This window comes from Apodemus sylvaticus, chromosome 6, assembly GCF_947179515.1.
Source record: "Apodemus sylvaticus chromosome 6, mApoSyl1.1, whole genome shotgun sequence".
NCBI lineage: Eukaryota > Metazoa > Chordata > Mammalia > Rodentia > Muridae > Apodemus > Apodemus sylvaticus.
In genome coordinates, this window is record NC_067477.1 from 61,289,727 (window position 1) to 61,433,905 (window position 144,179).

At 36.9% G+C, this 144,179-nt stretch overlaps 1 pseudogene; it reads right to left on the reverse strand.

Annotated features, from left to right (window-relative positions):
• Positions 1 to 29,604: 29,604 nt before the first annotated feature.
• LOC127687926 (homeobox protein NANOG-like) lies at positions 29,605 to 116,070 on the reverse strand (annotated as a pseudogene).
• Between the last annotated feature and the right edge of the window lie 28,109 nt (positions 116,071 to 144,179).

Below are 144,179 nucleotides of genomic sequence, written 5' to 3' on the forward strand. Positions count from 1 at the left end.
TTCTATGACTTGGTTGAAAATATAACCTATAGCTTTGATTGGGGTTTCTTCACATTGCTCTATCCTTTTTATTCTTATATTTTGTCTTCTCATAATGTGCCAGAAATCCTGGATGTTTTAGATTTAACATTTTTTGACTGATGTATTCATTTTCTATTCTATGGCATCTTGAATGCCTGGGATTCTATCTTTTTTAGTCTGTATTTTTATTTTATTCTTTTAGTGAAGCTTGCTTCTGAGGTTTCTGTTTGAGTTCTTAAATTATTTTCATTTCCAAGTTTTTCTCAGTTTTAGAAGTGTTTTTTTTTTTAATTCTATTTGTACTTACAGGTCATATGTTGTTTATTCATTTCCTTACACTGTTAGTTTGCGCTTTTATAGAGGTCTTTAAGGGATTTATTAATTTTATTATTAAATTCCTCTATCTTATTCCTGGATAACCATCTTAAGATATTCTTTTTATCTTTCATCTATCTTGTAATTCAGGGCCTACTGGAAGGGTTGTTGCACTCTGGTTGAGACGTACTGTTTTGGCTGTTCTTGATTGTTTTTGTTATGTAGTCTAGGTGTGATTGTAATTCTAGGTGCTAGTCCTTATTGGATGGGTGCTTTTATTCTTTTCCCATATGGTTCTTTTGTATTCTATGGTGTTTAATTAGAGTATAGTGGCTGTATGTTGCCTAAGATTCTTCATGGATTCTCTTAGGTGTAGTATGGAGTATTCCTAGCAATAAATTTCTACATATTGAGGGCTGTCACTTAGGAATGGAGATGGGCTGAGGGTGGGTGCTATTGTAATCCATAGGAGTGAAGAATTCAGGTTTTTCCATCAAGAATAGGAGTGAAGAATTCAGGTTTTTCCATCAAGATCTGCTTAGCTCCCTGGGGAATTGTTGCAGAATTTGGAAAGAGGCTACAAGATGAGGCTTGCTATAGAACCTAGGGATTGGATATGGAGGGAAGTTGTGAAAGTAAAGATGTGAATGTTGTTTACCTGCTGTGGTAGCCTACTTGCTTTTCAGACAGGCTTGGCTAGAAGGTTTCCAAGGAATGCTTGCTGAATTTGGGGGTTGAGATAACAAGATTGGTGTGAAGAATAGTTGGAGAAGATCTACATGATGGATTTGAGATGGGGACGGTAAGCAGGGATTAGAGCAAGCAGTCTGTTGCAGAGTAGGGAGTGAAACTAGGTAAATAATTTGGAAGAGAGGCAAGAGGGGTGAACAGTTATGTTGTTACCTGTGTCTCTGGTGGCCTGAAGCTTCCCAGGTGGTACCTGTTGGAGTGTGGGCTGGGATGAGTGAGCAATGAATGAGGGGAAGGAAAACTGAAGGAGATTGTCTATGTGGTTCATTGGAGACATGAGCAGAAAGAAAGGGGAGGCTACAGTAGGTGGTCTGCTCCACAGTTAGGGATGAGGACAGATTGGATTTAGATGAGGGTAAGGAGAATGTCCTTTGCCTTACAGAAACTTTGTAGTTTTATGAGGTCCCATCTGTCAATTCTCGATCTTAGAGCATAAACTATTGGTGTTCTGTTGAGGAAATATTTCCCTGTGCCCATGTCCTCAAGGGTCTTCCCCAGTTTCTTTTCTATTAGTTTCAGTGTGTCTAGTTTTATGTGGAGGTTCTTGATCCACTTGGACTTGAGCTTAGTACAAGGAGATAAGGATGGATCAATACGCATTCTTCTGCATGCTGACCTCCAGTTGAACTAGCTCCATTTGTTGAACCATCCACTGGATGGTTGTAGCTCCTTTATCAAAGATCAAGTGACCATAATTGTGTGTGTTCATTTCCAGGTCTTCAATTCTATTCCATTGATCTACTTGCCTGTCACTGTACCAATACCATGAAGTTATTAACACAATTGCTCTGTAGTACTGCTTGAGGTCAGAGATACTGATTCCCACAGAACTTCTTTTACTGTTGAGAATAGATTTAGCTATCCTGGGTTTTTTGTTATTCCAGATGAATATGAGAATTGCTCTTTCTAAGTCTATGAAGAATTGAGTTGGGATTTTGATGGGGATTGCATTGAATCTGTAGATTGCTATTGCAAGGTGGCCATTTTTACTATAGTAATCCTGCCATTCCAAGAGCATGGAAGATTTTTCCATCTTCTGAGTTCTTCTTTGATTTCTTTCTTCAAAGACTTGAAGTTCCTGTCATACAGATCTTTCACTTGTTTGGTTAGAGTCACACCAAGATACTTTATATTGGTTGTGGCTATTGTGAAGGGTGTCATTTCTATAATTTCTTTCTCAGCCTGCTTATTCTTTAAGTATAGGAAGGCTAATGATTTGCTTGAGTTGATTTTATAACCAGCCACTTTGCTAAAATTATCAGCTGTAGGAGTTCTGTGGTGGAGATTTTTGGGTCACTTAAATATACTATCATATCATCTGCAAATAGTGATAGTTTGACTTCTTCCTTTCCAATTTGTATCCCTTTGACCTCCTTATGTTGTCTAATTGCTCTATCTAGAACTTCAAGTATTATATTGAAAAGATATGGAGAGGGGGGCAGCCTTGTCTAGACCCTGATTTTAGTGGGATTGCTTTAAGTTTCTCTCCATTTAGTAAGATGTTGGCTACTCGCTTGCTGTATATTGCTATTACTATGTTTAGGTATGGTCCTTGAATTTCTGTTCTTTCCAAGACTTTTAGCATGAAAGGATGCTGAATTTTGTCAACCCCTTTTTCTGTATCCAATGAAATAACCATGTGGTGGTTTTTTTTTTTTTTTGGATTTGTATATGTAATGGATTAAATTGATGGATTTCCATATATTGAACCATTCCTGCATCCCTTGGATGAAGCCTACTTGATCATGGTGAATGATTGTTTTGATGTGTTCTTGGATTCGGTTTATTGAGTATTTTTGAATCAATATTCATAAGGGAAAATGGTCTAAGGTTCTCTTTTTTTGTAGGATCTTTGTGTGGTTTTGGGGTCAGCAAAATTGTGGCAAAATTCAGCAAAATTGGATAATGTTCCTTCTGTTTCTATTTCGTCAAATAGTTTGAAGAGTATGGGAAAAGATCTTTTTCAACACTACATCCAACAGAGGGCTTATATACAAGATATACAAAGAACTCAAGAAGGTAGACTCCAGAAAGCCAAATATCCCCCTTAAAAATGGGGTACAGAGCTATACCAAGAATTTTCACATGAGGAATATTGAATGTTTGAGAAGCACCTAAAGAAACATCCTTAGTCATCAGGGAAATGTAAATCAAAACATCCCTGAGATTTCACCTCACAATAGTCAGAATGGTTAAGACCAAAAACTCAGAAAACAGGTGCTGGCAAGGATGTGGAACACTCCTCCACTGCTGGTGGTGTTGCAAGTTGGTACTACCACTCTAAATCAGTCTGGGAATTCCTCAGAAAACTGGGAATAATACTTCCAGAGGACCCCACTATACCACTCCTGGAATGCTCTTGTAACACTCTGGAATACCCAGAGTATTCCCCAGCATGTAATAAGGATACATGCTCCACTATGTTCATAGCAGCCCTATTTATATTGGCCAGGAGCTGGAAACAACGCAGATGTCCCTCAATGGAGGAATGGATACAGAAAATGTGGTATAATCGCTTCCCGACCTTTTGGCTAAGATCAAGTGCAGAAAGTGTGGTATATATATATATATATATATATATATATATATATATATATATATATACACACATACACACACAATGTACTATTCAGCCATTAGAAACAATGAATTCATGAAATTCTTATACAAATGGATGGAACTGGAGAACATCATCCTAAGTGAGGTAACCTAGTCTCAAAAAAACACTCATGGTATGCACTCACTGATAAAGGATTATTAGCCTAGAAGCTTGGAATACCCAAGACACAATGCACATATCAAATGATGCCCGAGAAGAAGGAAGGAGTGGCCCCTGGTCCTGGAAAGGCTCAGTGCAGCAGTGTCATGGAATACCAGGACAGGGAAGTGGGAAGGGGTGGATTGGGGAACAGGGAAAGGAAAGAGGGCTTATGGGACTTTCGGGGAGGGAGGATACAGGAAAGGGAAAATTGCTTGAAATGTAAGTAAAGAATATATCGAATAAAAAAAGATTAAAAAAACAGATGAGAATAACGAGACATGAAGTGCCCGAGTCAGGATACCTGCTCCCCAGATGGAGTGGCCTACAGCTCCCCAGGAAATATGTGCTGAATTTGATAACTAGAATAAAGTGATGCGTTAGGGGAAGGAAGGTTTGAAGGAAAGACCTGTGTAATCCATTGGATATAGAGCCAGGTGATGGGAGGTGACCATAGTAGTTGCTCTGCTACAGAGCTGAGGATGAGGGTGGAGTATTGGATTTGGGAGAGGGGAGGTTGAAGTAAAGATCTGCATTTAGACCTCCTGCTTCACTGGATGAACTTCAAGACCTACATTTTTTACAAGGACTTGAAAATTCCTTCTGGAAACTTTACATTCTGCCTTGCACATTCTTCTGTTCAGGCCTCAGGGTGGATTGATTCAAATATTAGACCTGGAGATGCTACTATGAAGTTATCATTTCTATTACTTCCCTGATAGTATGCTCAAAGAAATATATAAAGAATATCTAGTGTCCTCCATTTTTTTTCCTCAAGCACAGCACACATCTATTTTTAACTTATGTTCAACAAAGTCTACCTAATATATCCATGGAAACCATTAATATACTTCCAAAGCTTTGAGTTCTAGGAAAATCTTTACAAATTTTTCTTCTTGCTTTTCATGCCATAATAGTTATTTATTTGGATATTCTTTGTGTCCAGTCATCAGAATGTATCATAAATTTCTTCCTTTCAAATGTAATAGTAAAGAGAAGAAAAAGACAAATTTTATATTTTAAAAGTATAGGTATAGATGTAAAGATAAAAATTTAAAGCTGTACAACATGTTTCATTTATGGAGACATTGCTTTGTTTATATACTATCTTTTCTAACATTAAGGCAACACAATATTATTTCAGTTATTTGTGGTCACTTGAGACGAATAAATAGCAAAAATAATTTAATTGGTTTTTTAAAGATTGATAATAGTGCTAAATAAAATTCTTCTGATCACTCAACAAAATATTCTACAAATTCAATCAGAATACATATAGTCAAAATAGTGCTTATGCTAATTAAAACCTGGTGTCTTCACTGAGAGGATCCAAGTTACTCTTTATTCTGCTCACAGACAACAGTCAAGTCTAATCTAGCTGTTGGATGAAGTCATCGCCCTAAAAATATTTCTACATAGAGTCATACAATCAACTTGCATTTCAATTTGTACTTACATTTTGCGTTCATTTACACATCATAAGCATTGTATACATAATTTCAACCCCTGTTCGAAAAGATTTTTTTATTAGAAATGCAGAAAAACATTTTTTCAGTTTGTGAGTGTGTGTGTGTGTGTATGTGTGTGTATGGCTTTGCTTCACATTCACTAAACATGTATATCTTAAAACTCAATAAATCAGCAACTAACTGATTTGGTAGCAGATGATAGAATGTGGTTTTAATATAATATTATTTGAAAATATTTATAAAACATAAATATTTTATGATCAGAAAAATGATGGTGGCAAAATGTTCAAATTCTAATTTCTTTCTCTCTTTTTTTAATTAGATAGTTTCCTTTTTTATAAGCTATGTTTTTATTTACATTTCAAATGATTTCCTCTTTCCTGGTTCCCCTCTTCCCAAAAGTCCCATAAGCCCTTTCCCCTGCCTTGGTTCCCCAATCTACCCCCTCCTGCTTCCCTGTCCTGGTATTCCCCTAGACTGCTGCACTGAGTCTTTCCAGGACCAGGGGCCTCTCCTTTCTTCTTTTTGGACATCATTTGATATGTGAATTGTGTCTTGGGTATTCTGAGCTTCTAGGCTAATATCTACTTATCAGTGAATGCATACCATGTGTGTTCTTTTGTGACTGGGTTGGCTCACTTAGGATGCTATTTTTCAGTTCTACACATTTGTCTAAGAATTTCATGAATTCATTGTTTTAAATAGCTGAATAGCATAAAAACTCAGGAGACAGCAGGAGCTGGTGAGGATGTGAAGAAAGAGGATCACTTCTCCACTGCTGGTGGGGTTGCAAGCTGGTACAACCACTCTGGAAATCAGTCTGGCAGTTCCTCAGAAAACTGGCCATGATACTACGGGGGACCTTGTTATACCACTCCTGGGCAAATACCGAGAGGGTTTACCAGCATGCAATAAGGACACATGCTTCCCTATGTTCATAGCAGCCCTATTTATAATAGCTAGAAGCTGGAAAAGAACCCAGATGTCCTTCAATGAAGGAATGGATACAGAAAATGTGGTTTATTTACACTATGCAATACTATTCAGCTATTAGATAGTTTCTTTATTTGCATTTCAAATGCTATACCCTTTTATTGTTTCCCCTCCAAAAACACTCTATCCCATACTCCCCATGCCCCCTGCTCACCAGCTACCCACTCCTGATTCCCTGTCCTGGCATTCCCATATACTGGGGCATCAAGCCTTCTCAGGACGAAGGACCTCTCCTCCCTTTGATACCTAACAAGGCTAACATCTGCTACATATGCAGCTGGAGCCATGGGTCCCTCCATGTGTACTCTTTGGTTGGTGGCTTAGTCCCTGGGAGCTCTGTACTGGTTGATTCACATTGTTGTTCCTCCTATGGGGCTGTAACCCCATCAGCTCCTTGGTCCTTTCTCTGGATGCTCCATTGAGCACCTTGTGCTCAGCCATATGGTTGGCTGAGAGCACCCACCCCTAATTTGAACACGGGGCATCTTATACATGTTCTTTAGGTTGGTCTGTCTTCTCAAGCTTCTGTCCCATCACTGAAACAAGCCGACTAGGGTGGAGCCCAATGTTTCATACACACTTCTGGGTTCACTAGAGTGGGTGCTTTTGTGCTTGTTGACTCGCCTTTTGATTTTTGTGTACTCCCCTGTCAAAACACTTCATTTGCTCTATAGAATATTTACTGATTTTAATTTCTATTTCTTCCTACTGGGAATATTCTACTGTTTGATTTTCTGAATTTTGTATTGAACATGCATTTTCTAATGAGCATAACGAATATGATGTCCTTATGTTAATCACAAATTTGTTTGAATTTGGTGAATAAAATATTGTTTTCACAAGTCTTCTCCTTCCCCAAATATTATACTCTATAAAGGAAAGAATAACTTCTTGCACTGTGTCTTTCATGGTATAAAAGTGCTTGCAGCCAACCAGGACTGAGCACGGGCCCCCCCAATGGAGGAGTTAGAAAAAGGACTGAAGGAGCTGTAGGGGTGTGCAACCTTATAGGAAGAACAACAATATCAACCAGCAAGACCCCCCAGAGCTTCCAGGGACTAAATCACCAACCAAAGAATACATATGGAGGGATGCATGGCTCCAGTTACATAGGTAGCAGAGTATGGCCTTATCTAGCATTACTAGGAGGGGAGGCCCCAGGTCTTGTGAAGGCTCAATGCCCCAGCATAGGGAAATGCAAGAGTGGTGAGGCAGGAGTGGATGGGTCGGTGGAGGAGTACTGTGATAGAAACAGGGGAGAAAGGGGTAGGATAGGGAGTTCGGGAGGGATTTGAAATATAAATTAATAAAAGAACCAATAAAAAATTAAAAAAATAAAAACTGAAATGTCCGGTAATGCCAGGGAATCATCAGTTTTTATGACTTAAATAGTGTGGCATGAAAATAGCATTATTGTGTAGATGGCACAGATACTACTGCTTACTCTACAATGCAAAATGTTGAGGTGAAAATAGAATGCTTTGGTCTAGAATGCTGTCTTAGGCTTAGTAAGCACTGCTCTATACGTGTTCAATACCTTTAGTTTATATCGACATTGTTAGCATTTTATCTAAGTTGGCAACTGCCAACTCATTATAAAAGGGACTGCTCATCCATCTGCTCTCTCTTGCTCTCTTGCCTTCTTGCTTTCTCTCTGTCCTCTTGTCCCCCTCTTTCCCCTTTCCTTTCTGCCCTCTCTTTCCATATGCTCATGGCTGGCCTCTACTACCCTTTCAATACCCCTCTCCATGACCTGAATAAACTCTATTCTATACCTTACCATCATGCGCTGGTTCCTTAAGGGGAAGGGATGCCTATGAATGGGCCCATGGCAGCATCCCCTTCCCCCACACCTGACTACACAGCCCCCAGATATATTCCTTCTCTCCTCATCTTTTCATAAAACACAACTGACATGAAATAGTATTATCCAATTTAGGTGCTCTAAAGTTTTAATAATGTCAAAGTCCTTTTAGGATTTTTCTGTCATACATTAATGAATAACAACATTTATATTTTATATAAGTTTTATTAAAATTAAGACTATAAATTCTCAGTCTTTTGTGCTTTTCTTACTCTTTCTTCAAACATCAACTTACCACCTTAAAAATAAGAAAAGATCACATACTTATACGTTACGCTGACCTATATAGTTCTCTGATAATCTTTAGTTTGAAATACTAGCCGCTCTCTTACATGTGAGATGAACCAGCCCTTCCCTGCTCTTCTCAGTCATTCATTTTATATTTTCCCCCTACCTGAAGATGGAAGAGACCGTCAGGTTCTATTGCAGGTTAATGCAAAATAAAACATTTTGAAAAGTATGAAGTTTTAGCAACGCTGCAAAAAAAAATTATAAAAGCAGATTAGGGGAAAGAGGAAAAGGATTAACCTGACAAAAATGTGTATGTGGGGGGGGTAATTTTTATCCCACTTTCTTTTTTTCCTTTTTTTAAATACACCCTCCTCTGCATCTATCCAGTATCCCAGATCTTTTGTATTCTTTTTTCCAAGTCTCCTGGATGCAGTTTTTGTCTTCCCTAAACTTGCTCTTTCTCCTCTAATACTTAGTGAATGCTATTTATGTTTAGGTAGAAAGAAATACTTCCTACTTTGTATGTTGGATTAATTTCTTCCTTCAAGATAGGGCCTCGATTTTCCCTCTGAATGGCATTTCCCAGTTGTCCGGCCTCCCACAGAAGGCTAAGGTGCTAGCTTTAACCTCCATTGAAGCTGGCTTTCTCTACACAGACCACTGAATGCATTGAACCGGGACTGTCTTTTGTTGTTCTCTTCCATGTAGAAACAAACTGTTTTTTTTTTTGTGCCTAAATAGTCACATTCTCACCTACATAATTATTCCCTGATATAAGAAATTGGCAAAAGTTTACGAATACTGACAATCACACTTAGCACATGTTATATAGGCTTTATACTCAGTGAAATGAAACCCATCAAGGGAGATGCTCAGGCAGTCATCCTTGCTGCTGAGGTCTGTGCAGGGGTTAAATGTCCATAATAAAAACAATGTGATTCTCTGCCTTCTAATTACTTATGTAACAATTATTGGTTTGGGCATTCTGAAAGTGAATCTGTGACTGGAAAAGGCAGGGGGCATTTTGAGTGTCTATGTGTCCAGTTTGTGGACACTAATATCTAGGATGCTATTTGCTTTTTCAGTTAGTCAAGCTCACATGAAACCTAAGTGTAGGAGAGTAACAAAGGTGAGCATTTATGGAGAAATGCTTAATAGCTAAGTCATATGAAGTCGTTTTTTTTTATTTGATATATTTTTATTTACATTTCAAATGATTTCCCCTTTTCTGGCCCCCCACTCCCCAAAAGTCCCATACACCCCCTTCCCTTCCCTTGTTGTCCCACCCACCCCTTCTCACTTCCCTGTTCTGGTTTTGCTCTATACTGCTACACTGAGTCTTTCCAGAACCAGGGGCCACTCCTCCGTTCTTCTTGTACCTCATTTGATGTGTGGATTATGTTTTGGGTATTCCAGTTTTCCAGGCTAATATCCACTTATTCGTGAGTGCATACCATGATTGATCTTTTGAGACTGGGTTATCTCACTTAGTATGATGTTCTCCAGCTCCATCCATTTGCCTAAGAATTTCACGAATTCATTGTTTCTAATGGCTGAATAGTACTCCATTGTGTATATATACCAAATTTTTTGCATCCATTCTCTGTTGAGAGATACCTGGGTTGTTTATATCAATTATAAAATTCAAGAATTCCAAGAAGAGGTGCTAGAGATATAGCTTACCTGTTAAAAGCAATTGCTGCTTTTCTAGAGGACCTGACTTTGATTACCACTATCGAACTCCAGTTTCAGGAGATCTGGTGTGTCTGAATTCCATGAGTACCTGTGCTCTTGTATATATGTATATATGTGTGTGTGTATATATATATATATATATATATATATATATATATATATATATATGTGTGTGTGTGTGTGTGTGTGTGTGTGTGTGTGTGTGTGTGTGTGCGTGTGTGTGTGTGTGTGCAAATGTACACAAATACATACACAAATACACATCATTGCAAATGTTAAAGAATTTTTCAAACCTCTCTTTTTCAGTTTTCGTCTTAACAAAATAAAGTAAAACTTAACTATGGAAAAAATAAATAAGACACGTCAAATTGCTGGAGTCTTGTAGGAGGGAGAAGTAGCAAAAGGGTCACAAAAAGGGTCAGATCAAGCAGCCAAGAATCTTGACAGTCCAGTTGGAGGTGCACTATCCTGGTCATTTAAGCAGAGCAATGCAACTCTCCACAAGACTCTTGCACTTGAGACTTGATGAGAAGAGCTCTGGTCAGTCTATTCCATACATATAGTTCTTGTCTTCCAGTACAGAAATGATTTGTCTCTGGCCCTGTGATAAAGAGCTAGGATTAAGTAGAGAAGAAGACCAACATGGGAACTATGAAAATGTTGAGAAGTTCCACTTGAGGTGTTTTTTCCAACAATTATTCACACCCATTGGACTTTCTTATGCAACCATCCTCTTTAAAGCATTCACAGGAAGCAAGGTTGTACTGCCAGCAACACAAGACTGTATTCTCTGAGAGTAACAGCTGAAATCAAAAAGGACACCCAGAGGTTTCCAATGGTAGTATTTCTCTCTTCCGTTTAAAAGATCCCTGCAACAAAGTAAGAAATAATATTCTCCTGAACAAGTCACCTCTTTCTTCACTTTTAATACCCTCTTTTCATAGCCTTCTGCACTGACTAATTTTAAGTATTGTGTAAGGCTATACTAAGCAAGAAAGTGTAGTACAGATGTGGGATTGTCTAGGGGAACAGAAATTATAGAATGACTATATAATTCAATATTTATGTATATGTATTATGATTTATGATGCAGCCAGTTCAACAATGACTATTAACCCAATGAAAATTCCAAGAATCCAGTATTTGTTCAATCCACAAGGCTGGATGTTTCATTTGGTCTTCAGTTATGGCATTATCAAAAATAAGCAAATTCAAATAATGACAGTGAAGGAATGGACTTGCTAGCAAGAGTGAAAATAAGCAAGCAAAGAGCTTGTGTATCTCTTATATATGCAGCAGAAGCTGTATCCCACATTAAAAATGGATCTTCATTCCTCATAAAATCTGGATTAAAAGTTCAACTTCTCACCACAAAAGACCAGGATAAGAAGTGGGTCTTCCTAATTCAAATAATTAAGAAAAACATCCCTCACAGCTCTATCAGATCCACCTGAGTTTATTTAGTTAGTTGCACATTAGTAGAATTAGTAGTCCTCCAATTAGTAATCAAGTTGATAATCAAGAATAACCATCAGAAGATAAAATAATATGTTTCTAAGACTATGGTAAAGGAATAGTGAACCCAGAAACAAACCTATGCAAATACAATCTATCATGGATCATTGAAATATAATGATCATTGGAAAAGAATAACAGAGGCAGTTCAACACAATCCCCAATGACAGAGAACACACTGTTTTATAGAATTTAGCTCAAAGATTCATTGACCTAAATATAAAATGAAAATCAATAACATTCATAGAGGAAAAATAGGAGAAAAACCCAAAAGCCATGGAAAGAATAATCAGTTGTACTTAATTAAAGTAGAAAAGGTTTTAAAGTCATTAACACACACACAAACACACACACTCACACACACACACACACCTCTGCATGCACACTAGTAATGTAGTCTCTCTATATGAATATAGTCTAAAATACAATGTTACTATGTATAAAATAATCCACAGACTGGAGGTTAATGCTTATAAATTATATATCTGTTAGGATAATCATTTTGTGCACTGCGTATAGGTTGTCTTTGTATTATTCAAACATTGACTTCTGTATCTGAAGACAGTAGAGTACAAGCTAGACTTTGGTATTGTTATTTTTATAAGATCATCACCTGCCTGAGTGTTTTCTAAACATTCTTCTCCATCACCTTCTGATTGCTTAAATAAATAGCTGATAACCTGTAGGTGAGGCAGGAGAGAAAAGACAGGACTTCTGGGCAGAGATAGGAGATACAGGAAGAATCAGAGGTGAGGAATGGTCAACCAGACATAGAGGAAGTAGGACACACCATAATATAGTGCCAGACCATGTGAAATAGACTAGAATAAATAGGCTAATTAAGTTAAATGAGATAAGTTGGGAACAAGCTTAAACTATAAAGCCTAAGCTTTAACAAATAATAAAATGACCCCATGTCACTGCTGGGAGTTTGTAGGTCGATGCTGTCTGAAATACATATTTAATAAGAATATTTTGAAGCTATTTATTTAAAAAAACCACAAAATTCAAAACTAAGAAATTTTACTTAAAAGTAAAAAGAAGTAAACAGTTCCCTTATTAGAGGAAATGTTTATCTTGATTTTACCATTACATAATACAATATGCCATTAAAACACAGTGAATATGAATAAAATACCTTCTATAGAATTCTCAAAGAACTGAAAAATAAATTTCTAAAATCTAAGAGGAAATATTCTTTGAAATTTAAGCTGCTCCATTTAAGAGAATAAGGAAGCACAAGTCATTGATAATTCTTTTATTGAAAAGAAAACCAAAACAAACCCCCAAACAAAACAAACACACACACAAACAAAAAACCAACTAACTGACTTCAAAACACATTTTAGAGCTTCTTTAGGCTATGTGCTTTGTGTGGGTGTAAAAAAATTAATTATCAAAGAATAGCAAAGTTATTGTGACACAGTAAAATCCATAGATGGGGAGAACACATTGCCAGTTAGAGATTTACCACCTTCTTAGTGAGGTAAATGTATTTTCCCTATATGCCATAGCAACTGTGTTTACATGGTTTTTTTTGTTTTTTTTTGTTTTGTTTTTTTGTTTTGTTTTTGTTTTTGTTTTTGTTTTTTTTTTTGCTTCTTTGCTTTTTGTTGTTTGAAATTGTCTCACTTTGTAGTCCAAACTGGTATGGATCTCATAGAGATATATCTACTTGGCTCCCAAGCGCTGGTATTAAATTCCTGTGTCACTATGACCAGTGCAGTATTTTCATCAACTTGCTTGAAAATACATATTCAAGTGACTAATGGGTGGTGACTAATTCTCCCAGTTAAAGGACTGAATTGAGAATAGCTAGGTAGTGTCTCTGAGGTCTTTCCCAAAGAGGATGAATAAATGTAGAATGTTCCCATCCAGCTGTCGATGGTTTCATCTGCTGTGTTTGGAGCTCAGAATAAGTAGGAGTAGGAAAGGAAGAAAGGCTGGTTGCATTCCTGTATTCACTTGTTTTCTGCTTCCCTTTTTCTCCAAGAGTGGTTAATCTCTGCCACATGTTCCTATCCTTACGTTCCTCTATACCTTTCTTCCATCAAGGGCTCTATTTTCCACAATAATAAACCCAAATCAGAAATGGGAGAGGGTGGTTTGGTGAGCAGAGGAAGGGGGGATGGGATAGGGTATTTTGGAGGGGTAACAAGGAGAGGGGATAACATTGGAAATGTAAATAAAGAAAATATCTAAAAAAAATAAATAAATAAAAAAGGTAAACCCAAATCAGTCCTTCCTTACCTAAGTTAAGTTTTGCATTTTTCTTTACAGTAATAAGGAAAGCAATACAAAAAGATATATATTAGATTTATTCAAATGTCAAAAGCGAGAAACAAAGGTCTTTCAGTTATTAAATTAAGAGATTCATCTGTTTATGAGATATAGTATTATGTCAGATTATCTGGCAAAGAAAGTGATCCATGTTACTCCTAAAATGCAGATATTTTTCAGATGGTTAAAGTATTCTTCATAATGCTATGCACTTGGTAAATATTGTCTAATGCCTTTACAATACAATGCTATGTAGAGATACCCTCTATATTTAAAATCTTACAAATTGCTTAAACATTGAGTGACCCTTGCATGGACTGAAGCATCTAATAACATTAGCGTCTTCTGAAAAAAAGAACAAGAGTGAAGTAGAACACTGCTTACCTGAAAACTCCCTGATTTTATGGATTCTAAGTAAACCTAACCAAGACAAACTATAACACGTCACTGTTTATAAGTAGAAAATGTCCTCTACACTCATACTCTTTGGATAGCATTCATAAGAACTCCAGAGATACTGGACTAGGGCATACTGGCAAACTCATCTTTGGTGCTTGCATCTACAATGATCTTACTTCCAAATAAGCTCATATTCTGAGGTAGAAATACTAGGGCTTTGTTACAGGTTGTTTATTGTACACAGAAAAACATACATATTAGTAAAATATAAAAGCTTAAGTAGTTTTTGGTTTTGTCAGGTACAGTTAGGTGTGTATCTCCTGAAGAGATGCAGTTCATAGTGACTCAGTTCAGCCTGCCAAGGCTGCAGGTGAGGAGCTAGAGACTTCTTTTTATAAGCAATTGGATCTCTGATCAAGTGGATCTTCATGATGGGAATGTTCTCTTAGGGCTTGCAGCAACAACAGGGAAATAGCTGTCATGGCATAGTATTCTAGGAAAAAGAGCTAAGGAGCACTTATGAGTTTGGAGGACCTAAAGAGAAAAATAGACTAGCTTGGTAGAATTACACAGATAAAAATGGTTTCTAAAGAGCTAGGGTATTGCTGTAAAACCATGTTTGTAAATAGATACTTGGTATATAGTTCAGAGACTAAAGACACTTTTCTGTGGTAGCAGGCTTTAATTAAGTTTACACATCCCATGTCCTTATTGGTATAATTTAAATGGTTAAAGGACTTCAAAATTTGAAAATTGGGGAAACACAATTCAACTCATGTTTGGCATGTGTTAAGGCATAACACCATTATGCCTGTATATTGGAAATAAACAATAACCAAAAATATCTGGGTATATGGAGCCATATTTATCAGAGACATGGTTAAAGAACAGGTTTTATTTAGGCAAGGGAGGAAAAAATATGATCCATGGTTTAATGATGGAACAATTAGGGAGAACTCATGTTTAATATAAGATCTATAGAAGTAATTGTTTCAACAGGAAATGACAATATTTATATGTGCATCATGGGTTAGTATGGATTGTACAAATCCTTACAAGGCCACATGAGGAGCAGGAAGGATACCACACATCTAGGTTTCCTTTTGTGATATTATTCTCCAATATAAGGAACTGTACTTTTTTAGAGAAATGATTTATTTGGGAACTGACCCAGAAAAGATACAAGGAGAGTTGGATCCTAGAGTATTCCCAAGTGCTTCAAGCTAATAATAACAACAACAGCAACAAAGGACACACCAGCAGAGCACAGAAAGCATAAGAAAGTATGCACCTCATTCATCCAAGGGTGTAAATGTTGAGCAATGAAACTGTCTAAAATAGTACTGGATTGCAACTAAAGAAAAGGAAAAAATAAAATGAAGAAAAGGAACACCTTTGTAGAATAATTCCAAGTAATTTATGTAAACAACCTTTTTTTTTCAGAGAGGTTGAGCATTATACATACATTATTTATGCATTATTTGGGTGCAGAATGGTGTTCTGGTCAAAGAATGTAACAGGGAAAAGGGAAGTAGATTAAAGACTATTACAGTTAGGTAATGAAAGTTAACACTCAGAGCACTAAGCTTTATTAATATAATATACCCTGTTTCTATTTCTGATATTAAGTACTTCTGCTGGCTTCTGGTTTGAATGCTGGGCTCCAGCTGGTCAGGTGGCACTGAGGTCTGTGGAGCCTTGAGGAAGTGGGGCTTGCCTATGGATGTAAATCACTGGAGAAGGAACTCTGATGTTTATTCTGGCCCATTGTTCTGACACTCTCTGCTTCCTGTTCATGAAGGGTGTAAGGCCATGGCTTTTCACTTCTTTCACTTGGGAGTAGTTATTCTTACTGCCATCCCTGTTTCACCATGATGTACTGAAATCTATCTGAACACATGATCCAAAATAAACCTTTCCTCCCCATTGCTTCTGTTAGGCATTTCATCATAGTGACAAGAAAAGTAATTCATATAGCCCTTGATATGATGTGTGAGAAGGACATTTACCTCAATAGTCTTCTTCCTCAAAATATATAGCTCCAGTTTAATCCTGATAAAACAGCATGCTTACCTTAGCTGAAGGGCATTCTACAAAGTTCCTGATTAGTTCTCTTCAAAGTGTCAAAGTCATGAACAGGAGAGTCAGGGAAAAGGAGACGTGATAAATCAATGTAATAGCATCCCGGATGCCGTTGGGAACTGAGAAAAGAACACTGTGTAAAAACTAAGGAGGTCTAAAATGAAATTTTAATAAACAATTGAGTGTAAGGATAGTAACTTACCACACAAATATGTTGTTACTAAGATGAAAAGTGGGTGGATAATACACAGAAACTTTGGGTAATATCTCAGCTTTAAAAAATTAATCTAATAGTGGTCTAAAGTAAAGGCATAAGAACATTTCTTTAGAGTGAATGGTTTGCCTTAGGCCTGTAACCTACACTTTCATCCTAAATCCTTTTTCTCACAGGCAATTAAAGATAATTGCTTTATTTTTTTTATAACCTAGTTACTATTTAGGGAATATAAATTCCTGATCTCTACCTTTCTTACTTTATTAAATTTGAAAGCTTGGGTTGCTACATTTTGTCCCTATACTCAGTTTCTGCTTCAGACTCAAAGAAACTTGCCTGTGGTTCTTATTCCAGAAAAAAGAATACTAGGTCAGTGAGTGTGTTAGGACTTAGCTTTAGGTTTATGGAACAGACACTGACAAGTTTTTGGCCTTAGAGAAAATATTCCCACTTAACATACCTTTCCACATGCCTTAATTTAAATTCTATTTGAATTATACCCATATAAACACTTTAATTGTGTGTTAAGTACCAATGATTGTCATAAATAGTCATGTTAAAAAACCACTATGAGTTATTTGATGTGGTTTTGTGTTCAGGATTTTCTGAAGTGTTAAATAAAATCTGCATGCTTCTAATGCTACTTCTAAGGTGAGAATAAGAAAATGCGAATTGAAAATGTGTGGAATGATTTAACTTCAAGTCTAGTCATTCTACTAAATGCAAGAAACATCATTAATAAATGTTTGTGTTTATTTTTGAACTTGAATATCCAATTGACCTAGAATCTTTCTAAATTACCTGTATTTCACAGAATGTTTTTCCTTTGTTCATCTGCTATTTATGAAACTGATTCTTTGTTACAGTCTATAGATACATGTTTCTTCATGCTGAAGAATGTGGTAAATATTTAGGATGTAAAGGGAAAAACCACATTTTTATCCTGAGATCAAAACATATATAGGGTTAAAAAGCATTTCTATGATCAAATGGAGTATTGTTATTACAAAATTGCAATTACTAAAAAATCTCCATGTGACAACTCCTTGCAAAGATAAATGTAATTTTCTCCAATGGAATTTTAAACCATACTTAACTGTAGATCCCATGCACAGTGTAGATTTATAACAGAAGATGAAGTCAGTGATGATCTTATAGATTTTTGTATCCCTATTGCTGTGCTTGGACATTTTTTAAAATCTTACTGGCCTTTTGCCTGTATATGATAGTTTCTGCTTTTGTGTTTTTATTAGCTTTGGGTTTTTTTTTTTTTTTGTGCTAGTGTGTCCATGTATATGTGTGTATTTCTTTCCTTTTTCCTGTCTTTTGTTTTCTGAACATAAGAAAATACGGAGTTGTATGATCAAGGAGGTGGAAATCGTCTCGGGAGAGATGAGAGAAAGAAAAAAATTTATGTTAAAAAAATTATATAAATTTTAAAAATAGAGAAGATTTGTAAAAATACAAAAGAAAGAAGGAGGGGCATTAGAAGGGAGGTTCAGTGGTTGAGAGAACTTGTTACTCTTGCAGAGGACCTAGGTTCAGATCCCAGCTCTAACATGATGGCTCACATACCTGTAACTCCAGTTTCAGGGCCTCTAACATGATATTCTGACCTCTGTGCGGACATGCATACATGCAGACAAATAACCCATACAAGTAAAATACAACAAGTAAATCTAAAAATAAAAGTTAAAAAGAAGAAAACAGAAGCTAGAGAGATGGCTCTGTGATTAAGAAAAAAAATGCATTTATTTTTCTTCCAGAGGCCCTGGATTCTTTTCTCAACGCCTGCATAGACACTAACAATGAACTGTAACTCTAATTCCAGAGGATCTGATGCATTCTTCTGTCCTGTATGGGAACTGGGTGCAGTATATGTGATCCCATGGTGGCTCACATCGCTGGTTCTAGGGGTCTTTTGCTGCCTTCTGATCTCTAAGTCATAAGACTTACAGGTTATGTGCTTATATACATGTAGGTAAAACATCCATACACATAAATAATAATAAATATATCTTTTAAAGGAAATACTTTAAAATATTAAAAATTATAAATATATTCAAAATTATCAGTATAAGAAATATTCAAAGGTGCTAAAATGAAAAAAAGCCCAAAGGTATTAATGTGTTTTAAAATTCCTTACCACATATATTATACTAGGAATATATAACTATTATATATATAAAAGTAGAATTGAAATGTAAGAGAATGATAGTCATATCTTTCTAAAAATCTGTTGAATTAAAATAAAAATAATTATACTTTGGAAATTTTTCTAATCTGTATAAATATACTCTACATTAATTCTTTATTAAAAGTGACTCACATATATGAAATTTAAAATGGTGTAATATTATTAAGCAATTAATTTTAAAACATAATTTTTTGAAAAAACATAAAACATGCAAATATGCATTTTTTATTATTAGAAAACAATATTGCTGTAAGCTCATATAATGGAATTGAAGATACTTAAAATACTTTTAGGAAGAAAAATGCCTTTTATAGTAAACACAATTTCTGTAAAAGAAGATGCTTTTTGTAACATCTTACAAAATTAAAGCACTAAATTGTTGCACATTAACTATTCATTTGTCTAAAATTAGATCAATTAACCCAAAAAAACAATGAAAAAGACAATTTACCACTTATGTCCATATAACAAATACAAGAAAAATTCTACATCGGAAGGCAGCATGAATTCTGACCAAGCTTATATTTGTTATATTTAGAATAGCTATTTAAAAGTCTGTTTTTTCTGCATTATAAATGAATAGTCTTTAAATGGTTGCCTTACTGTGTTATTGGGGTATAGAGCAAAGGATTCAGGATATGCAGACACGCATACATGCAGACAAATAACTCATACAAGTAAAAAACAACAAGAAATCTAAAAATAAAAGTTAAAAAGACGAAAACAGACGCTAGAGAGATTTTTAGGAGAAATTTTTAGCTGATTTTTAGGAGAAAGTAAGTATGATATAAATCCATGTGATATATACACATGGAACATATAAATTCAAGGTATACAATAATCTTGCTTCTTTTATCTTAAAAAAACTGATATTATTTTCATACAGAAAAAAATCAGAATGTTCCACTTTTGAAAATGTCACCTCAACGCATGCATCCCATGAAGTAAAAGAATATAAAACAATCAATCAATAAAATAACAATAAACAAACAAAGCTTTCTCAATCAAGTGATTGTTGTTGAAGCTATGGTGTTAGGGTCATATCCAGCACCCTTGCAATCCTGAGAAGCTAAACTTGTCCACCCATCTTTAACAGACCAAGTAAAGCAACAGAGAGTAATAAGGAAATGAAAGGGTAATTATTTAACATGGTTTCACTGGGAAGAGGAATGGAGAAGGGGGTCCCTTATCTTCCCAAGTACAATGTTAGGGGCCTGACGCAGTTTAAATTGAGGAACTGACATGCACAATAATAAACATGTGTGGTCATGGTGAAGCTTCACTCGTATCACTCGTTTTCCTAGTCTTTCAAGGAATGAGGTCTAACATCTTATCAAAACTGTGATAATTCTCTTCCTGGGCTACGACTTTTACCACTAGTTGATATGAAACTCTGATCTTCCTCCCTGCCCCATTAGATTAACAGAGAAAATCAAGTACTTATGGTATCATTTTTCCAATAATATGATAGTCAAAGGAGGAACACAAGTGTCCTTCCAGCTAAGTTTTCCAAATCTCATTCTACTCTGAATCTTCTGCCTTCCAGTATTTTTACTTTCCCACAAATATCTATTCAAACTACATGAAAGTAAGCAAGAAGGACATAAAAACATAGTTTCTAAATAGTTGAAATCATTGTTGCCTTTGAAGTAGAAAGGAATGCTTCCTTAAAACATTTCAATGATCAGTAAAGAAATAAGGTTTTTCTTTTTTTTTTAAATAAAAAGCATGTTTCAAGAAAGGAACAAACAACTGAAGTTAATTGTTTTGAAAAACAGATTATGAACTATGTTGAATACTTAAGCATTAATACTTCAATTTTGTTCACAGTGGCATGTTCTATGCACAAATAGAGTTTTATTTTAAGATAAAATAACAATGGTGGGTTTGTATTCCTCGCGCACTAGAGGATTTTTCAGAAATTCAGGAAGGAAAAGCCCTTATTGTATCTCTTGATGCCTTTAATTTTTTAAGAGGAAAGAAGTGATCTAAATGCAAATTGTTTTTGCAATTTCTTAGATTTTTCATAATGCTGAGAGATTTTAGATTATTATTTTAAAATCATCATTACGTTCCCTTGGAATCTTAAGACATCTAAAAAGATTTGATCTGGCTGTAAGATTCTGTACACTGAACATATTAATAACTCTGTTACCCAGTATAAAATTTGTGATGACTAAGTTGTCCAGAATTCTGGTAAAAATTTCATTCAGGATATTCCTTTTTTTTTTATTTGATATAATTTATTTACATTTCAAATGATTTCCCCTTTTCTAGCCCCCCCACTCCCCGAAAGTCCCGTAAGCCCCCTTCTCTTCCCCTATCCTCCCTCCCAACCCTTCCCAGTTCCCCGTTCTGGTTTTGCCAAATACTGTTTCACTGAGTCTTTCCAGAACCAGGGACCACTCCTGCTTTCTTCTTGTATCTCATTTGATGTGTGGATTATGTTTTGGGTATTCCAGTTTTCTAGGTTAATAACCAATTATTAGTGAGTGCATACCATGATTCACCTTTTGAGTCTGGGTTACCTCACTTAGTATGATGTTCTCTAGCTCCATCCATTTGCCTAAGAATTTCATGAATTCATTGTTTCTAATGGCTGAATAGTACTCCATTGTGTAGATATACCACATTTTTTGCATCCACTCTTCTGTTGAGGGATACCTGGGTTCTTTCCAGCATCTGGCAATTATAAATAGGGCTGCTATGAACATAGTAGAGCATGTATCCTTATTACATGGTGGGGAATCCTCTGGGTATATGCCCAGGAGTGGTATAGCAGGATCTTCTGGAAGTGAGGTGCCCAGTTTTCAGAGGAACCGCCAGACTGCTTTCCAGAGTGGTTGTACCAATTTGCAACCCCACCAGCAGTGGAGGAGTGTTCCTCTTTCTCCACACCCTCTCCAACACCTGCTGTCTCCTGAATTTTTAATCTTAGCCATTCTGACTGGTGTAAGATGAAATCTTAGGGTTGTTTTGATTTGCATTTCCCTAATGACTAATGAAGTTGAGCATTTTTTAAGATGCTTCTCCGCCATCCGAAGTTCTTCAGGTGAGAATTATTTGTTTAACTCTGTACCCCATTTTTTAATAGGGTTGTTCGGTTTTCTGGAGTCTAACTTCTTGAGTTCTTTATATATATATTGGATATTAGCCCTCTATCTGATGTAGGATTGGTGAAGATCTTTTCCCAATTTGTTGGTTGCCGATTTGTCCTCTTGATGGTGTCCTTTGCCTAACAGAAACTCTGTAACCTTATGAGGTCCCATTTTTCAATTCTTGCCCTTAGAGCAAACGCTATTGGTGTTCTGTTCAGAAACTTTCTCCCTGTACCGATGTCCTCAAGGGTCTTCCCCAGTTTCTTTTCTATTAGCTTCAGAGTGTCTGGCTTTATGTGGAGGTCCTTGATCCATTTGGATTTGAGCTTAGTACAAGGAGACAAGGATGAATCAATTCGCATTCTTCTGAATGCTGACCTCCAGTTGAACCAGCACCATTTGTTGAAAAGGCTATCTTTTTCCATTGGATGTTTTCAGCCTCTTTGTCGAAGATCAAGTGGCCATAGGTGTGTGGGTTCATTTCTGGATCTTCAATCCTGTTCCATTGATCCTCCTGTCTGTCACTGTACCAATACCATGCAGTTTTTAACACTATTGCTCTGTAGTATTGCTTGAGGTCAGGGATACTGATTCCCCCAGATTTTCTTTTGTTGCTGAGAATAGTTTTAGCTATCCTGGGTTTTTTGTTGTTCCAGATGAATTTGATAATTGCTCTTTCTAACTCTGTGAAGAATTGAGTTGGGATTTTGATGGGTATTGCATTGAATCTGTATATTGCTTTTGGCAAAATGGCCATTTTAACTATATTGATTCTACCGATCCATGAGCATGGGAGGTTTTCCCATTTTTTGAGGTCTTCTTCCATTTCCTTCTTCAGAGTCTTGAAGTTCTTGTCATACAGATCTTTCACATGTTTGGTAAGAGTCACCCCAAGATACTTTATACTGTTTGTGGCTATTGTGAAGGGGGTCATTTCCCTAATTTCTTTCTCAGCCTGCTTATCCTTTGAGTATAGGAAGGCCACTGATTTGCTGGAGTTGATTTTATAACCTGCCACTTTGCTGAAGTTGTTTATCAGCTGTAGGAGCTCTCTAGTGGAGTTTTTTGGGTCACTTAGGTAGACTATCATGTCGTCTGCAAATAATGATAGTTTGACTTCCTCCTTTCCAATTTGTATCCCTTTGACCTCCTTATGTTGTCGAATTGCCCGAGCTAGTACCTCAAGTACAATATTGAAAAGATAAGGAGAAAGGGGGCAGCCTTGTCTGGTCCCTGATTTCAGTGGGATTACTTCAAGTTTCTCTCCATTTAGTTTGATGCTGGCTACCGGTTTGCTGTATATTGCTTTTACTATGTTTAGGTATGGGCCTTGAATTCCTGTTCTCTCCAAGACTTTAAGCATGAAAGGATGCTGAATGTTGTCAAATGCTTTTTCAGCATCCAATGAAATGACCATGTGGTTTTTTGTTTTGAGTTTGTTTATGTAGTGGATTGTATTGATTGATTTCCGTATATTGAACCAACCCTGCATTCCCGGGATAAAGCCTACTTGATCGTGGTGGATGATCGTTTTGATGTGTTCTTGGATTCGGTTGGCAAGAATTTTATTGAGTATTTTTGCATCGATGTTCATAAGGGAAATTGGTCTGAAGTTCTCTTTCTTTGTTGGATCTTTGTGTGGCTTTGGTATCAGCGTAATTGTGGCTTCGTAGAAGGAATTGGGTAGTGTTCCTTCTGTTTCTATTTTGTGGAATAGTTTGAAGAGTATTGGTGTTAACTCTTCTTTGAAGGTCTGGTAGAATTCTGCACTGAAACCATCTGGTCCTGTGCTTTTTTGGTTGTAAGACTTTCTATGACTCCTTCTATTTCTTTAGGTTTTATGGGACTGTTCAGATGGTCTAGTTGGTCCTGATTTAATTTTGGTATTTGGTATCTGTCAAGGAAATTGTCCATTTCCTCCAGATTCTCCAGTTGTGTTGAGTACAGGCTCTTGTAGTAGGATCTGATGATTTTTTGGATTTCCTGAGTTTCCATTGTTATATCTCCCTTTTCATTTCTAAGTTTGTTAATTTGGATACTTTCTCTGTGCCCTTTGGTCAGTCTGGCTAAGGGTTTATCTATCTTGTTGATTTTCTCAAAGAACCAGCTCCTGGTTTTGTTGATTTTTTGTATGGTTCTCTTTGTTTCTACTTGATTGATTTCGGCCCTGAGTTTGATGATTTCCTGCCTTCTACTCCTCCTGGGTGAAATAGCTTCTTTTTGTTCTAGGTCTTTCAGGTGTGTCATTAAGCTGGTAATGTATGCTCTCTCCATTTTCTTTTTGGAGGCACTCAGGGCTATGAGTTTTCCTCTTAGCACTGCTTTCATTGTTTCCCATAGATTTGGGTATGTTGTGTTTTCATTTTCATTGTGTTCTAAAAAGTCTTTAATTTCTTTCTTTATTTCTTCCTTGACCAAGGTATCATTGAGTAGAGTATTGTTCAATTTCCACGTGTATGTGGGTTTTCTATTGTTTCTGTTACTATTGAAGACCACTTTTATTCCATAGTGATCAGATAGGAGGCATGGGATTAGTTCGATCTTCTTATATTTGTTGAGGTCTGTCTTGTGACCAATTATATGGTCGATTTTGGAGAAGGTACCATGAGGTGCTGAAAAAAAGGTATATTCTTTTGTTTTAGGATAGAATGTTCTTTATATATCAATTAAATCTAATTGGTCCAAAGCTTCAATTAGTTTCATTGTGTCCTTGTTTAGTTTCTGTTTTCCTGATTGGTCCATTGAGGAAAGTGCAGTGTTGAAGTCACCCACAATTACTGTGTTAGGTGCAATGTGTGCTTTGAGTTTTAATAAAGTTTCTTTTATGAATGAGGGTGCCCCTGCATTTGGAGCTTAGATGTTCAGGATTGAGAGTTCTTCTTGTTGGATTTTTCCTTTGACCGGCAAGAAGTGTCCGTCAGAGTCTCTTTTGATGACTTTGGGTTGAAAGTCAATTTTATCTGATATTAAAATGGCTACTCCAGCTTGTTTCCTGAGACCATTTGCTTGTAAAATTGTCTTCCAGCCTTTTACTCTAAGGTAGTGTTTGTCTTTGACCCTGAGGTGTGTTTCCTGTAAGCAGCAAAATGTAGGGTCCTGTTTGCGTATCCAGTCAGTTAGTCTGTGTCTTTTTATTGGGGCATTCAGTCCATTGATGTTAAGAGATATTAAGGAATAGTGATTGTTACTTCCTATCATTTTTGACGTTATTTTTTAAATTTGATTGCTTAACTTCTTTTGGGTTTGATGAAAGGTTACTATCTTGCTTTTTCCAGGGTGAAGTTTCCCTCCTTGTATTGGTGTTGTCCTCCTATTATCCTTTTTAGGGCTGGGTTTGTGGATAGATATTGGGTAAACTTGGTTTTGTTGTGAAATATCTTAGTTTCTCCATCTATGGTGATTGAGAGTTTTGCTGGATATAGTAGTTTTGGTTGGCATTTGTGTTCTCTTAGAGTCTGCATGAGATCTGCCCAGGACCTTCTAGCCTTCTTAGTCTCAGGTGAAAAGTCTGCTGTGATTCTGATAGGTCTTCCTTTATATGTTACTTGGCCTTTTTCTCTTACTGCCTTTAGTATTCTTTCTTTGTTTAGAACATTTGGTGTTTTGATTATTATGTGACGGGAAGTATTTCTGTTCTGGTCCAGTCTGTTTGGAGTTCTGTAGGCTTCTTGTATATTCATGGGCATTTCTCTCTTTAGGTTAGGGAAGTTTTCTTCCATAATTTTATTGAAGATATTTGCTGGCCCTTTAAGTTGTAAATCTTCACTCTCATCTATGCCTATAATCCTTAGGTTTGGTCTTCTCATTGTGCCCTGGATTTCCTGGATATTTTGGGTTACAAGCTTTTTGCATTTTGCATTTTCTTTAACTGTTGAGTCCATGGTTTCTATGGAATCTTCAGCATCTGAGATTCTTTCTTCTATCTCTTGTATTCTGTTGTTGATATTTGCATCTCTGTCCCCTGATTTCTTCCCAAGGCTTTCTATCTCCAAAGTTGTCTCCTTTTGAGTTTTCTTAGTTGTTTCTACTTCTGATTTTAGATCCTGGATGGTTTTGCTTAGCTCCTTCACTTGCTTGTTTGTGCTTTCCTGTAATTCTTTAAGAGATTTTTGTGTTTTTTCTTTCATGAGCTCAGCCTGTTGACCAAAGTTCTCCTGTATTTCTTTAAGAGATTTTTGTGTTTTGTTTTTCATGACCTCAGCCTGTTGACCAAAGTTCTCCTGTATTTCTTTAAGTGTTTTTTGCATTTCCTCCTTGTTGGCTTTTGTATTCTCCTGGATTTCTTTCAATGATTTTTGTGTTTCCCTTGCAAGGGCTTCTAACTTTTGATCCATTTTCTCCTGAATTTCTTTAAGTATGTCCTTCATGTGTTCCTGTACCAGCATCATGACCAGTGATTTTAAATCCAAATCTTGTTTTACTGGTGTGATGGGGTATCCAGGACATGCTGGTAGAGGAGAATTGGGTTCAGATGTTGCCATATTGCCTTGATTTCTGTTAGTGAAGTTCCTGTGTTTGCCTTTTGCCATCTAGCTCTCACTGGTGTTACTTGGTCTTGTCAGTGCTGGACTCACCAGTGCAAGCTGCCCCTTCCCCGTTGGCCTCTGGTGCACAGCTTACACCCTGCACTGCCTGTAGACAGGGTGCTGTTGTCCAGGCTGTTCAGATCCCGAAGCAGGCACCTGAAGGCTCCTGCTGGGGCCCGCAGGATTTATTGGAGCACACCGACTTCTCCCAGCTGGCTGCCCGGAAGCCCCCACTAGCCTCTTGAGGGACCTGGAGATGTGGTGCGGCTGCCCAGGCTGATCTGAAGCAGAGAGAGTTGAGCTGAGGGCTTCTGCCTGAGGCCTTGCCCCAGATTGTGTCTGTGGACCAGATGGAACCCGTGTGCATCCCCAGGGAGCACCGAAGGTGTATGCTGCTGTGACCTCCCCTGTGTTCCGCTCACTCTGCTGGGCAGCCGATTTCCCCAACCGTGCTGGCGCACACTAGGTTAGCCTGGCCGCCCAGTCCCTGAGTCCAGGCAAAAGCCTGGGAGGCCAAGGTCCAAGCAAAGTTCCCCTAGGGCTATGACTGTTAATTGGGTCCGCCAGGTGACCCGGATGGCCGGCGTGCGCGTCCGCGCTCCCCGAAAGCACCGGGAGAGTCAATTGTGCTAACAACCTCCTGGGTTGACACACAGATGGCCCACCAAGCTGCCCAGTTCTTGGGGTCAGTCCTGTGCCTTTTGGGGCCTAGACCCCCGTTTTGTTAGCCTCAGGCTATGCTTGTTAGCCGTCTCTGCCCTCCCGAGCACTCTGGGTCCTGTAGGCAAAATGGCGGCGCGTGCGCTGGCCAGGGCAAAAAAACCTCCTGGCTGGGTTGGCACCCCGATGGCCACCCGAACAGCCGTGCAGGCCAACGCCCGTCGGGCTCAGACCCCTGCGGTGTTGGGCCTAGGATTATGTTTGTGTACCTCAGTCTGTCCGATCTCTGGAGTCAGAAATCAAGATGGAGGTGAGTCTCTCCTGACTGGCGGGAAGCCGAGTTCTGAAGTGGCTTCCGTGCAGCGAAAGGCTCCGCAGAACAGCAGCTGCTTGCCGCCCGGCTGGTCAGCGAAGGTCAGTGGTCGTGGGCGCAGGGCCTAACTGGACCCTGTGTCGCCTTGGTTCCACTGCTGATGGCCCTTCAGCTGGACCAGCCACTGCTGCCGCCGCCCTCATTCAGGATATTCCTAAAGCATTTTTATAGTATAAATTTTCTGGTGTTGCATAAGGACAGAAATTCTAGTGAATAATGGATTTTTCAGAGCTTTCACCCTGTGGTGATTCCAGTCATCTGAAAAACTATTCTTTTAAGTTAGCATTGGGTTTTATCATGATTCTTCCTGTGTACATGTCACTCTCTTCTGTTCTTATTTCCTCTCCCAGTGATTTCTAACATGCCCTCTTTCCCCTTTCAGCTGTATCTTTACCTTCTGTCATTACCTTATTTTTTACCTATTTAAGAACTCTTTGTTCCCTCTCAAAACCATCTTTCTGGTTTCCTGGTTTGTGTGTGTGTGTGGGGGGGGGCTTTCATAAGCTTTTACTGCTGTGATGTCTTCTGCTTTGGAATTTTTGCTCGATTTTTAATCTGAACATCATTAGTTTGCTTACAGAAAGTCTGGGATGCCCAACTGAGTTGGATTTACACAGCATTAATCTCAGTCTTTTGATTTCTGAGCTTCTTATTTTTTAAAGGTAATATTAGTGTTTTATTTTTCTTAAACTAGTCAGGTTGGCATTGGTTTATCATGATACAGTCAAATATAAACATCTTTCTACAGATATTGACATAGATGTCCTGTACTCTTGATGGAACTCCAAAGACATGGAGGAAATCAAAGCACCTTAACAGATGAAATTTCCTGATGGTCTAGGGGAAAGCCTCCTTCACACAAAGGTTTAGTATTGTTTTGTTGATGCTTTAGTGTTATTTTGTTGAGAATTTAGTTTTATATTGTCCAGACTTTAGTTTTATTCTGTTGAGATGCTGTCTTACTATTTAAACATAGTATAGTCTTGTCTTGAACTTATATATAAGCTAGCCTCAAACTCGTGATACTCCTGTTCATTCTTGAAAGTAGCCACCATATTTGAATGAATCTTTATAGTTTCTATATTTTGAAGCCTCACCCCTCAAAATAACACACAGTATACATCAAGACCCAACCTTCTAAAAAAAATTAAAAAAAAGACAAATGTAGGTTGCAGTGGGTAAAGGTGGGTAAGTACATGGGGCAGTAAAGGGTACTGTTCACTATACCCAAAGCCCATTGTTAAATCTCCTGCACAACACACACACACACACACACACACACACATACACACTCACTCACTCACACACACACATTATACAACTAGGACAAACACACTAATCATCAACATGGTGCCTAGAATGTTCAAAGTCCTAGGTTTACTCTCTGGCACCAAAATAAAAATAAAAACAATAGGCTAGGTGGTGGTGGTATACCTTCTTAGTCCAAGCATTCAGGAAGGAAAGGCAGGCAGGTCTCTGGGAGGGAAGGTGCAAGCCAGCCTGGTCTACAACGCTAGTCCCAGGGCAACCAGAGCTATACCCAGATACCCTGTCATGATAAACAAAAAGACAAATAATAATTTAAAAAATAAAAATAATATGGAATCTTTGGAAAATCTTTAGTCCTAGCATTCAGGAGGCAGAGGTAGGATATCTCTGAGTTTGAGATCAGTGTGGTATATAGAGCTAGTTCCAGGGCAAGAGATAGACAGAGAAACCCTGTCTTGGAAAAGAAAACTAAATAATAACTTAAAATTATTAAAACAGTATGAAAATCTTTGGAAAATCTTTAGTTTCAGCATTCAGGAGGCAAAGGTAGGCAGATCTCAAAGTTCAAGGCCAATCTGCTCTATAGAGCTAGTTCCAGGACAACCAGAGATACACAGAGAAACCCTGTCTTGAAAAAGAAAACCAAATAATAATTTAAAAAATTGAAATAGTATGAAAATCTTTGGAAATTCTTTAGTTCTAGCATTCAGGAGGCAAAGGTAGATAGATCTCAGAGTTTGAAGTCAACCTGGTCTACAGAGCTAGTTCTGGGACAATCAGAGCTACACAAAGAAACCCTGTCTTGATAAACAGGCAAACAAATAAAAACAAATGGTAATTTTAAAAAAGTACGAAAATCTATAGAAGAAAGAAGGAACCTGGCCTTGCCCTGACTTTAAGCCCAGTTGTCCTGTAAGTGTCCTATTTCAACTGGGGAATTCCAAGAGTAGTTCAGGAATAATCCCAAGGCTTGTGGGGTACTAAAATGAGCATGGCTTTCCCTAGTGGTTTCCAAATTCACCTCCAAATCACTGGCTGAGAACGTTTGGTGCAACTGCACTTAAGGCCGCAGAGAGTCTTCCCAGAAGTTAGGGAGCAGAGCAGAGCTGCAAATCTGGCTGTTCCAGGCCTGAGTACACCAGGACTGAGTGGTCCAGGCCTGGATGCTCAAAGTTAGCTTGGTCCAAGTCTGGCTGCCCCCCATATTGGAAGGCTTCCAGATGCATTCTCCAGATATCCTTGGGCATAGCTGCAATTGATGCTGGGATACTCCACTGGCACTGAGCCCTTCTGAGTCAGACCTTTGCTAGTCCTCAACTCTTGGTTTTCTGCCACTGCTTGCACTTAATTCTTTGATTTTGGAACCATATCTTAACCTGCTTATACCTGTCTCAGAATGAAAGAGAATTCTTGCATCTGCTGGAGCCTGAGGTACCTCTGCCTCTGAAACTTGTTCTTGAGTGCACATAACTGGGCCTGAGAGAACACGGTCCTCATTTTCTGCTTCATGGTGAGGACCTTGGTTTCTCCCTTCTTCTCGGGGCCCTCATTAGCCTCAGGACTAGATAGCTTTAGTTTGAGATTGATAGAAGAATCGGGGCTGTCTTGAAGAGGTAGGTTGACAGAGGAAAGGAGAGGAGAGGCAATCTGTGCGGAGCATCTCAGTAGCAGACATTTGTAAACAATAATGAAGTGAGCCTTAGTCTTCCCACAAAAGAGCAAGACTATCAGAAGGCCAATGGCTCAAGGCTCTAGATGTAAATGGTAGGTCCCAGTGCCTTGGCTCGCTCCTTCCACCTCAAGCTGCTTCTTCTTCTTCTTCTTCTTCTTCTTCTTCTTCTTCTTCTTCTTCTTCTTCTTCTTCTTCTTCTTCTTCTTCTTCTTCTTCTTCTTCTTCTTCTTCTTCTTCTTCTTTCTCTTCTCCTTCTCCTTTCTCTTCTCCTTCTCCTTCTCCTTCTCCTTCTCCTTCTCCTTCTCCTTCTCCTTCTCCTTCTCCTTCTCCTTCTCCTCCTCCTCCTCCTCCTCCTCCTCCTCCTCCTCCTCCTCCTCCTCCTCCTCCTCCTTCTTCTTCTCCCTCATCTTCTCCCTCTCCCTCTCCCTGGTCTTCTCCCTCTCCCTCTCTTCCTTCCTCTTCCTCTCCCTCTCCTCCTTCTCCTTCTTCTTCTCCATCCTCTTCCTCTCCTTCTTCTTCCTCTCCCTCTTCCTCTCCTTCTCCTCCTTCCTCTTCCTCTTCCTCTCCCTCTTCCTTACCTTCTTCTTCTTCCTCCTTCTTCCTTTTCCTCTCCCTCTCCCCCTCCTCCTTCTTCTTCCTGTTTCATTTTTTATGATTTATTTTATTGTTATATATATTTACACTTTTACACTGTATCTGTCTTCAGACAACCAGAAGAGGGTGTCAGGTCTCATTACAGATGTGGTTGTGAGCCACCATGTGGTTGCTGGGATTTGAACTCAGGACCTTGGTAAGAGCAGTCAGTGCTTAACCACTGAGCCATCTCTCCAGCCCTGTGCTTCTTCTTCTTAAGATACCATTTCCTTACACCACTTCTAACATCCACTGAAAAGAACTGACTCCAGAGTAGTCTTCCTGTTCATATTTTATTTTTATGTGGTATTGTTCCTTCTTCCTTCTCTAGACAATGGTCTAGGTCCTGTGTCTGGAGTTCCATGGGCAGAACATGCTGCTCCAGTGCTACCAACTTCATTATCTGTTCCCCTGTGCTTTTTTCTGTATTCTGCCACAGAAAGCCAAGTTCTATTGGTTAAGTCTGTTTTTCAAATTGCTCAAATCTTGTCCAGAATCCTAAGAGTGTTGCTGGGCCCTCATCTTCATTCTTCTTCATTCTCTAGAGTTAGGATGATAAGTAATAAATCTTCTTATGTCTTCACATAAGCATCTTGATTTATGATGTTTTAAAAGAGACAAAGAAAGAAGGATATAAGCCTTGGAAACATGTCTCCTTTTCTTCACAGCTACCCTTGTATATAAGGAACCATAGCATCTTTGCTCTAGACTATAACCATGAATGTGGGACTCACAAGCCATGTCCTAGAATTGAGATTTAATTTCTTTTAATTTTAGAACTATATTTCGTGAGGCAGTCACAGCTATATAGAGTTGATGCTAATGAATCTGTACAGGCTCAACTTTCCAGAAGTAATTCATTCTTCATGATGAAATTGAGAAGGCAGTGATTCAGGGGAGGAAATAAACCAACAAACAACACTAAAGCAGCTGTAATGTATGTTGATGGGACACAAGATGGTTCACTGGTTGAAAGTGGTTGCTGGCAAGTCTAGTGTCCTGTAGTCAAGCCCTAGAACCCACATGGCAGAAAGAGAGAAGCAACCCTACCAATTGTCCTATGGTATCCATAGGTATGCATTGTTATGGGTTGCCTCCTCCTCCCTTCGACCTCCTCAAAAAACTATAGCTGGAGACTATGCTGACCATGTAGCCTGTTTTGTATGTTCTGAATGTTCTGTATGAGGTTTGCTAATCTTATGGAATTCGACAGAGCTTTGTATAGGATCCATCAAATAAAAGATCAATACGAACTGTTATGTCTAAAATATCTTGAATCAGAACTGACCACCAGACAGCATCTACATATAAGCTCACTTAGGTTTTGGTGCCTGACACTGAAAAATGGTACAAATAAGCCAAAAAGCTATGATGATAATACTCATGCTCTGTTATCTCAGTGTTCTGAAATTCCCCTGTTCAATACCCCATACAACTTATTCAGGACTAATCAGTTTAAAGCTTAGCTGATAATACATAGCCTAGGAAGCAACTGCTACCTTACTTGCCCTTTAAACTTTTGAACCTGCTTTTTTGTTTTTATTTTTTTAATAAAAAGTCTAATCTGAGAGCAGAGTAGTGCCACAATTAGGTTTTTATCTTCTTGTGGTCCTTGATGTCCAGTATAATGGTGTGTGTTCATTAAACTATTCTTGCTTAGCTAAGGTTGGTGTATGTAGCAATTCCAGAGCCCCCAAACATATATATGTTGAGAGACAAGATATTTTGGGTTCAAACTCCATCTTAGAGAACCTGACCTATTGTTGAACTCGAGTTAACTAACAAACTGGCACTTAACACCAGTTTCCAGTTTACTTGCCCACAAGCTGGAGTTTACTACCAGTTTCCAGGTCAATCACCAACAAATCTACACCTCCAGGCTACAAGGCTGCCCCTGGCTTCACTTCCTAACAACTACCAGTCAGGAGAAAAGCAAAAAGTAAGTTTATGTTTTGGCTCCCAGCAACAACCAATTATGTTAAAGGCCATAATGGTCCTTCAATCAAATGTGTAACAGGCTAGAAACTCCTTAGCTTGTTTGCTTGAAACTAGGCTCAGGGCTACACACTCCCCTGCCATTCTACTGTGTCAGCAAAGGTAGTATGGCTCAAGCTTGAAGTTGAATAAAAAGACCCTGAGCTACTAGATCCTGAGTGCTCTTTTGGAGTTAAAGAAAATGTCCTGGCACAACAGAGACTTTTTACATCAGCCAACCTAACAATCAGTTACATAAAATACATAAAATTTATATAAAAATACATTATCAGTAGTTTGGGAAACATCTAATTTCAAGTTCGTCTCTCATTGGAGGAAGCAGTAATAGCAAAAATAGCAATGGAGATAGCAAAATAAGTAAAATTGGAAGTGTCATCTGCCAATGAACAGCCTTGGCTTAGAGGGGGATCCTGCAGAAAGGATGTTTGGGAGTGGCAGAAGAAACCCCTGGAAGTCAATGATGGGGTGAAAACTGACAGTTCTGTGTTCTTTTTCTTTTTCTTTTTCTAAAGGTTTTATCTCCCCCTTTGTTGGGTATTACAGCTAATGTCATCCCCTTTGGGTCCTGAGAACCTCTCACTTCCCTGGCATCTGAGAGGTGCAGAGGGTCAGGAAATTGAATAAAAATATGGTAGTGGGGGATGAAGAACTGAGGGGGGGTAGCTTTGTGTTCTTGAGACAGCTATCTAGACAGCTGTCTAGGTGGCTCAGCAACTGCAGACCAAAGCCCAGTCTTTTTGTTTTCATATCAATTCAATCATTACCCCAGGTTCCCTTTTGATTATCCCATGAATCCACATTGTGTCTTTTTAAAAAAGACAGCAAATACTTTTTTTAAACAGAGCAAATAGATTCAGAGATCTACCTGACTTTGTGAAACAGACAGTAAGCTAACTGGGTGAGATCCAGCTCTGAGCACAATCCCACCAAACCTGGGCCTAAATTCACTCTGTTGCAGACTGACCTTGAATTTGAAATCTGCCTGATTTTGTATCTTTCAGACCAACTGGCTCATTAGTTCAGCCACCTTTGCTGCTTTTGGCTAGTGAAGCCCCTCATACAATTCATATGGCATCCTTATATTTTTGCCTAACTGAGAAATCACATATTCTAGAACTAATGTTTTCAGAGTTCTTTTCCATAGCCTTAAGGGCTGTCCTGAAAGTCACAGAGTTTACCATTTAAACATTAACCACACCCTTGCATCCCAAAGCCTATTGCTTCTAATTATCATGAGTCATTTACCTTGGCAGGGAGAATATTTCTCAAAGGAGGAACATAAATAAATGATGTACATTATTATACAAACAATGTGCATCAATCAACACTCATGTCAACACAGACCCTGCTGGTCATGTTCCTGGTGCAGGAACTGTATCATGATGGCCCTTCCATGACCATGCAAGCCCTGTCAGTCAACTGACTGTGACAGTGATGCTACAATGTCATTACAAAAGTCTAACAAATAAGGACTCCTTATGGGTAAGCAAGGTTGTTTCTTGAAAAATATTTACTTCAAGATGGGTGCTGAGACAGAATAGAAATGCCAACAAAATATTACAATAAACTTTTATTTCCATAAATTTTATTCATTAAGTAATACCAGGGTTTATATAAACTGATTCCAAGTCTTGAAGAAAGATCAATCACAGGCAATCTATGACCAAATAGATTTAAATGACAGAGAGAAATCTTTAATAAGATTAAGACAACTAGTATGTCAAATTTTATTGTTGTCTTTACTTAAGAAATTTCTATTACCAGCCCAGCCTTCAGCCCTCTACAATCTGCATATTCAGAAATCATCAACAAGAAGACAGAAAAATTATTTTGGTTTGCATAAGGCTCAAGTATTTGGAAATATTTTAGTGACATAATTTTATTTTATTTTTTTATCTTTTTTCTTTTTATTGGAAATAGATTTTAATATAACATTCTGATTATAATTTCTCCTCCTTCTTTTTTTAATATTTTTATTTTCTATATTCTTTGTTTACATTCCAAATGATTTCCCATTTCCCGCATCCCCCCTCCCCATATGTCCCATAAACCTTCTTCTCTCCATCCCTTCTCCAATCACTTCCCTCCTTTTTCTCTGTCCTTATATTCCCCTCCAATGCTAGATCAATCCTTCCCAGGATCAGGACCCTCTCCATATTTCTTCATGGGTGTCATTTGCTATGCAATTTGTGCCTTGGGTATTCAGGGCTTCTAGGCTAATTAAAATCCACTTATCAGAGATTGCATTCCATGTGTATTCTTTTGTGATTGGGTTACCTCACTTAGGATGATATTTTCCAGATCAAACCATTTGCCTAAAAATTTTGCAAATTCATTGTTTCTAATTGCTGAGTAGTATTCCATTGTGTAAATATACCACATTTTCTGTATCCATTCCTCCTTTGAGGGGTATATGGGTTCTTTCCAGCTTCTGGCTATTATAAATAAAGCTGCTATGAACATAATGGAGCATATGTCTTTATTGCATGTTGGGGAATCCTTTGGGTATATGCCCAGGAGAGGTATAGCAGGGTCCTCCGGAAGTCTCATGTCCAGTTTTCTGAGGAACCTCCAGACTGATTTCCAAAGTGGTTGTACCATCTTACAGCCCCACCAGCAGTGGAGGAGTGTTCCTCTTTCTCCACATCCTCGCCAACACCTGCTGTCTCCTGAGTTTTTGACCTTAGCCATTCTGACTGGTGTAAGGTGAAATCTCAGGGTTGTTTTGATCTGCATTTCCCTAATGACTAATGATGTTGAGCACTTCTTAAGGTGCCTCTCGGCCACCCAAATTTCTTCAGGTGAAAATTCTTTGTTTAGATCTGTACCCCATTTTTAATAGGGTTATTTGGTTCCCTGGGGTCTAACTTCTTGAGTTCTTTGTATATATTGGATATTAGTCCTCTATGAGATGTGGGGTTGGTGAATATCCTTTCCCAATTTGATGGTTGCCGTTTTGTCCTTTTAACAGTGTCCTTTGCCTTACAGAAACATTGTAATTTTATGAGGTCCCATTTGTCAATTCTTGATCTTAGAGAATAAGCTATTGGTGATCTGTTCAGGAACCTTTCCCCTGTGCCCATGTCCTCAAGGGTCTTCCCAGTTTCTTTTCTATTAATTTCAGTGTGTCTGGTTTTACATGGAGGTCCTTGATCCACTTGGAGTAAAGTTTAGTACATGGAGATAAGAATGGATCAATTCACATTCTTCTGCATGCTGACCTCCAATTGAACCAGCAATATTTGTTGAAAAGGCTATCTTTTTTCCACTGGATGTTTTTGGCTCTTTTGTCAAAGATCAAGTGACCATAGGTGTGTGGATTCATTTCTGGATCTTCAATTCTATTCCATTGGTCCACTTGTCTTTCACTGGGCCAATACCATGCAGTTTTTAACACTATTGCTCTTTAGTATTGCTTGAAGTCAGGGATACTGATTCCCCCAGAATTTCTTTTGTTGTTGAGAATAGTTTTAATTATCCTGGGTTTTTTGTTATTCCAGATGAATTTGAGAATTGCTTTTTCTAACTCTGTGAAGAACTGAGTTGGGATTTTAATGGGGATTGCATTGAATCTGTAGATCGCTTTTGGCAAGATGACCATTTTAACTATATTAATCCTGCCAAACCACGAGCATGGCAGATTTTTCCATTTTCTGAGGTCTTCTTCGATTTCTTTCTTCAGAGACCTGAAGTTCTTGTCATATAGATCTTTCACTTGTTTGGTTAGAGTCACACCAAGATACTTTTTATTGTTTGTGGCTATTTTGAAGGGTGTCATTTCCCTAACTTCTTTCTCAGCCTGCTTATCCTTTGAGTATAGGAAGGCAACTGATTTGCTTGAGTTGATTTTATAACCAGCCACTCTGCTGAAGTTGTTTATCAATTGTTCTCTGGTGGAGGTTTTCGGGTAACTTAAGTAGACTATCATGTCATCTGCAAATAGTGATAATTTGACTTCTTCCTTTCCAATTTGTATCCCCTTAATCTCCTTATTTTGTCTAATTGCTCTAGCTAGAACTTCAAGTAATATATTGAAAAGATATGGAGAGAGAGGACAGCCTTGTCTAGTCCCTGATTTTAGTGGGATTGTTTCAAGTTTCTCTCCATTTAGTTTGATGTTGGCTACCAGTTTGCTGTATATTGCTTTAATGATGTTTAGGTATGGGCCTTGAATTCTGTTCTTTCCAATCCTTTTAGCATGAAAGGATGCTGGATTTTGTCAAATGCTTTTTCTGCATCGAATGAGATGATCATATGTATTTTTTTTCTTTGAGTTTGTTTATATAATGGATAGCATTGATGGATTTCCTTATATTGAACCATCCCTGCAACCCTGGGATTAAGCCTACTTGATCATGGTGGATGATCGTTTCGATGTGTTCTTGGATTCGGTTGGCAAGAATTTTATTAATTATTCTTGCATCAATATTCATAAGATAAATTGGCCTGAAGTTCTCTTTCTTTGTTGGATCTTTGTGTGGTTTTGGTATCAGTGTAATTGTGGCTTCATAGGACGAGTTGGGTAGAGTTTCTTCTGTTTCTATTTTGTGGAAAAGTTTGAAGAGTATTGGTGTTAGGTCTTCTATGAAGGTCTGGTAGAACTCTGCACTGAAGCCATCTGGTCCCGTGCTTTTTTTGGTTGGGAGACGTCCTATGACCCTTTTTATTTCTTCAGGTGTTATGGGACTGTTTAGTTGATCTATTTGATCCTGATTTAGTTTTGGTGTCGGATATCTGTCTAGGAAACTGTCCATTTCCTCCCGATTCTCCAATTGTGTTGAGTATAGGCTTTTGTAGTAGGATCTAATGATTTTTTGAATTTCCTCAGGTTCTGTTGTTATATCTCCCTTTTCATTTCTAAGTTTGTTAATCTGGATACTGTCTCTGTGCCCTTTGGTTAGTCTGGCTAAGGGTTTATCTATCTTGTTGATTTTCTCAAAGAACCAGCTCCTGGTTTTGTTGATTCTTTGTATGGTTCTCTTTGTTTGTACTTGATTGATTTCGGCCTCGAGTTTGATGATTTCCTGCCTTCTACTCCTCCTGGGTGAAATAGCTTCTTTTTGTTCCAGGGCTTTCAGGTATGTCATTAAGCTGTTAGTGTATGCTCTCTCCATTTTCTTTTTGGAGGCACTCAGGACTATGAGTTTTCCTCTTAGCACTGCTTTCATTGTGTCCCATAGATTTGGGTATGTTGTATGTTCATTTTCATTATGTTCTAAAAAGTCTTTAATTTCTTTCTTTATTTCTTCCTTGACCAAGGTATCATTGAGTAGAATATTGTTCAGTTTCCACGTGTATGTGGGTTTTCTGTTGTTTTTGTTGCTATTGAAGACCACTTTTACTCCATAGTGATCTGAGAGGAGGCATGGGATTAGTTCTATCTTCTTATATTTGTTGAGGTCTGTCTTGTGACCAATTATATGGTTGATTTTGGAGAAGGTACCATGAGTTGCTGAGAAAAAGGTATATTCTTTTGCTTTAGGATAGAATGTTCTCTATATATCTGTTAAATCTAATTGGTCCAAAGCCTGAATTAGTTTCATTGTGTCCCTGTTTAGTTTCTGTTTTCCTGATCGGTTCATTGAGGAAAGTGCAATGTTGAAGTCACTCACAATTATTGTGTTAGGTGCAATGTGTGCTTTGAGTTTTAATAAAGTTTCTTTTATGAATGAGGGTGCCCCTGCATTTGGAGCATAGATGTTCAGGATTGAGAGTTCTTCTTGTTGGATTTTTCCTTTGAACAGCAATAAGTGTCCCTCAGAGTCTCTTTTGATGACTTTGGGTTGAAAGTCAATTTTATCTGATATTAAAATGGCTACTCCAGCTTGTTTCCTGAGACCATTTGCTTGTAAAATTGTCTTCCAGCCTTTTACTCTAAGGTAGTGTTTGTCTTTGACCCTTAGGTGTGTTTCCTGAATGCAGCAAAATGTGGGGTCCTGTTTATTTATCCAGTCGGTTAGTCTATGTCTTTTTATTGGGGCATTGAGTCCATTGATGTTAAGAGATATTAAGGAATAGTGATTGTTGCTTCCTGCCATTTTTGACGTTATTTTTTAAATTTGATTGTTTAACTTCTTTGGGTTTGATGAAAGGCTACTATCTTGCTTTTTCCAGGGTGAAGTTTCCCTCATTGTATTGGAGTTTTCCTCCTATTATCCTTTGTAGGGCTGGGTTTGTGGATAGATATTGGATAAACTTGGTTTTGTCATGGAATATCTTACTTTCTCCCTCTATGGTGATTGAGAGTTTTTCTGGGTATAGTAGTTTTGGCTGGCATTTGTGTTCTCTTAGAGTCTGCATGAGATCTGCCCAGGATCTTCTAGCCTTCATATTCTCAGGTGAAATGTCTGCTGTGATTCTGATAGGTCTTCCTTTATATTTTTTTGGCCTTTTTCTCTTACTGCCTTTAATATTCTTTCTTTGTTTAGTACATTTGGTGTTTTGATTATTATGTGACGGGAGGTATTTCTGTTCTGGTCCAGTCTGTTTGGAGTTCTGTAGGCTTCTTGTATATTCATGGGTCTCTCTCTCTTTAGGTTAGAAAAGTTTTCTTCCATAATTTTATTGAAGATATTTGCTGGCCCTTTAAGTTGTAAATCTTCACTCTCATCTATGTCTATAATCCTTAGGTTTGGTCTTTTCATTGTGTCCTGGATTTCCTGGATATTTTGGGTTACCAGCTTTTTGCATTTTGCATTTTCTTTAACTGTTGAGTCCATGGTTTCTATGGTATCTTCAACATCTGAGATTCTTTCTTCTATCTCTTGTATTCTGTTGTTGATATTTGCATCTATGTCTCTTGATTTCTTCCCAAGGCTTTCTATCTCCAAAGTTGTCTCCCATTGAGTTTTCTTAGTTGTTTCTACTTCTGATTTTAGATCCTGGATGGTTTTGCTTATCTCCCTCACGTGCTTGTTTGTGCTTTCCTGTAATTCTTTTTTTTTTATTCTTTTTTTTAAATTTTTTTATTCGATATAATTTATTTACATTCCAAATGATTTCCCCTTTTCTAGCCCCCCCACTCCCCGAAAGTCCCGTAAGGCCCCTTCTCTTCCCCTGTCCTCCCACCCACCCCTTCCCACTTCCCCTTTCTGGTTTTGCCCTATACTGTTTCACTGAGTCTTTCCAGAACCAGGGGCCACTCCTCCTTTCTTCTTGTACCTCATTTGATGTGTGGATTATGTTTTGGGTATTCCAGTTTTCTAGGTTAATAACAACTTATTAGTGAGTGCATACCAGGATTCACTTTTGAGTCTGGGTTACCTCACTTTGTATGATGTTCTCTAGCTCCATCCATTTGCCTAAGAATTTCATGAATTCATTGTTTCTAATGGCTGAATAGTACTCCATTGTGTAGATATACCACATTTTTTGCATCCACTCTTCTGTTGAGGGATACCTGGGTTCTTTCCAGCATCTGGCAATTATAAATAGGGCTGCTATGAACATAGTAGAGCATGTATCCTTATTACATGGTGGGGAATCCTCTGGATATATGCCCAAAAGTGGTATAGCAGGATCTTCTGGAAGTGAGGTGTCCAGTTTTCGGAGGAACCGCCAGACTGCTTTCCAGAGTGGTTGTACCAATTTGCAACCCCACCAGCAGTGGAGGAGTGTTCCTCTTTCTCCACACCCTCTCCAACACCTGCTGTCTCCTGAATTTTTTTTTTTTGTCTTTTTTTTTTATTTGATATAATTTATTTACATTTCAAATGATTTCCCCTTTTCTAGCCCCCCCCCCCACTCCCCGAAAGTCCCTTAAGCCCCCTTCTCTTCCCCTGTCCTCCCTCCCACCCCTTCCCAGTTCCCCGTTCTGGTTTTGCCAAATACTGTTTCACTGAGTCTTTCCAGAACCAGGGACCACTCCTGCTTTCTTCTTGTATCTCATTTGATGTGTGGATTATGTTTTGGGTATTCCAGTTTTCTAGGTTAATAACCACTTATTAGTGAGTGCATACCATGATTCACCTTTTGAGTCTGGGTTACCTCACTTAGTATGATGTTCTCTAGCTCCATCCATTTGCCTAAGAATTTCATGAATTCATTGTTTCTAATGGCTGAATAGTACTCCATTGTGTAGATATACCACATTTTTTGTATCCACTCTTCTGTTGAGGGATACCTGGGTTCTTTCCAGCATCTGGCAATTATAAATAGGGCTGCTATGAACATAGTAGAGCATGTATCCTTATTACATGGTGGGGAATCCTCTGGGTATATGCCCAGGAGTGGTATAGCAGGATCTTCTGGAAGTGAGGTGCCCAGTTTTCGGAGGAACCGCCAGACTGCTTTCCAGAGTGGTTGTACCAATTTGCAACCCCACCAGCAGTGGAGGAGTGTTCCTCTTTCTCTGCACCCTCTCCAACACCTGCTGTCTCCTGAATTTTTAATCTTAGCCATTCTGACTGGTGTAAGATGAAATCTTAGGGTTGTTTTGATTTGCATTTCCCTAATGACTAATGAAGTTGAGCACTTTTTAAGATGCTTCTCCGCCATCCAAAGTTCTTCAGGTGAGAATTATTTGTTTAACTCTGTACCCCATTTTTTAATAGGGTTGTTCGGTTTTCTGGAGTCTAACTTCTTGAGTTCTTTATATATATTGGATATTAGCCCTCTATATGATATAGGATTGGTGAAGATCTTTTCCCAATGTGTTGGTTGCCGATCTTTCCTCTTGATGGTGTCCTTTGCCTTACAGAAACTCTGTAACCTTATGAGGTCCCATTTGTCAATTCTTGCTCGTAGAGCTATTGGTGTTCTGTTCAGAAACTTTCTCCCTGTACCGATGTCCTCGAGGGTCTTCCCCAGTTTCTTTTCTATTAGCTTCAGAGTGTCTGGCTTTATGTGGAGGTCCTTGATTCATTTGGATTTGAGCTTAGTACAAGGAGACAAGGATGGATCAATTCCCATTCTTCTGCATTCTGCGCTCCAGTTGAACCAGCACCATTTGTTGAAAAGGCTATCTTTTTTTCCATTGGATGTTTTCAGCCTCTTTGTCGAGGATCAAGTGGCCATAGGTGTATGGGTTCATTTCTGGATCTTCAATCCTGTTCCATTGATCCTCCTGCCTGTCACTGTACCAATACCATGCAGTTTTTAACACTATTGCTCTGTAGTATTGCTTGAGGTCAGGGATACTGATTCCCCCAGATTTTCTTTTGTTTCTGAGAATAGTTTTAGCTATCCTGGGTTTTTTGTTATTCCAGATGAATTTGATAATTGCTCTTTCTAACTCTGTGAAGAATTGAGTTGGGATTTTGATGGGTATTGCATTGAATCTGTATATTGCTTTTGGCAAAATGGCCATTTTAACTATATTGATTCTACCGATCCATGAGCATGGGAGGTTTTTCAATTTTTTGAGGTCTTCTTCCATTTCCTTCTTCAGAGTCTTGAAGTTCTTGTCATACAGATCTTTCACATGTTTGGTAAGAGTCACCCAAAGATACTTTATACTGTTTGTGGCTATTGTGAAGGGGGTCATTTCCCTAATTTCTTTCTCAGCCTGCTTATCCTTTGAGTATAGGAAGGCCACTGATTTGCTGGAGTTGATTTTATAACCTGCCACTTTGCTGAAGTTATTTATCAGCTGTAGGAGCTCTCTAGTGGAGTTTTTTGTGTCACTTAGGTAGACTATCATGTCGTCTGCAAACAATGATAGTTTGACTTCTTCCTTTCCAATTTGTATCCCTTTGACCTCCTTATGTTGTCGAATTGCCCGAGCTAGTACCTCAAGTACAATATTAAAAAGATAAGGAGATAGGGGGCAGCCTTGTCTGGTCCTTGATTTCAGTGGGATTGCTTCAAGTTTCTCTCCATTTAGTTTGATGCTGGCTACCGGTTTGCTGTATATTGCTTTTACTATGTTTAGGTATGGGCCTTGAAATCCTGTTCTCTCCAAGACTTTAAGCATGAAAGGATGCTGAATTTTGTCAAATGCTTTTTCAGCATCCAATGAAATGACCATGTGGTTTTGTTCTTTGAGTTTGTTTATGTGTGGATTGTATTGATGGATTTCCGTATATTGAACCAATCCTGCATTCCCGGGATAAAGCCTACTTGATCATGGTGAATGATCGTTTTGATGTGTTCTTGGATTCGGTTGGCAAGAATTTTATTGAGTATTTTTGCATCGATGTTCATAAGGGAAAATGGTCTGAAGTTCTCTTTCTTTGTTGGATCTTTGTGTGGCTTTGGTATCAGCGTAATTGTGGCTTCGTAGAAGGAAATGGGTAGTGTTCCTTCTGTTTCTATTTTGTGGAATAGTTTGAAGAGTATTGGTGTTAACTCTTCTTTGAAAGTCTGGTAGAATTCTGCACTGAAACCATCTGGTCCTGTGCTTTTTTTGGTTGTAAGACTTTCTATGACTCCTTCTATTTCTTTAGGCATTATGGGACTGTTTAGATGGTCTAGTTGGTCCTGATTTAATTTTGGTATTTGGTATCTGTCAAGGAAATTGTCCATTTCCTCCAGATTCTCCAGTTGTGTTGAGTACAGGCTCTTGTAGTAGGATCTAATGATTTTTTGGATTTCCTCAGTTTCCGTTGTTATATCTCCCTTTTCATTTCTAAGTTTGTTAATTTGGATACTTTCTCTGTGTCCTTTGGTCAGTCTGGCTAAGGGTTTATCTATCTTGTTGATTTTCTCAAAGAACCAGCTCCTGGTTTTGTTGATTTTTTGTATGGTTCTCTTTGTTTCTACTTGATTGATTTCGGCCCTGAGTTTGATGATTTCCTGCCTTCTACTCCTCCTGGGTGAAATAGCTTCTTTTTGTTCTAGGGCTTTCAGGTGTGTCATTAAGCTGGTAATGTATGCTCTCTCCATTTTCTTTTTGGAGGCACTCAGGGCTATGAGTTTTCCTCTTAGCACTGCTTTCCTTGTGTCCCATAGATTTGGGTATGTTGTGTTTTCATTTTCATTGTGTTCTAAAAAGTCTTTAATTTCTTTCTTTATTTCTTCCTTGACCAAGGTATCATTGAGTAGAGTTTTGTTCAGTTTCCATGTGTATGTAGGTTTTCTGTTGTTTCTGTTGCTATTGAAGACCACTTTTACTCCATAGTGATCAGATAGGAGGCATGGAATTAGTTTGATCTTCTTATATTTGTTGAGGTCTCTCTTGTGACCAATTATATGGTCGATTTTGAAGAAGGTACCATGAGGTGCTGAGAAAAAGGTATATTCTTTTGTTTTAGGATAGAATGTTCTATATATATCTGTTAAATCTAATTGGTCCAAAGCTTCAATTAGTTTCATTGTGTCCCTGTTTAGTTTCTGTTTTCCTGATGGGTCCATTGAGGAAAGTGCAGTGTTGAAGTCACCCACAATTATTGTGTTAGGTGCAATGTGTGCTTTTAGTTTTAATAAAGTTTCTTTTACGAAAGAGGGTGCCCTTGCATTTGGAGCATAGATGTTCAGGATTGAGAGTTTTTCTTGTTGTATATTTCCTTTGACCAGCAAGAAGTGTCCCTCAGAGTCTCTTTTGATGACTTTGGGTTGAAAGTCAATTTTATCTGATATTAGAATGGCTACTCCAGCTTGTTTCCTGAGACCATTTGCTTGTAAAATTGTCTTCCAGCCTTTTACTCTAAGGTAGTGTTTGTCTTTGACCCTGAGGTGTGTTTCCTGTAAGCAGCAAAATGTAGGGTCCTGTTTACGTATCCATTCAGTTAGTCTGTGTCTTTTTATTGGGGCATTAAGTCCATTAATGTTAAGAGATATTAAGGAATAGTGATTGTTTCTTAACTGTAGCTTCCTCTTCTCTGATGAACCTAGTTTGTGTCAAATTGATACAAATCAACTAGCCATCATTTATAGCATCCTCCAGATTGTTAAAAAGAGTCTTTATAGTTTCGGCTGCAGTACTGATTTCTATTGTTTTTTTGTTTTTGTTCTTGTTTTTGTTTTAATTGTTCAAAAACAGAATGAAAAACAGAGTAAAAAATTATCTGTAGCAGAACAAAAGAAGAAGAGAAAGACAGAGAAGCATGCTGGGAAACCCTGACAGTGACATTTCAGTGTTTTTCTTAAAACTCTGCTTGACTGTATAAAATACTCAAGATGTTTTTTGTACCATTACTTTGCTGACTCTTTTCTGCTCTGTGGACTTCTGTATTCTCATAATTATCAGGCAAATTAGTATGAGGTAAACTTGGGCTACTACTGCTGCAAACAGCAGCAGTTATAACCAAAGGCATGAGTGTTCCTTGGAAACACTACTTTCTAACAATTGGATGTGTAATAGTTATCATACAACTCCAAGTTTATTGTGGAACATAGAATGAATAGGAATAATGTGTTGTAATGCTTGTAAAAATTGGGAAAACACATACCTTATTTTATTTTAAGTATTATCTAGCAAAATTTTTGGAAGAAATTGGCAAGTAAAGTTGTTGAGTTTCCAGAAATCTTGTCGTAAATTAAGCATACACTTTGTTTCTTTTGTATATATTGTATCAAGGATGGCACCATACTGCTCAAAATTAGAGCAGAGTCACTGGAGGTGGATAGTGAAAATGTAACTGAGTAGGTCTGTGGGCCACTGTAGTGGACGTATAACCATCATCGTAAGGTGATTTGAGGGGGGGAGTAGGGGGCAAAAATCTGAAATTTGTATTTTATGCTTCTCTTCTATAATCTAGCCTAGCTCCTCGTGTCTTTTTATCTGTTATTATTGATTATTTTATCATCGTTTAACTCCATTTTTCTGTTGGCTGTTTAATGCCATCTAGATGGCTCCAAATGAACTTTTCTTTTTAATTAATGTTACATAAAGCTTTCAAGGAGTCACTTCTGGGAACCTGGAAGCTTTTTTGGCTCTTTCAGCTACTTACAGCCAGGAGCTTCTCATGTAAGTAGAGGTGGATAAGGAAAAAAAGTCAAATTCTAAGGGAGGCACAGCCCAAAGGCTGACTGAATCTGATCCTCAAAGAAGAGTTCTAGAGACTGGCAATGAGGAGGGAGAATTTAACTAGCTCTTATCACAAAAGGATTTTAAGAAAAGCATTGCAATGGAATAACAATAGACTGCTTAAAGGTATAAGAAGCTGTAACTTGCACATAGTTTAAGCTAAGATACTGAGAAGAAAGTTGAAGATACAAAGTTAGATCCTTTTAATGATAATTAGCAAATAAATCGGAAATCCTATGCTATATTGTTAGCATAGAATTCCAGCCAATACTGAAGTAATAGCAAAGTATGAATATGCTCCAGTAAATCGGATGGTGTGATTGATTTCTTTTCTTAAAGAATAGAAGAAAGCTGAAGATACAAAGTTAGATACTTCTAATGGTAATTAGCAAATAAATCAGAAATCCTATGCTATATTGTTAGCACAGAATTCCAGCCAAGACTGAAGTAATAACAAAGTATGAATATGCTCCAGTAAATCGGATGGTGTGATTGATTTCTTTTCTTGAAGAATAGAAATAATTCTAAATACTTAATAAACTCCTTTTTAATTTGTCTTATATACTCTGATACTTATAAGTTCAGGCTATTTATGACTTGATTAAAGACAAATCTTTCCTTTTAAATCAATTGTAGAGAGATAAACAATATTTCCACATTTAACATAAATTATGCAGTAACATTTTCTTTTCTATCTCGAATCCTTCATTTTATTTTTAGGAATATATTTATAGATGTTGGGTATCGTCTAAATACTCATTTATTGTGTTCGAAGAGACTCCATTTCAATGTTTTAAAAAAAGAAGTTCTCTTGTTTAATATTTGCCATCTCTCTGTATCATAACAACTACACTATCTCTCAGGATATATTGACAGTTGTTTTCATGTCTTTGGGATTTTAACTTTCTGTTTTACAGCTCAATTGAGCACAGAAGTCCAGTTGCATAGTCTTTTTGCACATCTGTGATACCCTTTCCTTCTCTTTTTGTTTTTGTCTTTTAGATTAGAGTATGTAATTTATTCAAGAGTTCAGTTCTTGACCTAGGACATGTGGAATTCTGTAACACATGTCACAGATATGGGTGCAACATAAATGAATCCACTTTAATTTGGTTTTGTGTTCCTGTTTTGGTTAATACAACACACATTTACCCTACATTTACAGGTAAATTAGTACCAGAAACATAAGAGGAAAACATCATCAATGACCTTGATTTTTCGAGTTTTCAGATACAGTTAGTTCTCTACGAATGAGTTTTGTCAAACTCAAAAAATTGCAATAATATCTACAGATATGATGGCACTTGAAAGGAGATGGAATCATGGTATATACTTCTCAGAAGTATTTGTTCTTTTCTTTCTAATCACTTCACTAGTTGTGAACAAAGTATCATATATATAGTAGGCATCATGGATTTTAATTTTGGATTCCTGCATGGGAGAAATCTGAAAAAGAATTCATCCATCGTAGATTACCCATCAGACTAAGATGGTATTAGCCATCAGTTAGCTCCCTAATAAATGTCTTTTAGGTTGCGGGTAGGTTATTCTTTACCCTTACAACTAAGGCTTTGTATTAGTCAGGGTCTCTAGAATCACAGAACTTATGAAATGTCTCTATTTACTAAGGGAAATTATTGGAATGACTTACAGTCTGAAGTCCAATGGGAAGACCAACAATGTAGTAGCTGCTCAGTCCCATGAGGCGAGGCATTTCAGCTGGTCCTCTATATTAGCTGTAATCCTGAAGAAGTGGATTCCAACAGAAGTCTGGGAAGTAGCAGCAAACAAAGAAGAATGAACATTGTCCTTATGTAGGCCTCCAGCAGACAGTATGGCTTTTCTGTTCCAGGCTAGCCATGAATTCAGTCCTGCTTGTCTCTGTCTCCTTGGATTAAAGGCATGACCTTGCCTGCTCCTAAGCATTTTGTGGCCACAATGCTTCAATATCTGGATCATATGTTTGCATTCCATTTCTGGATTGTAGTTCATTCAAGCTGTAGTGAATTTGACAACCAGGAATAGCCATCATAGACTTAACCTTGCTAAGAAGTAATGACACCTTCAATCTCTCCAACTCTCCACACTCTTCCTCCACCTGTATCTTTCTGTGTGTTATTGCCTTGATTTCGTAGAAAACAACTTTTCCTAAAGTTGTTGCATAAATTGGACTCCAATAGCAGCTTCAGCCTCCAGTGAAGAGAGCAATAGATGGGTTTCCGTCTATTCAGACTACCATAGCCAAATCTCTGTGACTTGCTTTGAAATATATACAGTAATCTATTTCTCAGTTTTGGGGAATAGAAAGTACAGTATCAAGTACATATGATTAAAGATAATAAAAAGAAAAGAATTAAATTCAAGATATTATATTCCAAGCTATTGTTCCTTCTGATTCTCTCTGCAGTGATAAATAAAATCAGTTGTCACATGGTGACAGGCAGTAGGTGGAAAACTGGACTTGATCTGGATATAATCTTGCCCTCCTATGGTCCATGAGAGCATCCTCTCCTTCTTTGGGGAAGACAACACAAATTTCTAGTTTGATTTTCCACAGAAACAATATTGAGCTTTTCTAAATAAGAATGAGCTATATGTCTGCTTAATATTGAAAATGCTTATCTTCATTAAGAATAATACTTTTCTTAAGGCTTTGACAAAGTATATGATAGAAACAGTTTAAGGGGGCGAGATTAATTTTGGGTCACAGTGTGGAAGCCATACTTCATGATGATCAAGATATAATGGATGGGGAGGTTTGGTCCTCATTGTGGGGACTCATTCCTTAAGTGTCTAAAACCAAGAAGGATAAAGAAGGGAAGAAAGAGGTACGGGCTGTAACTTTCATAAGCCTGGCCTCAGCCACCACACTCTGCTGCTAGCCTTGTTAGCCATTTCTTCAGACCCCAAAAAATCCTTCCCTCTCAAAACAGCACTACCAAATGTGTACCAAGTATTTGAAAATATAAGCTTGTGAGAAACAATTTTTAATGAAACCATCACAATGTTTTATGTAAGTCAATGCAGGGATGGGTGTCATTTATTTCATTTCATAATTTTCCAGATTAATTCAAAGTACTTTGTAAACAGCATCCATTTATTATATCATATTTCCGTTGATGTGGTCATGTGGATTAATGAGATTTTTATTTAATGGTTGGATTTTGGAATCAATACCGGGACAGATATTATTTTGTGGTCTTACAATCGGGAATGATTTTGTCACAGAATTCCAGTTTTTTCACCTCACAATTCCAAATAATTTCTACTTCATGGTATTTATAACACTAGCTAACTATGACCGGCTGTATCCCTAGACAATAAATATCTCTAGTCATACTAAGAGGCAGGGCCATTCAGAAAATGAGTGTCTGGTGGTCCCTGTCTCAAATAGGATTACTTATAAAAGAAGAAGGAAGTCACTTGAACTTTTCTTTATGTGAGGATTGAGTAACAAGGCCATATAGGAATCACCTTCCATGATGTCTCTTTTATAAGAATGAAAATCTTTCTCATTTGTTTATTTATAAAACTCTAATGGTTCTTTCTTCATGAAATTTTTTATAACCTTTGAACAAAACATCCTGATCTGTTTTATCTGTTTACATTTGAAGCAGTGTACATGTACAGTTACCTATTCTGCATCCATATCTGTGACCTGTATCAATATCTGTTAAATTACACTCTGAGGAAAGTTGAAATTATGTGCAATCTTTCAAAATAAACAAGTGCAAATCATATATGTAAAGGTAATAATATATGTAAAATGAGTGTACAAAATGTAGAATATACTCTTTCATTTTGGTACACATTCAGAGATCTCTGTTAAAAAAGAAAAGAAAGTCATGGTTTCAACTTGAATGTGAATTACGAAGCCTTTAAAATTCATGAGAAAGCCCATGAAGAATTGGTTATGAGTAAAATACATTCAATTTCAGTGTCTATGAGTTTGAAGGTGCTGTCTCCCCCAGAAAAACATATTTTCCTGGTGTGTTTCATTGAATGCAGATTTTCTTTCTTCTTTTTCTGTGAACAAGATAATAGTCTAGATTTGTGATCCCCTTAGCCTGGAATATCGAAGTCAATTTTAGTAGAATTTGCTTTTACGACTATCATATTGATTACATGCTCAACTTTTTGCAAAAATTTTATATAGTGTAAAATATTACTAATATAATCTAAGAATTTTTGTTGATCGCAATAATGTACCTATACTTCCAAGAGCAAATCGTTGTTCTTTTCTTTCAGAGAGGATCACTTTCTGGATATTTCCTTGTGACTTTTCACAGAGCCACTCTGACAAAGGGTATAGATCATTTCATTGAAATAATGTAGAATAAACTGGTTTTGCTTTTATTATAGCCTGAAGAAGCTATTCAGTGTAATACAATTACAATATCACAATTATATTCTACGAAGCATTTTTAATTTTTTTATTCATAACATTTTAATTTTTAATTACATTCAGTTAGTTTTAAATAACTTTCAATATTATTGTTTTCAAATATTCCTTAACACATAATAATAAGTTTTACTTTGAAACATTTCATAAATTGATTTACCTCTTCTAGTTAGAAATAGAAATCTTTGGAGGAATTATACAATGCTTAATTTAATATTTATGATAAATATATGTTAAATGACAATGAAATTCATTTTAATTTATATAGTTTTTGTTTTCTACTGGCTTGGTCTAATTTTCAATAAAAGTTTCATTGTTGGATATACATTGATTAACTTTCCCAAGTAGTATATTGTAATCTAAACAAATTTGTTATTCTCAAGGACATTTCCTCAATGAATATAAATAATAACCAAGAGAATTATGTGCACTAAAACACTTTTAAACTGGCCTAACAGATGAGAAGTGTGGATGTGAGGTTAGTGATACAGATTCAGAGTCACTAGTGAGATTCGGTTATCAACATGGGCAGTATCAGTTTCCAACATTGCAGCATAAATAAACTTAAACTTATTATACTGTTTGCATTTACTCATAATAAAAGCATTTTATGTACAAATGTAAAAATAAGTATTATGTAAAAAATTCTAAAATGAAGAAAAATAGTACTAGTGTAAAACTAACACACAAATCTGTAACGCCCATAAGCACCAGCATACCAAGACCACAGATCCACTAATTTTAGTCTTTGTGCCTAAATTATAGAGATCTTTAGCTTTCCCAATCATAAGCACAGGAACTCTCTTGAGGAAATTTCTTCTATGTGTAATGCAGGTTTCTATGTAACTCAGTGGTCAGGCACATATACTATAAATCTATGATTCTTTGTCAGTCTTCCTTACACCTCTGTAGCTCCACTGTCTTCACTGTCAGTGCCACACCAGGATGCCCATCACACACTTAGAATCCTCATACTGTTCAGTTCTAAATCTCATAAAATGACTGCAGTCCTTCTTCACCACATTAGAGCACATATAAGAAGACTGCTTTCTCTCACCTATTCTGCATGGGCAACTGGGTCTAGATCAGCAAATGAGATTCTCTCTTTGGAAAAAGCTGACTTAGAGGGTGAAGGCACTTACAGTCAAGTCTAAAGACCCGAGTTTGATTACTGAGTTTACATGGTGGTTTAAAGAAAGAAATGGGATCTCATAAAATTACAAAGTTTCTGTAAGGCAAAGAACACTGTCAAAAGGACAAAACATCAACCAATAGATTGTGAAAGGATCTTCACCAACCCTAAATCCAACAGAGGGGTAATATCTAATATATACCAAGAACTCAAGAAGGTAGACTCCAGAGAACCAAATAACCCCATTAAAAAGTGGGGTACAGAGCTAAACAAAGAATTTTCACATGAAGAACTTCGGAGAGCTGAGAAACACCTTAAGAAATGTTCAACATCATTAATCATTAGGGAAATGCAAATCAAAACAACCCTGAGATTTCACCTCACACCAATCAGAATGGCTAAGGTTAAACACTCAGGAGACAGCAGATGTTGGTGAGGATGTGGAGAAAGAGGAACACTCCTCCACTGCTGGTGGGATTGCAAGATGGTACAGCCACTTTGGAAATCAGTCTGGCAGTTCCTCAGAAATCTGGGCATGACACTTCCGAAGGACCCTGCTATACCCCTCCTGGGCATATGCCCAGAGGATTCCCCAGCATGCAATAAGGACACATGCTCCACTATGTTCATAGAAGCCCTATTTGTAATAGCCAGAAGCTGGAAAGAACTCAGGTGTCCCTCAATGAATGAATGGATACAAAAAAGTGTGGTATATTTACACAATGGATATTAGCCTAGAAACTTGGAATACCCAAGATATAATGCACATATTAAGTGATGTCCAAGAAGAACAGAGGAGTGGCCCCTGGTTCTGGAAAGACTCAGGGCAAGAGTATAGGGGAATACCAGAATAGGGAAGTGGGAAGGGGTAAATGGAGGAACAGGGGGAAGGAAGAGGGCTTATGGGACTTTCGGGAGTAGGGAGCCAGAAAAGGGGAAATCATTTGAAATGTAAACAAAAAAATATATCGATTAAAAGAAAGAAAGAAGAAACAAACAAACAAACAAACAAGTCATTCCTCCAAGTTGTCCTCTGACATCCATCTACCCTGACACTGTGGTATCACCTCTACCCGCCTCCACAACCACACTGAAAAGATACATTTACAGTAGCTCCGGAAGCTATAGCATACCACTGCAGAAGGACTCACTGGACTCACGGAATAGGTTCGCTGAGAAGCCTAGCTCTGGATGAACCCCCCACCCCCGATGCTGCTAGGGCCTCGTTTTGTCTGCATATTTTTCATCCCCTTTCTGGGCTGTCACCTGGAGTTATGTTAATGCCTGAGGGCTGTGCAGAGATCTGCTCCTTTCCAGGGAAGCATTGAGAGCTGTCCCTAGTTTTGTGGGTTGCAGGTGAGTTGGCCCTGATAGTGTAAGGCCCTTGAGAGCTGGACCCACCACTCACTGCCATGGGGTCCCAGAGTATGAGATCTGAAGAGGTGGTCTTTGCTGGATGCATCACTCGGGAGTGTAGGACCTGCATCTCACTTGAACATCACTGTAGAACTGGCTCTGGTAGTGAAGGCAATGATGTGCTGGCCCTGAGGGCCAGAGAAAAAGAGAGTGGGCCAAGCTCTTTGCCATCTGTGGCATCGGGTGAGCCAATAAATATGATATCCTAATTAAGGACAAATTGACAAATGTTTTTGATTTTGTATGTATGTATATATGTATGTATGTATGTATGTATGTATGTATGTATGTATGTATGCTTGTTTGTTTGTATGTATTAAGGTATCATCTGGTTCAGGATGGGTTAAGGTTGCAAGCACTCAGATGAGCTATCTGGCAGTTGCAAAAGCTGTTTTTTGTAAGGCAGCATATTGACCTTCACTTAGCAAACAATCTTGGGAAATAGTAATACTTCTAGCCTATTTCATTTTTCTACAGCTAAAGTTTTTCTATTCCACCATGTTCATCATTGTAACTGAGGATTAACTTCTGATACTGCTGTTGTCAAATCTTTCCAGTGTTGGGGGATAATTCTGTTCTGAATTGCCCATAAATTTAATATCTGCTTCTCATAGACTGGATGCATACCATATGAAATGATCACTTGCCTAAGTCTCCTTAACTTTAATATGTCTGCAAGATTCTGTTTAACTTTTTTTATTGATATATTTTTTATTTACATTTCAAATGATTTCCCCTTTTCTGGGTCCCCACTCCCTGTAAGTCCCATAATCCCTCTTCCCTCCCCCTGTTCCTCCATTTACCCCTTCCCACTTCCCTGTTCTGGAATTCCCCTATACTCTTGCACTGAGTCTTTCCAGAACCAGGGGCCACTCCTCCATTCTTTTTGGACATCATTTAATTTGTGGATTATGTCTTGGGTATTCAAAATTTGTAGGCTAATATCCACTTATCAGTGAGTGCATACCATGATTGATCTTTTGAGACTGGGTTACCTCACTTAGAATGATGTTCTCCAGCTCCATCCATTTGTCTAAGAATTTCATGAATTCATTGTTTCTAATGGCTGAATAGTACTCCATTGTGTAAATATACCACATATTTGTATCCATTCCTCCGTTGAAGGACACCTGGGTTCTTTCCAGCTTCTGGCTACTACAAATAGGGCTGCTATGAACATAGTGGAGCATGTGTCCTTATTGCATGCTGAAGAATCCTCTGGATATATACATCAGGAGTGGTATAACAGGGTCCTCAGGAAGTGTCATGCCCAGTTTTCTGAGGAACTGCCAGACTGATTTCCAAAGTGGTTGCACCATCTTGCAATCCCACCAGCAGTGGAGGAGTGTTCCTCTTTCTCCACATCCTCACCAACACCTGCTGTCTCCTGAGTTTTTGACCTTAGCCATTCTGAAATGCAAATTAACTTCTTTTTAACTTTTGTGGTATCTATTATATCCTTGTAGGTCTTATATGTAACTGGATAACTGAGGATGGTTTTTTAACAACTTGGGTTGCCCCTCCTGATGGTATGGTAAGTCATGTCTAAATTCCTCTGTCTGTGACTGAGTATTTTTCTTATTTTCATTTATACGTTTTTCTAAAGTGTGTATCTATGAACCAACTTTTCACATCTGGCAAAAAACCACACTATGGCTATTAAGAATAAAATAAGAATTATCAGACTGATAGTGATTATATTTTGTACATATGTCAATCTCAGTTAAGTCATTTATCATTTTGTTTTCTTTTTATATTTTCAAGCCATCTAAAGTAGCACTATACTGGATTCTAGTGCTTTGTATTATGGAATTTCCCATCCATAACTTTCTTCTTGAGGACTTTTCAGATGACTTCCAAAATTGGATTGCTCTGTCCTTGTTGTCCTGCCTCAAATTGGACGAATTATTTTGCTTTTTGTATGTATGCATGTATGTATGTATGTATGTATGTATGTATGCATGCATTTTTGTCTTCTACTGTTTATTTCTTGATAAATTTTTATTTACATATCAAATGATTTCCCCTTTTCTGGGTCCCCATTCCCCACAAGTCCCATAAGCCCCCTTCCCTCCCCCTGTTCCTCCATCTACCCCTTCCCACTTCCCTATTCTGGTATTCCCCTATACTGTTGCACTGAGTCTTTCCAGAACCAGGGGCCACTCCTCCATTCTTTTTGGACCTCATTTAATATGTGGATTATGTTTTGGGTATTCAAAGATTCTAGGCTAATATCCACTTATCAGTGATTGCATACCATGATTGATCTTTTGAGACTGGGTTACCTCACTTAATATGATATTCTCCAGCTCCATCCATTTGTCTAAGAATTTCATGAATTCATTGTTTCTAATGGCTGAATAGTACTCCATTGTGTATATATACCACATCTTTTGTATCCATTCCTCCACTGAGGGACACCTGGGTTCTTTCCAGCTTCTGGCTACTACAAATAGGACTGCTATGAACATAGTGGAGCATGTGTCCTTATTGCATGCTGAATAATCCTCTGGGTATATGCCCAGGAGTGGTATAGCAGGGTCCTCAGGAAGTGTCATGCCCAGTTTTCTGAGGAACCGCCAAACTGATTTCCAAAGTGGTTGCACTATCTTGCAATCTCACCAGCAGTGGAGGAGTGTTCCTCTTTCTCCACATCCTCACCAACACCTGCTATCTCCTGAGTTTTTGACCTTAGCCATTCTGACTGGTGTAAGATGAAATCTCAGAGGTGTTTTGATTTGCATTTCCCTAATGATTAATGATGTTGAACATTTCTTAAGGTGTTTCTCAGCCCTCCAAAGTTCTTCATGTGAAAATTCTTTGTTTAGCTCCGTACCCCATTTTTAATGGGTTATTTGGTTCTCTGGGGGTCTACCTTCTTGAGTTCTTTGTATATATTAGATATTAGCCCTCTGTCGGATTTAGGGTTGGTGAAGATCCTTTCCCAATCTGTTGGTTGACGTTTTGTGCTTTTGAAAGTATCCTTTGCCTGACAGAAACTTTGTAGTTTTATGAGGTCCCATTTGTCAATTCTTATCTTAGAGCGTAAGCTATTGGTGTTCTATTCAGGAACTTTTTCCCTGTGCCCATGTCCTCAAGGGTCTTCCCAAGTTTCCTTTCTATTAGTTTCAGTGTATCAGGTTTTATGTGGAGGTCCTTGATCCATTTGGAGTTGAGCCTAGTACAAGGAGATAGGAATGGATCGATTCACATTCTTCTGCATGCTGACCTCCAATTGAACCAGCACCATTTGTTGTTGAAAAGACTATCTTTTTCCACTAGATGCCTTCAGCTCCTTTGTCGAAGGTCAAGTGACCATAGGTGTGTTGGTTCATTTCTGGGTCTCCAATCCTAGTCCATTGATCCGCTTGCCTGACATTGTACCATGCAGTTTTTATCACTATTGCTCTGTAGTAAAGTTTGAGGTCTGGGATAATTAAATCAGGATCAAATAGACCATCTTAACAGATCCATAACCCCTAAAGAAATAGAAGCTGTCATAGATAGCCTTCTGACCAAAAAAAGCACAGGACCAGATGGTTTCAGTGCAGAATTCTACCAGACCTTCAAAGAAGACTTAACACCAATACTCTTCAAACTATTCCACCAAATAGAAAGAGAAGGAACACTACCAAACTCCTTCTATGAAGCCACTATTACGCTGATACCAAAACCACACAACGATCCAACTAAGAAAGAGAATTTCAGGCCAATTTCCCTTATGAATATTGATGCAAAAATACTCAATAAAATTCTTTCCAACCAAATCCAAGAACACATCAAAATCATCATCCACCATGATCAAGTAGGCTTCATCCCAGGTATGCAGGGATGGTTCAATATAAGGAAATCCATAAATGCTATCCACTACATAAACAAACTCAAAAAAAAAAACACCACATGATCATTTCATTAGTTGCTGAAAAAGCATTTGACAAAATTCAGCATCCTTTCATGCTAAAAGTCTTGGAAAGGACAGGAATTCAAGGCCCATATCTAAACATAGTAAAAGCAATATACAGCAAACCGGTTGCCAACATCAAACTAAATGGAGAGAAACTTGAAGCAATCCCACTAAAATCAGGGACTAGACAAGGCACCCCCTCTCTCCATATCTTTTCAATATAGTTCTTGAAGTCCTAGCTAGAGCAATTAGACAACAGAAGGAAGTCAAAGGGATACAAATTGGAAAGGAAGAAGTCAAACTATCACTATTTGCAGATGATATGATAATATACTTAAGTGATTCAAAAAACTCTACTAGAGAACTTCTACCGCTGATAAACAACTTCCGCAAAGTGGCTGGCTACAAAATCAATCCAAGCAAATCAGTAGCCTTTATATACTCAAAGGATAAGCAGACTGAGAAAGAAATTAGGGAAATGACACCCTTCACAATAGCCACAAACAGCATAAAGTTTCTTGGTGTGACTCTAACCAAACAAGTGAACGAACTATATGACAAGAACTTCAGATCTCTGAAGAAGGAAATCGAAGAAGATCTCAGAAAATGGAAAAAACTTCCATGCTCGTGGATTGACAGGATTGATATAATTAAAATGGCCATCTTGCCAAAGGCAATCTACAGATTCAATGCTATCCCCATAAAAATCCCAACCCAGTTCTTCATAGAACTGGAAAGAGCAATTCTCAAATTCATCTGGAATAACAAAAAAACCCAGGATAGCTAAAACTATTGTCAACAGTATTTTAATAAAATCTCATTTGTTTAATTTTACCAAAGAAAACTTGTGAGCCAGATTCTGGGGTGAAAGCTTGATAGCTCAGAGAGACAGAGAAAGCACCCAGCTGTTCTTCCTCTACCATCAATATCCCAAAAGGAAGATCTACTTCTCCATGCTGTGTCAAAAACCCCTCAAACTTAATGTCCCTTCCTTGTATTTCCTGTGAGTCTTTCTAGCCATGTTCCTGATCTTCCACTTCCTGTCAGATGGCTGCTTTCTATATCTTTTGACCTTTGGTTGACTTTATTTAATCTGGTTTACAATAAACAGAAGGTTCTTGGATTAAAGATTGTGCTAGGCCTGAGCCACACCACAACTAGTTAGAGGTTTTTCAAGTAAATAATACAGTCTCAGGGTTCACAGTCTAATCAAATATCCTGCAGCACAGAATAGTTAAAAAATATCCTGTATAAATATTAATCTTTTTAGTCAATAATTTGCAGTTTTATGAGTAAAGGCAAGTTTACGATTATTTATACACTGGAAAAAAATTTAAGTATAGTTGTTTGGCTGCAGGCTGCTTTGACTTTCCTTGTGAAAATAGTTCTGGCTATGGGTGTTGTCTGTTTCAGAGGCCATAGTAAGCCTTACACTAGAAACCATTTCTTTAATCCAGAATTGCTCCTGTCTAAAGGAAATAAGGGGATAAAGAGTGGAGCATAGACTGAAGGAAAGACCTGCAGAGGGCCTGGGGATCCATCCAATATGCAGGTACCAAACCCAAACAATATTGCTGATGCCAAGAGGTGCTTGCTGGCAGGAACCTGATATAGTGGTCTCCTGAGAGGCTCTGCCAGATCCTGACCAGTACGGATGTGGATGTTTGTAGCCAACCATCGGTCTGAGAAGGGGCAAATGGGTAGAGGTGCACCGTTATGGAGGCAAAGGGGGTGGGAAGGACTGGGTGTTCTCTGAGAGGAAACCAGGAAGGGGAATTATAATTGAAATGTAAATAAACAAAATAAGTAAATAAAAAAGAGGTTTTCAGGGGGACATGAGCACCACAGATTTCTGTATTCAGTTTTGCTCTAATCTGAAGAAGTTTCTTCAGCGGAAGGAAGCACACATTTGTGTAGTGTGTATTCACGTATTACCTGGATTTGTGCCATTTGCTTTTTTATCTTTAAATATGCTCAGTGCATTGTTTCCTTCCTATTGTTCTTAGGTAGTGTCAAATGTTCTGGGTAGTTTTCAAGAACAAAGATTTTGTATCATATACTTCTACTAGATCAGCTATGTTTCTTTTCAGACCCATCTTTTTCTACCACTCTGATCTCTGCTTTGACTGAAGAATTCCTCTAATGATGCAACTTGTTACATCTCACACATCTGTTTTTTGATCTATCTTCTCTCCATGTGTGGGAATATGAATATGTGTGCCTTGTCTTCTGTCTGTCTCTCTGTCTGTCTATCTGCCTTCATTCATGTGTAGCATGCATATATGTATGTATATACATATATGTATATATAACATGGTGTGAGGATATCAGTGTGCACATGCATGCAGAATTCCAAAGTTTACATCCATAAACATCCTTAATCACTTTCCATTTTATGCAATAGGTCAAGTTCTTTCTGTCAAACTGAGAGTTTGCAGATATGTCTGGTTTCATTAGACTGATTGCTCTTCTGGGTTTTCACAGTTAGGATGACAATCATATGTGACTTTGAAGTAGGTTTTTGAGGGTCCCAGCTTTTTTCCTCATACTTAGCTTTAACCACTGATCCATCTCCACAACATGATATATATTCTTTTGAACCTCCTTTCCTGAGACAAATGAGCTCTTTGCTCTGAGACTAATACCATATTTATAGTTTTATTTATTTAGGTTAAGTAAAATATGTAGAGTCTTTTGTTTCAAACTGAAAACCCTATTAAATGTATCTGCCCTTAACTGTTGTTTTGTCAGCTAAGTCCTTACAATTTCCTGGGATGTGTCTAATTTTAGCAATAAAGTATGGTTTGTCTTATCATAATTTTGTTCCATGGAACATGTTTTCTTCTTGTACTTTTGTTACCTTAACGTCTTTGTACTCAGTCTTTTCAATTTTTTCCTTTATATTCCTAGAAATTAATGACATAGCATTATAAGCATACAAATATTTTGTTTATTTGTTTATTTTTTTAGGTTTTAATCTTAATGTGTACTTTTGTTTTTATTTTTTTTAAGTATACAATGTATTTTGATCACCCTTTCCCCTACCTCATATCCCCCAACAGATCTTCCACACCTCCTCACCCACTGATTTTCACATATTCCTTCTCTTCAAAACACAAAGAAACCAGTATAAAATGCAAATAACTACTATGAAAAAGACAAGAAACAGCACAAGAAAGACGCATACACTCATACACACAACATACACACACATACACACACACACACACACACACACACAAAACCCCACAAAATTGGAAACCATAATATTCAGGCAAAAGATCAGTAAGACAAAAGATGCTCAGAGAAAGGAATATAAAACAAAAGAAAATTATCAAAACTACAATGAAGTTCTTTTGTGTTCTCCATCCAGCACTGGGCACAGGACTTGCCCTCTACTGAGGTTTATTTACTCTGTGCAACTCTATTATGGATGGATGATCACGTCCCCTTCCCACTCATCACTGGGACCATGTGTGGCACGAACCTCTGCAGAATCAGTGCATGATGTCACAGTACCTGCTCATGTGTATCAGTCTTGCTGTATCTGGAAAACATTATTTCCTGGGGGTCATCCATACCTTAATGCTTTTACAATTATTTTTCACCCCCTTTTCTTCATGGCTCCCTGGACCATGAGTGAAAGGGTTTGAGGAAGACAGCTTATTTAGAACTGAGCGCTCCTATGCAAATTATCTAATTGTGAGTCTCTTTATTAGTTCTTACCTACTTCAGGAAGAAGCTTCTCTTTCAATGGCTGAGTTTACACACATCTATACATGCAAAAGAATGTTGTTAGGTGATATTTTATTGCATTTCTCCTTTACCAGACCAGTAAACTTTGATTTTCCTCCAGGCCCACCCAGTCTGAGGTTCTTGGCCACCTGACCAGTATCAGACATGTATCTCAAACAATAGGGTATTACAATCAGTTTGTGAAGATCTACCAGTATTCCTGACAATAGCCTGGGGTGTTTGGGAATTTCCACTGGGTTCTTCTTGACAATAACTCTATTAGATGTAACTCATTTCTGTTATTGTAACTTTTGATAATTATCTCCCCATTTATTTGGTGACTCCATTTAGATTTTTCATATATGTACTAACTTTAAGAAGCTTCCTTAGTAATTTAGTATTTAGTATAAAAATATTTATAAGCTTATTTTCATTTTTCAAAGCTATCTGTGGGCCATAAACTAGTTTAAAAGATGCATCATAATCTTTGTACTGGCAATAATGGAAACTATTGCTAACTAAATAAAAGTATAATTTCTCAGAACATTCATTATTACTTCACTCTCAAGTAAAGTATATTAATATTTTGTATGTATTAAGTAAAAAGCAGTGTTACTCATCAGAAAAATTCAGTGTAATTTCTGAACCTTTCCAAATGTTTCCCTAAAACTAACAAAGTAGTTGTACTTTTTAAAACTTAGGATAAATAAATAAAATACATAGAAAAAATTGTTTCAGACTGAGCCTCTGTGCTAGGCCATGAAGGACAAGATCCAACCAGAATGTTGTGACTCATGCCAATACCATATTATTAAACTGGATATATATATATATATATATATATATATATATATATACCTTAGATTCTTAGATTTATTTTTTTATTTTATGTGAGTAGAGTGTAGCTATTTTCAGACAGACCGAGGAGGGCATCTGGGCATCTGATCCCATTACAGATGGTTGTGTGTCACCATGTGGTTGCTGGGAATTGAACTCTGTACCTTTGGAAGAACAGTCAGTGCTCTTAACCATTGTGACATATCTCCAGCCATGTGTATGTGTGTGTGTGTGTGTATTTGTTATATATATATATATATATATATATATATATATATATATATATATATATATATATATAATTTACAGCTCAAAGAAGCTAAACTAAATCTACAGGAACAACCATGGTAAGAGAGTTCTCCTTTTAATTTTTTTTTTTAATTTTACATCCTGATTAGAGCCTCCGACCACACGATGCCTCTACTTTCTGATTTCTATCCTCCAGTCTTACACAAGACTCCCCTTGCTCAGCCTGATGTTTGCCTGGTTTTTTTTTTATCTGCCTTCATCCTACACTGGATGAAGTCTTTCAGGAGACAGTTATTCTAGGTTACTGTCTGCAAGCATATCATAGTATTAATAGTGTTAAGGGTTGGCTCTCTTCCATGGGATGGGTTTTAAGTTGGGGTAGTCATTGGTTGGCTTTTCCGCAATATCTGTTCCACTGTCCCCCTTGCATATTCTCTAGGCAAGACAGATTTTGGCATGAAGGGTTTGTGGGTGGATTAAGTTTCCCTTCCCTCCTCTGGAAAACCCGCCTGACCACTCACTGTCTTTATCCCACCCTGGTAGGAATTTAAACTAGACTTACCCCATAGATCCTTCATATCCTCTCCTATTCCAGGTCTCCAGCTCGTCACCAGAGACAACCCCTTACTCTCTCACAGTGATTTACTTTCTTATTCTTTCTCTCAGGCCTCTCAGGGACCACCTCTCCATACCTGATAACTACCCCTGTTCCCCTCCTGAAGGACTCTCCTACACAGTTCCTTCACTCCAGCCACCTGCAATGACTGCTTAGTTTCCTGCCCTCCTTTCTCATAATGGGACTGTTTCCCAAATATGCAGGCTTCAAATGCTTCTTCGGTAGGTTTCAGTGCTGTGAGAAGTTTGGGCAATATAAATTAGCAGACCTAATGGCATTTTCAATCAGCCAAGAAATGACCTTGAATTGGACCCAGGATGCTACCTTCTTCACTTTCCCCCTTTCCCAGCTTTGGATGTGAGCAGTCTGGTTATGCCACGTGCTTATGTCAATGATGTTTATCTTCACCTTAGGTCCAACAATGACAAGGTCAGCTCATCCTGGAGTGATGTCCCCAAAACATTTAACCAAAAGAAGATTTTCTCTTTATATAGTCAGTACCACAGATATTTTGTTATAATTTAGATAATAAGCTCATTTTAGAAATGAGAAATTATCCATTTCTGTTCACAAGGATAATTTTCCTGCCCAGACCTTGGAAGTGAGTATTTCGTAGGGAGAAATGGCCAGATTTGTGAACATAAACCATGAGATGCTTATACTCAGCTTCTTAATGTTAAGACCTTCTGTCTCCCATTCTCTGTCTCTCTTCTCTTCTCCCTAAGAACAAGATTTGCCTCCAGAGTCACATGGCATTTCTTTTATTTCCATGATTTTTAATAGTGTATAATAACTACATGAAATGATAGGTTTCCTTGAGGTATTTTCCATGCTGCATATTAATATCACTGTAATTTCTTACAGTGATGCACTTATTTTTCTTCTCATTCACTTGCTCTATTACTCTACTGTAGATTCCATTCAAATTTCTCATAATTGTTGTCTCTCCCTCTCCCTAGTTTTCATGTTGCTATTTCTATTCTTTTCTTATTAGACTCTATATATGAAACATAATCTGGGCATTTATGTTTGAGTTTGACTCTGCTGAAAGTCATATCTTCAACTCTAAACATTTTCTGCAAGAGATGATTTTATTTATCTTTACAGTGATTAATATTTCATTAAGTCACATGAACACACACATACACACATACACAAACACACATACACACACACACACTTTCTTACACATTCATCTGTGGTTTGGTTCTTAGGCTGACTTTCACATGAATACTGAGTATAAGATAGTAGACTGTAGAATTGCATACTACAATGCAGGCTAATGACACTACCTGCTTTGTTTTTGAGAGGCTTTCTATTCTTATTACATAGTATCAGCACTAATTCTTTAACATTCCCATCAACTGTGACAAGAATGTCACCCTCCTCACATTCTTACCAGCATGTGTTGTTTTCTTGGGGATAGCTGTTCGACGGAGAGTAGAGGTAATCCCACTGTAGTTTGGGTTTACTTTTCCCACTTTCTAGTAATGTTTCCATTTTCCCCCATGCATTCATTGCCCCTTTGTATTTTCTGTCTTGAACAGGTTCCACTTAATTCATTTTATCCTATTTATTCATTGGGATGTTTATGCTTCTGGTATTTAATTTTGATCTTTTGTGTAGTCATGGTATCAGTCCCCTGTCAGATATGCAGTTGGAAAAGATATTTTTGTACCCGCCAGGTTGCCTTTTTACTCTGGTAATTTGTTTCCTTTGTTACACGGAATCTTTTTTAATTGGATACAGCTATATTTGTAAATTTAAGTAGGAAAACACACACACACACATACACACACACATACACACACACACACAAACACACACATGCATGCACACACACACACAACAACCACCTTCAAAAATATTTGGGTCAAAAAAAATAAAAACAAGACATTATACTATGATTACACAAGTTTGTTTAATCTTCAAGTCCATATTATTAAGTCCTATGCATTCTTGTTACAGATAATGGTTCAAAGGCAGGCAGTTTAGCTCAGTTGGTAATGGTGATAAGCCTGACTATCTGAGTTTTTGTGCCAACATTTCAACTCCACTACGAACAGTAAAGAGTCTGAAGTTTTAATCTGATCTTGAATTTTATAAGAGATGATATTTTGGGAGGTGACTAAGATTATAAATGTGTAATCTGAAAAGAGACCAACATTTGAATATTTGAATTCTAAAGGTTTCATGTGTAGAAAGGATGAGGAGAGGAAGAAAGTTGAGAGAACGGGAAGAAAACAAAGCAGAGGACATACACACACATACACACACACACACACACACACACACATGCACACACATATGCATATACAGAGATGCACACTCTCACTTCTTAGCATTCTTCCTTTCTTCGTTTGTAACCATCTTTCTTGGTCTCTGTACCACCTCAGGATTCTCACAAGGTCATTACAACACTTATTTGTTAATCTTGGGTCTTTCTACTTTATATACATATGAAAAATTGAATTATTATAAGCATTCAAAACATTTTCAGTAGACTGGGAATAATATGCAACTGTAAAAAAACCACATTTACTTAGAAATAAATCTGTAGTTTGATAATAACACAAGCAATAAAATAAACAATTAGTGAAATATTAATGTTATTTGCAATTAAAAGCAAATTATATAGCTGCATCATCTAAATTCTTTTGCCTACTAAGGAATGTATTTTTCTCTAAACATTTGCAGCACAAATGACTTCTCTTAACCATTTAAATTTTCCCATAGGCACAAACATGCATCCAAACAAAACTGGTATTATATATCATTTATCCACATTTTATGTAGTAATCTTTTTAGGCAACTGTCAGTTTATTAGGTTTGATATTAATTTTTCAAACATCAATCTATAAGACCTATCTGGAAAAATGAAAATTAGTTATTTAACTTTAAGAAGAAATCAGTTCAATGGTTGGCTGTGAATATCTGCATCTGTCTCAGTCAGTTGCTGAGATAACCTCTCAGAGGACAGGCATGCTAGGCTCCTGTCTGCAAGCACAACATAGCATCAGTAATAGTGTCAGGGATTGGTGCCTGCCTGTGGGATGGATCCAAGTTGAGCCCCTCACTGGTCAGTCATTCCTTCAGTCTCTGCCCCCTTTCTGTACCTGCATTTCCTTTAGAGAGGAGAAATTTTATGTCAAATGTTTTATAGGTATGCTGATGTCCCCATCACTCCACTGGTGGTCCTGTCCAAAAGCCTTTGAAAGGATTGGGGTAAGGCTTAAAGGACCTGAAGGGGATGGCAACTCCATAGGAAGACCAAAGATCTCAACTAATCTGTACTCTTGGGAGCTGCCAGAGATTGAGCCACTGACCAAAGAGCATACAGGGGCTCTTCCACGGCCACAGGCACTTACAAATCAGAGGGCTGCATTGTCTGGCTTCAGTGGGAGAGGATGCACCTAATCCTGTAGAGACATGATGCCACAGGGTGAGAGTATCTCAGGGGGTGCATTCTCTTAGAGGGGAAGGAGTAAGGGATGGGGATGGGGACAACATTTGGGACATAAAATAAAGAAAAATATATAAGTGTACCTATCAAAATAAATCTTTAAAACTCAATTTTAAAGGAAAGAAGGAAACTGTTTTCAAATAATATATTTCACGAATCAATGTGATGTTCTACAGAAACCAAAAGAAAATGCTTTGTAATTGTAACTTCATACTTCTGAAAGATTTTGGCAATTTAATCAAAGGTATTTTAAAAGTTTCGGGAAATGTATTTTAAAATTTGAAGTTAGTCGAACTCTTATTCTGAATTTTATTGCTTACTAATTCTATCTAGCCATCAAAGGCAACATTCATTTTGTAATTTTCTTTCTTTCACTGGGTATAAAAGTTCTCCTTTTTCCGTCTCTGGCTTCAAATGGTTCAGTTAGCTTATAAGTAATCCCTGTATTTATTCTAGTATTTATTAGACACCCCTTCATTAAATATTAAATATAATATGTTATATAAATATAATAAGTTATATATGACATAACATTTAACACACATTAACATATTAAATCTTAAGTTACTAATTTAAATGTTAACATTATCGATTTATAAAAATAACTAAAATAGAGGAGTTTCATTCAAATTTATTTAATTTGGAATTTGTTTCTAAAAATATATAGAAAATTGTTAAGTATACTCTGTTTTCTTAAAATACAATTTCCCATCATAAAATCTACACTGATCCAATCTATATTTTTATATCTAATCATTTGTGTATAAACTGTAGTCTAAAAGCAAATGAAAATTCAGTTAAATGTATGTATCTTTATACAGGCAGCTGTTGGAGTCTTTAATTGTTCATAAAAGATGCATTGATTTTTCTAATTTTTCTTCTGAACACATAAGATAGTAAGACAAAAATATATGGAATATATTTCAGGTGCTGTCTTTCACAGTCATAGGAAATGACACTAGAGGACATAGCCCTGTGTGAGAACCAGAGTGTTGAAAATGAAACTAGGACTCAGGCTGATGGTAGAGTCTAGTAGACTGGGCAGACTATGCATCACAGCAGAGATTTTCCAGACTTAGTTTTAGTCCCTGGAAAATCAAAGAGTAATATTTGCCTATAGAGTCAGCTCACTAGTATGTGGGCCACAACATTCAAACAAACATGTGTCCCCTTTTATGAAAAGTTGAAATAAATTATCTTTCACTGCACCGAAACATACTTTTTACTTTTCTCCATGTTGTTTCTTTTCTAGTAGACATTATACATATACTCATATTACATATTAATTATACATATACTCATTATACATATACTCATATACATATTAATGATAATATAACCTTAGGGAAATTGTTTTAGCAAAACTTTTTTTCATTTTTATTGTTCAATAATACAAATGTAAACATAAGATCATTTAACTTATTTACAGAATTTTCAATACTATGCAATTCATTGACACATTTGTTTTCTTACCTCAGGGTAGGCAATATACAAATTTAACTGAACGTTTTCCTTTTCATAAAGAGCTGAAGTTCTTTGCCCTTGCCTGGCTGGTGAGTAAGGGTACTCACTGACAAACAGAAAATCCACATGTGTACAGAATACAATGGGTTTCTTTTGACTTTCTTCTTTGTCGTCTTCCTAAAATCTAAACAACCTTTGGTTGAACTAGACAATGTATGGAATTTGACCACAGTTTTCTTACAATGTGAAGTGTTAATGGGAATCACGTGAGCTTGTTTATATTGCACCAAACCTCCACATATAGCAGATCCACAGAACTCTGTTATCATGGGATACTATGGGTATTCATGTGCTAAGAGACAGTAGTAATAGCAGACATGCACACTGTGCTTATAGTCCCCCCTTTCATATATATGGCATGTTATCTGATTTAATTTTTTAACAAAAACTTTAAAATAAAATTATGAAGTAGTGAAAACAGTGACAGCATTGAGACAAGGTGATCTCAGTGACAGGCTGTGTATCAGCATATGTGTAACAGTCATGAAGCTAGCTCTGCTTACTGGTTAGTCAGCTTACTCACAAGGTAAGGGCAGAGCTAATAGAAGCAATATATAATCTATTTAATTTGAACCCCAAATTACAATTTTTAACTTAATTTAGTATATTTTTTAATCACTCCTATCCCACTCACTAATCCTCTCCAAGGTACCCCGTACAATCCTCCCTCAATTCATCTCTGAGTGTGTGGGAGCCCTCTGTATCACCTCTCCCTGGCATTTCAAGTCTATCTGAGGCTAGGTGCTTTCTCTCCCACAGAGGCCAGACAAGGCATCCCAGCTAGAAGAAACTACCCCATGTACAGGGAAATGCTTTTGGATCCCCACATTGTTCAATGACTTATTTCATTAAATGACAAAAAGAGATGGGAGGAGGTCATGTATTCCATTATTTGGGCTATTTCTAGGGTAGAGAAAGCACTAATCCTAGAATGCACTGGAAGTGTTTTTCCCTTTCCCCTGACTTGGGAGTCACTTGTGGCCTGGTGACACACTTGTTTGACTAGCTATTTCATACAATCCCAAATTGTAATTACTGTCAAAGTTTTCATGAATTTCTTGAAATATTTATCAAGACTTCTTTCACGAACCAGTTTTGAAAATGGCACGTTAGAGTTAGCATGCACATCATTGTAATGGGGAGGAATGATCTCCTGTCCATTGCAATACATCTGTTATTTATTAATAAAAATACACATATCAACACATGTTTGCCACTTCATCTCAGGTTTGCTGGAATATTCTTTTCTTTCTTTCTTTCTTTCTTTCTTTCTTTCTTTCTTTCTTTCTTTCTTTCTTTCTTTCTTTCTTTCTTTTCTTTCCTTTTCTTTTCTTTTTTTGTACCCAGTTTACAAGGGTGTGTTTTCTCTGAAATACTAACATCAGTGGACACAACTCATAAGTTGTACTTGTAGTGTAGTTAGAGGTTTTCTATATTATAGTTCAAAAAATCTAAAGAATTGAATTAAAGGTGAGATAAAAAGCCTTCGTGGTGTGCCTTTGTGTGTTTGTGTATTGGGATGCAGACTTTAAGGAAGAAGCCTAGAGCACAAGAGGACCAGAGAGACTCATGGTTCAGATAATGGCTTTCAGAGCCTGACTCGCAAGGGCTCCAAGCACCCACACCACAGTACACAGTCCCTGTTCATTTGCTCTTAGCCACTGGGTAACCTGCAGAAATGGTAACTAACTGTTCCGAGCTTTTCAGCAGCATCAATGTTTCCTCTGAAAATAGCACAGACAATACTTTTTGACCTCTTTTTTTTTCTTGTCTTCCCTTCAGCTGTGTTTTAAAGATGTTTGTTCCTACTCAGGGTGAATGATGTAGTCTATAGTCTTTGTGTTACCATTTTCTGAAGCACTTCACCTACTGACCCAGAGCTTAGAGAGTTGGAGAAGAATACAGAAATTTACTAGTCTGAGAAAGTGGCAAAAAGGGATGATTAGGGTAGAAGTTTATTCACTAATATTATTCTTTACTGCATTCATTTTTAGATAGTCAATATTTTAAACACATTCTCCAGAGCTTTTGGACCATAGAAATGGAGAACTGCTAAAACATTAGTTGTGGGAGATAATGAATTGCATAGACTATTGAGGCTATTTAAAAACTCTTCACATAGCCTGTACCTCCATATTTGTTAGACTGATATCACTTCTTACTCTAACCTTATTTTGTTGGCACTTCTTCAATGTTTCTACCAGTAGTGATGGAAGAAGCCCATGATGATATTTGAGTACAATCTGTAAGTTTCTCATGTTTTATTATAAATTTAAATGTATGTAAATAAGTGGCTTATCCCAAGCTTGCCTTAAAATTGTCACATTTATTTTCTATATGCTGACATCTCGGCCTTTAAGTGGAAAGAGTAGATGATAACTTGTTTATAATCCCAAAACCATTCCTTGGTAAAAAAAAAAAAATTAATGCCTGTCTGTACATGATTTCTATAAATAGCAATTGTTACTAATTTAGAAATCAGCACGCAAGGCCTAACAGCAACGGTTCTGTCATTAACATTGTCCATTCCCGTTTCTTGTACCCAACATTGCACCCTTTTATCTCATGGCTGGGCTTCATGACTCAAGAAAGGCAGAACTGTAATGATCAGATATTTCCAAGCAGGCTTGCATGCTGTCAGGCTTAGAATGTAAAATTATTGCGAGTCTTTGGCCACATTAGTTGGTGGTTTCCTAAAGAAAGGGTTGAGAAAATTTAGTATGTGGAACTGTATTATTATAGAAATAAAATGGAAAGACTCCGCAGAAAATTTATGAATGGGGATAAAATAACTTCCTGGTGGGCTGGGATGAATAATTATTTAAGTCTTGGTTATTTGAGATCAATGTCAACAAAAGTCTGAGTAAATTTTCCTAACTATTACTTTGGAAAACTGACATCAGATTAGACATAACAGACAAGACATTAATGGTGCTAATGCTAAATGTTCAGAAATTGTTCCTTATTTTATTTATGTTTGTGAGAATTGAATTCTCATTTGCAATAATTCTAGTGCGATAGTGAACAGCAGTATAGTGATGTCCAGACTTCAGGACATATTGCACAGGCATCTGTCTATGTAGCACAGTCAGTTCTACAGTTCTATTTTCGTATCTCATGATGCCTAGGCTTCGATGCTGGATGATGTACATCACTAAACAATACAATAACATGATTAAAAATTCCTTCATAGAATGAACTGTAGTCCTATCAGCATTAGATGAAATAGATTGGTTTTATAATTTAATGAAAAAGGTAAACTATGTATGGAGATAACTCATTATACTTATTTAAAAACATGTTAAAATTAAATCTAATATTACCTAATATTTAATTCTTACATTTAATGTCTATACAAAACAACCCAAATATATGATTGTCTTAATACTAATTATATGTGAGTGACCTTGAACAAATACATACTTTTACATATCTGAATCTTAGTCTTTGATGTTAAATTTTACTTTATTTGTCATTAGTTTGTAAGCCTAAGGCTTATATCAAGTTTTAATCATTTACACATGATTCATTTTTAATGTTCTTTATTTGAAAATGAAGCACAATTAAATTTTTTATTCTAAAAATATCTAATTACATATCTAATTAGCACCTCTTTAAGGGTGCAGCTGAAACAAAAAAAAATATTCTTTATTTCTTTCTATGGGGGTCTTATTTTCCACTCTACATCAGTTTCATTTTAGCAATATGCAATCTAGTTCATTTTTCAAAGGTTATTAGCTTTTGTGGTGGCAAAAGGTTACACATATTAGTGGTAATTGGCTTTTATAAATATTACTCATTATGGAAATGTTTTATTTACAAGGACCATTAGATTAAAGTAAATGTGCAATTCAGGTAGCAAGTTCCTGTGCATTTATTATGAGGCAAAAGGTTTGACAAAAGTACAAACTGGTTTTGGATATCAGAATAATTTCAAATATAAAATTTAAGGATGACTCTTGACTTTGCTTCCTAAATGAAGGTCACTTAGAAAGACAAGGATAATAATAGATTAAGTCTATATATTGGAGTATAGTTTCTTCTTAGTTGTATAAGCTAAACAACTTAAGTTGTAATAACTAAAAGTCTAAGTTGTAATATCTAAAAATTGATCAAACCCATCAGCTCAATGCCATAATATAACAAATCAGTATCAACCAACTTTGTAGGAATTAGCTCTCAAGTACATTTTTTGAGATTCACAGATAACATTGATACTGTTTTTAAATTTGGGGGGTCATGAAAATCTCACTTTCTTTCATATAAATTGAGAAAGCTAATTTCTGCCTGTTTTATTTTTTATTGATTATTTTATTTATTTACATTTCAAATGTTATCTCCCTTTCCAGTTTTCCTTCTATAAACCCCTTATCATATCCCTATCCCCCATGCCTCTGTGAGGGTGCTCCCCTACCCACCAACCCACTCCTGCCTCAGTTCCCTAGCATTCTCCTACACTGAATCATTGAGCCTCCACAAAACTAAGGGGCTCCCTTCCCCTTGATGCCAGATAAGGCAATCCTCTGCTACATATACAGCTGGTGCCCATGAGACCCTCTATGTGTACTCTTTGGTTAGTGGTTTAATTCCTGGGAGATTTGGGGTGTCTGGTTGGTGGATGTTTTTCCTGTGAAATTGCAAACCCTTTCAGCTCCTTCAGTCTTTCCCCTAACTGCTCCATAGGGGTCTCCATGCTCAGTCTGATGGTTAGTTTGCATGCCTCTGCATCTGTATTGGTTAGGCTCTGGCCCAGCATCTCAGGAAACAGCAATACCAGGCTCTTCTCAATAAGTGCTTCTTGGCATCAACAATATTGTCCCCGTTTAGTTTCTGAATGGTTTAAAAAGTTCTTCTGGAAGGGTTTGAGTTGGAGAGGATGTGTTTTGGCCTACTGTGATTGGCTGTCCCAGGCTGTGGTGATATTCAAGGGGCACTTCTTTATCTCTGAGGAGAAGGGAGAGGGTATTAGGCAGAGGGATTTATAAGGGTGAGACTGGGACTAGAGGAGGGATGGGGTCATGATCTGGATATAATGTTAAAAAAAAATGCTGTCTTGGAAGACATAACAAATACAAGTGTATCCTAATCTAACAATGATGTTAGAATAAAGATATATCATTTGCCTTGTGGGGCTGCTCTGCTACAATTATTATGTGATTTGTATTTTAATTACTTTGACTGAACATTAGTACTAACAATGGGCAAAGAACAATGATTAAGGCATAGTCCTTCATAGGGGACCCTGTACTTGTGTTTAGTCCAATGGTTGGTTTGAGTATCCACCTTTGTCAGGCTCAGGATTGAAGGAGCTGAAAGTGTTTGCAACTCCATAGGAAGAACAACAATATCAACCAACCAGATCCCAGGAACTAAATCACCAACCAGAGTACACAAGTAGGGACTCATGGCTCCAGTCACACATGTAGCAGAGGGGAGGACCCTCATGGAAGCAGGGGGAGGGGATGAGACAGAGGGTTTCTGGAGAGGAGACCAGGAAAGGGAACAACATTTGAAATGTAAATAAATAAAATGCCCAATAAAAGGAAAAAAATAAAATGTATGATATTATCCTTGTTCATGGAATTGGAAGGAAAAAACTAAGAGAGAGAGAGAGAGAGAGAGAGAGAGAGAGAGAGAGACAGTCCTTAGGGGCTGGTGAGATGGGCTTAGTGCCCTGTGTAATAGCCTGGTTTCTCAGTACTAAGGAGAGGCAAAAACCAGCTTCCTGTTAATCCAGCTCTAGAAGATCTAATGCTTTCTGAAACCCGAAGGTTATCATACTCATATGCTCCCACAACACACTCGCACAGAATTAAAAGAATAAGATACAATCTTTATTTAGAACAATACATGCTTTTTGACTATGTCCTTTGCCTTATCGAAGTTTTTCAGTTTAACGAGGTCCCATGTATCAATTCTTGGTCTAAGATCATAAACCAATGGAGTTATGTTTAGGAAATTTTAGGCTGTGCCAATGAGTTTAAGGCTCTTTCCCACTTTCTCTATTAGATTTAGTATATCTGGTTTTATATTGAGGTCCTTGATCCACTTGAACTTGAGATTTGTATAAGGTGACAACTATCAGTCTATTTTCATTTTTCTATATACAGACAACCAGTTAGACTAGCACTGTTTATTGAAGATGCTTTCTTTTTTCCATTATTTATTTTTGCTGCCTTTGTCAAAAATCAACTGTTCAAAAGTGTGTATTTTTATTTCTGGGCCTCTAATTCTATTCCATTCATCAACTTGTCTGTCTCTGTACCAATACCATGCAAAAATATCTTCATTAAACTGCCATCCACGAGAAGGCTAATTACCAAAATATATAAAATCTCAAAAAGCTATCAAGCAAAATAAATCATTTGAAATTTAAATAAAAATATATCGAATAAAAAAAACAATAAAAAATGGGGTATAGAATTAAACCGAGAATTCACAAAAGGGGAATCCTAGGAGCCTGAGAAGCATCGAAAGAAATGTTTAAAGTTCTTAGTGATCACAGAAATGCAAATCAAATGACTTTGACGTTCCATCTTACACCAATCAGAATGGCTAAGATCAAAGCCTCAACTAACAACACATGTTAGAGATGTGGAGAAAGAGAAACACTCTTCCATTGCTGGTGGGATTGTAAACTGGTACAACCACTCTGGAAATCAATCTGTAGGTTCTTCAAAAAGTGGAAATAGATTTACCTAAAGACGCAGCAATACCACTCTTAGGAATATACCCAAAAGATGCCCCACCATGCCACAGGGCATGTGTTTCACTTTGTTCATAGTGGCCTTATTTGTAATATGCAAAAGCTGGAAACAACCTAGATGCCCCACAACAGAAGAATGAACACAGGATAAGGTGGTTCATTTACACAATGGAATACTAGTCACCTATTTTTTTTTAGAATATTTTTTTATTCGATATAATTTATTTACATTTCAAATGATTTCCCCTTTTCTAGCCCCCCCCACTCCCCGAAAGTCCCGTAAGCCCCCTTCTCTTCCCCTGTCCTCCCACCCACCCCTTCCCACTTCCCCGTTCTGGTTTTGCCGAATACTGTTTCACTGTGTCTTTCCAGAACCAGGGGCCACTCCTCCTTTCTTCTTGTACCTCATTTGATGTGTGGATTATGTTTTGGGTATTCCAGTTTTCTAGGTTAATATCCACTTATTAGTGAGTGCATACCATGTTTCACCTTTTGAGTCTGGGTTTCCTCACTTAGTATGATATTCTCTAGCTCCATCCATTTGCCTAAGAATTTCATGAATTCATTGTTTCTAATGGCTGAATAGTACTCCATTGTGTAGATATACCACATTTTTTGCATCCACTCTTCTGTTGAGGGATACCTGGGTTCTTTCCAGCATCTGGCAATTATAAATAGGGCTGCTATGAATATAGTAGAGCATGTATCCTTATTACATGGTGGGGAATCCTCTGGGTATATGCCCAGGAGTGGTATAGCAGGATCTTCTGGAAGTGAGGTGCCCAGTTTTTACAGAACACCAATAGCATATGCTCTAAGAGCAAGAATTGACAAATGGGACCTCATAAAATTACAAAGTTTCTGTAAGGCAAAGGACACCATCAAGAGGACAAATCGGCAACCAACAAATTGGGAAAAGATCTTCACCAATCCTACATCAGATAGAGGGCTAATATCCAATATATATAAAGAACTCAAGAAGTTAGACTCCAGAAAACCGAACAACCCTATTGAAAAATGGTGTACAGAGTTAAACAAAGAATTCTCACCTGAAGAACTTCGGATGGCGGAGAAGCATCTTAAAAAATGCTCAACTTCATTAGTCATTAGGGAAATGCAAATCAAAACAACCCTGAGATTTCATCTTACACCAGTCAGAATGGCTAAGATTAAAAATTCAGGAGACAGCAGGTGTTGGAGAGGGTGTGGAGAAAGAGGAACTCTCCTCCATTGCTGGTGGGGTTGCAAATTGGTACAACCACTCTGGAAATCAATCTGGCGGTTCCTCCGAAAACTAGTCACCTATTAAGAACAAGGACATCCTGAGTTTTGCAGGCAAATGAATGGAACAAGAAAATATCATCCTGGGTGAGGTAACTCAGACCCAAATGGACATACATGGTATGTACTCACTAGTAAGTGGATATTAGCCACCAAAAAAGAATGAAAAAAGAAAAAAAGTACAGAATATCCAAGGGACAGTCCACAGAACTCAAAAAGGTCAACAAGCTGAAGGGTCCCAGTGAGGATGCCTAAGTCCCACTTGGGAGGGAGAAGAAAGCAATCACAAGTGGGGAGGGAGGGAGGGACCTGGGAGGGAAAGTGGGTAGAGAATGTGGGGAAGGAAAGAGGAACCTGGTCTAGTATTGGGTTAGGGAAAGGGACTGAAACCCTGAAAGAGAGCAGAAAGAATGGAAGCACGCAACCTCAGGAGGTCAGGGGAAACCCTCCAAAATGATCCTGAGAGGTAAGATACTCTCAGAACTCAATCAGAAGGACCTTAGAGGAAATACCTGACAGTAGTGAGAGGGAACTTATAGAGCCCAACTTGAGCAGAAAGACGGGGCATCAAGTGAGGGATGGGTTGCTATCCCACAGTTAAAACTCTGACCCATATTTATCCTGTCTGAAAGAACTGCAAGGATGGAAATGGAGAGGAGCCTGAGGAAAAGAATGTCCAGTGACAGGCCCAGTGTAAGATACAGATCAAGGAGTGGTCCCAAACCTGACACTATTATTGTTGCTATGGAACACTCACAAAAAGGGACCTGTCATGACCACACTCTCAAAGACCCAATAAGCAGCAGAAAGAGTCAGATGCAGATATTTGCACACAAACAATGGAAAGAAGCTGATGATCCCAGTGGTTGGATTAGAAGAAGTCTAGAAGAAACTGAGGAGGAGGGTGGCCCTGTAAGAGGACCAGCAATCTCAATTAACCTAGACCCCCGAGATCTCTCAAGCACTGGACAGCCAACTAGGCAGCATACAGCAGCTGATATGAGGGCCCTAACACATATACAGAAGAGGACTGCTGGGTCTGGGTCCAGTCAGAGAAGATTCACCTAACCCTCAGGAGACTGGAGGCCCCAGGGTGCTTAGAGGTGTGGATGAATAGGGAATGGGGGTGGGGACATACTTGTAGAGAAAAGGGATAGGGAAGAGGTATGGGAAGTGGACTAGTCTGAGGGTGGACAGAGTGTGGGGAATAAAATCTGGAGTGTAAAAAAAAAACAAAGACAAAAAACTAAAAAGAAATAAAAATTAAAAAAAGAAAAATACATACTTTTTAATTGGTAAAGCTTAATTTCCAACTAGAACAACATGTAGCTATGTTTTAGTCTAAATTCTAAGGAACTTCGTCTCCAAGTCTTGTATTATAGAAGGATATGGAATTAGTACTAGAGGAATGAGGAGTTTTCAGAAGTCCCAAGTCCTTGCATAGATCCATACCTGTAACTTTATTTTTTGTGCTAAAAAATATTGATTATTACTACAGGAAATTTCAGCCACAAGTTTAGATATCCTTTTTTTAATAAATGTGCTCTCTGTGGTAGCTTGCTTCTTTTTAGAAAATTCTGTTCCACATCTTAAATGTTCCACAAAAACTGTATGGAAGTTAATTGTATGAATGGGAGAAATTAAAGCCAACAACAGTAAATAAATACATACATAGATACATACATAGATAGATACATAGATACATACATACATACATTCATACATACATACATATATGCATACATACATACTGTGGAGTTTCGAACTTTCAGAGGAATAAGTATTTGCCATGGCTATACCAGAGTCAGTTACCTGGTCAGTGAATGCTTTTCTTTCATGTACCAATCTCAGGAAGAATTCTCAGTATGTCTGTCTGGAAGAAGCTCTAGATCACATGCGTGTTATGGGAAGGCCAGGCCTCTTCATGCGGTCCTGATATTTTCATACATCATAAGAGTACACAAGTCAAACTTTTCTTCACGGTGAACAATCAAAACTTAATCAAGGAATACCAGGGTTTCAGAATACTACATTCAACATGGGACTGGACATATTGTCCTAATGCTTTTCATTCAGGACTTAGAGCCAAAGCAGTGGCAAAACATGCAGTGAAACTATCCAGCCATGCTGAACTTGGAAACCCGAGGTTAGATAAGTGGAGATCCTGAGAAGAAAGTATTTCCACAGCATGGTAGAACCACAACTGTTCACATGTAAACAGGATGCTACCCAGTTACTATTTCCAGCTCCTAACATCTTCTCTGTTTTTTCTGGTCTGCTTTTAATCCCAGGACTTGCTGTCTGAACCAGAGGATCAAGAGTTTGAAATCAATCTAGGCCATGTAGGAAAATTTATCTCAAAACTACTGCAGCAGAATGTAATAGCCAATAAAGGAAAATTTTTCTTTAATATCACTGTAGTTTCTGTGGTGAGTTTTTAATGTGTATTGTGACACTGCATTTCTTCTTCTATTAGACTGATTATTACGTTGTTTATCCCCTGGGTTTTCTTCAAACAGAACTATATCAACACTAGTTTGTAACAAGTTTAAAAGAACTGTTTTCCCATGTGCCATATCACTTGCACAAATAAATTAAAAGTCATTAGAGTAGTCACTCTATTTTTCTGAAGCTCCTTTTTGCCACATATATTTCATCAAATATTTTAATAATTAGTATCATTAAGTTTGTATGTTCAATAACCATTTATTTACTGTATGAAAAATACATTAATAATAACCAAAGAATTTCTCCTCATTATATGCTGAGGATGCATTAGTCATAACACATATATATCCCCAAATATGTGTATATAGACTGCATCTTTTTCTGCCTTATTTTGGTAATGCAGCAAATGCTTCCTGATGAAACAGTAAATCACCAGGTGCTTCCTTTTTTGTGCCAAGAAAACTCACAATGAATCCACTAAGGAAACTCACTTTGTAAAATGGAAAAAATGCAGACATTATATCCATAATAATAAGCACCTGGATTTCTCTTCTACAGTATTTGATGACTAGAGGGTATTTGAGGATATATACTTGTAAACATAGACACACACACACACACACACACACACACAGACACACACACACACACACAGTCTAAAATAACACACGTATTTGGTAAAATCAAAACCTATTTTCTTGAAAGATTATCATTTAAATAACCCTTGCATTTTTAAGAGGCTCTATTATATAAAGTTTGTGTGTGTGTGTATGTGTGTGTGTGAGAGAGAGAGAGAATTTAAAAAGACAACAATAAAATTGATTTGAGTCTATTAAAATACAAAATTAGTTACAAAATTATTTTATTTTCAATATTTTCTGTTAACAAATATATCCTGTGAGTACTTGTATGTTTATTTAGTGAGTAGTTATTGAAAATATGTATATAGGCCCACATAGTAAAATGTATTTAGATAATCACAATTATAAACCCTACCCAGTTCTCCATAATACTTCAGCAAGAATTTGGAGATAATTGTGAGTACTATTTTTTCTCTTTTTGCAAAACAATGTATTAAGGTGCCAATCACAAATTATAAAAATTAGCAGTTATCTTATGATCCAAGAACTAATCAGTGACTTGGTGTTTATGTTTGCTAGGCACTAATGAAAATGCTCAAATCAGTGGTGCTTTGTTTCTTTGTTCCAAGGTCATATTGAAATACACAAAGGAATTAGAATTTTGAAGTAGGCCAGTATTAAAAAACCTACCCATGGGCTGGAGAGATGGCTCAAGGGTTAAGAGCAGTGACTGCTCTTCCAAAGGTCCTGAGTTCAAATCCTAGCAACCACATAGTTCCTATAATCATCTGTAATAAGATCTGATGCTCTCTTCTGGTGTGTCTGAAGTCAGCTGCAGTGTATTTAGATATAATAATAAATAAATCTTTATCTAAAAACAAAACCCCGGAAGGTGATGATAAAGGTGAATAGATGTGAATAGTTGGTGGAATAAAACAGAAGTCTCATAATAGTGACCAAAAGTACAATGATGCCCTCATTTCATTGAACAGGTGTATGGGTTTTGTGGGGACAGTTACAGATCAAGATAATAAAATTTCTTAAGATTTTATGTGCTATTAAAAGCACTGGTTCTAAATTAATTAAATCACTCAGTTGGGCTTTTGAGCAACCTCATGTTCTTCAAATTATTTTTTGTAAGTTTTAAAGTTCCTAGGGATTAGTTGTAACAGATGTCAACTTATCTCTAATTAGTTTTCACTCTTTAAGACGGATAGTTGACATAAGGTTAACAATTTTCAAAACATGATCTTGATCATAGGACTTATATAATTAATCATTTCTGCTTAATTTTAGAAATTAAAAGGTTGTGGATATTTTATATAATCATTTTCTTGAAGAAATAATATAAAGATAATTTTCTATCAATCCTATTAAAATTAAGATGCTAGTTAGAGTGAGTAACTGTACTGTTCTGTCTTTAGATTTTAATAAAGTATACAATGAAATTTCAATACCGCAAGCAAGAACCAAGACCTACACCCTCTGAAAGGCCATCTTTCTCTCATTAATATTCTTTTTGTAATTAATCTTACATTGTAAAAAGTATTCAATTTGAATCCATCACTTTTGCCTTGTGAAAGGCTAGTGTGCACAACACTTTAAATTTGCTAATAGTCATCAATTTACTTCAGTAAATAGCATGCAAAGTCTATTGTGTGACATTTAAAGGGAAGATGTAAATGAATGCTTATTCACCCCAGATAGGGCACTTACATTAGACCAAGGAAATAATTCTACCCAAGTGTAGCTTAGTGAACCAGTGAGGTTGTCAGTGTTGCTAACTACAATGAGGAGGAGGAGGAGTTAGTAGTAGGAGTAAGGGTGACCAATAGGCAACAGGATCGTGAAGAGCCCTTCCAAGCACAAGTCGCTACTTATAAAGGCTGCTTCCCTTGACTTCAGGACATCAGTAGCAGCAAGGGTTTATAGGGTCCCATTAGCTGTTTACCAGTTGTCTGTCATTGGGGAAAGGAGATGTGAGTCTTGTAACATTTCCAAGTCTTCTCATCGGCATGAACAGTCTTCCTTTCAGGAGAGAATTTATATTGAGAGTAAGTAGGTATCTAACAACTATGTAAAAAATATTTTTTCATTTCCTACTTTAGCATACTTTTTCCCATTGTTTTATATTTGGAGATTAGTAGCATGTTTTATTTTATTTGATCAAATATGTATGTACAAAAAAGTAAATGTCTCATTTTTTTGCTTGCATTCATAATAAAATTCACCTAGAACATGACTCTCTAATTTTGTTTGATAAAAAATCTCCAGATAATTAGAATTGGTTTTTAGACTATATTGACTATAATACCAACTTAAATTGGAAGTAGTCAAAAAAGTTTCATAGTCTGCTCACATTCAGTTATGTTGTTTTGATACATTTAACTCCCATGACAGGGTGACATGTAAGTCAAGAGATTGTCACAGCTTCTACCAATTAAGGAAATCCAATATGTATTCACTACTAAGGTCCACATTATCAGCATTTCAATGAGTTAATTTGCATAAAATATTCTGGTTTATACAGATAAGTTTTATTTGATAAATAAATATTTTCCATTTGTTCAATGTATTGCTTCAAAATATCTAAGGAACACAATGGTGAAATAAAAATTAAGAATATTGAGTACTTATAAATAGTGATTTAAAAGTAAACAATCTTTAGGAAGATTATTGTAGAAATAATACAAACTGAACTTTAATTACTATGTCCATTATAAACTGCTTTGTGAAGCATATGCTTCTAGCACTATGATATTGTACTTGAAAATGTAGAAGCACTGCTAGATGTCAAACATTTATAAGTGCTTCCTGATCATGTAACAACTGTGATCCAATTCTGAGTTGTGAGCCCTAAAATCGTATACATACAAATAATGTTATAGGTACTGAACACACACACACATACACACACATACACACACATACACCACAACATACCATTACCATCACCACCACCATTTTTTAACAAAAAGATTTCAGCACTAAGATTTTCAAAGAGAGCTAATTTTTATGGGTGCCTGTGCAGTGTTAGCAAAAGGAAAGAAAGAGGAAAATAATGTAATTCTATTTTAATTACAAATATAAGAAATGACACTGACTTGTCAATTTTGAGTGTCATAATCATGTTTTCAGCACATAGGTGTAGAGCAGAGTCAGAATGCCTGCTCAGGAGAATTGCTGTCTACCTTGATGAGGCTGTCACCTCTATATCAGGAGCTCTCATCAATTCATTCCTGAAGCCAATCACCAGCAATGATGGAAAGAAGGACCAGGACTAGTTCTTCCATGTGATGTGGTCTTTGTTATTTACAAAGGTCCATTTTAAGTTACTGCGGGGCTCAAAATTGAAGTTTATTTATCTAGATTTAAATCTTCAAAAAGCATAAACATTTCTCACCTAATAAGATGATTATCTTCCTAAACCATTGTATTTTTTTCTGAAGATTTTATAAGTGACCTGGTTTCCTTCATGTGTGTTTGAAGCTAAGAGTGCCACTATCAAGCCAAGATTATTATTCATCTTTGATAAACAAAAAATGGTTTATTACTGTTCTTTTCTCAATAGCAAGAAAATAGAATGAGCTAGAAGTCTATTAACAGATTACTAGATAATGAAAATGTGTAGATGTACACAATGGATTCAGCTGTGAAGAAAATTGAAACAATGAAATTTGTAAGGGAATGGATGGTATAAAAGAAAATTCTTTTAAGTGAGTTATACCAGGTTCAGGAAGACAAATATTGTATATTTCATCTCATACATGAATCCTAGCTGCTGTTAAATATGTATAAGAGGATGGGGGAAAGTATGGGTAATGCCCAGGAAACAAGAAAGCAAAGCAGCCTATGAGAATGGAGAAGATAAGGCTTTCAGGAGCAGGGATTGGTGAAGATGACAGAGTAAACCCAGTCTATGAATGAACTAACTTATGATCAAGTTCTGTGAGGTTAGGAACTGGATTGTAAAGTCAGTTCTGCCACTCTTTCTTTTATAAGTCAAGAGCTTATCTTGTCATTATGAGGAAATAGTCATGTCTTTCAAATTCTACTGTCTAGCTCTCCACGTATTTTATGGTGAATTATAATTCATAATCTGTCACTATTTTGTCCTTTCTGGATCATGCTATAACATCACAACTTGAGTGCATTAAAATTGTATGGTATACATGCTGAGGAATTCTGATAACTGACATATTCCTTAGACTTGCTCAGATGTCTTCTTTATGTCACTTATGGCCACCTTCCCAAGAATTGCACCACCCATAGTGTGCTGTGCCCTCTATTAGAAATCAAGAAAATGTTCTACAGATGTCTTAAAGTTACTCTGATATAATAAATTCTTCTATTGAGGCATTCTCTTCCTAAGTGTGCCAAGGTAACAACAGAAATTAGCCATGAGAGAGGAGGAGGGTATGCACTGATGCTTAATATTTTAATTCATGTTTGTATTTACACCCATATTTACACTTATATCAATATTGTGTTTAAATTTTACAGTTTGAATAAATTAGGTTTTAAATAATTATTTTAATATATATGTATATTTTGTATATGTATGTATCTGTGCTTCCCTCAGATGGCAGAAGAGGCATCTGATCACATGAAATCAGAGTTAAAGAGTTATTAAGCTTCCTTCTAGGTTTTGGAAGCTGATTCTGTATCGTCGGGAAAAGTAGCCAGGGCTCTTAAATACTCATGTATCTTTCCAGTCTCTTAAATAAGTTATTGAATATTATCTGCCAATAACTAAGTGAGGATTTATATCAATAGATAGCATTACTATTCCTTTTGATATTGAGTGTAATCTCTCCAGGCAAGTCTGAATTGGAGCTTCTGTGAGATTGAAGTCCAATGCTGTAGTCTTGCGAAAGCTGACACTAGCAAAATCAATACTCCAAGTGGTTCATACACATTGTGCTGTTATGAATGAAGGCCCATTTAATTCCATATAGATCTTTCTATGGTTTTTCTTCAGAGTCCCAATGTCATAGGATGATTTTTACACAGGACTAGGATAAAAGACGTAATTGTGTTCTATTGCTCCTTTCCAGTGTCAGTTTGAAGAAAGTCTAAACAAGGAACTAACACCAGGAAATGAGAATATTAAGGGCCTTTTAGTGAGTTGATAATTTCCAGTCAGGTTCATTTAGAGAGAAAGTAGTAGGATCCAGAAGAGAATTGCTGTTTAATGGGAACTAGGGCTGCATTTGGGAAAGGACCAGCATAGTCTAAATATGTGTTTTCTGGATTCCCTTTGTGATGGGGTTTAAAGAATTGTAAGAATAGACAAATTCTGCTTGCAGACTCTTTATTATGAACAACAAAAAGTGAGACAGATGATATTATCATTTGTTTAAAAAAACACAAAAATAACCTAATACATTTAACCCTGAAGCTAGAATTTTCAACATGTCCATAGAATTAAATCCAAAGGATTTTTTAATGCTGCCAAATGTTTGAGGCCTTTGCTGACTTTTCTGTACTGGATATGTCAGCTCTTGCATCTGTCTCTCCTCCGAAATTTATTTTCAATGAAGACTAGTTCTTGTGTGGCTAAAGAGTCTTTGAGGGTCTATGAAGTATAGTGGTCTGGTGTAGGTAATGAATTTTTCGTCTTTTCAAGCATAATGGGAGAAATCTTTGTGTCCCAACCTTGTATTGCTCATAAAACATTTGCTACAATTCTGTGTTTTCTTTTTTTCCCCAGAATTTATCTTAAGTTAAGCCTTGGTCCTCACTTGGGTTTTACAGAATGATTGCTTTCCAAATGTAGCTTTTCCTTCCTATAGAGGGTGGATGTGGTTTACCACTCTTGGCTGTTCTTAAGCAATCATTCTTCTTTCAGGACAGAAGGATGACTGAGGCTATCTTCTTAAAGAAGTAAGCTGTATGTGGTGTATATTTTCCTTTTCCTGCTCATATTGGAAATGATCAGGAGTACCCTGCATTCACTTTGGTGTTGAATTGTAAAGCAGAGTCATTTAGTCTTAATTTGGCTCTTTTGGTGGTAAGAATAGAATTTTGAAGTCCCATTACATTTAAATAAACTCCAAATCTCTTTTGTTTTACATCTTGTTTTACTTTAGGACCTCTGTTGGGGAGATAGAAATTACTGACTTCTAAAATGCCTTTCATGGTTTATTGTCACTTATTTCCTCAAGAATCTTTTTCTATGGTGAGAAGATGGTGGATACAAGGGATTAGAAAGTAAAGCATAATATATGTCTCATTAAAACTTCTGCTTCTGTCTGCCAAAGAGATCATGTGCTCCATTGACTTTATGAAATGATTTTTGCATGCGACATGTCTCCAAAAAGCTACATATCTATTATATAGCATTATTTATTAATGAATGTATTATTTATACATATATATATATATATCAGAATTAAACTTGTTATTTAAATATTAAATTCCAAAAAGCTTATTTCACATTACTATTAAACCATGCATGTGATTTCAAATCTTTAGTATCATAAGTACTCAGAAGACAGAGGAATTGACAGACAGTAATTCAGTCCCAGTCTGAGGTTTTTGGATAACTCATTTATAGATAAATAATTTATTTATTTATAATAGTCTCTACAGAACATAATTGTTTTGAGGAACTAACAAAGTAATATATATAAAATAAATTAAAAGTTATGAAAATTAAATTTATAATCATGCATAAATATTATAGTGATCATTCAGACAGTTGTAACTTTACAGTGTTGGTTCAGGTCTTTGATGGTTTATGATAGAACTTACCATATATCATTCCAGCATATGTGAATACTTTCTTAAAAAATCTATTTTAAGTATGAGAGAAAGTCAACTTCAGTTTTTATTATTTTAACTATGTTACTTTATTAGACTTTTGAGAAAATAAACATAATTGACAATGAGTAAAATTAGACTGCATGGTCTAGAACTCTATTTCAGATAATAGGGTGCATTGTAGCATACATGAAAATAATGGTTCAACTTCCAGTATGTCACTCCTAATAACATCCCTGTCCTAGGGAGGTAGAGGGTACAAGATTGGGAGATCAAGTATATACTAAGCTATATTACGACTTTTAGGTCAACCTGGAATGCAAAATTATTCCAAAAGACACACACACACACACACACACACACACACACACACACACACACACAAACACACACAACGTTTTCCAAAAACAAGAGTCTCTGATAGAGGTTTATGGTTTTCTGAGAGTAAATATAGTAACTGCTTGTGCAAGGACTATGTGTTTTTTAATAAAAAGAAGTATTGTAATAACAGAACAAGATGAAAAGCATACCACAATTTGTACCCCTTTGACCTCCTTATGTTGTCTAATTGCCCGAGCTAGTACCTCAAGTACAATATTGAAAAGATAAGGAGAAAGGGGGCAGCCCTGTCTAGTCCCTGATTTTAGTGGTATTGTTTCAAGCTTTTCTCCATTTCGTTTGATGCTGGCTACCGGTTTCCTGTATATTGCTTTTACTATGTTTAGATATGGGCCTTGAATTCCTGTTCTTTCCAAGACTTTTAGCATGAAAGGATGCTGGATTTTGTCAAATGCTTTTTCAGCATCCAATGAAATGACCATGTGGTTTTTTTCTTTGAGTTTGTTTATGTAGTGGATTGCATTGATGTATTTCCATATATTGAACCAACCCTGCATCCCTGGGATAAAGCCTACTTGATCATGGTGGATGATCATTTTTATGTGTTCTTGGATTCGGTTGGCAAGAATTTTATTGAGTATTTTTGCATCGATATTCATAAGGGAAATTGGTCTGAAGTTCTCTTTCTTTGTTGGATCTTTGTGTGGTTTTGGTATCAGCGTAATTGTGGCTTCTTAGAAGGAATTGGGTAGGGTTCCTTCTGTTTCTATTTTCTGGGATAGTTTGAAGAGTATTGGTGTTAGGTCTTCTTTGAAGGTCTGATAGAATTCTGCACTGAAACCATCTGGTCCTGTGATTTTTTTGGTTGGAAGACTTTCTATGACCCCTTCTATTTCTTTAGGGGTTATGGGACTGTTTAGATGATCTATTTGGTTCTGATTTAATTTTGGTATTTGGTACCTGTCAAGGAAATTGTCCATTTCCTCCAGATTCTCCAGTTGTGTTGAGTATAGGCTTTTGTAGTAGGATGTGAAGATTTTTTGGATTTCCTCAGTTTCCGTTGTTATATCCCCCTTTTCATTTCTAATTTTGTTAATTTGGATACTTTGTCTGTGCCCTTTGGTCAGTCTGGCTAAGGGTTAATCTATCTTGTTGATTTTCTCAAAGAACCAGCTCCTGGATTCGTTGATTCTTTGTATGGTTCTCTTTGTTTCCAATTGATTGATTTCAGCCCTGAGTTTGATGATTTCCTGTCTTCTACTCCTCCTGGGGGAATTGGCTTCTTTTTGTTCCAGAGCTTTCAGGTGTGTCATTAAGCTGTTAGTGTATGCTCTCTCCATTTTCTTTTTGGAGGCACTCAGGGCTATGAGTTTTCCTCTTAGCACTGCTTTCATTGTGTCCCAAAGATTTGGGTATGTTGTGCCTTCATTTTCATTAAATTCTAAAAAGTCTCTGATTTCTTTCTTTATTTCTTCTTCAACTCAAGCAAATCAGTAGCCTTCCTATTCTCAAAGGATAAGCAGGCTGAGAAAAAAATTAGCAATTAGAGAAAAGACCCCCTTCACAATAGCCACAAACAGTATAAAGTACCTTGGGGTGATTCTTACCAAACATGTGAAAGATCTGTATGACAAGAACTTCAAGACTCTGAAGAAGGAAATGGAAGAGGACCTAAAAAAAATGAAAAAACCTCCCATGCTCATGGATTGGCAGGATTAATATAGTTAAAATGGCCATTTTGCCAAAAGCAATATACAGATTCAACGCAATACCCATCAAAATCCCAACTCAATTCTTCACAGAATTAGAAGGAGCAATCCTCAAATTCATCTGGAATAACAAAAAACCCAGCATAGCTAAAACTATTCTCAACAATAAAAGAATTTCTGGGTGTATCAGTATTCCTGACCTCAAGCAATACTACAGAGCAATAGCATTAAAAACTGCATGGTATTGGTACAGTGACAGGCAGGCAGATCAATGGAAAAGGATTGACGATCCAGAAATGAACTCACACACCTATGGCCACTTGATCCTCGACAAAGGGACGGAAAACATCCAATGGAAAAAAGATAGCCTTTTTAACAAATGGTCCTGGTTCAACTGGAGGTCAGCATGCAGAAGAATGGGAATTGATCCATCCTTGTCTCCTTGTACTAAACTCAACTCCAAATGGATCAAGGACCTCCACATAAAGCCAGACACTCTGAAGCTAATAGAAAAGAAACTGGGGAAGACCCTTGAGGACATCGGTACAGGGGGGAAAGTTCCTGAACAAAATACCAATAGCTTATGCTCTAAGATCAAGGATTGACAAATGGGACCTCATAAAATTACAAAGCTTCTGTAAGGCAAAGGACACCATCAAAAGAGCAAATTGGCAACCAACAAATTGGGAAAAGATCTTCACCAACCCTGCATTAGATAGAGGGTTAATACCCAATATATACAAAGAACTCAAGAAGTTAGACTCCAGAAAACCTAATAACCCTATTACAAAATGGAGTGCAGAGTTAAACAAAGATTTTTCACCTGAAGAACTTTGAATGGCGGAGAAGCATCCTAAAAAATGTTCAACTTCAATAGTCATTAGGGAAATGCAAATCAAAACAACCCTGAGATTTCACCTTACACCAGTCAGAATGGCTAAGATTAAAAATTCAGGAGACAGCAGGTATTGGCAAAGATGTGGAGAAAGAGGAACACTCCTCCACTGCTGGTGGGGTTGAAAATTGGTACAACCACTCTGGAAATCAGTCTGGCGGTTCCTCAGAAACCTGGGCACCTCACTTCCAGAAGATTCTGCTATACCATTCCTGGGCATATACCCAGAAGATTCCCCAGCATGTAATAAGGATACATGTTCCATTATGTTCATAGCAGCCCTATTTATAATTGTCAGAAGCTGGAAAGAACCCAGGTATCCCTCAACAGAAGAGTGGATGCAAAAAATGTGGTATATATACACAATGGAGTACTATTCAGCCATTAGAAACAATGAATTCATGAAATTCTTAGGCAAATGGATGGAGCTGGAGAACATCATACTAGGTGAGCTAACCCAGACTCAAAAGATGAACCATGGTATGCACCCACTAATAAGTGGATATTAACCTAGAAAACTGGAATACCAAAAACATAATCCACACAACAAATGAGGTATAAGAAGAATGGAGGAGTGGCCCCTGGTTCTGGAAAGACTCACTGAAACAGTATAGGGCAAAACCAGAACAGAGAAGTGGGAAGTGTTGGGTGGGAAAACATGGGGAGGGAAGGGGGCTGATAGGACTTTCGGGGAGTGGGGAGCTAGAAAAGGGAAAATCATTTGAAATGTAAATATAAAATATATTGAATAAAAAAAAGAATAAAAAATAAGATAAGAAAAAAAGAATAAGTTGGAAAAAAAAGAAAAGCATACCACAAATAGGAATCATGTATATTACTGATGGCCACAGTGCTTTTTCATTAAACTAATTGAATATTCCTCCTTTACTTCTAGTACAATGTTTTCATTGATCCTAAAGGTTTACTCATCTTTTCTTTGAGTTCATTATATAAATGCTTTTCTTGTTCTTCACCTTTTAAAAAGGAAATAAACTTATTACACAGGTGAAAATTTAATCCCAAAGATGTTTCAGTTTGGCTGGATGACCTTAAAACAGCAACATTGAAATTCTGTTTTTTTTTTTTAATGAAAATCAATATTACTCCATTCTATTGAAAAGTTAGAATGAGTTCTTATGCATGGCCAAATTTTACTAGTGTTGACACTCCCCTTTCCATGAAATCACTTTTCTAAAATGCACCATGACAGGCTTCTTCTCTTACATGCTGCTTGTCTTAAATCATTTTATTTCTTAAGAGGCTTAATCTATGCTGTCAACTGGATAATATTTAAAATTACTCCTCGAATAAATCTCCATGGTATATATGTGAAGGATTCTCCAGGTTAGGTTAATAGAGGCAAGAAGCTCACTCTAATTTTAAGAGGCACAATTCTATCCAGTGAGGTTCAGTACTGCACCAACCAGAGAAGTAAGCAGATCACATTCATGATATTGCTCCTGACTGCAGAAGCTATGGAGCTGGACACGTCCTTTCCTTACTGCCTTGCTTCTCCTGAAAGGATGAATTTATTCCCAATACAGAAAAAAATTTCATCCTTAAGTTGTTCATTTTGTTAGGTAGCAAAAAACCCAGTTAACTTAGACACTATTGATGGGTATTGCATTTTCAAGTTGACAGGACTTTAACTTTTAGAAGTTCTCCAATCTCTTCATGTTTCTCTCTTTTCGTTTACTATCATTGTATATCCTCAATAGTGAGATGGACTCTAGAATTTAAATCTTAATTGTTGAAATAATCACCGCACAAATTAATTTTTAACATTTTAAAATATTATTTTATGGGCTTTGTGATATTTATAAATGGGAGGTTACTGATGTGTATGAATTACATGCCTGGCTGTTATTTCCGGAAGAATTTTGACAAATTACAAAAATAAAATATGATACAGTTGTTTGTTTTGAGACGGAGTTTCTCTGTGTAGGGCTAGCCTCAAGGAACTCACTTTGTAGACAAAAACAGCCTCTAACTCAGAGGTCCACCTGGTTTATGCTTCCCAAGTGCTGCAGATGAAAGGTATGTGACACCTCTGGCCAGCGTTTGTTGGAATTTTTTAAATATTAGTTTAGCATAGTTTCTTATGATGTCATATGGCAACTGTTTTACAATACAGGGGGGCCTTACACGTATTCCATTTCATCTGAAACTTTCATACCATTATTGAAATGCCACCCTCTTATTAGGATTTCTTGGGACAAAATTTCATGTAGCTCAGTCTGGTCCTGAGCTCTCTCTAAAGCAACAACTAGTTTTAAATTCCTGACCTTCCTACCTTCAACTCTCAAGAAGAGAGAGTACTACAAAAGGTATACCGCTTCACTTGGAAATATGTGAGTTTTAATCTGTGTTCCTATCTTTACCTTCAGCTCAAGATTTTATCAAATCTCAAAAACAACATCAACAATAAAGCAAACAAACCCCCCATAAGAAAACCATTGCGTATTGTGTTCCTCTGAAAATGAAATAACTGACTACAGCTCTATTTCTACTTCAAAAATGTATAAATACAGGGGAGTATCATAAAGAAAAACATACCCTCACTTCACATTATATAAAACATATTTTACCTGTAGATCATACATGAGAGAATAATCATTATTGTGCTTACCTACTGCTTAGTACTGTTCAGGGTGAAACAAATCCTCATTTCTTTCTAGCACTAAGGGAAGTTATTAAGTTATTAATATTAAGGCAAGTTATTTCTGTAATAAAAGCTTCTTTGTAACTATTATAGTGTACCTTTTGCTACTATCTTTATATTTCCTAAGATATTTTTCTGTTTCTAGCTCACTACTATGATACCCTATTAGGAACAAGTATCTTGGTAAGTATTATCAATAATCAGATGTGAAGGAACTGGGATTGATAAATACAACCTGTCTGCTACTGTTAAAAACCATGTATTAACTTGTATCTACTTTGTTGTATTTCCAAGAAATACATTATCATAAGAAGATAAAATCAGTATGGAAAACAGAAGACATGTTCTTCCATTATAATGCCCATGTAGTTAATATAGTCTATGAAACTTTTATTAAATGAATGGATAATAAAATAGGCATATATATATACATACATATAAATATATATATAATGAAATTATATCTTGCCATATATTGTAAGATGCATCATTTGAGACTACATATATGGATGCTGAGTGAAAGAAGTTGTATAGAAATATAAGTACTTTGTGGTAACCTTTACATGAAATAAAAAAGAAAAATAGACTTTATGGGTTTTGAAAGGAGAATGGTGGATTCCAGAGGCAGAAAGGAGGGGGAAAAAAGTTGATCAATAGGTATTAAGTTAAAGTTGGCAATAAGAAGAAATTCTAGTGTCTACTGCACAGTAGGGTATTGAGACGAATAATATATTGTCTACTTCAGCAAACTGGAAGACATTTCTCAACCCACAGCCCTCTCAGCGAGCCTAGAGGCCTGATCCCACCTAGGGATGGCCACTACCACCCTAATTCACTGCCTGCTGGGTGCCCTCTTCTAAGAAAACCCAGCAGTGGTGAACTTTGCCTTGTTCCCTGTGCACTCCATTTTCCAGACCACAGCTCTTCTTTCATTCATAGAGGCCCGCTGCCATCAAGGACTACCAGGTGACACCCCCTCCTCTCTTCACTTCCTGTTTGTCCACCATACCTTCAAGTCAATCCCAGAATCTGTGAGCTCCACCTGTCTCCTGTGCACTCCTGTCAGGAGTCAACTAGGAAAGGCTAAAGTCATCAAAGTTAGTTTTCTGAAGATGGCCCGCCCCTTTGCCTGGCTGTTATGGGTAAGCTCTGAATTGCAGAGTCTTCAGAGATTTCATCCCAGGATTCTTTCTTACTTCTGATTTGTCTTTTCTGTTATTATTAAAAAGCATAATGATTCTTGTGCATAAGCAAATTTCCTGCAGATCAACATGAAGATGAAATTTCATGATTTACTTTTGTCTAGATGAATTAATGATTTTATAGAATTCCTAATTGTATTCAAATAATTTTATGTAAAAGATTTAAAAGATGGTTTTAGTTGTTTTGCCAAAAAGATACAATAAAGTTAGAATCAGGAATATAATGTGGTAACTCCTCATAGATAAGTAAGGGTTGTATAATAGGAATTGAATGAACTTTCACAATGACACTAAAAAGAGAAATAGGCATGGGACAAATTAGTGGTCAAGGACAAGAATTCATTTTATGTCAGATGTAAGGATGAAGCCACTGTTGCTTTGAACATACAATGAGCTTATTGAATGACAGCCTACTTGGAACTCACTATCAACATCTTTCTGTAACTACTCTTTTATATATTATGCATTATTTATCTATGAGGTAATATTTTAAAGAACTTAGTCTAAAATGGTATTAAAAGGTCAGAGAGAAGAAATAAAGTGGTAGCTTGGGGCTCTGTCCCATCCATCCAAATGTATATATGTATATGTCTTTGTCTACAAGTATTTATAACCATGTGTATAGGTATATGTGTATATATGTAAGTATGTACATGAACACTTGTGAAGCTAATGAGACAGGTGATCAGACTGAATGAACCAGAATGTGTATGTGTGTCTGTATGCATTGCTTATGTAAAAGATTTGCTTTCATTTCTTCTCTTTTCTTCCTGATTCACAGAGTCAATCACCTCTCACCTAGCCAGCAGGAGAGCTCCTTGATTCAGAAAGAAGAGAACCTACCCATTAGGCTTTTGTTTCTTCTTAATCCCCTGCTGTTAACAGAGCTTATTATGAGGCCTTACAATAGCAAAGAGTTATAGAGTAAAGAATTGCCAAAGATAAATAAATTTTGGCCTTGACACTGACGTGGGCTGGGCCTAGATCCCATACATATATGTAGAAGATGTGAACTATGGTATCCTTGAGGATTCCCTAACAATTGAAGCTGGAGATGGCTTTGATGCTCTTGACTCCCTTTGGATCCCTTTTCTAAACTGGGCTGATTTGTCTGGCCTCAGTGGGAGAGGATTTGGCTAATCCTGCTGTAACTCAATGTACTGGAGACAGTTGTTACCCCTTCTTGGAGAAGGAAAAAGGGAAATGAAGAAAGGAGGTTGTGAGGGTAAGGCAGAAGAAGTGGGGGTTGATATCTGGATGGATAGTGAATAAATGCATAAATAATGGAAAAAATAAAAATTTAAGATAGGTAACCTATGAGTTGACTTTTGTTCAATAAAAACAAAATGCAAACATTAAAAAAGAAAACTGGAAGAAAAAGAGTTTCGACCATAAATAAATGATAAATTTTAAAGTAGGTGTGAGTTTCACATTTTATTATTCCATTAATATGTTTAATTTTGTTTTTTATATTTTGCAATTTTTTAACAGTTTAAATATTTTTAATCAAAACTTCTAAGAGTTTTTCTAGTCTTAGTATAGCTCTCCAAAATGAATACATTGAAACTTTATCTTATTTGTGACAGCCTTGGAAGTGAGGTTTCTTTATGGCATAAAGGGAGAGTGCTCATGAGTGGCAAAATGGCTAATGATACCAGAGATTTCTCTTTTGCCTGGAAGAACAGAAAAAAAGTGCCTATACTACATATAGGTCAGAAAGTAGGTTCTCATCAGGCCTTAAATTCCTCTTCTTCTTGGGCTTTCAATTCACCAGAAGCATAACAAAGAAATGTTTATCGTTTGTTAGCTATGATGTCTATATAGCAGTGTAGACATTACAAGTTATCTGGTTTATTATAAACAATAAATTTAATATTTGATTGCAACATCTGGTCTATTTGTAGTCTTTAAGTATTTCGTACTCTATAGAACTTGAAGCAACTCTTTCATCATGCCTGTATGAATGTTCTTTATCCTCTTCGTCTGAAATAAAGTTTCAAATGCCATATTTTAAATAAAGGCTTCATTTACTATATTACATTTGGTGACATATACTCTGATGGGATCCAGTCTAGCTAGGTCACTGATTAATTACTTCTACTCCCAGCTTTCAGTATGCCTATATCCTCTTAGACTCCATGTCACTACAACAAATTTTTTAAAATTTGACAACACTGATTTCACTTCAGAAGTAGGTTTATCATTTGTGCATAGCCTCTGCATTTCTCTGCTTAAATCATTTTACTACAGACAATGACAAGCTCTACCATTTATCTATGGAACATTTTCAGCATTGTCTATGAGGATATTTACAATATGTATAACATAATAACAGGCAGATATAAGCTGCGAATATATTACAGACCATAATATATTATATTAAAACACAAATATAAATATATTAAAATGTAAATGAACATATAACATTGTGACTAAATTGATCTTTGTAAACCTTAGCAAACTGTGTTATTAAATTATCGTGCAGCATTGTTTGCTGTAACTGCTGTATACTCACCGAAATGTGTAGGAGTTACATTTTGTCTCTTTCATCCAGCCTTTGAATTGTTAGTAGCGGTAGAGCTATGGTTGAGTGATAAAGCACATCCATAGCACACATAAGTCCCTGGATTGAATCATCAGCAGTGCAGAGAGTTAATTAATTAATTATCTTGAAGCCATTTGTAGTTTCATTCACACTTGCTACTAAGGGTTCTAAGATTGATGTAGCGACTCAGAATTTGTGGAAGGTCGTGGGCTCCAAGTCTCACTAATTCTGTTATTCTGTGCAATTTCCTTACTCACTGTTGCCTTTCACTATCCATCACAGAATTCTGCACATCACTAAACTTACCTGAGAAACTTTTTGTCTCCTTTTTTCACTCTTTAAATCTGTCAGGAACAAAAGGGCTCTGGGTTTGGAGTTATAACCTGCCTTCAGCTTCTTCTGGTTAAACATGATAAAAGGAGAATTTCGTCATTCAGAACTTTATATTATTCTATCACATCATACCCATACTGGACATCTGTGGCATAAATAAAGGGAGTTAACATCGATGATTATTTAAAGCAAAAAGAATATTTAAAACAACAGATGGGATTTGTAAAGAAAATGGGTATAGTTAAACATTACTTAATAAAACCATTTTGTAAAAGACAATTTGTTGTGTTTACTATAATTTCCATGTCTGTAAAGACTCTTTGTTAAGGTTTTGTTTCCCAACAGTGATGCTATTGTTAGCCTGGTAGCAATAAAAAGGTGTGTCCAAGCCTTGAACTTCAGGCTGCATGTGGTTAAAGATTGCTATAATTATATCTCAACAGCAAACTCTAAATTACTCACTTTTTAAAAACTCTCTCTCTTTCTCTCTCCCTCTCTCTCTCTGTATGTGTGAGTATGTATGCACATGTGCATGTGCACATGCGTGTGTCAGCATATGCATGTATGCCTGATGAATTCAGTTTTGCAGTTCTCCAGTATGACAACATCACATCTCAGTGCCAAAAGTTTGGGATTGCCTGCATGATAGAAACAAATATAAAAATTGCTGGTCATTGAGGCCAAGGAAATATCCTTGAGAACATTGGGACCCTGGCCTCTTTATCTCTTAGTTATAAATTAAGAGTTCCTTCTACCAATAATATATTAATGATAAAAAATCTGAAAAGCTATGGTCCATGGTCAAAGTCATGAAAACCATGAGCCAGGGTAAGCTTCTTTTTTATTAATTTGATTATCTCAGACACTTTATTATAGTAATGGGGAGCCAACACACCTAGAATGAACCATTTAGCCATCCACATTCTGTGAACCTGATTGTTGTCAAGGAAAACTGCTAACAGGAACACAGCAAGTAGGAAAAATCGTTTGTTTTTAGGATATTTTTTTTGTCCAAGCTGGTACTGTCACCTTCCCCTTCTTTGGTGACAGAGTTCTCTATGCAGTCTTATGTCTCTTGGGGTGTCTACTAGCTCATTTTAATGTATTCCTTAGTATCCTGAAATACAAATTTGGATTTTTAATGAAAGATTTTAAAATTTAAAGTGTAGCCATACAGCATTATCTTTCAAGGCAAAAGAAGTAGATTGAATGACAAAACCATGGTATCCTCCAACTTGTCTGGCCCTGCATAAGACTAAAAAGTTTGATCTTATGTAAAGTCATACAATTCTGTTTCAAACAGAGGTTTCCTCCTTAAGCCACACTACTTGATTCAAAGATACCTTTGTTAGGACTCCAACTGTTATTAATAGATATGCCTGGATGATAATAAAGCTGAGTACTTAGGAGAGTTGGTACATTTCTAGTGTGTGAATACACTCCTTTATTAACACCTGTGGTATGGTCACAGTGTTGTTGACAATGTCTGTTATTTTAGTTTTCAGCTGCTCATTTCTTTGTTTGACTTTTGAATGTTTCTTAAAGTGTTAAGTATTATAATACTCCCATTTAAAAAATTATTCAGCCATTAGAAACAATGAATTCATGAAATTCTTAGGCAAATGGATGGAGCTAGAGAACATCATACTAAGTGAGGTAACCAAGACTTAAAAGGTGAATCATGGTATGCACTCACTAATAAGTGGATATTAACCTAGAAAACTGGAACACCCAAAACATAATCCACACATCAAATGAGGTACAAGAAGAACGGAGGAGTGGCCCCTTGTTCTGAAAAGACTCAGTGAAGCAGTATAGAGCAAAATCAGAACAGGGAAGTGGGAAGGGTTGGGTGAGAAAACAGGGGGAGGGAAGGGGACTGATGGGATTTTCGGGGAGTGGGGGGTCCAGAAAAGGGGAAATCATTTGAAATGTAAATAAATATATCAATAAATTAAAAAAATTTCTCTACATTTAACAACTTAGGTGTTTAAATTGTTCCTTGAAATTAATATTCATAAGACCATATTGTAAAGAATATTAAAATACATATACTCTTATTGAAAATAGAAATACAATTTAGGCTTTTAATTTCTAAAATTTTATTTATTGTACATGGAGATTCAATAAAACAATTGTACATCAAAAAAATTACTTTTGTAAATACTATTTTTATTTTTTCAAAATTCATAGATTTACACAGTGTATATTAATCATATCCACCTATAACTACCTTTGGAGCCCTCCAACCAATCTCCCTCTTAACTTCCTGTCATTTTAAAAATTTGTTTTAAAAAAACTCTTGAGTTAAATTTGTGCTACCCACAAGGAAACACTCTGATGTTTAACCAGGGACTTTGATGAGTCAGTGCGTTAACCACTACACACTACAAAGAGAAGTAACCATATCCATAACAATAACTTGCTACAAAGAAAAGCTTCTCTGATGAACACTGAGATCAGAAAAAATAAGAAAAAGAAAAAGGGAAAATTAAAAAAAAAAAACTATGATTATAAACACAAATATTTTGAATGCATTTCAACAGTATTTCAGATTTTCCAAACAGTAACAGTAGGTGAATTTCTAATCACTGTGATCATTATTTATCTGGTATGTAGCTCTAAAAAGGTAGAATAATTAGAACAAAGCCTATTAACTTTGTGATATGTATCGTGATACATTACATGTATTTTTCTTTTCTTATTAAAATGTGATTTTAATCTAAATATTCAAAGCACTAATACATCAACTGTCCAAGCTTTTTAGATGGAACAGATGTGCTTCACACATTTATGATGCTGTCATACACACATAGCACAATCACTAAATAACTAGATATATAAGATCAAAGATTATAAAAATTCTGGTATAGAGCAAAGAATCCTGATTTAGATCTCAGAATCTAAAGATTATAGATTTAGAGATATCAGTCTCACAGAAAAGAGCAAAGAGTACTGAAGTAAAATTCTTGAGAATGTTAAAATCAAAGGAAGTTAGTATGCCTTCAGAGGCTGGAGAGGAAATACAGATGTGAAAAGAGGTGTAAGAGAATTCCAAGAACTGTAATGGCCTAGCAGTCAAGGGAAGCATTTCAACTGCCACTAGAAAATCTAGTTGGATATGATAGAGGGACTCAGGTAAGGAGAAATCATTTTGATTTCTATATGAAAACTGAATGAGGTATTTGATGGGTATAGGAGAGACAATCAGGAAACATTGATCATAGCCCAGGTTTAAGAAAATAGGGGATTATTCTGACTGATAGCGTAAAAATGGTATTCAGAGGTAGAATTTAAGAAGTAAGTTCATGAGGAAATATCAAAATTCTCCTGTCTGTATTTCTACTTCATATAGAATAAGAGAAGTCAACAGCAGGAAGGAGTGACTACAAAATGTCTCTCTGTAAGTTGAGAATCAGTAAATTCCACCCACTGGGCCATTTCTATGTTAAAATATGATTATTCAATTGTGTATCTGTTCACAAACATTAATTAGTATAATATATGTGTCAGGTGTTTTGCTTAGTATTAAAGATATAAAAATAAATGAGATATGGTTCTTGTCTAGGAAGCTATAATTATTCTGCAAGAAGTAAGCTAAATAAACAATTATGTGCAAGGGAATTACATTCATGAATATTTATGAAACAATACTCACAAATTATTAACAAAACAAATCCATTGATGTTCTAAAATAATTGCACACCATGACCTATTTTGTTTTGTCCTACAAAGCACAGGTCAGGTAACATTAGAAAATATATAATGTATTAATGAAGCAGGCATGAATAATCTCAATGGAAATTCATAAACAGTCTGATATATTACAATGCACTTTCATGATGAAAATATCTTAATCGCAACAGCAAAAAAACTCTTTTCTTGCTGAGATGGATCTACTTATGAGCATATACTACTAATAATAAGAGATTTTAGACACATTACCTTAGAATTATGAAAAGCAGAATGTTTTCCATTATCCCATTCTTCCTTAACACTATAGTGGATGCTATAATTATTAGAGAAGGTCAACGAGTTAATTTCCAGGAGACACATAGAATCACAACAGTGTGTCATGCTATTCTCTATCAGCTTTTGCCAAGCTTTCTGAAATTACACAAAAATGTTCAAAACCCAGTGACTTAACAGAAGGAACATTTATTTATGAATCATCAAGAATTCCCATATGTCTGATACTTTACCCCATGTACAAGATGTAAATTACCTGACATTTGAGAGATAATAGATTCCATTACTCAGGTCAATAAACAACAGGCACAACATATTGACTTTGGTCCTTTTGCTCTGATTTCCACTGGACCAATCAGATAGCACCAGATGTTATCTTCTGCTCAGTAGGCTGCAGTAGAAGAAATGTGTCCATAGCTTGAAGAATGGGAATTCTTTAGACTGAGAAATTAGTATAAAAAATCTGGGAAATACTATGGCAAATAGTTGTATTATTTAATGAATATGAAGTATTAATATAACCTGAAACTTATATACCATAAAGTTTTAGGTAACCTTACTGGCTAATTTTAAATACTGATATAAAAAAGAAAGTGGTTTAATAATAAAGAAATTTGAGGATGTGTGGATGGGGAGGAATAGGGCATCTGGGATAAAAAGGAAAAAATGGGAAACTGGAATTAGGATGTAATATATGGGAGAATAAATTAATCAGAAATAAAATATTAATGATTTTTTCCAGAAAAGCTTAAGACAACTTAACCATCAAGTAAGTTAATGTGTGTCATTAGGCACTTAAATGTAAAGAGAAATAAAAGTAATTACATAATCACAGAATAAATGAGGATTTAATGACCACAAAGGTATGCACTATAAGAAGAAAAGAGAGATAAACTAGAATGCTACACTAGTTTATTTGAACTATAAATTTGCCACAGCCTGTATAATGTGCAAAGCAAAACCTCTATTGAAGAATTACTTAAAACAAACTGGCCTGTGGGCAAGTATTTGGGGGATTGTCTTCATCATGACTTGGTAAGGACCAATACCAATGTGAGTGACACCATTTTTGGTGCAGGAATCCTGGGCTAGGTAAGAAAGCTAGCTAAGCCTGACCCTGAGCAAGTGAACTACCAACCAGTGTTCCTCCATTGTGTCTGCTTCAAATCCCTACTTGGTTTCATTCCCTAATGTCTATCATGGATGGACTGTAAATATGAAATGAAATGCAACCTCTCCTTCCTTACCTTCCTTTTGCTCAGTGTTTTATTACAGCAGCAGAATCCAGGCTACAGCAAATATATCACAATTTTAATTGAACTATTATAGAACCTCACAGAGACTGGAAACTTAAACCATTAGCTTAAGCTGTAAAATATATCTACAATGAAACCAATTGGAAGAAATTTGTCACAAAAATATAAGAAGCTCATAAATTAATGGGAAAACGGAGAAATGTTATCAAAAACATGAAGCTTCTCACAGAAAAATACGACTACTTAGAGAACTTATAAGATTTAACTTTATAAGTTTTATTTTATGCCAGTACAAGTCAATGTAATGCTACCTGTATATAATTTTATAAATTAGTAACAGTTGATTCAAGACTGACAGGATTGTATATTTGGTTAATGCTGTCCTCAAACAATTAGAATGAAGTTTAATATAGATACCCCCTATGACTCAAGTAATTTTACTTTTATACATAAACCAGAGAAAAGCTTGTATATGAGAATGTTTTGTATCCCAAATATCCCACCCTAAGAAATATGTATAAAAGTTGGCTTAGCAACTTTTTGATATATTATTATCAAAAAAGCCCAGAGCATATGATGAGACTAAACAACTTACTTTATCATTATTATGAAATTATATTGTATCTAAATTTTTTAATTGCTCTAACAAAATACTTACAAAAGCAAGTTCAGGGAGAAAGAATTAATTTCAACTCACAGTTTAAGGTCACAGCACATTAAAATGGTATTTCATATTAAGTTCCATGACAGAGGCAGGAACTTGAAGTAGCTGATCAAATTACATAAACAGTCATATTCACACTCATCTAGCTTCCTTTCAGTTTTCTATTCTTTTATTTTATTTTATTGGTTATTTTATTTATTTACATTTCAAATGTTGTTTACCTTCCCAGTTTGCCCTCCAACCTCCATCCCCTATCCCCCTTCTACTTTGCCTCTTAGAAGGTGCATCCCCATATGCTGGGATATCAAGACTCTGCAGGACCAGGGTCCTCCTCTCACACTGGTGCCAGGTAAGTCATTTCTCTTCTACATATGTAGTGTAACTATGTGTTCATCCATGTGTACTTGTTGGCTGGTGGTTTATTCCATGGGAGCTCTGGGTATTCAGGTTAGTTGCTATTGTTGTTTCTTCCTATGGGGCACCTAAAGAAATATTCAACACCCATAGCCATCAGAGAAAAGCAAAGAAAAAAGGCCTGGAGATTTCACCTCAAAACAGTCAGAGTAGCTTAGATCAAGTACCCAGATAAGAGAAGATGCTGGCTAAGATGTGAAGAAAGAGGAATATTCCTCCATTGCTGGTGGAATTGCAAGCTGGTACAAATACTCTGGAAATCAATCTGGCCATTCCTCAGAAAATTGCAAATAGTTCTCCATGAAGACCCAGGTATAGCATTCCTGGGTACATACCCAAAAGTTGCTCTAACATATAAGAAGGACACATGCTCCATTATGTTTATAGTAGTCTTATTTATAATAGACAGAATCTGGAAACAACAAAGATATCCCTCAATTAAAGAATGGATACAGAAAATTGTGGCACATTTACACAATGGGATATTACTCAGCAGTTAAAAACAATGAATTCATAAAATTTGCACACAAATTGATGGACCTAGAAAATATCATCCTTAGTGTGGTAACCCAGACACAAGAAAACAAACATGGTATGTACTCACTGAAAAGTGGATATTAGCATCAAAGCTCAGACTGGCCATTATACAACTCACAGACCATATGAAGCTTAAGAATAAGGAAGACCAAAGTGTAGATGCTTAAATCCTACTTATAAAGGGGGGAAATAATCACAGAAGTTATATAGAGAGAGGCCTTGGAGGGAGAGAGGAGGGCCAGGAATAAGGAGCGCAGGATCAGGTAGTCCAGATAGTCAGGAAAATGGAACAGGAATCTGTAGCAGTGGGAGATGGGAAACTGGTGGTAGACACTAGAAAGTCACAGATGCAAGAAAAGAAAGAGTTTGCCAGGGCCCAAGAGGAATGACAATAGCTGAAATACTCAACAAAGGGGAGATAGAACCTGTAGAAACCATCTTCATTAGATAGGTGTGACATCCTACACATAGGAACCAACCACACATCTCAAAATTTTTATCTCAGAATTGTTCCTGTCTGAAAGGAAGTCAGAGACAAAAAAAATGCATCAGAGACTGAAGGAAAGGTCATCCAGAGATGGTTCCACCTAGGGATCCATTCCACTTACAGACACCAAACCTGGACACTACTGCTGATGCCAAGAAGTGCTTGCTGACAAGGAGCCTGGTATAGCTGTTCCGAGAGGCTCCGCCAATACCTGATCAGTTCAGATGTAGATACTTACAGCTTTTTATTTTTCTTTATTGATAGAGAATTGACACATGTATATAATATGTTTTGTTCAAATACAATGTCCACTTCTACTATTACATTCAATTACGTGTGTTCTTTCTCCTTTAAAACTACAGACTCTAATACTATCAGTATGTGCATGGATGCAGGGTCATCTAGTGGAGTCTGGGTAACCTCTAGAGGATGATTTCTGAAAAAGAAACAAGCAAGCAAGCAAACAAACAAACAAACAAACAAAAAACCATACTGACCTTCTCCAAAGACCTATTTCCAATAACTTTTCAGCTACTGGTAGGGTTTCTCCTTCACCTCCTCCTTCCATTCTGGGATTCTGTTTAGCCTGATCGTGCACAAGTCTTGTGAATTCTTCCACAACTACTGTGAGTTCATATCTTCAACAGCGTTGTTTGGTTCAAAAACCAGTAATCTTATTGTAAAACAGTACTTTGCCTCTGTCTCTTAAATTATTTTGCACTCTCATTTCTGTGATAATTCTTCTGGTGGGTTGAATGAAAATGGACTACATGGGCTTAAATATTGGAATACTTAGTTCTCAATTTGTGAATGGCATGGGAAAGATTGGGGGTATAGCCCAGTTGGAGGAGATGAGTTACTGGGAGTAGGTTTTATAATTTCAAAAACCTTCAGCACTCTCAGTTCTTGGGCTCATTATTTATAGTAGGCATGAGTTCTCTCTTGATGAATGACCCTTAAATCCAATCAGAAAGTGGTTGATTACTTTCATCACACTCACACCACTATCACACACATACATCAGACTAGCATTCCAGGCCAGACACTATTGTAGTTCTCACATCTGACGTTTAATGATAATTACTTTTCCCTCTTGGTAGCTGTCAGGTGGCCTCTAGGAAAGGCTGAAGGACATCCAGAGATGTCCACCATTTTACATAGACTATGATAGATGAAGTCTGGTAAGATCCTAGGAGACTAATCTCAGGATGATTCTTGTTATTTATATGTCTTTCCTTCATTATTAAATTAATATAAGAATTCCTGGGATTTAGGCTACCCTATTGGCCAGATTTTCTACAGATCAACAAAGGTGTTCTGTCTTCTTATAATGCTTTATACACAGATGATTTCTTAATTCCTAAAGATGATTCAATGAGAATTCCTAAATTTATAATAATAATTATTGAGCTCTTTATGATAATGACTGAAGTTAAGGCCCTCTGTAATGAGAATGCTACAATTAGTTCTCTGCCAGTTTTCATATGTCATGAGCGAATTGCACTAGATGGAAAGCTTGATTTATCCATGTTCTATGACTCAAGAATATGTTATCCTCAAAACTAGTATCTTACCACAATAAACAATGTCAAAACTCATAAAGTTCTATGGAAATCCAATGACCATGAACACCAAAAGAGGTAACCAATTTCTAGACTTTGGCTTTTTACTTATAACCTATAGAGTCTGCGAGTGGCATTGTCATCTAATTATAATATGAATCTTTTAAAACTCTTTATATGTGTGAATATATTTATGTAGCCCAAGATACATGGATACATGAAGATACCCCTCATTTGGAGTGAGCCTTTCTATCTCAAGATAGTTTACAGTTTCCTATATGTATGACCATAGAAAAACATAATTTAAGATTTTAATTTTTGAATGTTTAATTATATGTTTATGTGGTTTTCTGTGATGGTACATGCTAATGCCTGTAGAAGCTTGAAAAGGTTGAAGAATGATGCTCAGAAGAAGAATTTACAGGTAATTATGAGCTGCTTGATATGACTTCTGAAAAGATAATTTAGCTCTTCTGCTGGAGCAGTAGATAATATAAAGTGCTGAGCCATCTCTTTAGCTCTATGATAATCTAATTTGAAAAATCCTACAAATGTATGCCCAGATGCTTATATATTATGAGATTCTTTTTTCCCTGTTCTCCTCTTTTTATTATGATTTTAAATGTTGGCTACACACACAAAAAAAATACTCAGGTTAAGTTTAGAAATCCAAAGAAACTATGGGAGCAGCATTCAAAAGAGGATATTTTGAGTATTCTGGGTTTATTCTGAAGATGTTGATAGTTCTTCTCTAGCTATACATACATACATACATACATACATACACACATATACACACACACAAACACACACACACACACACACACACACACACACACACACACACACACATATATATATATATATATATATATATATATATATATATATATATATATATATATATATATATACTATATTCTTTGTTTACATTCTGAATGTTTTCCCCTTTCCCGGTTCCCTCCTCCCCATTGGTCTCATAAGTGCTCTTCCCTCTGCCCATTTCACAATCACCCCCCTCCCATTTCCCTGTCTTGGTATTCCCTACAATGATGGATCAACTCTTTTCAGAACCAGGGCCCTCTCTTTCCCTCTTCTTGGGTATCATTTGATATGCTAATTGTGTCTTGAGAATTCAGAGCTTCTGGGCTAATTAATATCCACTTAACAGTGATTGCATATCATGTGTATTCTTTTGTGATTGGGTTACCTCACTTAGGATGATATTTTCCAATTCCAACCATTTGCTAAGAATTTCATGAACTCATTGTTTTTAATTGCTGAGTAGTATTCCATTGTGTAAATATACCACATTTTCTGTATCCATTCCTCCACTAAGGAACATTTGGGTTCTTTCCAGCTTCTATCTATTATAAATAAGGCTGCTATGAACATAGTGGAGCATGTACGCTTATTAGATGGTGGGAAATTTTCTGGGTATATGTTCAGGAGAGGTATAGCAGGGTCCTCTGGAAGTGTCATGTCCAGTTTTCTGAGGAACAGCCAGACTGATTTCCAGAGTGCTTGTACCATCTTGCAATCCCACCAGCAGTGGAGTAGTGTTCCTCTTTTTTCCACATCCATGCCAACACCTGCTGTCTCCTGAGTTTCTAACCTTAGCCATTCTGACTGGTGTGAGGTGAAATCTCAGGGTTGTTTTGATTTGCATTTCCCTAATGATTAATGATGTTGAACATTTCTTAAGGTGCTTCTCAGCCATTCAAAGTTCTTCAGATGAAAATACTTTGTTTAGCTTTGTATCCAATTTTTTAATAAAGTTATTTTGTTATCTGGGGTCTAACTTCTTGAGTTCTTTGTATATATTAGATATTAGTCCTATGTTGGATTTAGGGTTGGTGAAGATTTTTTTCCCAATCTGTTGGTTGTCATTTTGTCGTTTTGACAGTGTCCTTTGCCTTACAGAAACTTTGTAATTTTATGAGGTCCCATTTGTCAATTCTTGATCTTAGAGCTTAAGCTATTGGTGTTCTGTTCAGGAACTTTTCCCCTGTGCCCATGTCCTCAAGGGTCTTCCCCAGTTTCTTTTCTATTAGTTTCAGTGTGTCAGGTTTTATGTGGAGGTCCTTGATCCACTTGGAGTTGAGCTTAACACAAGGACATAAGAATGGATCACTTCACATGCTTCTGCATGCTGACCTCCAATTGAACCAGCACCATTTGTTGAAAAGGCTATCTTTTTTCCACTGGTTGTTTTCAGCTCCTTTCTTGAAGATCAAGTGGCCTTAGGTGTGTGGGTTCATTTCTGAGTCTTCAATCCTATTCCATTGATCCACTTGCCTGTCAGTGTACCAGTACCATGCAGTTTTTATCACTATTGTTCTGTAGTTATGTTTGAGGTCTGGGATACTGATTCCCCCAGAAATTCTTATACTGTTGAGAATAGTTTTAGCTATCCTGGGTTTTTTGTTATTCCCGATGAATTTGAGAATTGCTTTTTCTAACTCTGTGAAGAACTGAGATGGGATTTTGATGGGGATTGCGTTGAATCTGTAGATCGCTTTTGGCAATAAGGCTATTTTAGCTATATTAATCCTGCCAATCCATGAGCATGGAAGATTTTTCAATTTTCTGAGGTCTTCTTCGATTTCCTTCTTCAGAGACCTGAAGTTCTTGTCGTATAGATCTTTCACTTGTTTGGATAGAGTCACACCAAGATACTTTATGTTTTTTGTGGCTATTGTGAAGGGTGTCATTTCCCTAATTTGTTTCTCAGTCCGCTTATCCTTTGAGTATAGGAAGGCTACTGATTTGCTTGAGTTGATTTTGTAACCAGCCACTTTGCTGAAGTTGTTTATCAGCTGTAGTTCTCTGGTGGAGTTTTTTGGAGTTAATTATACTATCATATCAGAAGTCAAAGTGATAGTTTGACTTCTTCCTTTCAAATTTGTATCCCTTTGACCTCCTTATGTTGTCTAATTGCTCTAGCTAGGACATCAAGAACTATCTTGAAAAGATATGGAGAGAGGGGGCAGCCTTTCCTAGTCCCTGATTTTAGTGGGATTGCTTTAAGTTTAGTTTGATGTTGGCTACCAGTTTGCTGTATATTGCTTTTACTATGTTTAGATATTGTTCTTGAATTCCTGTTCTTTCCAAGACATTTAGCCTAAAAGAATGCTGAATTTTGTCAAACGCTTTTCCAGCATCTAATGAAATGATCATGTGTTTTTTTTCTTTGAGTTTGTTTATGTAGTGGATTGCTGGGTGAATTAGATTCTTTTTGTTCTAGGGCTTTTAGTTGTGCTGTTAAGCTTCTAGTGTATGCTCTCTCCAGTTTTATTTTGGAGGTACTCAGGGCTATGAGTTTTCCTCTTAGCACTGCTTTCATTGTGTCCCATAGATTTGGGTATGTTGTGACTTCATTTTTTGTTGAATTCTAAAAAGTCTTTGATTTCTTTCTTTATTTCTTCCTTGACGAAGGTGTTATTGAGTAGAGTATTTTTCATTTTCCATGTGTATGTGGGCATTCTGTTGTTTTTGTTGCTTTTGAAGCCACTTTTACTCCATAGTGATCTGATAGGAGGCATGGGATCATTTCGATCTTCTTATATTTGTTAGGTCTGTCTTGTGATCAATTATACGATCAATTTTGGAGAAGGTACCGTGAGGTGCGGAGAAAAAGGTATATTTTTTTGCTTTTCGATGAAGCATTCTATATGTATCTCTTAAATCCAATTGGTTCAAAGCTTCAATTACTTTCAGTGTGTCCCTGTTTAGTTTCTGTTTTCCTGATAGATCCATTGAGGAGAGTGGGGTGTTGAAGTCAACCATAACTAGTCAGTTATGTGCAATGTGTGTTTTGAGCTTTATTAAACTTTCTTTTATGGATGTGGTTACCCTTGCATTTGGAGCATAGATGTTCAGAATTGAGAATTTTTCTTGGTGGATTTTTCCTTTGACCAGCAAGAAGTGTTCTTCCTTGTCTCTTTTGATGACTTTAGGATGAAAGTCAATTTTATCTGATATTAGAATGGCTACTACAGCTTGTTTCCTGAGACCATTTGCTTGTAGAATTGTCTTCAAGCCTTTACTCTAAGGTAGATTTTGTCTTTGACACTGAAGGGTATTTCTTGTAGGTAGCAAAATGTAGGGTCCTATTTAAGTATCCAGTCTTTTACAGTATGTCTTTTCATTGGGGAGTTGAGTCCATTGATGTTAAGAGATATTAAGGAATAGTGATTATTGCTTCCTGTCAATTTTGATGTTAATTTTATATTTGAGTGGTTATCTTCTTTTGGGTTTGATGAAAGAAGGTTACTATCTTCATTTTTCCAGGGTGAAATTTCCCTCCTTGTATTGGTGTTTTCCCCATATTATCCTTTGTAGGGCTGGGTTTGTGGAAAGATATTGTGTAAATTTGGTTTTGTCATGGAATATCTTGGTTTCTCCATCTATAGTGATTGATAGTTTTACTGGGTATAGTAGTCTTGGCTGGCATTTGTGTTCTCTTAGAATCTGCATGAGCTTTTCCCAAGATCTTCTAGCTTTCATGGTCTCTGGTGAGAAGTCTGGTGTAATTATGATAGGACTTCCTTTATATGTTACTTGCCCCTTTTCTCTTAGTGCCTTTAATATTCTTTCTTTGTTTAGTACATTTGTGGTTTTGATTATTATGTGAAAGGAGGTATTTATGTTCTGGTCCAGTCTGTTTGGAGTTCTGTAGGTTTCTTGTATATTCATGGGCATCTCTCTCTTTAAGTTAGGGAAGTTTTCTTCCATAATTTTGCTGAAGATATATTCTGGCCCTTTAAGTTGTAAATCTTCTCTCTCATCTATGCCTATAATCCTTAGGTTTGGTCTTCTCATTGCGTCCGTCCTGAATTTCCTGGATGTTTTGGGTTACAAGCTTTTTGCATTTTGCATTTTCTTTGACTGTTGAGTCCATGATTTCTACGGTATCTTTGCATCTAAGATTCTTTCTTTTATCTCTTGTATTCTGCTGTTGATATTTGCATCTATGGCCCCTGATTTCTTCCCCGGGTTTTCTATCTCCAAAGTTGTCTCCCTTTGTGATTTCTTAGTTGTTTCTACTTTTGTTTTTAGATATTGGATGGTTTTGCTCAGCTCCTTCACTTGCTTGTTTGCGTTTTCCTGTAATTCTTTAAGATATTTTTGTGTTTCCTCTTTCATGACTTCTTCCTGTTGACTAAAGTTCTCCTGTATTTCTTTAAGTGATTTTTCATTTCATCCTTATTAGCTTCTATCTTTTGACCCATATTCTCCTGAATTTCTTTAAATGATTTTTGTGTTTCCCTTGTAAGAGTTTCTAACTTTTGATCATTTTTCTCCTGAATTTCTTTAAGAGATTTATTAATGTCATTCACATATTCCTCTAACAGCATCATGCCCAATGATTTTAAATCCAAATCTTGTTTTTCTGGTGTGTTGGTGTATCTAGGACTTGCTCTTGTTGGAGAATTGGGTTCAGATGCTGTCATATTGCCTTGGTTTCTGTTAGTAATGTTCCTATGTTTGCCTTTAGCCATATAGTTCTCACTGGTGTTAGTTGGTCTTGTTGTCACTGGCCGGTTCTTCATCCTCGACACTGGATGACTGGATTTCCCCTGGCACAGATTGCTGGTGTGCTGCCTTCCTCTTGTGTGCTGTTGGAGCCCTGCTGTGTCTTGTCCCAAGCAATGTTATACTTGGGTTGTCTCAGTGAACCTGGTGTTGCCCTTCTGCTCAGTCAGGGAGCGAAGATTGTGGCGAGGAGTCACTACCTGTGCTGATCCCCATAAAAGGCACAGGCCCCATGACAGGCTGGCACATAGACAAATCGCAGATCTGCCCAGATCCTGGGAGTAGGCAGACCCCTCGTGGTTTGCACCCCCAGAGATCTTAAACTCAGGATATCTTAGTCCCTGGTGCTGCCTTTCTGCTCTGTCATGCAGTGAAGATGGCTGTGGGGAGTCACTCCCTGTGCTGATCCCTATGTAGGGCACAGGCCCCATGACAGGCTGGCACTCAAATGAACTGCCTATCTGCTTAGGTCCTGGGTGCAGGCAGACCCCTGGCCGTTTGTGCCCCCAGAGATCTTATACTCGGGATATCTCAATACCTGGTGCTGCCTTTCTGCTCCATCAGGCAGCGAAGATGGCAACGGGAAGACCTATTACAAGATTCTAATCTTATCAAGTTGACATCATTAATATTTAGAATATTATAAAAATTGAAATATCATAGTTTAAAGGAAATATATGTTATTGAGATGAAAGCTTAGAAACAAATAAAAATCTCAGACAGAGATGATATAAAAAGCAGGATGATTGTATCTGAAATTGCAAATGATCTTAAGCATGTTGGAAATAATATTGAAGTGTCTTTAGATTTATACCGGTTTAGATTAAAACTTCGGTAGTGGTTGATAAGGATTCTAGCAATCATTCTGTGCTTCATTTTATAAAATATATTTATGTATAGATTCATGACAACATGAAAAATAAAGTATTCTGATATGCTCTCTTTGAGATGTTTCTCTGGGATATGTTTGAGAATGCTGAAGAAGAATGATCCAAATCAGGTAAGAATCACTGTCAGAATGATTTTCTAGGATAGAAGATGCCCTGGGTTAATCACCAGCAATGTATAAACTCTGATAGTGGTTCTTGCCTTTTATCCCAACACTCAGGAGGTAGAGGGAAGAGAATCAGAAGTTCCAGGTAATTATTGACTACATGGAGAAAATGAGACCAACCTTGGATTACTCCATCTCAAAAATCAATCAATAAATAAACAACAAATAATGAAAGAGTTGGTGAAATATATCAATTAGAAACAAAAACAACTTAAAGGAGGAAAAATCAGATTATCTTCAAAACAAATGCTTAACTTGTAAATCTATATTCTCAAGCAGCTTTGCTTAGGATTTCACTGAAATCAATTTAACTATGAACACATAAATATTGAGAAGCTTTATTACTCTATTATATATAATATATGAAAATCAGTTGTACATAATTTTAGATAAAAGTTCAAAAATTTAGGAAGAATTGGAATATTTGTGTGCCTCCCTTGCTTTTGAACTTATCAAAATAGTCTGAACAGGTAGAAACTGAATATGTATCCATAGAGTTAGTGAAAATGAAATGATAGATATTTATTGACATGCTGTTAAAACGTTCTGAATAGACAGGAGATAATTTTGAAAATGATTATCTCTATATTGCTTCACTCCACCCTTAATACGTTTTCCAGTGAGACCCAGAGAATATTCTTCATGTAAAAATACTATAAGCAAAATTAAGTAGAGATCTTGTTCCACTTTGTAGCAGTTCTCATGTCAAGCAAGTATTCATTACAGGATACTTCTTTCTCATAATAGAAGTAATGAAACTCAAAGGGACTAAACCAGGCAGCAGTGCGGCTATCAAAATATCCAAAAGCACATGGTTAATTGAATATTTCTACATTGGAAAGTTCTGGTCTCTGACAAAATTCATCATGAGGTCCCTAGAAAGGAAAGGTGACAATGCAGTCAAATATTAGTCAAAGCTGTTTGCTTGTCTTGTGTTTGTTTACTCTAATAAACTGTAATAAAGAAATAAGCAAAGTAAGACACAAAAGAAATAAACAAATGACCCATGTCAACTACAGTCCATCTAAACAAAATGGAAATTTTCTGTTCTAGTTTGCATTCTTTCTAATATATTGTTTAATTCCATAGATAAGGACTACTAACATTCATATACATATGCTTTGGCATATCAATCTAATATTTACAGCTTAAAATAGTCTCAGTTTAACCTAAGGCCTGCCAAACCTTAGTTAAGGAAAGCTTCTGAGTAATCTGATTAAATTTAGTCAAAGAAGAAGTCTTTGCTGATAGTAAGGGTAGGTGGTTGGAATAAACTTAAATCTAGTTAGAAGGGTATTTACTAGTTAAATCCAGCTAAATTTCTGACAGTTTTTTATAACTAAGCTGTATGAATATTATGTTTGTACTGAAATGTTTGGCATCATGTTTAAAGCAGTTCGTGGTTCCAAAGGAACAAAGGAAGAAAACACAAAAATAATATAACATGCAATAATAAGAGCCTCTTAATTTTTATTATTTATAAGATTAAATTGAGGTATATCAAAAATTATTAATAATTACATTATATTTCAAAGTAGAATTCCCCTCACATACATGATAGAAGCAATTTATATGTCATGCTGTTCAAGGCAAACTTTAGTCAGTATCTTTAATGTCCTTTAAGCTCAAGAGGAGTTTATTCTCATAAACAATAAAATAGAAATAAGCAAAGTAAATCACAAAAGAAATAAACACATGGCTCTAGTAAACTAAAATGAGTTTTTCTGCTTTCCTGGGATGTATTTTATTCAAATACATTATTTGGTTATGTGGAATATGTAAATTCACTATTTAAACAATGTCAGTTTGCTTATGCATATTTTACTGCTTAGAATAGGAAAGGACTTTTCACCAGAAAATAGCAAGCAAGTGTAATAGATGTTATTAGTGTACTTTGCTTAGACTTGAACAATTAGGTCTTTAAACTCATTTTTAAATGTATAAAAAACATTATACATTTTATAGGTTACTATTGGATGTTTTGGTGCATGTACATATGTGACATTCAAATCAAGGTAAACATCTTACAGTCTATTTACAATTGTCAAATGATGGAAATGCAAAAATAAGTTATGCTTTCTCGATAGGCTTTATACTTTATAAAGCTTTGCAATTGTTCTCAAACATCTCTAGTATGATGTTCACTAATTGCTTTCAAGGGGGAAGATAATAGGAAGTAAATTAGCCTTTCCAATTCTAATTATGGAAGTAACTATTCATTAACGTCAGATTAGCTATGGCATCGATGAAAACTTTCCCACGTACTCTTAGACTCACTCAGCATGTATTTCAGTACTAGCAAAGTAGTTCCTTTAAATATTGAGGGTTCTTTTACATGGTACTTTGCAAAACCTGTCAACTTTTTATATTTTTCCAATTAAAACTATAAATCCCCTCTGGTAATTCATTTCTTTTTGTCATAGAACCACATTGCATTTCACAGAATTAAAGCAGATGGCTGCTAAAAAGGAATTTATCACCAAGTTAACTAGTGCAATTTATAGGAAGTCCTTCCATTGATACATGGAAATTTTATGAAGTGTTTTTTTTTCTCCAGACCCTTGTGGAAAATAGCCCACACCCTGAGACCCAATGTCTGAAAACAGTGTGACAGACTGAGAGAAATCAGACTGTGGGCACTCAGATAAAAAGCACAATGTGAAACTAGGTCTAATGTATGCCTGTGCCTTCATCAGGCATGAGCTGCCCTGGGACAGTCTCTCTTGATTGTATGTGGAGGGAATTAGAGAAAGCTGTAGACCACCGTTGTGTTAAAACTGTGCTAAAGAGCTGTCCTAATATAATCTTAATCTCTCAAGTCATTGATATTTTACCTTGTTATTGATGGAAATTGTTAATTTTATCCAATAATCCTCTTCATCCAGTTGCACAGACTGGAGTTTTCTATCAAAGGCTATCTACTGCCTTTCCTTTCTCCACAGTTTTATCTATTCCCCTCTGGAATTTCTATGTATAGCTCTGATGGTTTATTAGCATTCTGATGCAATTCAGCTGTTTTCAGCCTTCATTTTATTGCTGGATGCAGAATCAGAGGGTAAAGAGCTAATTGGTTTAAGGTTTACTTTGCCAGGAAGTTCTAGCCTATTCATAGATTCCCTTTAAGAATAAGATGTAACAAGGACATTAACAGTGAAAAGCATTGTCTCCTTCACATATGGAGACAGTACTGACTGGCATCATTTCAGGTATTGGGTGTAGTTGAAAAGCATACATTTTTGCAGCAGGGCTTCTATGCAACTAGACTGATAACAAGAGCCCTTTGGTCTGCAGCTGCTGATACAATTCACTAAGCCTGATGCATTTTGGAACTGTTTCCTTTTCAGAAATTAATTCAGAATATAGCAAGATTTTGGAGAAAAGTCTGGCTTGGAGCACACAATGTAGAGCTTCTTTTAAAAAAATAATCTGACTCAAAATTAAAACACATTTATGTTCAGGATACTGAGTACTACATGGAATTAGGTTTTTAAAGTCTGATGATTCTACCTTATAACATGAACAGTCATTAGACCATAGAGGAAAACTTTTAACATCCATTTCTCTAAAATAATACAATTTCCAACTACATACTAACCTGATTAGTTTTATTTACTTATAAACTTTTATGCAATATATTTTGGTCATATTTTTACCTTCCTCAACTCCTTTAAATATTATTATCTATACCAAAATCAACACATCTCATACCAGCACCAAAGCATTTTCCTTTTGTAACAGATGGAGATTTCCCAGAGATCTACAACTCGTCACAATGAAGGAAATAAAGTGTTTGTGGATGCAACCTGCACATTGCCCAAGGCATAGGTAAGTCTCACAGTTACCATTTTATTGCTGTAAATAAAAAAATATGGCCAATCCAACCTTTATAATAATTTATAAAATAATTTAATTGGGAGCTTCCTTACATTTCAGATTGTTATACCATGATACTAATGTCAAGGAGCGTTGGGGCAGACACACATGGCCTGGAGCAGTAGCTGAGAACTCACATTTGATCAATAAATTATAGGCAGAGATAAAGAGAGACTGAGCCTGGTGTGGGGTTTTGAAACCTTAAAGCCCACTGCTAGTGACAGAGCTCCTCCACGAAGGCAACATGCCCTCCTAGGAGGACAAATCTCCTTCTCAAACAGTTCTACTAACCAGGGACCAAACATTCAAACATGTCAGCCTATGTGACATTCTCATTTAATGCAACCCAGGAAACATCATGGGGAAAAAGCAGAAATACTTTAAAAGATGGCATGCTAGAGACTGTCCCCTGGACATAAAAAGGAAAATGAATTTCTGATTCCCAGCAATTTCTGTTGAATGAATAACATAAGATAAAGAGCATCAGGTGGCATGCCAATGTGAAGGAGACATCTTATTGAGGCCTATCCCTAGATGATGAAGCACTACAAATGGCAAATGGCTGCTGAGAGAGAGAGAATCAGTTTCCTCCAGGAAGAGCTCCAACATAGGTTGTCAATCTCAAGTGGTCAAGCCTGGCCCTAGCACATAGCACAAAGTTAAACTGCTAAAATGACTCAGTAAAATATAAATAAATATTTACATATTTATAATTATATTTGTATATATGTGTGAATATATACATGACCTCCTAATACCTGCTAAATACATATTTGCTATATTTGTGTATATGTATATGTGTGACAATAATAACTATAGAAGAGATGATGAATATCGTTAGGAGATGGGAGGGCACAGGAGGATTTGTAGGAGAAAGGGATGGGAATAATATTGAGGCTATAATTGTGTATGAGGCTCTATATTTAATAAAAATTAAAAAGAAATGTGAAGTACCATTAGAAATGAAGATAACTTAGACTGAAAGTCCCCACTGATAACTAGTCCCATTCAGGCCGATGTTGGAAAAAGATAAGAATAGTATATTTTTCTATGAGATTGACCGTAACATTGTAGGAAGGGAGGAATGCCCTTGATTTATATTGTGGGGAATATATGATATTACAGGGCTGGAAGTGTGTAATTTAGGCTTGATGCAGAAACTAAAAAGGAAGCCACTTATAAGTGTATGCTTATAATGATAACACCTTAAGGACAAATACAGGGGAAATCTTAATTCAAATACAGCTTGGGCTACTTTTCATGACCCTTTAACAGAAAGTTCAGGAAGTATAGAAAGAATAAAGTAAGGGAGACAGGCGTATTGCTAAGGCTATAGGTAATGTGGTCAATTATTTAGGATTTGTGTTACTGTTCCACAAGCACCTCACACATAATTGCAATTGCACACAGTCTAACCAAAGTAAATTTAATTTGGAAAGTCAGGTCTATCCAGCAGGGGAAAGGAAATAAAATATACTTCCCAGGACTAGTGATGTTAGAGATTATTGGCAATGGTAGAAAACTATCTACTACTGTCATTTTGCTTTACTACATTTTAAATCTTATTTTTTAGATTTTAATTGATTCTTTGTGAGTTTTACATCTTGCACCTCAGCTCCACTTATCCCCCATCCCTTTATATCAACTGCCTGAAAATGTCCCCCCAAAATAAAATAAAATAAATGAACAAACAAATGTAAATTAAAAAAACAAAGCATAGAAAAAACTCTTTGGAAGCTGCAGATTTGGATCGGTAGGACATGCTCCAGAAGTTCATAGATGAAATAAAGCCCTGAATCTGGGGCTGGGTGGGAGCTGGGTTGGTCAGACTATAATCTTTACTGTACTTGCACCACCAAGGTAAGCTTTCCAGCACTGCCCCATTAGCTCAACCAACGCTGACGCCTGAAAGTAGCAGTGTCCACAGCTCTCCTGTTCTCACGCTCTCTGGTACTTCACTTGGCTTCTTCAGGTGGTAAGGGACAAGGTGGAGAAATGACGTCAATCCTTTCAAGGACACCTCAGTGGAGATGACTGACAAGGCCAGCTGTCCCATGCTCACACCCTTAGGGCCATTTTACCTGCACCTAGAAATAAAAGGATTAATTGTGCAGCAATATTCAAAGTAAACTAACAAACCAGAGAACAAGGTTTGATATTGATTGCCAGATTCTTGTTAGTTTTTTTTTTCTTTAATGTTACTGTTGGGCAAGGTTAAACTACCTTTTAATTACCCCTGACTGGTGGGCATAGAAGGGACATTTTGTCACAGTGCCATAAAGGAAAGTCTTTGCTTTATAAAAAGGAGGTCCAATTCTCTGTGACCCTGAAGAACATCATCTGCAAAGAAGTCTACCCGAGCATCTAGTTAGGAAGTGGAATTGTCTAGATGGCCTCGGTTCATATCTATGTGAGCAATGAGGTTTAAAATTTTCAATCCCCACAATGAGGGCTGAAGTTTCAGCTGTAGCAGAGCCATGGAATGTCTTCCTGCACCAATAAAGGAGTAAGAATGGTGACTGTTCACCACACAGGGATGCCCAGAATCTACATTTAAGTGGATGCTGCCTTTTTCTCCACTATAGGTGAATACCTATAATTTGACAAATACAAAAGCACAAAGAAGGGGACTTCCTCCAGGACTAAAGTTCAAAAGATGCATACTTGGTTAAGCCATTGATGCATGCAATCCAGGTAGTCTCTATGGCCTTAACATGCACTCAGTCACCATTCCTGGTGTTAAGCTGACATGTCTGTGTCTAGAAATCAGAATCGGGGAGCTATCTTCGGGGAGTGAGTATCTTGATGACAATACACAGATACCCTTTCCTTTGATATCTCCTAGGTTGCTCCTTGGCTGCTTCCATTTACAGTTGTTGAAATTGGAAATGGAGCTTATTGTTTGATTAATTTCAATTCCAATACACAATAGGGCTTGTGGTCTAGAAATAGTGAGCAGTCTTTATCTAAGTCCAGTTGAGAATGGTTATGGAATTGATATACTTCTTCTAGCAACCTGAAAAACAAAGAGGCTGGCTTTTGTTGCTTCCTGGATCTTTACCCCAATGATTACCAAATGACTTTCTGGAGAAACTGAAGTTTTCAAGGTTCCCAATTGATGAGGCTCATATTTCAGGAATACCATATTGGGCCAGTTTCGGACAATGGGCCAAATGATACTAGGCAGAAAGTTTTTTCATTTTGGTTTTGTTTTCTTTTGGGTTTTGGATAGTAAATTCACTGCCTGGATCTCAACAATTTACATATAAATTGGCCATTTATTTATAACCCAGGATCTACTGCTATTTAATAAAGCCATTCAATTTCCTGTCAGGCTTTAATCCTTATAGTTACAAGGTTATATTTTCAAAGCCACAGGTAGATTATGACCATTTTCTTTTTAGGGCAAAAGAGTCATCATGTACCAAGGAGGACTCAGTTTTGTAATCCCATTAAATACAACAGTGTTTGTGCGGCTCTTGGCAGGTCGGTGGACTATAGGTGGGGGCAGGTATAATAATTGGTAGATAGGAGCCTTTTTATCAATAAAGAGCCAACAGCTCCAGAAGCAGACTCCTTTGTGGCCTCTTTCAGTAAACTCTGGATATAATATTTTACAGAAATCTACCTGGACGGTGGCTTGGGTCTCTGTAGATAGACTGATCTTTTTTCATTTCTTTGCCAAGGGACTTGTTTTATTGTGCTTAAGAGCCTTTTTATGGAGAGAGAAAGAAGACAAAAAAGAAGAATCATTTTCATAGGGTCCATGTCAGTCTTATCTTCATCATGTCAGAGGACATGCTGGTGAGTTCTGTAGCCTCCATTAATGGGGTGTGGTGGATCCACAGATGACACTGGAGATACTCAGTGCTATAGCAGTGGTAAAGGCCACGGGGTATGGTCCTTTCCACAAGGCTCCAGTCTCTCGGACCCCCTTTTCCAACATAAGATTGCTAGGCTGGAATTTCTAGGCAGGCTTGGACATAGGCAAGAGCATGGCCTCTCAAACTCTCTGATGAATGATGGGCATATCCAAGACTTCTGGGTTTGTTCAGGGGCCTATAAATGGAATGATTATGAACCTTTGACTTTATGAACATCATTTAGTTACAGAGAAAAGTGTGAGGCCTTCCAAATTTAATTTGAAATTCAGAGAAACATTTTTGATATGGGAAATATCTCGTCCTTAGGAGGGCAAATGACAGTATTATTAGCTGGTCTCAAGGACATACTTAGTTTAAGGTTTCCTTAATGTCTTATTTAACATTTTTATCTGTCCTTAACGTTGTGGTCTATAGGTAAAATGCAGTTTATAATCAACATTTAGGTCCAGAAATGTGTATACATAGTTCTTTGGTTGCCAGAGACTCAGAAGAGTGTAGGTATTCAGAAACCTGGGGTGTATAATTTGTACCCTTTTGTTGTTCTAAGATTCTACACAAGTTGGTAGCCCTGGGTATTGACTTTAAGATGAAAGCAGAAGGTATTACAAAGGGAACAGAAAGGAATAAAGGTTCCTGCTTTTCATAATTTATTAACATGTTTAGCAGCACCCTGCTTGCTTTCCTGGATCATAGCACACTATTTGATGTATACTAGTGTAAAAGTACTTAGTACCTGGATGATAATTGGTGCTCTGTGAATGAGCAGTCTTGGTGAGGTAAACACATTCCAGACTCCAGCATATAGCTTTTGCAAATTCTGCAGGTATTCTGAAGATTGAGCACCATTTTCCGGTACCGAATTTTTATGGAGGGAAGAATTCTTCCAATGGGGGCAGGTCACAAGAGTACTGAATGGAGGCTGAGTAGAATTCCTACTAAGGTAAGTGTTGGCAATTCCAAAGGATATGGTTTCCTAGTAGTTTTTGTAATATCTCTCCAACATGACTGACATAACTAAGAATTAATAAGTCACATTACCTTCTACCAAATCTATTGTCTAAGAGGTCAACCAGGGTAAGAGCAGTCTACCCATTAACCCTTTGGATGTCTGTCCATTGAAATGGCACTGGTCTGAGTAGGAAACTTTCCACTTGTATCAAGTGGAAAGTTTACAGATTTGCCCTCTACTTTTAATATTACCCTAGTCTCCAGACAGCTCAGTGGACTAGAAGCCTGGTTTCTTCAGTCCTCACTCAAATGAAGAAGTGCAGGTCTCTTCTGTACTCTCAAGCCGAATTCTGTCCTCCTCAGCCATGAAGGGGTAACCATGAGCTGTTAGCAGTGATTCAAGGTTTGTTAGTGTCTGTAAAAGAAAGTCTTGATGAGACTAATGCTACTCTGAGGATTTTTATAAGAGAATGGTAGATTCTGAGTCTTCCAATTAAATGTATCACTGGTTGTAAAGAAGACATAAGCCATGAAAAGGGGGGGAGGGGCGCAAGGATGAAGAAAGCCCTTTCATCCCAGTGGAACTAGGGTGTGATTTTTCCCTCCTTACATGTAGCCAGGGGCCATGCTGAGGCATTTAGAGGAGGAAAGTCAACATCCTTCAGTGGATCTCAAAGAACAGAAATGGTTTGTGTTTCTCTGGGTGACTTGACTAAATCAAGAAGATCTGGATCCCAGAAAAAGGGAAGAGCTCTAAACCATGGAGTTGCATCCTGTGTCAGGGAATGTCAGTGGTCAGTAAAGGGAAATTGGTCTGAGTGGCTGAGGTCTTTTGTCAGCCCATTCCAGATGGCCTGAATCTTTATGTATGTATCCAGAGATCATTTACTGGGCCACCAGACTTCAAAAGAAGGCCAAACTATTACACAGAAGGTCCAGAAATTGTTGGTAAGAAAAGAACACTCTATTCATTCTCCTCTGTTAAACCCATCTTGAAGTATTTTAACATAGACTCACATGGTGTCATAGGACTTCTCTCTCACCCTTGCATTTCTGATATCTTTCACCAAACAACAGAACAGAAAAAAAAACATGCATAGAGACACACATACAGGCAAAGACTAAAGGCAACCAGAATTAGCTACCACAAAGACTTAAACCAGGCTGTATAGTGATGTCTCACAAAGAACAGGGACACAGATATTTGGGCCACATCTAATCCTTTCTATGTATCCTATTCAAAAGGTATCACAAACAAATTTACCTCTAGAGGCAACAGATTCGGTCAACTTTCTGTAATTTCCCATTTTAGGGTAAAGGCATTGGGAGCCTCTTGGGAAGTAGGAGTAGGAATGGGAGAAGTTCATGGGACCCTGGAATATCTTAGGGTATGTAACCCCTGCCCAAGGAACTGTCTGTTTCATGTTTCATGGACTCAGAAACAAACAAGATCCCGGATGTCTCAGCATCTCAGTCTTTGGAGATCAGTTGGACCTTTAGAAGGCTGCAAGTTAAGTTCACTAGAGACCAAGACAAGGAAACTCCTCAAGCCAAAAAGAAAGAATTTCCAGTGGGTGGCTGCATGGAAAACACATACAAATTATATAGCTTTAAGCCATATAGCTCTTTGTCTTTAAGAACAAAACCATCTTAGTTGTCACATTTCCATTAGCAAGAAGTAGAACTATAGAAGCCAAAATGTAAGATTAATACATTTTGAAATTTTTTATTTGGGGTCATTTCTTGAACTTGGACTGGGAATGTGGATTGGGTATTTATTTTTGTTTTGGAAGGTATTGGATCATATTTGGTGGAGTATAAGAACAGAATCCTATGTCAGACATGGCCCTAATCATGCTAAGGTCTGCAGAGCCTGTTATAACTTGTCCTGCACCTAAGGCTCAGGGAATGTTACAAAAGAGTAGACAGAATGATTTTAAGAACCAAACATTAGGAAGTTTCCTGTGAAAGTCTTTACCAGAAATGGCTCCATAAGCAAGACCAGAACAAAGGCAATATGAATAGCTGGGTTATCATAGAAGGGTTGATTTTTTAAAGTAACAATTTTACACAAAGTATTATACATTCCTTATGACTAGTGAGAAAGGGGAATTAGCATCTCTCAGGGTTGAGACTCATCATTGGCTATCCAATACAAAGTAGTCAATCCTGAAAACATACACACACACAACCAGACTTAGCATGTTACATATAAAATGCACACATTTATGCATACAAGTACAGACATACCTCTAATAATAATCAAAGAACAAAGCCATTAAGTGGAGGGGTTTGTATACTAGGGGTTGGAGGATTAGTACTTGAGCAAAAGTTGTAAACAGGGGGAAAAGATATTGGTGTCGTTCCCTAGTAACAAAAATGTATTAAAATACAAAGGAGTTATACAGGGAATACATATGTATATTCTAAAATTATTTTGTCAATCTTGTTATCAATTTATAGAATAGGAAGATTAAATGCTTTTTAATTAATTATTTGAGAATATATGCTTTCTATTTTGATCATATTTATCTCCTCATCTCTCAGATACTTCCTCCCTTGTACACATACCCAATTTTCTATGTTTTACTCTTTTGCATACTCATTAAGTCCCATTAATGCTGACTATATAATCTGGCCGTCATTGTCAGGTTCACAACCTTCATATATTGATGTTCTAACTCCAACACAATGGTATATATTAGAATTCATTTTTCTTCTTTTTATTTACTTTTTATTTTTTCATTTTTAAAATTAATTAATTAATTTAATTTTTATTCGATATATTTTGTATTTACATTTCAAATGATTTCCCATTTTCTGGCCCCCCATTCCCTGAAAGTCCCATAAGCTCCTTTCCCTCCCCGTGTTTTCCCACCCACCCTTTCCCACTTCCCTGTTCTGGTTTTGTCATATACTGCTACACTGAGTCTTTTCAGAACAAGGGGCCACTCCTCCATTCTTCTTGTACCTCATTTGATGTGTGGATTATGTTTTGGGTATTCCAGTTTTCTAGGTTAATACCACTTATTAGTGAGTGCATACCATGACTGATCTTTTAAGACTGGGTTACCTCACTTAGTATGATGTTCTCCAGCTCCATCTATTTGTCTAAGAATTTCATGAATTCATTGTTTCTAATGGCTGAATAGTACTCTATTGTGTATATATACCACGTTTTTTGCATGCATTCTTCTGTTGAGATATACCTGGGCTCTTTCCAGCTTGTGGCTATTATAAAAAGGGCTGCTATGAACATAGTGGAGACTGTATCCTTATTACATGCTATGGAATCCTCTGGGTATATGCCCAGGAGTGGTATAGCAGGACTTCTGGAAGTGACCTGCCCAGTTTTCTGAGGAACCACCAGACTGATTTCCAGAGTGGTTGTACCAATTTGCAACCCCAGCAGCAATAGAGGAGTGTTCCTCTTTCTCCACATCCTAGGCAACTTTGCTTCAAGTTTCTCTCCATTTAGTTTGATGTTGGCTACTGGTTTGCTGTATATTGCTGTTACTATGTTTAGGAATGGGCCTTGACTTCCTGTTCTTTCCAGTACTTTAAGCATGAAAGGATGCTGAATTTTGTCAAATGCTTTTTCAGCATCCAATGAAATGACCATGTGGTTTTTTTCTTTGAGTTTGTTTATGTAGTGGATTGCATTGATGGATTTCCATATATTGAACCAACCCTGCATCCCTGGGATAAAGCTTACTTGATCATGGTGGATTATCGTTTTTATGTGTTCTTTGATTCGGTTGGGAAGAATTTTATTGAGTAGTTTTGTATCGATGTTCATAAGGGAAATAGGTCTGAAGTTCTCTTTCTTTGTTGTATCTTTGTGTGGTTTTGGTATCAGTGTAATTGTGGCTTCATAGAAGGAATTGGGTAGTGTTCCTTGTGTTTCTATTTTGTGGAATAGTTTGAAGAGTATTGGTGTTATTTCTTCTTTGAAGGTCTGATAGAATTCTGTACTGAAACCATCTGGTCCTGTGTTTTTTTGGTTGGAAGAATTTCTATGAGCCTTTCTATTTCTTTACGGGTTATGGGACTGTTTAGATGATCCATTTGGTCCTGATTTAATTTTGGTATTTTGTATCTGTCTAGGAAATTGTCCATTTCCTCCAGATTCTCCAGTTGTGTTGAGTATAGGCTTTTGTAGTAGGATCTGATGATTTTTTTGGATTTCTTCAGTTTCTGTTGTTATATCCCCCTTCTCATTTCTAATTTTGTTAATTTGGATACTTTCTCTGTGTCCTTTGGTCCGTCTGGCTAAGGGTTTATCTATCTTGTTGATTTTCTCAAAGAACCAGCTCCTGGATTTGTTGATTCTTTGTATGGTTCTCTTTGTTTCCACTTGATTGATTTCAGCTATGAGTTTGATAGTTTCCTGCCTTCTACTCCTCCTGGGTGAAATAGCCCCTTTTTGTTCCAGGGCTTTCAAGTGTGTCGTTAAGCTGCTAGTGTATGCTCTCTTCATTTTCTTTTTGGAGGCACTCAGGGCTATGAGTTTTCTTCTTAGCACTGCTTTCATTGTGTCCCAAAGATTTGCGTATGTTGTGTCTTCATTTTCATTAAATTATTAAAAGTCTCTGATTTCTTTCTTTCTTTCTTTCTTCTTTGGCCAAGGTGTCATTGAGTAGAGCATTGTTCAGCCTCCATGTATATGTGGGCTTTCTGTTCTTTTTCTTGCTATTGAAAACCACTCTTACTCCATAATGATCTGATAGGAGGCATGGGATTAGTTCGATCTTCTTGCATTTGTTGAGGTCTGTCTTGTGACCAATTATATTGGAGAAGGTACCAAGAGGTGCTTAGAAAAAAGTATTTTCTTTTGCTTTAGGGTGAAATGTTCTATAAATATCAGTCAAATCCAATTGGTCCAAAGCTTCAATTAGTTTTTACTGTGTCCCTGTTTAGTTTCTGTTTTCCTGATCAGTCCATTGAGGAGAGTGGAGTGTTGAAGTCACCCACAATTATTGTGTTAGGTATAATGTGTGCTTTGAGCTTTAGTAAAGTTTCTTTTACAAATGAGGGTGCCCTTGCATTTGGCGCATAGATGTTCAGAATTGAAAGTTCTTCTTGGTGGATTTTTCCTTTGACCAGCCAGAAGTGTCCTTCTGTGTCTCTTTTGATGACTTTAGGTCGAAAGTCAATTGTATCTGATATTAGAATGGCTACTCTGGCTCATTTCCTGAGACCATTTGCTTGTAAAAATTATCTTCCAGCCTTTTACTATAAGGTAGTTTTTGTCTTTGACACTGAGGTGTGTCTCCTGTATGCAGCAAAATATAGGGTCCTGTTTCCTTATCCAGTCTGTTAGTCTATGTCTTTTTATTGGGGGAATTGAGTCGATTGATATTAAGAAATATTAAGGAATAGTGATTATTACTTCCTGTCATTTTTTATGTCATTTTTATATTTGAGTGGTTATCTTCTTTTGGGTTTGATGAAAGAAGGTAACTATCTTGCTTTTTCCAGGGTGTAGTTTCCCTCCTTGTATTGGAGTTTTCCTATTATTCTTTGCAGAGCTGGGCTTGTGGAAATATATTGTATAAATTTGGTTTTGTCATGAAATATCTTGGTTTCTCCATCTATGGTGATTGAGGGTTTTGCTGGGTATAGTAGTCTTGGCTGACATCTGTGTTCTCTTAGAGTCTGCATGAGAGCTGCCCAGCATCTTCTAGCTTTCATGGTCTCTTGTGAGAAGTCTGGTGTGATTCTGATAGGTCTTCCTTTATATGTTACTTGGCCTTTTTCTCTTACTGCCTTTAATATTCTTTCTTTGTTTAGTGCATTTTGGGTTTTGATTATTATGTGAAGGGAGGTATTTCTACTCAGGTCCAGTCTGTTTGGAGTTCTCTAGGCTTCTTGTATATTCATGGGCATCTCTCTCTTTAAGTTGGGAAAGTTTTCTTCCATAATTTTGTTGAAGATATTTGCTGGCCCTTTCAGTTGTAAATCTTCAATCATCTATACCTATAATCCTGAGGTTTGTTTGGTCTTCTCATTGTGTCCTGGATTTCCTGGATGTTCTGGGATACAAGCTTTTTGCATTTTGCATTTTCTTTGACTGTTGAGTCAATGGTTTCTATGGTATCTTTGGCATCTGAGAATCTTTCTTCCATCTCTTGTATTCTGTTGTTGATATTTTCATCTATGGCCCCTGATTTCTTCTCAAGGTTTTCTATTTCCAAAGTTGTCTCCCTTTGTGATTTCTTAGTTGTTTCTACTTCTGTTTTTAGATCCAGAATGGTTTTGCTCAGTTCCATCATTTGTTTGTTTGCGTTTTCCTTTAATTCTTTAAGAGATTTTTGTGTTTCCTCTTTCATGACTTCTGCCTGTTGACTCAAGTTCTCCTGCATTTCTTAAATTTTTTTTTTGTGTTTCTTCTTTATTGGCTTCTATCTCTTGAGCTTTATTCTCCTGAATTTCTTTAAGTGATTTTTGTGTTTTCATTATATGGGTTTCTAGCTTATTCATGTTCCCCTGTATTTCTTTAAGAGATTCATTTATGTCCTTTTTTGTGTTCTTTTAGCAGCATCATGACCAGTGATTTTAAATCCAAATCTTGTTTTTCTGGTGTGTTGGCATAACCAGGACTTGCTGATGTTGGAGAGTGTGGTTCAGACACTGCCATATTGCCTAGATTTCTGTTAGTAGCATTCCTGTGTTTGCCCTTTGCCATTTTGTTCTCTGGCATTAGTTGGTATTGTCTCTGGCTGGTGTTTAAGCCTCCTGTGAGGCTGTAGGGCTATTTCTGCAACACTGGATAGCTGGGTTCCCCTGTTGCAGATTCCTGATGTGCTGTCCTCCTCTTGGGTGCCCTTGGAGCCCTAGTGTGCCTTGCCCCAGATTGTGTCTGTGAGCCAGATGGTACCCATTTGCTCCTTCAGGGAGTGCTGATTGTGTATGCTGTGGGACGTTTTCTGAGTGATGATCACTCTGCTGGGCAGCTGATCCCCCAACCAGGTTGGTGCACACAAGGCTAGCCTAGCTGCTCTGGCCCTGAGTCTAGGCAAAAGCCTGGCAGGCCAAGGTCCAAGGAAAGTTCCCCTAGGGCTATGAGTGTTAACTGGTTCTGTCAGGCGGCCAGGATGGCGGAGTGTGCATGCTCTGTGAAAGTGCCTGGAGAGTTTGCTGGGCTAGCAACCTCCTGGCTGGCTTGGCACACAGATGGCCCACTGAGCTGCCCAGGTCTTGGGGGCAGTCAAGGGCCTGTTGGGCCTAGACCCCCACTATGTTAGCCTCGGGCTATGACTCTTAGCTCACTTTGCCTGCTAGAACTCTCTGGCCTCCTGTAGTCAAAAGAGTGGCACATGCGCCGGGCCGGGCAAACAACCTCCTGGCCAGGTTGGCACACTGATGGCCCCCTAGAATAGCCCAGGGCCTGGGTGCAGGCCAACGCCGGTTGGGCTTAGCCACCCCCAACCTGTGATGTTGGCCTCAGGTTTATTTGCGTACCTCAGGCTGTCTGATCTCTCTGGCATCTGAGAACCAAGATGGAGGCGAGTCTCTCATAACTGACTGGCGGGAGGCAGATTTCTGATGTGGCTTCTGTGCGGTGAAAGGAGCTGTAAATCTGCTGCCACTTGCAGCCCAGCTGGCCAGCGATGGTCAGTGGTAGTGGGCGCAGGGTCTGCCTGGACTCTGTTGCCTTGGTTTCACTGCTTATATCAGAATTCTGATAATTAGATTTAGACAAAAAAGGAGAAAGTGGAAAATGTGGCTGGTGAAGGAGCATGTTGCAAAAATAGTAAATCAACCTGGGTATTGCTCTTCGACTTACTAGCAGGGTTATTGATCTTCGACTTTCCAGCCCTCAGAGCCATGAAGAGAGCAAACACTTATGTTTTCCAAACTTGCCAATTTGGCAAATTTTCTATGGTTATCTGTACTAATGTAATAATACAGAAATATTGTTACCAAAGTATTAGTATTATAACTTGCTATGTACCTCCAAGAGGGAAGTTATTATACATAAATAACTCTAAGGAAAGGAATTTTTTCCCAATAAGAGTAGTCCTGAGAACAATATTATAGAGATAAGAGTGAACTTAACCTATTACCTGAATTCTTTGTCTTTTTAGACTCTTAGTAACATAGTAGAGAGGTATAGCATAAAATCTCTGGAGATTTGACTGTAACAGTCTTATCAAATATTTTACCTTGAAAGAGCAAGAGATTTTAGCAAGACACAACACTGTAATGTGAAAGCAGATCTCTATAAACTCATAGTGTCTAAGCAGTGAAATTTGGCTGAACAAGGTTGATAAGGTTAATCATGGAAGAAATGGTTACCTAATAATATCATTTTCACTAAAATGCCTGTATGAGGTTTATTAAACTTTATTATGCATCTTGGCTGCCACCAAAGAATATAAAAGCACACAAGTGACAAAAATTAGGACAGTTTATGAGGTATGTAAGATTAAAATAACTTTCTTTAGTTTGGTTATAAGTATTGTGACATGCTTATAGAGACTACAAATGAGATCACACATGTGCACCTGCATGTGCATGCATGAGCACATGCACATACACATACACACATATGAGAGAGAGAGAGAGAGAGAGAGAACTCTTTTTTAAGATAGTAGATGTATTTTTTATATTATCTTTTCGCTAAAGATCATTTACTTTTAAGTAACTGCTTAAATCTTTTATCAGATGTATCTGATATAATTTGACAGAGGTTCTCTTAAAGTGATTTGAAGCTCATTCCCTTTTCTTTCACTGAAAAATAAAGATCAAAGTTTCTGGGACTTAGTAATTATCCTAGATAGGATAACTTTATCTATTCCTTTTAACTAGTTTTCAAATGCTATTCTTAACTATATTACTTCCATATGTCTGAATCTTCAGGGGTTAGAACATGCTGGAGTTGTTTTAATGGATCTCAGAGAAAGGCTCATCTTTGGTTGTGAAATATAGTACAACTCCAGTATTACATTTGCACAACTGGTATCAGTTTATACAATGCACTGTTTATCAGCCTTTAGAAATATGTGTGGTATGGATTAGCTAATGAGGAAAAAGTCAATTAATCCAGAAAAAGTTAAACAAGTAGTTGCATTAAAACCAATTATCTTATACCATGGAAATTTGAGTACATCTATGTAAACTTAATTTGAAAATTAAAAGTTACTGGAAGTCGAATTTTGAATTCTCCAAATGTCATACAACATTGTTTTCAGTCATATCAGGAAAATAAAATAAAAAACATTAATATTTAACTAGCAAATAAACAAGAAGATCATATTCAAAGCCACTTAAAGTTAATTTTATGAACCCCTTTTGAATGCTTAGAAAGACCCTGATTCCTGGTATTTTGGGTGAGACTCTCTTTAGCTTTCTTTAAGTTAAGATTATTTATAACTGAAGTATTATATATCATTATATCAGGTATTTTTTCTGTTGTATTAATAAATGCTGTACTTCTACAACTCAGAGGAGGAAGATTTTAGTTTCCCATACAGTTTAAAAGCATTAGATGCAAATCGGTAAAGTTTTACATTGGGATCTGGAAGCTGGATGATCACACAGCTTCTATTCACACAGGAACCAAAGTCAGAAAACAGTCAAAAATGTATCTGTTACAAAACTACTCACCCTTCAGTAGCTTACTTGCTCTCGAAATCGTATGTCCTAAGTGCTCTGAATCCTGAAACAAGCCCCCAGACTGAGGAATACGTTTTCTAATGTATGGTCCCATGGAGGATATTTTTCATTTAAACTTCCAATTGTGGAGTACATAGACTCATAGACTCATAGGCATCTTATGATGCAAAATGCATTTAGTTCTATGTCTTCAAATGTCTCCAAAATCTTTAACACTCTCAAAAGGTCAATTTCCAAAGTCTCTTCTGAGAATAAAACATTCTTTTAAAAGTAACCCCCATGAGAATTCCAAATAAACTAAATACTTCTAACATACAATGGCATAGAAAAAACATTCCTTCCATAATAGAATATGGAAATTGTGAGTAAATGTTGAACCAAAGTAGGTCTTAAACAGTAAAGAGCAGATAACAAATCCTATAGCTGCATGTCAAGTATTTGGGGCTCGGTCAGAGGTTAAGATACCCTTACCCCTCCAGTGTCGTTGCCTACAGCATATATCTGTCAACATAGTTCCAGTCTAGATATCCAGATGTCTCACAGTTCTGTAAATCTCCATCATATTGGGATTTCCACCACAATCAAGGCTTTGCTTTTAGCACTCTGCTAAGTGGTCTCTCAGGGCCTCCTTGCAGAGCTTCCAAACTACAGTGTGTTGTGTGAATGCAATGGCTCTCTGAAACCTTGAAGTGGGAATCCATGATCCCCTCATCTCACCTTTCTCTAGTCCCATGCATTGTCCTTTGCCAATTTCTGCTACCAACACAGAGTGGGTTCTACTCCCATCAAAGCACAATTGCATCAGCATTTGTATGCACTTACTTTTAAAAATAGAAAACCTCTGAAACTCTTTAAATAAGAGCTGTAGTAGGATGGGCTCTGTCCTGTTGACACCCTTCTTATCATTTTAATAAGAGAAAGAATCTTCCCTTTAAGGACAATAGTGTCAGTAACAGGAAAAGACTCTATTCTGCATAGGACTTGGATGATAAATTAAGATTTCTAGTATTCTTTTCTTACCCATAAAACACATTTAAAGAATTTTCTTCTGTTCCACATGCTGGAAATTCTTATTATTTTTGTAAGTTATTATTTTACCTATTTACATTGTCCCCTTCCCAGTCTCCCCATTCATAACCCCATCCCTCCCCCTTTCCCTTTGCCTCTAAGAGGGTGTTTCTCTACTCACCCACCAACTAGCACCTCACTGCTCAAGTATCCACCACTTCTGGGGCATCAAACTTTCACAGGACCAAAGGCCTCCCCTCCCATTGATGCCAGATAAGGCAATCCTCTGCTACATATGTAACTGGACCCATGGACCCATCTACATATACTTTCTGGTAGGTAGTTTAGTCCCTGGGAATTCTGGGTGGTCCACTTAGTGGTTATTGTTCTTCCTATGGGGTTGAAATCCCCTTCAGATTCTTCAGTCCTTCCCTGGCACTTCAATTGGGGTCCCCAGGGCTCAGTCCTATAATTGACTATATCGGCATCTCTACTAGTCAGGTGCTAGCAGGGCCTCTCAGGGGACATCTATAGCAGGAATCTGTCAGCAAGCACTTCATGGCATCAGCAGTAGTCTGGGTTAGGTGTTTGCAGTTGGGATGGATGCCTAGGTGGACTAGTAGTCTCTAGGTGGCCTTTCCATCAGTCTCTACTCCATTCTTGTTCCTGTGGGTTTTTTTAAACAGGAATAATTGCTGAGCATGGGGAGGAGGTTGAATTAGGGAGCTTTGGAGGGGAAACCAGGAAAGGGGATAACATTTGAAATGTAAATAAAGAAAATATCTAATAAAAATAAAATAAAACAACATATGCCAGAAAAAAAATGTTTGAGATGGGTGGGTGGTCTCCATTCCTCATCTATTGGAAATAGTCTCTATAGATTCTATCGCTCCTTTTTGGGTATTTTGACTAATGTCATCCCAATTGGGTTCTGTGAATCTCTTTTTTTTTTAATTAGATTTTTTTATTTACATTTCAAACGTTATTGCATTTCCTCATTTTCCCTCCAAAAAGCTGCTATCCTATGACCCTGAGTTTATTTTCTGCCTTCTAATTTTTCCTGAATGCATTTGTTTCTTTTCGTTCTATAGTTCTCAGATGTTTTGTTAACCAGCTAGTGTAGGCTCTCTCCAATTTCTTTATGAAGGTATTCAGAGCTATGAGTTTTCCTCTTATACTTTCATTGTGTCTCAAAAGTTATAGTTATCTTTTAATCTCTCTCTCTCTCTCTCTCTCTCTCTCTCTCTCTCTCTCTCTCTCTCTCTCTCTCTCTCTCTCTCTCTCTCTCTCTCTCTCTCTCTCTCTCTCTCTCTCTCTCTCTCTCTCTCTCTCTCTCTCTCTCTCTCTCTCTTCCCTGACCAAGTTACCATTGAGTAGATTGTTTTGCAGTATCCATGAGTATGTGGGTTTTCTGTCATTCTTGTTGTTTTTGAAGACCAGCTTTAGTCTTTGGTGGTCTGACTGAATATATGGAATTCTTTCACTCATCTAGTTTCTGTTTGGATTATTCTGTGTCAGATTATATTACCAATTTTGGTGAAGGTATCATGAGATGCTGAGAAGAATGCACATTTCGTTTTAGGGTGAGATGTTTTGTAGATATCCGCTAAACCCCTTCAATTCATAATTTCTATTAGTTTCAATGTGTCTCTGTTTAGTTTCTATTTCAATGATCAGTTCATTGGTTAGAGTGGGGGTGTTGAAGTCTGCCAGTATTATTGTGTGAGGTACAATGTGTGCTTTGAGCTTTAAAAAGTTTCTATTATGAATGTGGGTGCCCTTGAATTTGGGGCAAAGATGTCCAGATTTGAGAGTTCATCTTGGTGGATTTTTTTCTTTGATGTGTATTAGTGTCTTTCCTCATCTTTTTTTGATAATTTTTGGTTAAAAATAGGTTTTATTACATTAATGTACAATGGCTACTCCAGCTGGTTTCTTGGGACAATTTGCTTGGAAAATTTTTTTCCAGCCTTTTACTTTGATGTAGTATCTGTCTTTGTCACTGAAGTATATTTCCTGTATGCAGCAAAATGCTGGGTCCTGTTTATGAATTCAGTGTGTTAATCTATGGCTTTTATTGTGGAATTCAGTCTATTGATGTTGAGAGATATGGAAGACTAATGATTGATTTTGTTTTTAGAAGTGGTTTTTTTGTGGTTTAATTTATTTGGGTTTCTTGTGAGAAGATTACATTCTTAGTTTCACTCAAGTGTAGTTTCTATCCTGTTGGAGTTTTCCTATTATCCTCTATATGGCTGATTTGTGGCAATATATTGTTTAATTTTGGTATTGTCATGGAATATCTTGGTTTTTCTATATTTTTCTTGGTATAATAGTATTTGTGTTCTCTTACGGTCAATAGGATATCTGCATAAGATCTTCTGACATTTAGTGTCTTTGTTGATAAGTCTGACGTAATTCTGATAAGTCTGTCTTTATATGCTGCCTTGTGTTTTTTTCTTTTTACTTTTAATGTTCTTTCTTTGTTATATGTATTTAGTGTTTCGATTATTATGTAACAGAAGGATTTTTTTTTCTTGTTCAATCTATTTGGTGTTTTGAATGCTTCTTTGTTTATGGGCATCTGTTTTTTTTAGGTTAGAGAAATTTTCTTCTATGATTTTGTTGAAAATATTTCTGGCTCTTTGAATTGGTTTTGGTCTTTTTATTATGATGAATTTTCTGAATGTTTTGGGTTAGTAGATTCTTGTGCTTTGTATTTTTTGACTGTTATGTTAATAGCTTCTAGGCCTGAGATTATCTCTTCTATGTCTTGCATTCTATTGGTGAAGCTTGAATCTCCAACTCCTGATCTCTTTTCTAGACTAACCATCTGCAGAATTGCCTCCCTTTGTGATTTCTATATTGTTTCTATTTCATTTGTAGACCATGGATTGTTTTTCTCATTTCCTTCACATGTTTGACTGTTTTCTTTCTTTTTTTGATTCAAAATGATTGTTTAAAACATAGGAAATGAGGGAATTTGAATATCGATTTGATGTTTGAAAACATTAAGGGAATACTGTTATCCTTAGATGTGATAATATCTTTAGATATAATTAAGATATGCATGGTTGCCATTTTGTCCTATGGGTTGCCTGTATTTCTTTAAGGGATTTATGTGATTCCTTTTTAAGGGCATCTACTTGTTTACCTGTGTTATTCCATATTTCTTTAAAGGCATTATTTATGTCCTCCTTAAAGTCCTCTATCTTCTTCATGAGATGGATTTTTAGGTCAAGAACTTGCTTTTCAGGTATATTAGAACATCTAGGGCTTGCTGTCATGGGATAACTGGGATCTGATGATGTCAAGTGGTATTGGTTTCTGTTGCTTATGTTCTTGTACTTGCCTCTCACCATCTGGTTATATTTGGTGTTATATGGCCTTGCTTTCTCTGACTGGAGCCTGTCCCTGCTGTGGGCTTGGTTATGAGGGACCTTCTTGTGTCAAACTGTCTCTAGGTGTGATAGGAAGTGTAGAATGCTGCTCTGCCCCAGGCATTGTTGTTGTCTGGAAGCTGAGTCTCTGGCTGGCTGGATAGGTCCCACTTCTGCTGGCCCTGCATGGGTTCCAGTTAGGCCATGTATTGGGGTAGGAGTTGTGGGCTCACCTTTGAGCCTGGTTGTGACAGAACTCCTGGGTGTCATTGCATCTGAGTGTGGGAGGACATCTATGCATGTAGGATCTTTCCAGGACAGTGTTGTGGACCCATAAAGAAGATGTGCCTCTTCTTGTGAATGACCTATGTAACTGTATCAATATTATATGTTCTTGATATTTTCCCTATCAAGAAATTTGATCCTTGCTTTAAAATTGAGCATTAGACAAATTCTCAGGAGATGGGTAAAATACAACTGTAAAAATATCCTATGAGTGATCTCTATCAATTTTAGTAATATAGTCATTTTCCCCTTGTGTAACCTCCAAAGCTGGGCCTACACAGTTTGCACTACTCTCAGCACTCCTTTGTTCCTGTTTCCTACCAAAATAGTCTCTTAAGCTCTAGATTTTTTCTTTTCTAATTAAATATTGCAAAGTGTTTTGCATTTCTCAGAAAAAAATAAAAACTCAGCCAGGTTTTTGTTATTTTGGTTCATAAGCCTACTACCACAACCAGAGCACTCTTAAGCAATGTTTTGCTTAAATACAACATAATTACAACATAACTCAAACACCATGTCAGAGCAAATATTTATTGTAATCAAGCTTCTACTGATTGATCAGTGGGTGGGGAAGAGAAAAGAGTCAGGAACTGAACTATGAGCTTGAAGGTACACTGTACAGCATATTTAAAATATGAAACCTTAATAGGAAGGAGATCTGGGTGAGCTATATCACTGTCCAATCATATTTCAACATAAGGGATTAAGCAAAGAAATCTTCATCAATTAGGATGGAAGATGTTTCCTGGGCCTGGGAACATGAACTTAGTTTGATCCTGTCTGCAAGATGGAGATGTCCTTCAGATGTCTGGACTCAAGACAACTGTTTTCCCTACAATAGAATCTGTTCAGCCATTAGGAAGTTCTCAGTTCCCCAATGACCTGGGACCTTAAATTGAATTTCTTCTGATGATGAAATGGAGACTGAAAAAAATGGCAGGGCTGAAAGTAAGTTTCTCTTGCTCAGTCTCAACAGCACTTGTACTATTTTTTTTTAATTGTAGTTTGTATCTACACTGTCTACAAATGTATTTGAAATTGTAGATTTAATTTGAGTCCTGATAATACCATTCAAAATTTATTTTGAAAGACAAGAGAGTATGATCATATGATTAAAAATCAGTCATTTCATACAAGTGACTGATTTCTATCTAAATTCCATCACTTTTCCATATAGCTTTTTTGAAATTCTCCCACATCTTGTACTTTTGAAATGGTGTGGGAGGAGGACTCTCAGAATAGCTGTCTTCCCACCTTGCTGATGTTGGCCATCTCCTTTAGCATCTTTACAGTGAGTTTACTGCAAGTATTTCATATCTCCACTAGTTATTTCCTTAGGAAATACAAGAACACATGAGAATGTTTTTATTAATACCTGGAAAGATCAAGATTATTCATAATTTCCATAGCATTTTACAATTTGTATTGGCTTCAATGAGAAAGAACCAATCTAAATGTTGATTCTTCTATCTACAAGACAATAGGTAGGATAGGTGCAAGGAGGTTCATTCCTTTACATTCATGTCAACTGAATCAAACAATAAATAGCTATATTTGATAGTTTGATAGTTAAATAGTGAAAAATATTTGAGTTTGGTTATGGTAAAACTTGACATTTTCTTCATTGTCCTAAAATTAAGATGTATTAAAAATTAAGATTAAATCTGAATTCTCTATAAGGCCTCTGATAAAAAAAAATTGGAACCCAAATAGTTTACAAACATGACTTGTATTAAATTGTATATTCACAGAAGATCTGAAGTAGGCTATGTTAATATATTGATTTGTTAAAAGAAAAAAACCAAATTTAGTATCTTAGAGAACAGGCAAACATTGTCACAGCTCTCGAGGTTAGGAGATTGAGATTAAAGTATCACTTTATCATGTTCTAGCAAAAGACTATTGCACATAAAGAAGTCTATTAACAAATATTTCTTTCTTCTTCCTAGAAGGTCATAGATTTAGCACAGACATGAGAATCAAATCTATAGTCTATTAACCATAAAGATGTAAGCAATAAACCTTTTAATGTCAAATTAAAAACTCAGTAGGTAAATGCTTGATACATGTGTATCTTAGTATTATAGTATATGCTATTTTTTCTCTGTTCTATGCTGAATGTTGTAGTAAGCCTAATAGAAAAAATATTATTCTCAAACACAATGTTAAAAACAAAACTACACAAAATTGTTATGTCTAATATTTCTGACTGAAGTACATAAGACAACCAATATGCTACTTCCATAATACAGGAAAACATCCTTTTAACTTCCCTGTCTCTAGTACATAATCTATCCTTGCTTTCCCAGACAATATTGATTTATAGTTACTGTAAAACAGGTACAGTTATAGGGGTATCTTATAGGCTTATCAATTTCATAGATTTTAATTTTTATTAGAAATTAATATGTAATTTAATACATTTTGAAAATTTAGAATTTGGTAGTTTGCTAAAATGTCAAAGGCTTTCTAATTTAATACTAATGGTTAACCAATAATTTACAAATAATTTTTATGTTCTAACTATGTTGTAGTAACTGATATTTGTTGTTTTAACCATGGATGTGAATCATAATTTTAATTGCATCATTAAAATGATAAAACAGCTAAAATACATAAAACATATATTCAAATAATATCACATGCAGTTTTAAATTGTGATATATAAGGGAGGGATAGGCAAATTGAGTGAAACTCAATGATCAACAGGCTCCCTGACTGGATCAGTTACCAGATAAGGGCCACAGCCGGTGAAACCCCTTCTAAATGTGGCTGAAGATTCTACTTTGAGAGGAAAACTGATGTAAGTAAGGAGAGAAAGTATCAAAATAGAGGATGTTCATTATTAATGCACATCTGAAGTTTTCCTATGGACATTTGTCTTAGGACTGGTGAGTGCATCATGAGGTAAGCCTGGAGAAAGCATGGTAGAGAGTGTCTGTATTCATGGTATGAATAGAACTAAGAAGTGTCAAGATGCTGAGATACTTAGAAACTGGTTCAACCAGAATATAGGAAAGATATGGAATATCTTGAGAAATCAAATGAAAGTCAAAAAAATCTTCAGGAAGTGGATCATGGCTGTATTGATTTCTTAGAAATCTAAATTGACCTGTCCTTGTCATCCACTAGAAATCTGTTCTTTCTCCTATCTCTCTTTATTATTTAACCAATTTGTGTGAACTTCCTTCTATAAAAATAATTTGCTTCGTTATTGCTGTGTTACATACTGTCAGATTATTAATAAATCCATACTATAAATATGTTATTTTACTTTTTATTGAAAATAGATTCTTCTTTCATACAATCCAATCCAACCACAATTTTCCCTCCCTTCATTCTTGCTTGCCAGCCTTTCCTCCCCTCAGTTTCATCCCTCCTCCATTTCCTTTTTCGAAAGGAGCAGGCGTTCAAGAGGCTACAGTGAAGCAGGACAAAACAAGATACAATAAAATAGGTGAAAGCTCTCATATGAAGGCAAGTGAGGCAATCCAAAAGGAGCAAAAGAGTCTCAAGAGGAGTTAAAAGATTCAGAAATACAATCTCTTCCATTGTTAAGAGTCCCACAGAAACGCCAAGCTAACAAATCATAAATTGTGCTCGGAGGACCTGATGCAGCCCCATGCAGGCCAATGCTTGCCATTTCAGTCTATGTGAGCCTATGTGCACCCTGCCTAGGTGATGTAGTGGCCATATTCTTCCAGAGGACTCCATCCCCTCTATTTCCTACAGCCCTCCCCCTTGACCTCTAAAGTGGGTCTCTGCTCCCACTGCTCCCATTCCTGTCTCCTGCTGAAGGAATTGCCTCTTTGATGATGAGTGGGCTTGGGAAATATATATTGAGTGTAAATGTTGTATTTTAATGACCTAAAAACAGATTAGCTATATTAATAAAAGGAAAATAGTATTAAAAAATCTTGCAGGGTTGAGAAAATGGTTTATCCTGTACAGACAGGCCTGGTGATTTAAGTTGAATTCTCAGGACTTATATGGTAGAAGAAACAACCATCTTCTAAAAAGTGTCTGACTTCCACAGATATGGCAGGGCAAATGTGTGTCCACACACACACACGCACGCACACGCACATGCACACGCACACGCATGCACTCTCACACACATGAGAGAGAGTATTAAATGTAATAAAAATAACAAAAATCATATTGCAACATTTCCCAAATGTGTCCTAAAACTTCATTAAAAGTCACTTCACATTATTAGTTCTAGAAGAAGAAAGAAAGAAAGAAAGAAAGAAAGAAAGAAAGAAAGAAAGAAAGAAAGAAAGAAAGAAAGAAAGAGTCAAGTTTACCCATCTTCAAATATAGTTTCATGAGTCCACCAGACATTATCATTAAGTTCTTTCCCAGCTTCTCCCTTGTTAAATGGTAATAATGGTTTTATCATGCTAGAGATAAAATAGCAAATTCTACTAATTTTTTTTGAGACAGGGTTTCTCTGTGTAGCTCTGGCTGTCCTGGAACTTACCCTGTAGACCAGGTTGGCCTCGAACTCAGAAATCCACCCGCTTCTGCCTCCCAAGGGCTTGGATTAAAGGTGTGTGCCACCACTGCCTGGCAGTTAGAGTAATTATTGTTTTGACCACCTTCTTTAAAATGTGCTATCAATTTAAGATAGAGACAGTAATTTCCTATGTAGATTTTAATATCATAAACAATTGTCATAAAAGAAGGTAAGTTCTTATTTTTTATAGATTTGTCATATTTTCTAATTCCTGAATCAATGGTCCTAACATAATGAAAACAATGTGTCAAAAATTCTGTGAAATGCTTAAAAGTACAAGACTTTTGTTCTTTAAGGAATAGCAATTCTTGGAAGTAGGTATTCATTTTCTTTGATGAAAGAAGCAGGGTACAATTTGATTAAACCGATTTCCCAGTGATGTTTATTTAATAAAGAACAAAACCAGGTTGCCTTTCAATCTAAGGCTGTACATACCATATTTACTTTGTCATCATTACCTCATCTATGCACTCATAACTGTTTTAAAAATGAAGTTTTAGATTAAATGGATTGAGAAAAGTTAACTTCAGTTGCAGTTACTATTAAATGTAGTGCTCTTTATAGAGTGCATCTTGCATGCTGGGTTATGAGCTGTACATTTTCTTCTCCTGTGAGGATTCATACTTCTCTGGAGAATATGTGTAGAATTAGAGAGTTGTTTTCTACATATTCATTTCCATATGGTTTGATGCCCAATTACCATGAGCAATTTATGCATTGATTACTAAGATTTCCTTGGTTAGTTTTGATTCTTTTCTGCATTTGGTATGACTGCTGTGATTTTTGTGTTTCCTGATTCAAATGTGATTCCTGTGGTGTTACTTCAAGTACTATCTTAGAAAAGCTGTCCTCTGAAACTTTTATTAGTCCTCTGCAGAAAGACTCATCTTGAACCTTGAATGCCACTATCGTTTTACAAGAAGACCTTTCAACAAATTGAGCTTAAAGGATGCAATCGCTTTTCTTTCTTTCTTTTTTGTTATTTGACACTACAGATTTTATTCCCCTCCTGGTCACAATCCAACTCTTCCACATCCATTGCCTCCTCCCTGAGCCCCTGTCTCCATTAAGATGTCCCCATTCCACTACCCCACCTGACCTCTAAACTCCTGAGGCCTCCAGGCTCTTGAGGGACAAGTGTATCTTCTCTGACTGAACCCAGACCCTGAAGTCCAATACTGTATATGTATTGAGGGACCTCATATCAGCTGGGATATGCTATCTGGTTAGTGATCCAGTGTCTGAGAGATTTAGGGATCAAGGTTAATTGAGACTGCTGGTCCTCCTAGAGAGTCACCATCCTCCTCAGCTTCTCCTAGCCTTTCCCAATTCAACTACAGGGGTCAGCAGCATCTCCACCTTAGTTGGGTGCAAATATCTACATCTGACTCAGGTGCCTGCCAGGTTCCTTAGATGGTAGTGATGATAGGTCCCTTTATGTGAGTGTTCCATAGCCTTAGTAATAGTGTCAGGTCATGGGGCATCCCCTTGAACTGGATCCCATTTTGGGCCTGTCACTGGACCTTCTTTTCCTCAGGTTCCCCTCTATTTCCATCCCTGCAGTTCTGTCAGACAGAACAACTCTGGGTCAGGGTTTTGACTGTGAGATAGAACCCCCATCCCTCATTTGATGCCTGTCTTCCTTCTGGAGGTGGGCTCTACAAGTTTCCCCACTTTTCGGCATGCCATCTAGGATCCCTTGAGTCCTTAGAGTCTCTTACCTTCCAGGCCTCTGGAACCTTCTGGAGTCTCCCCCAATCTCCCACCTCCTGAAGTTGCATGTTTCCATTCTTTCTGCTGAGTTGATTGTGGTCACAGAACCACATACCCAAATACAACTACAAGAGAGTGGGTCTCAGTTGCCATCTTTGCTCCTGTGACTGTGTAACAGATTGGTAGGAAGAGATTACCAGAGTAGAGGATCAATTAGGACACATCCCACCAGGACTCCACCTGCACCCAGGAACTAAGTTGCACCACAGCAATTTGTGCCAGGGGTGGGGGGAAGCATGTCACCCAGGGTTGCTGAGATAGGCTTACAGGCATACAGGAGGGCACCAGGCAGTGACAAAAAGACCAACTAACACAAGAGATAACTAGATGGCAAAAGGCAAACATTGCTAATAGAAATCAAGGCAATATGGCACATTCTGAACACAATTCTCCCACAACAGCAAGTCCTGGATATCCCAACACACCAGGACAGCAAGATTTGGATTTAAAATCAAAGGTCATGATGCTGATGAAGGGCTTCATGGAGGGCTTCAAGAAGGACATAAATAACTCCCTTAAAGAAATACACGAGAACACAGGTAAACAGGGAGAAGTACTACACACACACACACACACATACACACACACACACACAAAATAAGTGAAGGAGTTAAACAAATCCATCCAGGATCTAAAGAAGGTAGAAACAATAATGAAATCACAAAGGGAGTCAATTCGAGATATAGAAAACCTAGGAAGGAAGTCAGGAGTCATGGATCCAAGTATGAATAAGAGAATACAAGAGATAGAGAATCTCGGATGCAGAAGACACCATAGAAAGTATTGATACAACAGTAAAAGAAAATGAAAAATGCAAAAAGCTCCTGACCCAAGACATCCAGGAAATCCAGGACAAAATGAGAAGACCAAACCTAAGGATTATAGGTATAGAAGAGAGTGAAGATTTCCAACTGAAAGGGCCAGTAAATGTCTTCAACAAAATTATAGAAGAAAAATTCCCTAACCTAAAGAAAGAGATGCCCATGAACATACAAGAAGCCTACAGAACTCCAAATAGATTTGACCAGAAAAGAAATTCCTCCCATCACATAATAATTAAAACACCAAATGTACTAAACAAAGAAAGAATATTGAAAGCAGTAAGGGAAAAAGGTCAAGTAACATAGAAAGGTAGACCTATCAGAAGTACACCGAACTTCTCACCAGAAACTATGAAAGCCAGAAGAGCCTGGGCAGATGTCATGTAGACCCTAAGGGAACATAAATGCCAACCAAGACTGCTATATCCAGCAAATCTCTCAATTACCATAGATGAAGAAACCAAGGTATTTCATGACAAAAACAAATTTACACAGTATCTTTCCTTAAATCAAGCCTTTCAAAGGATAATGAAAGGAAAACACCAACAAAAGGAGGGAAACTACACACAAGGAAAAGCAAGAAAGTAATCTTTCAGCCAACCCAAGAAAAGATAACTACACAAACATAAAACTTACATGAAAAATAGCCGGAAGCAACAATCACTACTTAATATCTCTTAACATCAATGGACTCAATTCCCAATAAAAAGACCTAGACTAACAGATTGGATTCATAAACACGACTCAACATTTTGCTGCACACAGGAAACACATCTCAGTGTCAAAGACAAACACTACCTCAGAGTAAAAGGCTGGAAAACAGTTTTCCAAGCAAATGGTTCCCAGAAACAAGCTGGAGTAGTCATTCTAATATCAGATAAAATCAACTTTCAAACAAAAGTCATCAAAAAAGACACAGAAAGACACTTTACACTCATCAAAAGAAAATTCTACCAGGAAGAACTCTCAATTTTGAACATCTATGTCCCAAATACAAGAGCACATGCATTTGTAAAGGAAACCTTACTAAATCTTAAAGCACACATCACACCTGGCACAATAATTGTGGGTGAATTAAACATCCCACACTCTTCAATGGACAGGTCACAGAAACACAAACTGAACAGAGACACTGTGAAGCTAACAGAAGTTTTGGAACAAATGGATTTAATAGATATCTATAGAACATTTCATTTTAAATCAGAAGAATATACCTTCTTCTTAGCACCTCATCGTACCTTCTCCAAAACTAACCATATAATTGGTCACAAAACAGATCTCAATAGATATAAGAAGATCAAACTAATCCCATGTCTCCTATCAGATCACTATGGAGTAAGGGTAGTTTTTAATAGCAACAAAAAATAACAGAAAGCCCACATACACATGGAAGCTGAACAATGCTCTACTCAATGATACCTTGGTCAAGGAAGAAATAAGGAACGAAATGAAAACCTTTTAAGAATTTAATGAAAATGAAGGCACAACATACCCAAATTTATGGGACACAATGAAAGTGGTGCTAAGAGGAAAACTCATAGCTCTGAGTGTCTCCAAAAAGAAGATGAAGAGAGCATATACTAGCAGCTTAACAGCACACTTGAAGCCTTTAGAAGCAAAAGAAGCTAATAACACCCAAGAAGAGTAGAAGGCAGGAAATCATCAATCTCAGGGCTGAAATCAACCAAGTTGAAAGAAAAGAACTATACAAAGAATCAACAAAAGCAGGAGCTGGTTCTTTGAGAAAATCAACAAGATAGATAAACCTTTAGCCAGACTAACCAGAGGGCACAGAGACAGTATGCAAATTAACAAAATCAGAAATGAAAAGGGAGAAATAAGAGAAACTGAGGAAATTCAAAAACTTATCAGATCCTACTACAAAATCCTATACTCAGCACAACTGGAAAATCTGGATGAAATGGACAATTTTGTAGACAGATACCAACTACAAAAATTTAATCAGGATCAGATAGACCACCTAAAATGTCGCATAAACCCTAAAGAAATAGAAGTGGTCATTGACAGTCTCCCAACCAAAAAAAGCATGGGACCGGATGGTTTTAGTGCAGAATTCTATCAGACCTTCAAAGGAGACCTAATACCAATGCTCTTCAAACTATTCTACGAAATAGAAAGTGAGGGAACTTTGCCCAACTTGTTTAATGAAGCCACAATTTCCCTGATACCAAAACCACACAAAAATCCAACAAAAAAAGAGAACTTTAGACCAATTACCCTTATGAATATCAATGCAAAAGTACTCAATAAAATCTTGCCAACTGAATCCATGAACACATCAAAACTATCATTCATGATGATCAAGTAGGCTTCATCCCAGGGATGCAAGGATGGTTCAATACACAGAAATCCATCAATGTAATCCATGATATCAACAAACACAAAGAAAAAAAAAACAAATGGTCATTTCATTAGATGCTGAAAAAACATTTGACAAAATTCAGCATCCTTTCATGTTAAAGGTCTTGGAAAGAAGAGGAATTCAAGGCCCATACCTAAACATAATAAAAGCAATATACAGTAAACCAGTAGCCAGCATCCAACTAAATGGAGAGAAACTTGAAGCAATCCCACTAAAATCAGGGACTAGACAAGGCTGCCCTCTCCATATTTATTCAATATCATACTTGATGTTCTTTCTAGCTAGAGCAATTAGACAACAAAAGGAGATCAAAGAAAAACAAATTGGAAAGGAAGAAATAAAATTATTACTATTTGCAGATGATACGATAGTATACTTAATCAACCCAAAAACTCTACCAGAGAACTCCTACAGCTGAAAACTTCACCAATTTGTCGGAATATAAAATTAACACAAGCAAATCTGTAGCCTTCCTATACTCAAAGTATAAGCAGGCTGAGAAAGAAATTAGGGAAATGACACCCTTCACAATAGCCACAAACAATATAAAGTTTCTTGCTCTGACTCAAACCAAACAAGTGAATGGTCTGTATGACAAGAATGGAAGGTCTCTGAAGAAGGAAATTGAAGAAGGCCTCAGAAAATGGAAAATCTTCCATGCTCATGGATTGGCCGGATTAATATAGTAACAATGGCCATCTTGCCAAAAGCAATATACAGATTCAATGCAATCCCCATCAAAATCCCAACTCAATTCTTCATAGAGTTAGAAAGAGCAATTCTCAAATTCATCTGTAATAACAAAAATCCCAAGATAGCTGAAACTATTCTCAACAGTAAAAGAACTTCTGGGGGAATCAGTATCCCAGACCTCAAGCAGTACTACAGAGCAATAGTGTTAAAAACTGCATGGTATTGGTACACTGACAGGCAGGTAGATCAAGGGAATAGAATTGAAGACCAGAAATGAACCCACACACCTATGGTCACTTGATCTTTGACCAAAGAGCTAATAGCATCCACTGAATAAAGATAGCATTTTCAACAAGTGTTGCTGGTTCAACTGGAGGTCAGCATTTGCAGAAGAATGCAATTCGATCCATTCTTATATCCTTGTACTTAGTTCAAATCCAAGTTGATCAAGGACCTCCACATAAAACCAGACACACTGAAATTAATAGAAAAGAAACTGGGGAAGAACATTGAGCACATTGGCACAGGGGAAAATTTCCTGAACAGAACACCAATAGCTTATGCCCTAAGATCAAGAATTGACAAATGGGACCTCATAAAATTACAAAGTTTCTGAAAGACAAAGGACATTGTCAAAAAGACAAAATGGCAACCAAAAAAAAATGGAAAAAGATCTTTACCAAACTATATACGACAGAGGGCTTATATCCAAGATATACAAAGAAATCAAGAAGGTAGACTCCAGAGAGCCAAATAACCCCATTAAAAAATGGGAGACAGAGCTAAACAAAGAATTTTCACCAGAGCAATATCAAATGGCAGAGAAGCACCTAAGGAAATGGTCAACATC